This window comes from Rutilus rutilus (assembly GCF_951802725.1).
Source record: "Rutilus rutilus genome assembly, chromosome: 3".
NCBI lineage: Eukaryota > Metazoa > Chordata > Actinopteri > Cypriniformes > Leuciscidae > Rutilus > Rutilus rutilus.
In genome coordinates, this window is record NC_140211.1 from 15,302,619 (window position 1) to 15,424,514 (window position 121,896).

Consider the following 121,896-nt stretch of genomic DNA (forward strand, 5'->3'; position numbering starts at 1 on the left):
TTAACGCGAGTGTATACAAATTACTGAATTCCTGCAATATCAGACAATTCAGATGCAAAATCATAATTATCAAATCGTATTTAAAATTAATTAAAATCATCTGCCAATTCATAACACAGTTTCCCTCCTAAATGAATACTTTAAGGGCCAGATTTACTAACAGCTTGTACCAGCGCAAACCCTCTTTTGGCATTAAAAAACTACTGTCAGGATTTACTAAAGACATGTTGACATGCAGGATTTCATAAAATTATCGCTGAAAAGGCGTGGACAGGGTTATTTTTGAGGCTGACCTATGCATATGCATTTGTAGGAGTTTCCCTTACAGACATTTATGGGAGGAGAGTATTTAAATGAATCATGCAAGGTGATTTACTAAGGTTTGCACTAGTCAATTTACTGGTATTACTGAATAATTATTGATGTATACATTTTCTACCGGGTGTTCAAAATATGTAGTTTTGTGTTTTATATTCCTGACTTAAGTTCCTGGCTAATCGACTAACTCGCGTTATTTCTGTCTTACTGAAATACTTCTTTGGGCCCACTATTACCTAAAACTGCATTTATTAATGCAGATTGTCTGCCGTTCTTACTACTTTGAGTAAAGAAAATGTATGGAGCAAGATTTGTTCTACAAACATTTGTTACATCAGTCATTCACATTCACATTAGTGCTGGGCTTACGTATGCACCGTTATTGATACAGTTCAATGCATGAACTGTACACGCATGTGCACTGCAATAAATGATGGACATACTCTTGTTAATACTGATGGTGAGGAGTTAGTTGCAAAATCTCATAATGTACCTCAAAATGAGTAGTGTATTACTGAGAAACATCCTGCTCAAGTCGTCCTTGTGATGGAGGTTCGGGTTGAATAAGTATTTATTCCAGCGTTTCATCATCGGACTCGTGTTCGGATTGATTTGGTAAAAATCGACGTCATCGTTACGGTCTACAGTGTGTGCAATCGTTGAGCTTTAGGAAGTCACCGGACGGAGCTGAGGTTCAGTTGTGGTAATGGGCATTAGCTTCCGAAACACGCTGTAAGCAGCAGACCAATCACAACAGACTGGGTCATCTGGCCAATCAGAGCAGAGTAGGCCATCGGAAAGGAGGGATTTAGAGAGACTGATTCATCCGTCAAGTCGTTTGAGAATCATTGAACAATGTGGTGATGTGCAATGTATATTATGAGAAAATTAAATAGTTTTTTGACCTTTGATGCATATAAACCTGTTGTAGGAGACTTCCAAAACAAAATTAGGAGCCTTTAAAATGGAATAATAGGGGCACTTTAAATTTGCAAGTCATCAGTAGATCACTCACAGAACTTTCCACTCCCATCACCGTTTTTTTGGAATAGCGCTCGCTCTCATGCTAATTTGCCCTGTTTAGTAAATCTGGCCCTTAGTCTTCTGTTTAGTTCCAACTATAGACTTCACTCCGTCCCACGCTAAATAAGATTTCCAGTTTGTAAACAAAGTTTCTACCGTTTCCTTGTACCGGAATTTCACTTAATTTCTCACTAGTTTATGGGCCTCTCTTATACCAAATACGATCTCCTGACCTTGTTAAAACAAACAAACAAACAAAAAAAAAAATCCTTAGATTAATTGCATTTTTAACATGTTTGGAGATACAAGGCTTGTTATTTTTTAGAAATACTATACAAGGTTTCTTTTCAATGACCAAATCTTCACAAAATACAATATAATCAGACAGTCTCTGCGAGATCATCTAAATCAGGACTTAAACAGTTCCCAATCTGTAAATTCAAAGCAATCACATCCACTCTTGGATTGAATCATCAGACCACACCGAAACAAACCTTTTCTCTATGTTTTCCCTTTTCAGAGCAGGCTTATAAAGAGGAGCCAGGTAGACAACTTGATTGTCAGTCAGGGCCAAAGGGGCTCTCAAGGACAACTTGTATTCCCCTTTAATAGAGCCATTACAAAGATCCAGATACTTTCCACATCTAGTAGGGCAATCCATATATGATAAAAATGACATCCATTTGTCAATTGAATACCCAAGAACACAAAAGCCTTGTTTTGGTATGTGTCAAAGTAAATATGTTGTCTACTCTCATGTTATCCTACACAGCAAGAACGTGCTGTAGGTTTCAATACACTTGTGAACTATTCAAGGCCCTGCTGGAGTCTGAGGCCATTTAACTGCTGTTCAACAAGATCACCCTACCATTGCAGTGGTTGATGCAAACGCCTGACTACATCTCTTTGTTCACTGGCAGCAGATTCATTTTCCAACATTCCAAATCCAGCCGGCTGCTTTATTTTTCCTGGCAGCCTTTACTCCTGTAATGTCCCTCAGTCAAAGGGAAAGCACTATCCTCTATGGGAGAAATGGAGGGAAAAGTCTACAGATAAAATGAAGAAAAAGGAGAGACGAGTGAGTTAGTGCCTTTAATTGGTTTCCGTGGAATCGAATACTGGTGGAGCTCTGCTAGTCTCATCACTGCGTACTGCCGCGGATCACATGCAGGACCAAATCAAAACCAGGTGCCCTCATCACAGCGTACAACATCACCTCTTCGGCCTTAAACAGGGCCGCAGAGTGTGTTTACAAAAGAGCAGCTCTTTTCTCTGGCCCTCTCCTCCCATCTTTCAACTTTCCCCTCTTTTTTTCCTCTGTAAACCCAAAGTCCAGGATATTTGCTCACGGAAGTAAAGCGAATAGAAGTTGTATTTCTTGGCAAAAGGCAGACTTTAACATGGCATGTCTACCAATGCACTTAAAATCAAAACCAGATGACATACACATATATAAAATGAAGGAGATTGAGTACAGGTTGAAGCCGGTGGATATTTCATATTTGAATTAAAGCTAGTGTGCGCAGAGTAACAATTTATTTAAAATATATATATATATTAAAACTAGCGTCTCAAACAACAGGCACTATGTTTATAACCACAACTAGCTTGGCATTACTTGAATTACAAGACTGTTTTACCATTTTAACATCCTCTTGTACACTACAGTTAAAGCAAATTGTTAAAGTGTTAACTGTTCTCTACAGACTAATCGTCCTTGTCTGTTCCCTGATCGACAGAGAAAGAGCTTCAGATTTGGGTAAATTGGATTGTAATTTAGTTTCTTAATACACATTCCTGGTCTTAATGTGCATGATTCACATGTGCATGTTAATTCAAAGAAAATATTTTATTGATAAAATTAAATCCCGTCCTACATTTTTCTTATTTATTTATTTTATTTTTTCACTCAGAAATACATCAGATTAAAGTAAAATGGGTTACTGTGTCTCAACCTTAAAGACACGAAACTACATAAATAATAATGCATTTGACGTCAGCAAGGTATAAATGTAAGGCAGGATTTGACAGAATCAAACATGTTAGGCTATATAATTGGTTAACATTACTTATTTAAAAAATCTTTAAAAAGAAGAGGAAAATTGGAGAAAAACATTTTAGAAACAACAGTAGCACTAATGAATCATTCACAGGAAAAACATTTATTAAAAAATATAAATCAATATTGAAAATAGGGTAAATTATGATGTCAAGTCAAACTATTTTTAACTTCAAATAGCTTCAAAAAAAAAAAAAAAAAAAAACGCCCATCGTGTGAGACACTGAAAACAAAGCAAGATGGATTAACAATGAATGAATGAGGCATTTATATAGCACTTTCATATACTACTGTACATCCAAAAGCGCAATCAAAAAACTCCTGAGAATATGTATCCATGAAAAAAAAAAAAGATGGTCTAATAAATGGATAGTTTCAACTCAAATCTGATGGGATAAGTCATTCTGTAAATCATTGTAAAAACATTTCAGACACCTCTGACAACAACTGAATACTATAGTCAAGTTGTTTATCAATTGTTAACAGCCTAATAAAAATGGTTCATTTTATTGGTTGCAGAATGTCGCTGTCATTTCCGTAAATGACAGAACTCTGTATACAGAACAAAATTAAGCTCTCAGTAGGAGTTAATGGCCAATCGGACCAGATACTAGAGGTGGGAGTCGATTAACCACAGATGCACGATGGCACTGCGTGCACTCTAGAAACAGCCATATTCTGCTTGCTTCCAATTCCACACACACATGGAAGCACATTCACAAAAACCCTCGAACCTTCCATCACATGATCTATAAAGATCGAGAAGGTTGAAGTGAATTACAAGGGTAATCGCAGGCTTCATTGCACAGGATATGCACTGTGAGAAATGCACGCTTTGCCTCACGTTATGCTTAAAACGTGTGGTCTTGCTCATCGGTATTTCAGCATTTCCCCCCCAAAATGCTCCACAAAGGAATCATTTATTTTATTCCATTTGGAATGCATAGGTCACGTGTGCGCGCTCGAAGCATGCAGATGTTTTGCGATCCCGTGTTAGTAGTTAAATGCACTTACATCTCAAAATGCTTTTAAGCTGCAAAATTAATGTAAACAGTCATTAAGGTCTTAAGGTCATTATGTCTTAAGGGATTAGACCGACAGGACAAACATCTGATATGTCAAAATAGAGCTGTGGATGCGACCTTTGAGATCTCCAGCTGCCCATGATGTCATCAGTTATAATCAAACAGCAGTAATGCTAAGAAAGAGAAAAAAAAAAAAAAAATCACTTAATGCTCTTGACTGCAAAACATTAAGATACTTGAGTAATGAGTGCTTTCAGTATCTATAAGAGTGATTTGTTTACTATTTGCTTGTATGTCTTGAAACTATATATAGTTAGCTGAAAATTCTTAACACAATTGTTTTAATTTATAAATAAAAGTACTTACAATTAGATATAATGTACAACTAAATATAATGTACAATTAAATGTACGATTTAAAGAAAATTAAAGAGAAGTCGGTAAACTAATTAATAAGACAGAAAATGTAGATCAAGAATCGTTTTGGAATCGAATTGTGTGGTGCCTAAAGATTTCCACCCCTAGTAGTCACACAGTGGGAAATAAGAAATCCTGTATAGAAAAGAAAAAAAAAAGTAGGCTAACCTTTTAGTTTGGGGTCTAATTCTCACAATTAACTAGTTGCTTATTAGCATGCATATTACTAGTATATTGGCTGTTTATTAGTACTTATAAAGCACATATTAATGCCTTATTCTGCATGACCATATTCTACATCCCTTAATTCTACCCAATACATAAAAACGACCTTACTAACTATTAATCAGACCTGCAAACTCACAAGTGGTGAAAAAGGTGACATGTTTACGAAGTAATTTGCTGTAGGGGGGTCTCGGGCATCATCCCCCATGAGACAATTTTTATGATTTTAACATGTAAATGAAGCATTCTGGTGCATTCTGACAAGAAAACATTTTGCTTCAAGTAAAAAAAAAAATTAAAAAAAATGGACAATTTGATTCCATATTGATTAAGTTGGGGCCTATCAGGTACAGGACATAACAAGAAAAAATATCTCTCAACTAATGCTGCAAAGTAAACCATAAGGAACCCCAGTTGGTACATCATTCTAATATTAAAGGTTACAAATTATTTATTTGTAAGCTACTTCCATTTAAATCACACATATGGAAGTTTTTATAATAATGTTATAATACATTCTTAATTTCATAATCATGTTTCTACTTTTTAAATGTTGTCTGTCATAAGTAAATATAATTTATTTTGAAGCAATATTCTCATCAGGGCGTTATTTAGGCTACCTTTATAAGGACAATTTTTTAAACCATACTAAATATATGAGTTATCTTTCATGTCAAATTCTTACATTTGATAAAATTCAGGTTTAATAATAAGGGCTGTTATCAAACAAATTAATTAATTTACACTGCAAAATTACAACTGTAATAAATAATTGTATGAGATTGATGCTTAAACAAATAATAATAAAAAAATGTTTAAATCAATGATACCTTTAAACAAACCAATAGGTAGCGGCAAGTGACCGTCTTAATAAATTAATCATTGAGTCATTCATTAAAACGTTTCATTCAAAATGCTGAATCATTCAATAACAAAACAGCGCTAAGTGTTGCTTTTCTTTTTCTATTTTTATTATTCTTTTTATTCTTTGAACTATTTTCGTCTGTGAAATAGAACAAAACCAGTCAATATTGCATCTAAATTGTAAGTGACTACATATTAACAAGGCTACTTGTTTATTAAACTATAAATTCAATGTAACATTTGCAATTGTGATATTATAGAACAGCTACCGGAGTCATGTTATGTTACTTAACTATATCATATATTATAAATTAAAAAAAAAAACTAAACATTTTTACCTCAGTATGTTTCTTCTGCGAGTTTTTTGTGTGTGCTGCTGTTACACTCATTTGTTTTGATTTCTCCACTAATGTCTCTCTCACGAATAGACAGGCAGCGCAGCTACCAGAAATACACTATCCATTACCAATCGCTGTTTACACTGACTGTATAAGATCAGAATCATTCTCGCGTTTCGATCAGTCGGGCAAGTAAAACTCTCTTTCACTTGAAACGTAAAAAAAAAAAAATCCACTTTTCCAGGACAAGCAGACAAGTGTTAATGTCGAGCACTGTGTTCATTCTCAATTTTTTTCGTGCTGTAAAGCGGAACAGATGATCAGGTAGGGCTGGGCGATAAAATGCTAACGATAATTATCGCGATATAATTTTTCTCGATAAAACGATATCAAGAGTTCGCTAAATGTTCGATAATGTTTATGCACCAAAAGCGGAACGAAACTCATTTGAACCGCGCGCCACACGGACCATTTATCCGCTCGGCTCAAAGTCCAAACGGCAGCGCAGCGCGAGCTCACTAGAGCCGATGCGTTTACTCTGATCGCTCTCGGTCACGAGATCCAGTGAGAAGCGCTTGAATTCAGCGAAGAACACACAGGAGAAACACTGTGCGCAGAAGGCTTTTCCGTCTACAAATTCCCATCATTTACCATGGATTTACTGTAACGTTAGCCTAATATTAACTGCAACATGAAATGTGGGATAAGTTATACATATTGAATTGTATTATATTAATGTAGACGATGTATTAAAGGACTGATGGAATATAATTACAGTATTTAATCATATATTTAGGCTACTGGTTTTCATACAAATACCATAGAAACCATAAAGTTACATTTTGCCATGATAGTGAGGTTATCATGATCTAAATGCATGATACTGGATGACCAATGGTTAAGTTTAATAAAACTCAAACAGTCAGAATATTACATTTTACCAAATAAAAATTAGCACATGCAGAAACTAAGAAATTAATTGTCCAATAAAGATATTTATTTTGTTAAGGAAAAATGACAAATGTTTGAATGTTCTACCTCAGATTTGTGAAATGGTCACCAGTTTGGCAAGTGTTTGTCCTGATATGTTCTGACAATAAAGAGTAGTTTAAAACCACAATTAACGCCTTCACTTAGGAGCAAAAATCTGCCTTTAAACTTGAAAGAAATAAAGATTGGACTTTTATCGTGATAATTGTCGATATCGACTGATATAAAAAAAATTATCGTGATATTTTTTTTTTGGCCATATCTCCCAGCCCTATGCCTCGCACTGCCGTTTGCTTGAACTGAGGCGCTAAAGTGAGAGTAGAAAAAGATTGCGACAGCTCGAGAGACGACTATGGTTTCACTCCAGTCTATATTAAATTAGCCAATTGTTATTGTGAAGTTTATTGTGCTTGCAATTTCACCCCTCAACCCCCCCCCCCATGCATGCACCATGCATTTAAAAGTACATGGGGTGAATGGAGATTTTGCTACTATCTTGCTGTTAGAGCACCATCATCCACTAATGCTGTTAAACCAACGGCTCCCCTCAAACACACATAACACCCTCATCCCATAAAACCACAGTCTGTTTCAGTCCAATATTTCATTTTTTATGTTGCGAGACATTAAAAGCTCATCAAAACTTGAACAGACTGATTACATGCGGTTCTCTTTATGCTGCTTTTTTTCTCATCAGACTCCAGACAGATGCCACTGCCATGCTTTTAAATTCATCCCCATGAGGTTTTTTGCACCGGCACACTTAAAAGGAAATAGTCAAGGATTTACCTGGACATTATCAAGCAGTTAGTCTATTATATTTTGGCCTCTGTTTGTAATAAACTCCTTATCTGCACATTTTATGGACCTTGTGATTTGATCGGGCTGCCAAAAATCTCTTGCGCTCGGATGCATAAGCTCAAACACAGCAGAACGGTTTTGGATAGCTTGCTAGATAAGATGCATTTACATCGTCAAGAGTCTGATAGTAATTATTTGGTCTGTCTGAAAAGTGATGTTCACTCACAGGTGTTAGACTCAATCCCAGCAGCGAGGGTGTCCAAGAAACAGGCTTTCCTAACTGAGCCCAGATATGGAGAGGAATTCACCAGAGAGAGGAATTTTAAGAAAGCAAAAGGCAATGCAAATTAATTTCCAGGGAGACAATGGGAGACAGTGGGGCGCCGGATGTACGCGCCTCCCCCGTAATTTCCCACTCTCCGGGTCGGATTCATCTCCTGTCAGCGCCGTCCACCAACTAAACGCAGTCAAAACACTGTTATTGCAGAGCGCACAAACACATTGATTTCAGACTTAACGCTTGCACTCTTCTCATCTAAACCATCCACATTCTCACGATGTGATCGATACATAAAACAAGAAAAAGAGCTTATAGATAAATACAAAAAGCAAATGACAATTCACACAGGTGAAAGGACCAATGGAAGAGGCAGAAACGGTAATGAATAATTGGACCTAAATAAATCAATACAAGAGTGAACAACAAAAGATCACACAGTGACCATGATGTGAATCAACAGCTGTGCTGAGATGCACATGGTTTTGCCTCCAAATCATTTATTTTGACTCATATAAAAGTATATTAATAAGAAAGAAATGTATATACATATTCAATTTTCATCCAAATTGTGAAGAACTACTGTCCACATTTCTGAAAACTTGCAATCCTCATGTAATTCTAAACCTGTATAAATGTCTTTCTTTTGCACAACACAAAAGAAGATATTGTGAACTTGGGCTGCACAATATATAGTTTCAGCAGTGACTGTGACATGCGCATCCACGATAGTCACACCAAGTAAGTACTAGGGATCGTAGCTGATCCGTAATCTGTTCGTACCAGGCTCCACGGTTCTGAACGCATGGTATTCATTTCCAAGTTTATCCATCATAGAGTGAAAGTTTATCATTCGCTCGTTTTAAGTACTGTCAGTTTGAACATTCACACAGAGCCGTGCTGACAGACAAAGACTATTGAATTACACAAGACGCGTCACTCGTGTTGTTTTGAATGGGGAAAAGTGCAACGCTCAATATGGCGGAATAAGTCCCACCTTCTAAATAAGAGCCAATCGCCGTTGGTAAAGTCATCGCATCACTGCAGCTGCCATTAAAGCTCCGGAGTCAGTCAGACGTGCACTTCCACTGCTAAAGCACATTAGCTTGATCCGGCCTGAAGAATATCGTTTTCTGATTCATCGTTTTGCAGTCATGATTCGAGTGTTTAGAAACAACATTTATGAGACAGTTGTTGTCAGATTTCATTGGTGATTTCAAACATGAAGTTTAATTGTAAGCTTGGTGAACAGTTTTGGAGAATTTGATGTTTCTCCATTCAAAAAGAAAGGAGCTGCACTTGCATGCCTGAAAGGCGTTTCCAAGTTGTCCGCCGAGTGAAATGACTTGTCTTAAAGGGACTTTGAGACTCTTAGTTCTCTTTCCAGCCATGTTGGGCTTGAACGGACACATACACAAAATTATGTCAAAATTCCCGTTCCACGCGTATCCTTGCAAACACAGGCAGTTATGCCTTAAGTGAATGTAAACAATTGAGAAAGAAAAGGGATGCGTATCATTATATTGGATCCGTGGATTCACCCTTAAAGTGACAGCAGCCTAAAATACCTGCTGTTGTCTATGTCAGTGTTAATCAAACAACAAAAGACAAAGAGAAAATCACCTTTGTAGTTTTAACAAAGATTATTATATTTAAATTTATGTGAAGATAATGCAGTGTTATTTTACATTTGATTATTCAATTTCTTTACCTGAATAGTGTTAGACAAATACAGCACTGTTTATTTCATTTGTATCTTTGTTCTGTTGTATTTATCTATGCTTGCAATTTAGTTATTTTCCATGCATATTTACTCCCGTACAAAATCACCCCAATCATTTTAGAATGAATTCTTTCCAAATAGAGCTATTCAAGTAATCTGGTGAAATTGCTTTCATATCGCATTCGCAATATATATTGTAGAAAAACAAGATATCACAATGTCAGTTTTGTCCAGTACCAGCAGCCCATTTTGAAATGTGTTTCTCTATACAACAGTCAGAGGGGTTCAATGCTATCAGACGTTCGTCAAAATATCTTTTGTGCTGCACAGAAGAAAGAAAGTCTCAACTGAAATCAATTGAAATAATCACAGTATTCTTTGAAATCATTCAGTTCCCTACAGGTATCATAAATATTGAACTGATCCAAAGTATTCTTTTGGAATTTTTTCCTTCTCCGATTCGTGACTGTCCAATCGGAAAAAATAAAACAAACCCCAGCAACTAAGCCTTGCATTAACTTATTCAGCACTTGTTCACTCTTTATTTGTTATCGCTCGCTACAAATCTACAGTAACTCTTGCCAAAGCAGCGTTAAGAATTCACATTTATCCTTGGGCTAGAATTGAGTAGCGTCTAGACTGAATTAAGGAGTCTGTGCGGGTGAGAGTCAATTAAACTGTTCTTGGCTTCAGTTCACCGAAACGAAGACTCCTTTTGTGTGATGCTGAGGTGCTTGTCATCTAAACTGGTTTGTATGCGTAGATTCATATTCCTGACTTTGAAAGGGTGGCGGGGTGAACCACAACATGCTTGCTGAACTTCCACAGCTCTTCTTTGTTTCTGCTTATCTTTTGTTCATGCTTTCAACAATAGAGAGAGAAACAGGGGAGGGAGGGAGGGAGGGAGAGAAAAATAAGAGACATTGCAGAGAATTGTAGGCTGACAGGAATAGACTCAGCCAGACACCTACCCGTCATGCAATCTAGCTGTGCACAATCATAAACATACGATGAGCATGTTAAAGTCAACATGAAATCGAGCTTGTGTTTTCTTTAACATTCCTGGTCTTATTGTGCATGATTTATTGGTGCACATAATTATAAATAAACCGGTTTATCTTCACAGTCTTTTTATCGAAATGTAATAACTTGATCCACCTCTGAAATGACTTGCCATTTTGGCTGTGAATCTCTCACCAACAAACCGTCTGGCTTGGCTCTGGTGTGATACACCTATCTTACATGATTCAATCAATTCTCAATGGATAAAATCATTAAATTAACTGTTGCATACTCAGCTGATTTATTTGTCAAGTATGCAAAAATGACCACATTTCACATCCCTAAGGATATTCCAAATATTGAGGATGACTCTGTGGACCGTTATTACCCATCCTGGGGTGCATTTCCCAAAAGCATCGTTAGCCAACTATGGTTGCAAGTTCTGTTGTTATCAGCATAGTTCAATGAGTCTATGTTTCCCAAAACCATAGTTCTAACGAACATTCGCAAACAGCATCGCAAACTTGTGTAGTTGTTAAGACAGCTCTCGAGCTGTGGTTAGAAGCAGTTTCTGGTTTGCTTGACATGTGGACTCAATGAATCCATATCTTGAACAAAATAAGCAAGCTGTCATTCAGTACAATCTGTATCTTTTAATTAGAATAGCCTACATACAAATGTCATTTACATCTTTTAGTTTGTCAAGAGATTTAAAGCACCGTTTTTGAAGACTGCGCATGTGCGAACTATGTCAGAACGAGCCTAAATTGAATCTGGAAATAAAGCAAAATAACTGAGGAAAAATTAGAAATAGTCCTAAGATGCCATGTACATCATTTATAGCAAAACATCTAGCATTAATTCGATCTCAGATTCATTAAAAGTAGTTATTACTCCACCACAACGTGGTTGAACGAACAATTAGCGACAATACGGTTTCGGGAAACAGTCGTGATGCATCGTACTATGATAGCACCCCAGGTCTGTTCCAAGACCACTGAACCAGATTTCTGGCTGTTTGTAGTTAGTATTGTGCGTCACCTTCTGACTCCTGACCTACATGTAAAATCGTATGTAACACATTTAGAGTCTCAAAGAAGTGCATGCTTTCTCTGACACAATGATATATAGACGCATTTTACAGAGCCCCAAAGGAAAATACAGAGTAAAACAGCTGTGAAGAGTGCAAAATACACAATTATGCATGCAAGGTACTATTGCTAGCACTAGTGTGAATATTGAAAAGAAACATGTATATACTATAATCAGTGAGTCACAAATAAAGAGTGCTTTATTTCTGCACACAAAAACCATTGCAAATGTTCATGGGCTATTATTGGGAACATGTATTTTAGACAGATCAGTGTCTATGGAAGCAGTTTCTCAACTCGCCTTCAATATTAAACATTTTATTTAATTTTCACATTGTTATGCATTTTTGAAGTCCCAGAGGGGACATGAGAGGATTACAGAATGTGAGGGAGTAAAATGTCTTCCACATGTTGCATTATGAAGCAAACAAACTGAATTGATTTTACCTTTTTACTAATACTTTCTTTTATTAATTTGAACTTTTACTAATACTGGCATAAATGTAATGCTGTGGTTGAGAAACCACAATGTTTTGTGTGCGTAGCTCATTAAAGGAGAACTTGGTAACTTTTTTTAACTTAATAAAACTGTCTAGAAATCATTTGGATGGTTAAACAACCTGTTCTGGTGATATTGGTGACTTACCCCGCTCCCCCCAGCGTTCCCAGGCGGAAAACCAACCTTGCAACTTGGGCACTACCGTCCCGGCAAGATAGAAATTGGAAGTCTCGTGAGAAGCGAGAACTAGAACGAGAACGAGCGCGAAACACAAATTGCTTTATGGCAATTCGACATAAACACACACGCATGTATGATGTATTACCAGATTACCCAGCTCAGTAGACATAGCTCCACACGATACAGTTGGCTTGCTCCGATCAAAACAAACGCACATGAGCAGCGGTAGAGAGGGGGAGGAGGCCGCCGCAAGTGAGTTTTTTACGACCGTGTTGTGAAATATACGCCCCCCCACAGCTGTAGGGGGAGCTCGTGGGGAAACCATGCGACAACAAAAGGGAAAATCAGCGAAGAAGTGACTAGAGTTCGCTAGAGTTACCGAGTTCTCCTTTAAGGTGTTCACACCGACAAAGTTTGAATCCCGTCTGGCTAGCGCGCTTCACACAATTTTTATGTGTTAGGTCAGTAGGCGGAGAGTAGACGGTCTTTAGTGGCTGTTCGAAAGCATTCGACCACATGGGCGTCTACACTACGAAAGCAATCTGAACTAATACGTTTTCGACTCCTTCTGGAAGTGCTCAAAAGTGGACAAGCTCAAAACTTTTAAAAACCCCGTTTACACCTGTATTTTTAGCAGTTGTGATCAGATTGGTGAAAACGCATCTTACCAGGTGTAAACAGGGCCTGAATGCCCTTAATCATCTATCACTACTCGTCGCACACTGTCGTTTAAACAATTCAAGCAATGTACTGAGTTTGTTTTTTCTTATTAGGACTATCACTTATATAAACATACTAAATCAAACATAAATAGAACTCTTACAGAATATTGCTTTTTAACCTACTGCATGCTCGTCAATGCAACCCATCCAACAGGATCTTCATGAATCTGCAGTCGGCCTCATTACAGCTCAGCCTTGGCGAGGGGCGAGGTACCTTCATCAATAATGCTATTTGATCTCTGGCTCGGCCACGCCGGCCATGATGCTCCCTCACGGACAGCTACACTAACTGAGCAGGCCTGCTGAACTCCATCACCAGTCTTAAATGGGCCAGAAAATACTTTTAAGTCCCAAACCGGCTCGCCTGCTCACACTGTGTTAAAGTAACATTATTACGGCACAATCACAGAGAGCTTCCTCAGCATTGCAGTATTTCAGCATGCATCAGGCAGGGCTCGGCGCGGGGTTGATTTTCTCTCTGTTTCTCTCTCAAAATGCGCTAAACAAATCATCACATTGCATCTGCAACAAGGCAAGCGTCAAACACGCCGCAGGAGGCGATTGAATCTCACATTTCGGGAGTCGGGACAGTTGACGGAATTGTAACTTGCACAATTGAGCCAGTGTTGTATTGTCACTAAAGTGTCAATATTATAATTATAATATACAATATGATATTATAGCGCTTTAATAGTGTCATAATATCAATTCCAGTCTTGGCGAGTATCCTCGTGAGATAGAAAACGCATTTGTAACAGTATAATGGATCCGTGCACTAGCTCTTAAAGTGACAGCAGCCTAATATTTGTCTGTCATTAATGTTGATAAAACAACAAAAGATAGCTTTAATTGTAGGGAATCAGGATTAATAGCCTATGTAATTAACTTAAACAGGAATAAAAGACTATCCAGTGTTTTACATTTGATTACTTTTTATTCAGTTTCTGTAGTATTTCTGTACCTGAATAATGGAGTTAGAACTACCCCAAAAAAACCTTCTCTTTATTTCATTTGTATCTCTATTATATTGTATTTATTTGTGCTACTTTTTTCTATTTAGTTCAAAGATTGAAATCAAGCTTCCTTGCGTTGTGTAAACATGCTGGTTTGGTGGTTACGCAACCTTTAATGAATCAGACCTGATTCATTCAATGAGAAAAATATTAGAATTTTTTTTCCAGTAGGCAAGAATTTAGACGTGGTATTATATTTTTACATTTTACAACAGCCATTCAAGACCTCATATGAGTTAAATGTATCTTTGAATGGACGTGCATGAAGGTGGGTGTTGTAAGAAGTGTGGAGAAGATGACAGGACTGAGGAAATGTATTAAGAACAAGCAACCGAACAAAAGACTAGGGAACATTTTTGATACCTTGAGAGTTGAGACTGCCCCCTGGTGGTAAACATTTCAATATAAAAAACACTTGTTAATGTGATTCATTACATCATTGTTAAGAAAACTCAGAAAATGTTCAAGAAGATGAAAAGTCAACAGACTTGGTAATAATACAAGCATAATTTTTTTTAAGGACAAGAAATCAGGGCTCAACAACAAGGATTTTAAGGTCAGTTGACAGAACTGTCACGGCGCTGCCACTGAAAATCACGACAATTTTCTTTTTTTTATTGCAAACTTTTGCTAAATTTGGTTTCCTGTGCTTTATGGCTCACATAGCGAAGCATTAATTTTGATGGTCTTGAAAGCCTAACAATGTACTGAAAACTGCAACCCAATCAGTAATGTTTTGCATCGTACACTCTCAGAAAAAAAGGTACAAAAGCTGTCACTGTGGCGGTACCTTTTCAAAAGGTACACCTTTGTACCTAAAGAGTGCATTTAGGTCCCTCAAAGGTACATATTGGTACCAAACGTGTACATATTAGTACCTAAATGGTACATATTAGAACCCTTTTGAAGGGTACTGTCCCAGTGACAGCTTTTGTACCTTTGTTTCTGAGAGTGTATTGCTTATAGATTTTAAGTGAAGGTATTGACTATATTTCTTGTTTCAAATGTACTTTTTATCAGAAAAAAATGTATTAAAATAATTACATTTATTCATTATTCATCATTTACTTATTATCAATCTTGTAGATTTTTTTTTTCTGCATTGCAAACACAATTTACTGACAATTTAGCCAATTGAGAGAATGTCTAGCTGGCTAATATATAGATGAGGCTGTACCAAAAATTGCAAAAATGACTGAATAGTCATGAAAGCACCAGTAAGAATCTACTGAAACCTATAAATCAATCTGTGATGTTTTGCATCATATGCCATCAATTTCCAGATAAAAAAAAAGTGTTAATGAATTACATAATAGTTGCATAATTCTCAGCTTGTTGCATTTTTGTAAAGATAAAAATGATTAGAAATATATGTTTTATTATTTCCAGCTGATATAAAATTGCATTGCTAAAAATAAAATTTGAAAATGTTGACAGAGCAAGAAATTTTTTTTTAAATTAAAACGCATCTACTAGAGATGTTGAAACGTACAGTTGTTTACTTTGATGCCATTTAAAATGTATTATATGAATAATGTTTAAAACATTCTATTAATGGCACTTCTTTGCCATTTTGTTATTGGTTTGGTTTAGATGGAGATCTCACATTCCACCGGTTCACAAAGAATCTCTGTGTCACTCATAGATTAGACAGCTGCGTTCAGTTTCCCAAGCATACTAAGACAACATTTACACGCACGATAGTATGGTGACATTACAAAAAAAGCTCCCGAAGTAAAAGCCTAAAGTAAACAATACATCCTCAGTGTTGAAATTCAGTGAGGCAGCTAGACTAAAGGGAAAATAAATGCCTTTTATGGAGGTAGCTGATGTTCAGAGGTCTAATCTGAGGTCCTGGTCATTATGGGGAAGAATAACAGATCGCCATGCGTGTCACTATACAGATGTGGAGCACATAGGCTCATATTGTGCATCTGGGCTTAAGTGCTCACAGGAAGAAAACCTGGGACTCTGATACAGAGGCCGTTTGTTTTTGGCTGGGTCTTTAGGTCTCACAGACTTAGTAGATGGATTTTGGGGATGGCAGTTTTAAAGGGGCAGAGGGAAGGGGGGGTCAAAAGGAAGTCTATGGTTAAGGCCCCCAGAGACTTACAAATCACAGAGACACAATCCAGAGGTTGCTGCAAACCAGCAATGAAGCTGTTATTTTGTGCCAGGGGAGATGAGGTGAGGGAGACTTGAGGAAAAAATTGCAGATGTTGAGGCCTGGCCACTTGAACACCTCCATTCACAAAACAAACAAGTAGATTGTAATGATCTTTTTGTATATCCCGCTCTCTTTTGCTGTGCTGCTACTACTAATTCTGTGCATATATGATATTCACAGGTGGCCCTATCCGAGCTTAAAGGGTTAGTTCACCCAAAATGAAAATTCTGTCATTAATTACTCACCGTCATGTTGTTCCAAACCCGTAAGACTTTCGTTCATCTTCGGAACACAAATAAACATCTTTTTGATGAAATCTGAGAGCTTTCGGTCCCTCCATTGACAGCTACACAACTACCACTTTGACGCTTCAATAAGTTCATAAAGAGATCGTAAATCGAATCGAATTTAGTCCAAATTTTCTGAAGAGACACGATCGCTTTATATGATGAAGAGATTGAATTTAGGCTTTGGAAGGACATGAGGATGAGTAAATGATGACAATTTTCATTTTTGGGTGAACTATCTTAAAGAAAATTGGTATGTTCAAGTTAAACTCAACTGACATCATTTGTGGAATAATATTAATTATGTTTTTACTTCTCTCATTTGCTTCGAAAAAGGCTAAAATGGAGGTCACAACGAGGCACTTACAATGGAGGACTTTTTTTTATTTCTGGTCACATTGTCATTGCAAGTTGTAAAATTGTATATAACTTTACATATCAAAGGAAAGTGATTTTTTCCACACTGAAATTGTGGTTTTGGCCCCATTAACTTCCATTGTAAGTGCTGCTTCAAATTTTTTGACCTGTTTTATCATTCACCAGGCATAAATCCAAAATCTGATTGTCTTAAGTATTGGCTCATCTTTCCTCAAGCTGCTTGATTTGAGGCATTATTTATGTCCATAGCACAAACAGTACGAGACAAGTTGCATGCAAAAGTTTAACAATTAGGCTTAGGCATTTAAAACAAAAAAACCTTAGCGAGCACCAATAATAATATATGAGGTATCTTGTAAATGCACAAAAGGAAGCACAAAAGGAATCTATGCATCAAAAGACTCATAGACAGCCCGCAGGGTGCATTCAAAAACACTGCTTTGTTCAAGTTCTCTTCATCGTGCATTTCTGTACATCTACTGTTTTAAGTTAGGCATCACAGGTTTTTCATTTATACTGGGTTGAATATATAATTTCAGATTAGTGCTAAATCCCCTTAATTTTACTTAGATTTGTGAAGCATGCAAAAGAGCCTTAGCAGCTAGGAAAATAAGACCCTATTTCAGAGTCACAAACAGCACTGAAGGCACAATCGGTTCCTTTAGCAGAATCAAGAATCCCACATTAGGTGAACATCTGTAAGAAATTGATAAAATTCATTTAGCTGGTTGATGACCAATGCGATTAGCAAACAAATCAAATGTGTGCTGCTGTATCAAGGTCTCTTGAAAAGAACAAACCTTCTGCTGATGTAGATGCACAACTGCTTGTTATTTTAACAAAGAGGGCTTGGTTTCTCAAACACATCAAGCTTAATGTGCACATGCGCTCACACTTCTGTCTTTTGCTTTGACGTACAGGAAAAAAATGCATTTGCACAGGTGTAACGGTTCTCGGTAAAAAAAACGAACCGTACCGTTTTCCACCCACGGTTCGGCAGAATCGGCACGCACTTGCACTGCGGTTGATCTCTAATCTCATGAGTCATGATGCATTTATAATCTGGATTGTTGAAAATAACAACGCGTAAAACTACATCGCTAATGTATGTTTCTGTCGATGGATGCACATGCTGGCTCCCCAATAATACATTGCAACAGCTATAATTAAAAAAAAACCTGAACAAAACTGTTACTCTTTGTAAACTTTGTTCAATGCGAGTGCAGTATGCTCGAACATGACCAGTCATTTACGCCAACATCCCCCGGGTGTTCATAGCGCGCGAGCGCAGGTGAGAACTAAACAGCACACGTTGCCATCTGTGTTTTAACTAAACTCATTTAAGCCTTGCCAATTTAAACATTCAAGAGCAAGACGTGAAAGAGAACTGGTGCATCCGATCTCAGTGTTAACTCATCCGAAGAGCAAATATGGAGAAAAATCTGCACGTATGATAGAGAGAGAGAGAGAGAGAGAGAGAGAGAGAGAGAGAGAGAGAGAGAGAGAGGACAAAAATACTTTAAAAAGATCAAATATAAGACGGCAAATTCATGCAGTACAATAACAAATTAAACTTGACCATATAAAGCTGTGGGTTACAGAGAACGAATATTAAGACTGTTGCTGTGCCATTTATTTCATTTCATTTCAGCATTGTCATTTCTTCCACAAGTCATTCTTTCCTGCTTTGTCTTGATCCTTCAATGAACCAAAGATCTATCTGGATTTTCCCTTAATTTTATGGTCTGTCTAACTAACCCAATGCTCTGCAAACTTTTCAGGCCAAGTACAACCTTTGATCAAATCACCAAAGTTCAATGTCACTACTGGGTGAAAAGAAATCTCTGAGTACAATAACAATAAAAACTAGGGATGAACCGATACGATAGTAAATGTATCTAATTTGTGGAATATTAAACAAATAATAGTAAGCCTATATAGCTGTGGTGCGTGAGCTGACCAGAGAAAAATGCGCAGTGGATTGAGCGTGCAGCGGCACAGAAGCGTGAGCATGAAAAAGCGCATCCCTTTTTCACAGACATCAGTGGAGAGTTTGTAGTTCGGGCAGATGTGTAAATGGCAAAGAAAGTCAAACGAGGCATGTATTAGGCTACTGACGTTAACTGACGGAAGAGAGATCCCCGAATCCATGCATTCGGTCTTAAAGGGACAGCAGCCTAATAAACCTGCTGCTGTGTTTTTAACTGTTAATCAAACTACAAAAGACAATGTAAATCACTCACTGCTATTGACTGAATTACTTTTGTACTTTATAAAGATTCATCTATATTTAATTTATACAGTGATGCATATCATATATTACTTTATTCAAATTATGTACCTGAAAACTACTGTTAGACCTACCTGAAAAAAAAAGAAAAGAAAAAAAGTTTATTTCATTTGTAGCTTTTCTTTGTTCTACATATTTGTAATTTGATTATTTGTTCTTATTTTATTACTAACTGCTTACTTGTCTTTAATAATGTTTTAGATTCACATTATTAGGCTAATTAATTAACTAGTAGTTTTTGCTGTATTATCAAAATTGTGATTTTTCACGTGTGTCCCACTGACCCAATCCTTAGCACCGAGTCCTCATCTCTAAATATGTGCTGTGCTATTAAATGATAGATCAAATATGATAGAGCATACTCTATGTATACACTGATCTCTATATAGATTACAGATATATTATATGAAATGATCTATATTTTCTGCAATACTTCCAACTCCACTAGAAGGGAACACTGTCTTACTTTAGGATTGGCTACAACTTCTATTTCTGTAAATGTATCATGTTGGGTAACGTATTACAAGTAGGCCTAACGCAAGTTAAGTAATCCTAATCAGATTACTTTTTTCAAGTAACTAGTCAAGTAACACATTGCTTTTAAATTTACAATAAAATATCTGAGTTACTTTGTTTCCCCATGTATTGACTGACAGCTCTTCTGTCTCCATGTTGAGAGAAATCAGAATATGTGCAGAGGAGTTGAGTGCGCTGTGTGAACATGATGATATTGTAGTTCTAGACTAAATGTGAGCAGGCATTTACTCATCTCACCTGCACCAAAACAGATTCAGTATTCCTCAAAATGAATTAAAAACAGTGAAACACAAACGGAGTATTACACAAACCTGCAATAATCAATTAAGTTAAATTACACAAACATACTTTATGCATTTAATCTCACTTTATTAACCAATGTAGTTGCTACTGACATTCGCTGATCCAATTCAACCATACTAATAAGCAAATTACTTGAAGAAAATCATAACATTTGTTAATTATTATTTTTTTCTTGTTGTTGTTATTGCTGAAATGTTGAAGTGTTGAACTTTATTTTCCTGTGTCCTATTCTTCTGCAATCCAGAACAGCAGTAAACTGTACAGACGTGAATTTGCATTTACGCTTGTTGTGTGAAAGGGCCATTACATTTCCCAAAAATATAACTTTTTTTGTTATTAAAAAACAAGCAAGCAAGCCCAGCCCAGGTGAGAAAAAGTAATCCAAAAGTAACAATGCATTACTTTCCAAAAAAAGTAACCAAGTAATGCAATTAGTTTCCTTCTTTAGGAAGTAATGCATTAGCCTACTTTTAAAAGTAATTTTCCCAAACACAGATCATGTTTTAGTACTTTTAAATGTCGGAGTTCTTTCACTCTCTGAAAATAATAGTCTTCCTATCAGCTTCACATTTTTGCCAGCACAGCATGTTTGTGGGACTTACTTTTTTTAATTTCAGGTAGCTCCTATAATTTTTCTCTCAGCATGCCATATTGTTTCTACAATGTAAGTGGTTAAAAGTTCAGGGAGTAAAAAGACATGCTGAGTACATAATTTAACATTCTTACCAATATTCAGACAATTTCATCCTCAAAATTTACAGAAAAGTGACTGTTATAGACAGTGGATGATCCTAAATAACTGAGCATTTAATTGGCTCCAAATAATAATAATAATAATAATAATAATATGATATAAGAAATGTGCACTGTCTGTGAAACTAATTTCTTTCATGTTTTTGGTCCTTAAATTCAAAACAACAAAATGGTGAGCTTGTGTACATGGACTTAATAGGGTCACACCGCCTCCTTAGCAAAAAAAAAGTGGCAGAAAATTAAAACTTCTCTTAGCAGCAGCAATGGTTGTAGAGAGGTTGTAGAGCTGGAGTTGGCTCCAGTATACTCAAAAAAATGAGACAAGTTCACAGGAAGTTCACCTCTGCTTTCCTTTCATATGACAACCCTTTCATGTCTGTCTCCCAGCCGCCTACAGCCTCACAGCAGCAAAAGGGATCTAATCTGCACTTCATACTGAATGTGTACATCAAACCAGCTCAATATTTAATGCTGCCGCTTTTAGCCTTTATAAAATGATATACACTCATTATCTTTGAATTATGCAAAACTTCACTCAATTAACTGAAAAAAAGAAACTTATTTTGTACTATATTGATCAACATTCAGAATGCAATGGAAAGTGGAAACCATAAAATGATAGATGCCTCATTTATTTTGCAGTTTTGTGTATTATAATGCATCCCCCTACTTCAACACTGTGTTCTTTGCAGGCATATGGAGGGTTTTTCTTTAACTTATTGCTCTCAGACTATTGTGAATAAAATTCCTTCTTTAAAAAGTCATCTCCCTCACAAAGTAAATGCATGTCCTTTCTTAATGCACAGCTAAGACTTAGGCCACTTTATTTAATGAACAAATCTGTGTTGCATATTATGCACATTATATAACAAATTACTGTGAAATGAACTGGCAGAGCCATCAACAATGCAATCTTAATTTATGTCCACCAGATGTCAGCAGCGCTCTACGCACACTTTGATTCGTTCATCAGATTCGTCACCTCACTTCATATTAGCTCTGGCAAAAGAGGCTTATTTTCTGTGCCACAAGCTAAATGATTCATAAATCTTATTTAATCTCTATGTTTCTGCCACTCAACATCTGACCATTTAGAAGAGATGTATTCCAATAGTGCCATTAAAATATTTACAGTTAGTTACTATTACATTCTCCAGGGGTAGGGCACAATAAAGGGAAAGTGAAAGACTTCCACTAAACCTCCAGAACAAGATGAGAACACAGAAGACAGATCCAATAATGATTTGTTAGAAACCGTTTGCATCATTGTTCTTCTGACCTGATCGTCCAATCTGATCAAGCAAACCTATTCAAATAATCTGGATTCATATTCGGCTAAATTCGAATTAGTTTATTAGCATACTATCTTATTATTTCTGCCTTATAAAGACAAACAGTGTGTTATTTGCCTGTAATGTCATTGTGTATTCTACTTAATGATGCAGTTTTACGTAATTATGTAATGACATCACAACATCTGTTAGTAACTTTTAGGAAGAAATCGACCATAGCAACTTCTCCTGAAAACTAGTTGGCAACAGTGCCAGTTTTAAAGTCAGTGGTTTCACATAAAACGGTGCTCACGTGTTTGTGATGCCATGCTTGACAAATGTGTAGAATTTTTATAAAAACTTCTTGCATTTCATATAAAGACGTATGCTTAAAAGGTATTTTAATCAAAAACAATTGATGTGCATTAATAATAAAATACAGCTTCTACAGTTTAGATGTTGGTCATCAACTTAATATTCAATGTGGGTTTATTAAATAATGCATGGAGGAACATCACCCAAAGAATTTAAGTACTTAATTCAACAAACCTGATCTTGGCTCACCGTGAGTAGCAGCCAAAATTATCATTTTGGTTGTCACCGACAATGACATGCTCCAAGCTTGAGGAATGCCAACCTGTCACAGCGCACACAATCTGTGTGATGCTATGGTTATATTGGCAGATGCACTATTGAGCATTTCAGGCACGTAAACAAGCTGAAATAGCACTTACAGCACACTTAGCCTAACTCTCAGCTGGGAAAAAACATGCATCAATCGATTGCATAACAGATTATGACAAACTCACTGCTTCACAGTAGAAGTTAATTGAAAATATAGTTTCTTTCTTGTATCCTTTGAAGCGTTGACAAGAGATATTAGCAGCATCTATGGCAGATGTCATCTCATCTGTCAGCGCTCTGGTGAACTCAGAGGATCGAAAACATCTAATACTGCTCAAATTCATTAAGAGAAGGTTCAGCAACAATGTAGTGACTACTATTCTCGTATGATTAAAAATAATTTCGGATAAATCTGCCATAGGTAGATAATATAAATTCAAAGGTTCTGTATAACTCTGTGCCACTAGCAATCTTAAGGATTATGGATATGTATATGCAATTGTATATTGAACATTAGTAAACAATTATTTAGTATAAAACCATACATTATTTTATACATAAAACGTAGGCTAATTACCTTTGTGTAAGACGAGTAGGGTGCGCTAATATTTTCAGAGTCGCTTTAAAGGTGAACTAAGTAACTTTTTTTACCTTAACTGAACAGCTTCGAAGTCATTGGAATGGTTATATTACTTATTTCGGGTTGAATGGTGGTCGTTTCGCACCCCCCTGGTGCCCGTGAGCGGAAAATACGCACTTGCAACTTTGGGGCGGCGGGCCGGCGTCAGGAAGTCTCGCGTGATATCAGGTCTCGCGATGTAAACAATTGCTTTACGGCCAAAGGAAATCTGCTAAAATGCCGTCATTATTGCGCTCCCTCACGCTGTTCGAACCCGAATGAAGAAGACGTTTTAAAGAATGTCCCATCTGCTTTGATGTCGTTGATCTGCTAGCCTCTGGTGTCTGAGAATAGACAACGAGTTTTTACAACAGTGTTGTCAAATATCTATTCCGAAGCTGTGGGGGGAGCTCTAGAGAGAAACCTGCGAGCAAAAAGCGAGAATACAGCGAAGAAATCCCGAACTTACTGAATGCAGCTTTAACACAAATCAGGACACTCGTGAACAGTGTTGCCAACTATTTTCAAAGGAAAATGGCTAAAGCCTGCCCAAAAAGTCATTAAATGTCACTAGATGACATCATGCATAAATTAGCATATTCGTGACATCTCCCAATCCGTGCTCACATACTGTATTTTAATATAATGTAGCTGAATGTCCAATAAAGCTGCTCTCATTTACATATTTTGTCATTTTTCCCCCCCTTATGAATTTGTTTTACACACCATTCTACAGACCTGTATGTATGCTTAGGCTGTTTAAAAATATATATATAAACTAACATTACATATAAATATATCTCCAGAGGAGAAGTGCTTAGGGAAGTTGGCGAGTGCTTGTTAAATGTTAAATGCAGCCCTTTTCTTTTATGAGTACTGTGAATTTGATTTTGTCACATTATGACCGCGTCTGAAATCGCATACTCAGTAGGTACTTATTTTGATTAAGTAATTACTTCACTAGGGCAGCGCACTAGGGCTGGCTAATCACGAATATGACATCACAAAGGCTTTGATTAAATTTTTTTATGCGCAGCTTGTCATTGATGTGCGGCTATGTAAACGCTGCTCCATCTGAAAGCACTGTGAGTTTGAGTCACTTAGGCTATAACGTGCATTTGAAAAAGCAACACGAGTCCAACATCTTTCCCAACATGAGAAGCATTTATGAACCTCTTGTCCAACAGAAGACAACATTTAATAACATACTTTTACTCCAAACTCACTTCATAACGACAGTTGAGCATCATTCTGTGAGTAGATGTGGCTTCTTTCACAGAGTAAGGCAGTCATGTGTGTTTATAAGTCATGTTTAATTAAAGCGTTCTTCCGTTTATTCAGCTACAGCAATAGTGTGATGCCCGATAGGGATTTCCTGGAATGATGTGCATTATCATACTAGATGGAGCAGCATTTACTACCGATCAGCCGTGCTGCACTGACAAGCTGCGTATAAAATAATCACAGCCTTTGCCAAATAAATCGCTTGCGTTTTCACTGCAATTAATTGTGCAGCCTATTCACAATGCTAAAAAGTACACACTCTGCACATTTTGTATGTCTCTCTTATCTGACACACTCAGTTCAGTTCATGGAGTCTCTCCTAATGAGCTGATGATCTGATTCAGGTGTGTTAAATAAGGGAGACATACAAAATGTGCAGAGCAGTGGGTCCTGAGGACTGGAGTTGAGAACCACTGTTTTAGAACATGGTGAAAAACTATGTAAACGCCCACTTAAAAAAAAAAAAAAAAACTATAGTAATAGTATCAGAAATAAAAAGTGAACAACTATTTACATAAATACACAAATAAGAATGTTGACCGATGCTGAATTCAAATCATTAATAATATAAATGACAAGCCCGAAAATAAATATTTTACTTGTTAGTCAATTGACTTTTTTTCCCCAATTAATTACACACGAATTAAATCCTAATTGTCAATTAATGCTATTGCTCTCTCAAATTTGAACTTCCTTTTTAACCAGTTTCAGCCAAAGATAATTTAAAACTTTACAGCAAAATTCAACATACTCTTTAGAATAATACTAAATCAACTACTATATGTCAGCATATCTTTCTATCTTTTTTTGATGGTGCCCCACTTAAGTCCGTTGATTATTAAAAGACTATTAACCTGCTTTGTCAGGTCAAAGATCTTCAAATCTTCAAGAAATGCCAAAATGAAGAGAAAACAAGGAAATAGTTCTTCTTACCCGTTCAAACACCTGCGTGAGGGGAATCCTGCAGTCATGTGTTATCTGTCCTCGTGCAAGAAGCCTCGAGGCTCGAGGCGATCGCCATCTTGAACACAAGGTCGTGGTCATAAATGGTGATTCCAGGCAAGTGAACAAAATCTCTAACGAGAAATCTCATATGTGAATGACAGTCCTAAACTGAGGATAAATATATATTTTGTTTTGACTTCAAAATAACTAGACCTAAGTTATATCGTTAATTCCACAAAATTGTCCCATGTCAAGCTTACACGTAGTCTAACGTTAGGCCTCACTGGCCAAAATGGTAGCCTATTTATCAAACGGCACTATTCAAACATATTCCACGAAATACTACCTATTTTATAGATGAAATAGAATAAAACTCACCAAATACCCTATAAATATGCCAAAGGAACAGTTGCGTGTAGCCTTCTCTTCAATAAACTCCTCTAGCGTTATTTGTTGGCCATCACCGTGTTGTCAACGTCGCTCAAAAAAAAAGAAAAAAAAAGGAATGTTGTGGTCAATATATATTACCCTATTTAAACGGTTTTTTTTATTTTATTATTATATATATAATATATATATATATATAATATATATATATATATATATATATAAATTTAATTTTACATTTTTTTTTTCATATATATAATGGATTGTACAGTACTAATGAATCTGATCTATATTATTTATATAGATCTGTGATTGTACTGTTGTTTAACAACATATTAATTGTTCAACTGACAAAAACTCCATAAAACAGTTTTGAAAGTTGTAAATTGACTTGAAAACTATGTGTGAACAAGCCTTAAGTCTATCCCTTGCAGCCTAATTTTGATCCACGTTAAATTCAATATGGCACCTAACCTGATTCAGGTCTGTTCAGTTCTGTGACCCTTAAACATGGCATTGTGTTCTTGTCAATAGACTTGTCAATAGACCAATAAAAATGCAACATGAAATGGCGTATTGATCAACGCAACACTTAAAACTAGGCCCTACTTACCTCAATCTCCATTTGCAAAATTGGCATGCCAAGCTGTGACCGTGTTCATATTCTCCTCTTTCACTTCCCTCTCTTTTTTTCAGCACATAAAAACCAAAATTGCCAAAGTGCGATTCAACTTGCTCTATTTGTTTAACACTAGCGCATGTTGATGACGTTTTATTCGTCTATACTATCTTGCGTCGTAGACTATGATTTAATGGGTGTCATCATCGTACAGTCTACATTTGTCATACCCGAGTTTATTAGATCCATGTCGTACAGTGTGATTTGTAATGATCTTATATGATTGCTAAAATCGCACAGTCTGTAACAAGCATAAAAGATAGACTTCAGTGTCCTTCTCTTTGCACCGCAAGGTCTTTGACAATGTGAACCGCATTACTGCAAACCAGATAAAACTTTGTCGGATTTACAAAGAGGCATGCAATTACTTTTTGAATTGACATTGGTTATATTACAACTCAGACGATTCACTTTGGCCAGGCTTGATTGTCTTTTAGATTTATAGCAATGGCTAAACTACACACTTTACCTGCAATCCAAATTTCCTCTATGGGACAATAAATTTGACTTGACTTTTCTCTTTTTAGGACTGTCCTCTCATAAAGACCAATCTCTATGGGACTATGGTTAAGTGAAATGAAGAATGAATTTGTATGATTGCGAGTGACCTTCAACTTGATCTGTGGTTGGTCCTTCCCTCCAACGTATTCCATAATTTATTAGTTAACTTGTATATTTTTTGGCAGATGCGGGAATGTCTTACCAAATAATTAGACACTAGAACAAAAAGAACAACCAATATAATAAAGCAATAGAAATCATTGTGTCCTAACTGAATTTATAGTAGATGATGGTTCTAAGTATGTTTGTCATTCAGCTTGATTTGACTCTTCTTGGCATGATAACTGATATCATAATAAGATTGGAATGATAACTGACGCTATGTTTGGGAAGGGGTCAACTTACATTACTGTTTCAGCGCAGCTCAAATGCAATCAATAAGCCTCATTGATTTCTTTTATTGGGTTAAATGTCAACTTGAAACCTGACCTCTGGGACTGTCATTTGTCATTTGTTTCAGGGCTCAATATAGACAGTCGGCTGTGAAAAAAATATTACAAAATGGCTCAATACATATGATTCTGATAAATGAGGACATCAATGTTTTTAAAGGTATTTTTATATGACTTGTAACTTCTACCGCTTTTTGCATTATGCTGTAGCCTATACAGTAAATGTATGTATAAATCCTGATATTAACTGATGTAAAAGTCCAAAGCATTCTAAAGAACAAGATAACAAAGGCCCATTAAAACTGTACTCTGGATTTAATTTCATAAATTTCCACTTGAACAATAGGACTGAACAATGCTCATGCACCAAATTTTTATCACAACTTTTAGTGTGCTGCAGCTAATAAAATCACATCCATTTAGAGATCTAAAAGAGTGCAGTGCAGCAACATTTCTCAGATAATTTCTTCACATGCCCCCTTATAATGCAATTATAGTGAGATTTAGTCAATATTGCGCAATATGAATATAATGCAGTATATTGATGGTAAAAAATATTGAAATGAAGACATTTTAGGCTTGCCACCGAAAAAAGTCCAGTATTGTCCACAGAAATGTGTTTTGCATTAGATGTATGCAGATTAAAACATGTTAATCTGATTAAAACCGTGCATTGGGGTATATAAATATAATGCCAGTAAAAATAACCACAATTCTTAGCGAATAATCAGAATAATGGAAATTGCATGTAAACAGGATCGAAGAGGTTTGCTTGTATCATGTAAATATCTTAAGTCCTTCCTTACTTTGGTTATTGGAAATAATCACATTATTGGTGCACATTTGAATGTAGTCATTGATCAATAACTCCTTTGAGGCAAAAAAAGTTACTGTGCACAAATTTAAGATAAAGAGATTTTCAGTATTGAAGTATTGTGCAAGAAGATCTTACTTTATTCAGTGCTAGAACATTTGAAAAACCACTAGTAGTCCACTATACAGCTCTGTGTTGTCAACGGTCACACTATCGGTGATATTTGTTAATGTTGAAATGTTAAGTGTACATGGGTTCCCTGCATGCATTGAATTAATTGTGTGAGGGGTCACATTATGAAATAAATGCTTTTCTCCAAAACATGCTGGCCATAATTATTGGCACCCTTTTATTTGATTTCTAGCAGAGGCCGTCAAGTTTAGATTTTTTAAATGTTGGTATTTGCTAGAATCCAGGATACCATGTATCTGAACAAGATGTCCAGGACCTCCAACAAAAAAATAGGCCCACAACATATAAGATCCAGCAGTATATTTAACCATGGCATTGGGTATTTTTTATCCCTGTTTGCACCAAACCCATACTGTGAGTTGCTGCCAAAAAGCTCTTTTTTTTTTTTTTTTTGACCACCGAAGGTCCAGTCGTGTCTGACAACTGAATATGCTGGAGATTGTTTTTGGGTGAGCGTGAAGAATTTTTCTTTTCTTCTACATGTGGTTGTTTGATATTTTTTTTATGCTTTCTGACTCCAAGACTCAACTCAATTCTCCATCTGTGATCCTGGAGAGTCTTTGGCCACTCAAACTTTCCTCCTCGCTGTGCATTAAAACAATTGGACACACGTCCTCTTCCATGCAGATTTGTGACATCGTTTGTTGATTTCGGAATGTCTTAATTATTGTCCTGATGGTGGAAATGGGAATTTTCAATGCTTTAGCTATTTTCTTACAGCCACTTTCAATTTTGTGATGCTCAAGAATATTTTGCTGCACATCAGAAATATATTCTTTGGTTTTACTCATTGCGATGGATGATTAACGCAATTTGGCCTTTGTGTGTCTTCATATTTAAACTCCTATGAAACAAGAAGTCATAGTTAGACAATTTAATGTTCCTAGTCACCCTGCTGTGCTACTGTGCTAAAATATATATATATATATATATGTATTAATGGACATATACTTCAGAGATATTTTACTCATAAAATATTCTAGGGTTGCTAATAATTGTGGCCAACGTGTAGAAAAACATTTATTTCATAATGTGATTTTTTTTTTTTTACTTCAATGAAAGGTTCGATTTTTGCACATTGTTTGAATAAAAGGATAAACAATGCATATTTATTTTTACAGCCATCTTTGATTACATTTGCCAGGGTGCAAATAATTCTGACCACAACTAATTGAACATTAACAAGAAATCTGTGTAGCTTCCTTAACAAATGTATTGACTGAATGAGGTATTTTGCATTTGGTGAACAAGCAAATTCAAATTGACAAAAAAAAAAAAAGTTGCATTACTTGGGACATTATTTATTCATCATGTTTGCTTGAATTTTCACTTTTTTTTTCTCAAGAATTCCATTTTACCATACTTTTTATATTTTACAAATTGCTGTGTTTTGAACTTTAAAGAACAGAATCATAAACTGTTCCCTACATTTTCCTGTGGGAAAAATATTATTACTATTGTATACAATTTTATTTACATATCTTTATTTAAATGTCACTGTCTGTGTACTTTTGTTGTCTCTTTACACTGGAAGCTGCTTCTGTCACCAAAACAAATTCCTTGTGTGTGCTTGGCAATAAATCTCTCTTATAAAATCTTATAAAATAGCACTTTAGAACCGAAGCCCTGTAGAACACTTAGGTGTTCTACATGGGCCGAGTGCTTTCTCCTGGAATAGGCCTTTTTTCCTGATGTGCCCTGTAAAAGTCTAAATTAGACTTCTGCTTATGGAAAAGTGAAAGTGTTGAGCTAGAGTTACATATGGCACATTATCATATTGAGCTGCTATGGCCTTTTTTCTTTCACAATTGGGGACGTTTATTTTTCTTGTACGTGACGATGTTAATTTCAGTACACTCTAAGGCCTCTTTATAAGGAAAACTGGAAATCCGCCCATATGTGCCTACTTAAAATTCATTGTGCATTTTTGGGGTATATTATCTGCCAGTTTATTACCGCTCAGGCAAAACTCCAGAGTAAATTAAAGTGATCGATCACAGAACAGAACACTAACTATTGTCAAGAGAAAAATTTAAAATCTAGTATGTGTGCGGGTTTCCTGGGGGACCTTGGAAATTTAATTTAAAGTAGGCTGTTTAAAGGAATAGGAGCATTTGTGTTGGTGTGCAATAAAAAAAAAGGCATATTTAGATGTGTCACGCAAAGTTTGGCTTAATTTTATTTGTCTCTTGATTGCGACGTTACTACTTGGTTAAACACGACCACAAATGAGATTTAAGAGCTACTGCAGAGGGGGAATGTTATGACTGAGTGAATACCCAGCTAACAAGAACATTTTGCTAAGGTTTTGTTATTTCTGAATGTTCCAAATGTAAAGTTAAAAAAAAAATAAATAATAATAATAATAATAATTTCCCTGTTTTTTTTTTTTTTTAAGTTAAGGGAACATTAAATTTAATCATTTTACAAACATTATGGAAATGTACTTTTGAATGTTCTCTGAACAATGGAATTGTACAGTATGTCATCAGAATATTGCACACAAGCAGTATGAACTACTAAAATGACGATTTTATGCTGCTTGTTTTGAGTGAATAATGAATAAAAATATTTAAGTTTTAAAACATACAAAATGTTATTGAATGGCATCAGAATAGCACACAATTACTGTGATGGTCATTTTATGCTGCTTGCTTTAGTTCCATTTGGAGCTCAGCTTTATTACCCGCTTTTGTGTTTCATCATAGATTAAAGAACAACATGGTTGTGAGCAAACGAGAATAAATCAATTTAATATTTGGCTGTTTAAATTTTTATATATAGAGAGAGAGAGAGGTCTCAGAATAGTGTTTATATGTATTCTCTTGTTTAAATCACTTTGCGCAGAAGCATAATGCATTCATCACCAGGTTGCAGTTCTTGCGCTGTCCCTTTAAGAAGCCAGTACTGCTGTCATTGGAGTGATTGTCTGAGCTTAAACTCCTCTGGTGGAGGGGCTTAAGCAGCACTTCTGCAGGACCCAATCGGGCAGGTAGCACTCCTCGTTCCTGTCCCCCCCAGAGTCCCATCAGCAACACCGGCACGGGAGAACTCCTACAAATGGGACACATGCTCACTGAAGACTGCAGAAAGTTTTAACACTGGGAAATGAGAAATGGCAGAACCAGCAACAATAACCAGACCCCTGATATCCTCCAAGCGGCACAAGAGCATAAGAAAAAATTCCAGAAGGATTTATTCCTCATATCAGGACGATAATGGGTAAGTTGGCTTTTTGACCAAATCTGACTGTAAATTGCATTGGCTTATTATACACATGACACTTGTAGACTAAAGAATGCAGTGTTTATTAGGAATATTCATGCTTTGCAGTGGATCAGAGCATAATATTTCCTAAGTTTCTAAACGTGTGGGTACAAAAACTATATTTGTATACATTTAAATTTTTAAGAATTGATATAAATGAATCTGCATAAATTCTTGTATACCATAATGTTTTCATAATTTTGAGTCTTGATTTCTATAATACAAGGAATTAAAATGATGCACATCGCATGTTGCTTTGTGTGCACATTTCTTCACATACAGTATGATTTATGTGGGCACTAAGTAAGCACACTAGAGAAAATAAAAATTAAGTGACTTATCTTTTTATAGGTATAACTACATACAACATAAACACGTTATACTATGTATATACATTTGGAGGGTTATGAATCCATTTCACCTTCATCCTCCAAGTGTGTGTTTACCTAATTTGCACTATCAAATAAAATTAATTTTACCATTCACTTTTTATTTTATTTAAAGTAATAATTTACTTTAATAATAATGTCATATTATAATATGAAATATTACAAATAAGATAGTAAGAACATGAAAAATAACTGTATGTGTGTGAGTATTATGTATATGTTGTATATAATATGTATGTATTGTTTCTACATCCACTTAAATATTTTTTAATGTGCTTTTGTCATACCATATAAAGCAACAGTTTTATTATGTGCTGCAAATGTTACCATGTTACTGTAAGATTAATTAAAGTGATTATTGATCTTTGGTTGTGTTTCAGACCATCTGATGATGAAGATAAGGATGGAGAGAGAGTGGAGAGTAATGATCCAGAGGAGATGTTCCAGAACATTCAGCTTCAGAAGGAAATCATCGCCAACATCCAAACCAAACCCTGGCCAATAAGACGCAAGCTAAAAGTACTTAAGTAAGACCCCGCCAAGTATATGTCAAGAAAATGTCATCCGAATTTAATCATGTATTAAAATGATTACAGATCTTAAAGTTGTATTGTTCTCTAGTGGAACATTTTAAATAGCACAAGATATAAAGGATAAAATATTTATAAGTTCAGCATTTATAAGGCCAAAAAGTGGGGGTAGAATGTTTCAAGCTCTTGATATACAGTATAATGTGCTGTAAAGGTATTTTTGAGCTGAGGCCAATGTTTATACAGCAGTTGACATGACTGCAGGAAAGACTGTGATGTTCGATACATAAGGAGGAATAATGAAAAGAAATAAGCATTATTTCTTTTTAAGTTTATTATTTGACTCCATTACAGCCATTAGTCTACTTAGAAACGATATTCCAAAATGTTTGAAACTGATGATAATGGCCGAGGAAAGCATCTGTGCATTAAACCCGTAAGGTAAATAACAATTAACTTTCATTGCTTGAAAGCGGCCGCCATATTTACAACATGATGCCTGGAGAACAAACTAAATTGGCTGAGTAATTGTTTCATTAGCCTAACCAGCAGTTTCTCATTTTACTGGGTACCGATCACTGGGCGGGGGTCAAGAATGCGCAAATGTTACAGCAAGAGCACATTGTGGTTACTTCTGGTAAAGTCTATGCATCTGGCAAAGCCATGCCAAAATACTGTAAAATGCAATACAGCTACTTTTATGGTTTAAATACAATGTTTACCATGTTGGTATAAATAATAGATGGACTGGAGTAGTGCATGTTATACAGCACAGGACATCAAATTTCCAGATGTCAGTTACCAACATAACACTTTTATTATTTATTTATTTCAGAGGTTCTGAACGTTTACGTCCACCCTAATATCAAAAAAATTCTGATTATCCAACCAAGAATTTTATTAGCACATTTATCTTTGAAGTTACTTACAATAACTGGCAGGTTTATACCTGATGGTTCATGGAAGAGATACATGCTACATTTTACGAGTGTCCTCATCATCTTTGGGTGAGTGCCCATGATTGCATACACCCACCTTCTGAAGAAAGTACCCCCCAAAATCAATTTTCAATCTGTATTTGTTTGATGTTTCTATTATGTTGCCATTGAATTTATGGCTTTTTTTTTTTTTTTTTTTGGTTTGGTTTGTTTTTCATTTTTATTAATAAAGAAACCAATGAAGTGCCACTTTTAATGGGTAAAACATCTATGAAAGGCAAACATTAATAAAAGAGTGTGTTTGTGTTCAGGTTAACACAACAAGAACACACTAACCACAGCTGTCAGTCCATTGCAGGATATGGTGTAGATTGCTAAAGCTCAGTGTATTTGTTTGTGTGTGTTTTAGGCAAGCCAGAGAGATTGTTCTGAAGTATGAGGGCAGACTGACCAGGACACGAGGTTACCAGGCAGCCGGGGCAGATGTACGTTTTATGCGACCTTTTATCTACCGAATTTGTGTTCATTAGGATTTTTTTGTTCGCCTTTTGTATTGGCAGTATACAATTTTTACAGTATCTGAACAAGTGCATGTTGCTTACTGCATTATTCATGGTTTTTGCTATCTGTCTGTCTTTCTGTAAGTCTTCATGTCTATCTGTCTGTCTAAACTGCTTTTGTCTTTTTCATGTTATAGCTTCTCTCATTTTTTTCTTTTTCAGTTTTTTTTTCATCAGCTGTGTGTTTGTGAGATTCCGGTTAAGGTTCTGCATGCCTCTGGTTCAGCGGTGCTTCTCATCTGCTCACAGACGCTGCACTCAAATTTATGGCCTGTTGTTATAGCCTGGTTTAATTAAAATGTCCAATGGCATTCGCCAAGGCTGCCCAAGCACCATTAAAATTAATTGACTTTTTAGCAAGTAGATTTGATGGTGAATTATTAATTCTGATGATGGCTTTTTATTGCAGATTGAAAATCAGATATCCGTACATTGATTTAACAAATTATGATCTCACTATCCTTATACATGAGAACTCGGGTCTCACAGCTCTTTCAGCATTGAATCTTTATTTACTTGTGGATTCATCAGTCTACAAACTATCCTGATCTAACATTTGCTTATGTTATAATTTAATCTAACTGTTGTATTTGTTCTCATGTGATCATAAATGTTTGTTTGCAGTTGCTGAAAAAGATTTCAAGAGTCCTCTACAACATTGTTGTTCTGTTCATTCCCTGGGAGATGAGGATTAAAAAGATTGAAAGTTAGTATCCTGACAAACAGCATGTATTTAATTTGTCCGCAGATATAAAAATGTATATGTTTTCCTCATATTGCAAGGCGTAAGGGAAAACAATATTATTTGATCACATAACTTATATGAATGATAAAATAGTTATAATATTGGAAATATATTAGGCCTTATGCATATTCACTGTAAAAAAAAAAAACCTTGTCAGGTAACTTAAAATGTACATCCATGTGGAAACTATCTATAGATTATCAATGAAACTATCTAAATTAAGTAATGTGATTAACGTCGAACATGTAATTAGACTGAAACAATATAACCCTTACAGCTATAAGGATTTTAAGGGTCAGATCAGGTAGAAATAACTGCATTAAATGTACACTAAACAGTATGTTGTTTTTGAAGGTCATTTTGGATCAGGAGTGGCCTCTTACTTCATATTCCTACGATGGCTGTTTGGGATCAATATAGTTCTCACTATTATGACTGGAGCCTTTATCGTGCTGCCCGAGGTTTGTATGCACTGCATTAATTCTTAAAAGTAATTAATAAGCTATATGTTCAGATATAAACATTTATAAATTAAAGTGTCATGGAAATCTTCATTACCAAAGGATCTTTTAAAGTGGTCCTATTATGCCCTTTTACGAAGTCTTGATTTTGTTTTTGGGGTGTACTAGAATGTGTTTTCATGCTTGACTGTTCAAAAAACGCATGATTTTTCACATATTTTTAATTATTACAGCTCCTCTTTTCCCAGTTTGGTTAAACATGATGTTTTCGAATGAAGCCCCTCCTTCCGAAATATGAAATGTGCTGTGATTGGTTAGCTGGCCCAGTGTGTTGTGATTGGCAGCACTTAGCGCGTTCGGGAAACGAGCTTACAAAGAGCTTACAAAAGCTAAAGTAAACACTACATCAATACTGTAATGTTAGTTAGCAGGCTAGCGGAGGCAACGCTTTGCCCTTTGTTTAAATCATAGCAACTACATAAAGTTTATAATTACAACTGTTAATAGAAAACACAACTACAAATAATAAGACATACTTTTAAGTTGTGATCCATAAACAACAGATTGTCTCAACAAAATGGGAATGGCTACATCTTTCAGGAGAAGCTTTTGTGTGTACAGCCTGCTTTGTACTCTCTTCTGGAAGCTGTTGTCCGTAAAATTTGCAGCGCACAGACAAACGTTAAGGAGGTTATAATGTTCGAGTGTGTTTTAGAAATGTCACGCCCCTTACCATAACAACGAGTTTCGATACACTACTAACGCAACTCAACCAGGCCTCACCCCTTTTTTTGCGGATGTCTTGGGCAGGACTTATTTAAATGAGGAATATTGTGATGTACTGTACGTTCCTGGAAGAAAACTCAAAACTACAATAGAGGTGTTTCAGGGGGTTCAGAAACAGTGCTTACTCGTATAGATAATAACTCTCTTTGGAGTGGACTTTGTGCTTTTTAAATTTGCAGACCGACCGACAGACGCAGACACTCAGGAGATTACAGTACATCACTTCTCAGACATTTCACAACCCAACAAACAACAATTGTTCAGTTTGTAAAAACAAGTGCCGACCACGCCAACCAATGGGTTAACACACTGATCCTACGAAACCCAACCAAATGTCTTGGTTAGTAGCGTTGGTCGTCGTCTGTCGGTGCAGTGTGAATTGGCCTTTAAGCATTATACATGACATTATTCTCCTTTATTATTATTTCAGAAAGCATGCACAGATATTTAAATGCTGCTGTGGGTTCATACATTATTTATAGACAACATCTTTTATTGAAACTCCACAAGGCCATTTTTAGACCTGGAAATGGAAAATATGGTTAGATTTATTTCACTCCCAGTGCAGAGACACAAAGCAATTTCCGTTCAGGTATGATCTGTTGTCCTCTAACATTCCCTCTGTCTCTCCAATCTGTCCAATCAGCTCCTGGCCGGCGCTCCATTTGGGACCACCCGGAGCAAGACCATTCCCAAGGATCACCTTTCCTCTGCACAAGACCTGGACACCATCTGGTCGTTGGGGGCAAGATTATTATCTCTTTTTTTTTCTTTTTTTTTTTGCTTTACCAATGTGTTGTACATATTATCAGCGTGACTTCGGGATTTAATCACAAATCATAAATTTGTGCTTTCCAATCTGCCAGTTTGTGTTTTTTTTCTATGTGTTGCAGGGATATCTACAATACTCTGTACTTTTTTATGGCTACTACGGCAATGTGCGTAAAATCGGCAGCGCTGGCTACAGACTACCCTTGGCCTATTTTATGGTCGGGATGGCAGTTTTTGCCTACAGCTTCTTCACTTTGTTAAGAAAGTAATCACCACTACAAAGATGCTTTGCTTGAAATCACTGATTAACTTACATTCACATTAATGCATTTGGCCCAAACGAGACTTGCAGCACATTCCAGCTGTATGTGTTTTCAGTTCATGCATTCCCTGAGAATCGAAGCCATGACTTTTACCTAATCAAGATGTGGAATTTCTGTTGAAGCTGGTTTACCTGGATTACATTGATGTTTTTAAGTAATTTAAGGCCATGTGGTTTATTTGTATGCAGTCATGGTCACTATAAACTCTGGCATGCACAATACCTGCATGGAAATTCTTTAGGAAAAGTTCTATTTGTGTTCCTTGGAAAAGTCGCTGCTTACTAGTTCCATAATGCAACTTCATATGCTGTTTTCTATCAGAATGGCTAAAAACTCGCGCACGAGTTTAGCCGGCACCTCCGACGAGAATTTCACTTTCTGCTGGCGTGTCTTCTGTGCGTGGGACTACCTGATTGGGAACCCAGAGGCGGCCGAGAGTAAAGGGGCAGCCATCGTCAATAGCATCAGAGTGAGCGTTTCCTACATCCAACAGACCGAAATAAACAATCTGTCCTTGATTCAATTCTCAATGATCATCCAGTTTTAATTCAGTTAAGGGAGGTTTATGTTTCATTATTAGTGCTGATTTCCCAAGGAAAACATGTTATTTGAGTCTCATCAGTATCATGCTAAATTCAAGACATTTCTTTGGAATATTGTTCAGTTTGATTACAAATGTTGCATGTTTTTAAGTTGTGATTTCACTCAAATTTATGATAATCATAGCTCCCATTAATGACAGCAATATATTAGGCGGGTAAAGATTTGGCCATTTTGTCCATTGGCCAGTAACTGTGCCAGTTTTTAGCTCTTCCATGTATCCAAGTCTACCCATCATAGAAAACGTTTTTGCTTTTACATATTTCTGTCAAATTTAAGAGCAAATATTAATTTAATTAAAGTAAAATGTTAATTTAATTTAATTTAATTAGATCATTGAACTGTATAATATACTGTAGATATTATGTTGACCATCGGCTGTCCTGTTTTCTAGATATTGTTATCATATTGGTTGACTGGTTTAAAAATCATTATAATTTTCCTTCTTTTTTTTTATAACGGTACCAAATTACCACAATTTATTGAAGTAACAGTAACTACAGTACCTATTTGGCATAAATTATGATTAATGTTTCTTGGGTTTTGGATTATCTTTTGGATGGTAACTTTTGGATTTTTTTTTTTAGGAGGCCATTGTAGAAGAGCAAGAGAAGAAGAAAGAAACAAGCTTGCAAGTTTTCCCCTTTTATCTGTGTTTCCATTATCACCTCAACAAAACCCTAAGTGCTGACTACGTGTTTTCTCCAAAGTTTCTCAGAAGTGCATGTTTAACAAAATGGGCTTTTGAGGGTGGGAATGATGGTATCAGTAAGTGACTTACAGCGATGTGCTGTTCCTCTCTATCTGGGGCTGTTGTCACAGCTCTTGTAATGCTGGCTCAGACAGCTTTGATTTATACATCTCCTCCCTGTTCCAATGCAATCGCAGCAGAACATGCGAAACGGAGAACACCCCGCCATATTTTATACAAACAGCCTTTTACTGCAGGCGGATGACTGCACCTAAATTGCAATTAGACCTGCTCACACATTTAAGCCGATTATTATATTGCTGGAATGCGACACCCATGCACACAGGGTTATGCTAACATTTGCACAGTATCTCTAGATTATCATAGCTAAACTTGGTTGAGTCTAACGAGACCAGGACACATTTCACCCCAGAAACAAAATGAAAAAAAAGAATAAAAAAAGGTATATTTTGCATGTAGAAAATGAAGCCTAATTTTGAAGTCATTATTTTATTTATTTATTTTTGCATTATGACATTATTTTCAGAACAATTAGGCACATTTGCTCAATTTATTCTCATTACTACAATGTGCCCAGACAGTGTTTTGCAATTATCATTAATTTAATACAGTATTGTGTAATTAAAAATACTGTAATATGGGGTTATTATTATTTTAATGATAATTTTTAAAGAATGCATACTCTACAAATTTAAATAATGTGAAATATAACCCAGACGCGTTTTTGACAGGTTTCATGAGATATTTGTATAGAGGACTTTCTTATATATCTCTGTAGAGTTTTGAATATGATGACAGAACATTTCTGAAGTACTTGCCTATTACTCACTTGCTTTTGTCTGTGATAAAACTTGTCAGGCAAACTGGGAAATGAAGTGCGTCAAGTCAGAAAGGGATTGTTTATTGATGCTGTGCTTGCATTGTTCAGCCAATGCTGATTTAGGGGAAACAAACCCTGTTATGAAGCTTGAAATTCTCTTAAGCATGTTGTATTGTCGCTTTTACCATGTTTATAACCTCGTAAATCAGAAACATGGTGTCAGAAGAACTTTTATTGAAGTATTTTGGGGGGTTTATTGGTCCCTGGAAATAGAAATTGCACATTGATTACACATTAGTCATAAAGTAAATCAGCTTATAATACAATGTGGTTTTTCTTATTACTCAACTCTCTATAATATTTATGGATGGGTATCGAGATCGCGGTTCCATTTAAGAAATGGTTCCAAATGTCCAAGAACCGGTGATTCGATAAGAAACGCGCATTTCGATTACGCTTATCGGTTCCTGTGAGTGCATTTCGATTTTGAACCATCAAAGCGCAAAAGCCACGCACTTTTTTTCTGTGCTTCTCATTCCAATTCTGGAATCGGATATGTTATAAAATAAAAATGTATTTTCCTCTAATCTATCCCTTTGTGCATTTTAATATATTATGCGCAAGACCCGCACACTGTTTTTTGTGACGCACACACATCCAAAGCGCAGAAAAGGTGATTTAATGTGTTTTTAAACCATTCAAGGCGCAAGAAGACACGCTGTTCACATGTGTAACAGTATATTGGGTCTGTGCAGCTCTTAAAGTGACAGCAACCTAATATACCATCTGCCGTCTCTATAATAACATTAATTGAACAACAAAAGACAAATAGAAAATTCAGGCACTGTTCTTAACTGAATAACCTCTGTAACTATATTTGTAATGTATATTTTATTCATAAAATTCAGCTTTATTTTACATTTGATTACAGTTTCTGTACCTGAATACCTGAAAATCTTAAAACACTGTTTATTTCAATTGTATCTTTGCCCAGTTGTATGTATTTGAGCGATTGACAATTTTTTATTTGTTCTTTATTGTGTTTACTTGTCTTTGATAATGCTTGAATTTTCTATTAGTTAGGCTAGTTGTCTTATGTAAGTGTTATTTAGCCTGTTAATATTTGTTCATGGTATTCAGCTACAATGAAATGTTTTACAATAAGACTTAGAATAAATGTGAATGATATAAGGTTGTTGTTTTTTACCTTATTGGAATCGAAATTAGGAATCGATAAAAATCAGAATCGAAAAGCTGAATCGGAATAGTTCAAATTCAAACGATACCCTAATAATATTTGTTTCTGATTGGTCAATAACAGCATGATGCAAATATATTTCTATAATAGCCCTAAATTGTATAATTGACCATTTTCCTGTCACTCAATTACCTACGTAGTTGTGCTAGTTTCAGGTTTCTCGCATTACTCTTTGTCCTCTTTCTTTCTACATAAAATAATTGTAAGTAATCAATAGTTAATTTCCATTTATTAGATTGGAACTGTGTAAGTGTGTTAATGTATAGTCATTCGTTCATCATCATAAAATAAATCCCTTTCAGAAAGATTACAGGATATTGATCACCCCTGCTAAAGGTCTACATTATTCCTTATTTATTTTTCTTTGTAACTAAAGGTTCATTATATAAAAAAGACAGTTGTTTAAAGGTGTATCTGACTGTATTGTTTTCTCATTAAGTTCAGCTTCTATCTCAACAGAGCCGTACTGATCAGTTTGCGGATTCTGGCAAACATTCTCGTGCTGCTGTCATTGGCCGGCAGCATCTACATCATCTACTTTGTGGTGGATCGTTCTCAGAAACTAGAGCAAGAGAAACCTGAGCTAACACTCTGGGAGAAGAACGAAGTACGTTACGTTTTATACAAATGTACTGCAGTACACAAATAGACATAATGCAAAAAAGGACTACTTTTATTTTTCTTCTTCTTTAATTATTAATTTTTTTCTTCATCTCATTATTATTATTATTATTTAATTATTCACCACATTTATTATTACTGTTATTATTTAATTAATTCTTATTTAATTTGTCTACTTATTCGACTTTTCTTCTTTATATTATTTAATGATTATTTTCTTCATCTCATTATTATTATTATTATTATTTAATTATTCAATTATTCACCACATTTTTTTATTATTGTTATTATTGTTTATTAATTGTTATTTAATTATTCTACTTTGACTTTTCTTCTACATATTGTTATTGTTTTCATAATTTATTTAATTCATTTTATTATTATTAATTACTTAATTATTGTACAATTTTTGGAGGACCAACTAATCTAACAACCTAAATGAAATAATTACATTAATAATTAATTCAATAAATAATTAAATGAAAATATCTACTTGTTTGTCTTATTTTATCCTTCATATTATATTTATTTGTTTATTTATGTGCTTACTTTATTTATTCATATTATTATTATTATCTAAATCTAATTTTTCATCTTCTTATTTAATTCATCTTGCTTCTTGCTTCAGATATTTGATCTAGTATTAGTGTTTATGTGATGTGTATTTGAGGAAGATGAATGATGTGAATTGGGTTTCTTCATCAGGTGAGTGTGGTGGTGTCCCTCATTACAATGATTGCTCCTTCAGCCTTTGAACTAGTGGCCCAGTTGGAGATGTACCACCCCAGAACAAGTCTCCGCTTCCAGCTTGCCAGGTAAGAACATCACCGTTTGAACACTGTTATTGCTCTGGTTTTGTGTTTTGTTTATTAAAAGAGAAATGTGCCTTTTTTGTTTAGAGTTCTGGTGTTGTACCTTGGAAACCTCTACAGTTTGATTATTGCCCTGCTGGATAAAGTCAACAGTATGAGCTCTGCTGTGAGTCACAATTATATTCTTATTTAATCCTCAACCTTATCTCTGAGGCAGCACGATTGATCGAAATAAACCCGAAACCGCGATATGGCTTAGTGCGATTATCAAATTGCAAAACGATTTAATTAAATAAATATATGCGCTGTGTGTTTCAGAGTGAAGCGCGGCACTCTGTTGTTTTACACACAAGCAACTCATGATCCAGTGGTTTCAGTCTTAGAGCATCTTGGTTGAACATGAACTCATTTATGCATCTGCTCTGAGTTTGGGTTGCTTATAACGTGCATTTGGGAATGCAACATGCGCCAATCATCTTCCCAAACTTGTAAACTTTTGAGAAGCGAGTTTCTGTCAAAATAAAAGCTCAATGGTTTAACGTTTGAAAATGAAGAAATTAAGACAGCTATTAATATTAGTATTGTAATTTTACAGTTGTGCTGTACAATATAATAATAATTATATATTAATATAATAAATAATCTCTTGCAAAAACAAGAGAGAACTAACAAAATATTAATAAATGATTATGTAGTCAGTGCTTTTTGATATGAGCTTTTAAAATAAACCCTGTAGATGTAGTTTGCCTTTTTTGCCAAATAATTTTGTCAGATAAATACCTTAACCAAGTGTAGTGTTTTTTGTTCTTCCTTCATATTTAACATATTAAACTATATATATGTGTGTGTATAATGTTTTCCTCATATTTTGATGGTTTAATCGTACATGCAATATTAAAAACAAATATCTCCATGACCATCACTTTTGCCCACTTCTGTATATAATAAACATTCAACATCAAAGCATTTTTTTTTTCTGTGCAATGAAAATATTATTCAGATATTTACCTTTCTTTAGTTAGAAAAATTAAATGTAAAATAAAAAATGTATGTAAATCGTACACGTTTTGAATCATTCCAGATTACTCCCACAGTAAACCTGTCTGACTCAACATCGTACCTAGCGACCATTTCCCAGCCTACTGAGGAGAACCTGTCCACCATTGTCCCGGATATCGTGGAGCGACGGAACAGCATGCTGAACATGACTCTTCTGGACCTCAACAACAGTGTGACCACTATCAAGAGCACCACATCCTCCCGAGAGCCAATAAGAATGCAGTCCCTGCAAAACCAGACCGTCCTCTATGGGTACAACACCAGATCACAGCTAGACCCCTGCTGGGAAACATATGTCGGCCAGGTACTCCTTCACTTGGAAATCATTGCTCTCTGTTCCAGATTATCAGGGACTTAGCTGGTATTCACTCCTGGCTGGACCCTCCATAGGCTCATCCTCAGCTAATACCTGAATATGCTATTCATCCGCTTCCGTATTTATACCCGCGTAAATCTCGCACGCCAATGTGCATTGGCCCATTTAGTTTACACTCGAAGGTGATCCTAAGATCCTAATTCGTCAGATCACGTCTGAATTAACGTCTCCGTTCCCTCCTTCAGGGAACGAGGGTTACATACTGTATGCAACCGAGACATTTCATATTTTTAAACCCTAATTTTGTGAAGCGTTTTGACTGAAATGTATTTTTGCAACAAATTTGCTATTGCTATTTCTATTTTAAGAAGCTATTTCTATTCTAGAAATAACTGATTATATATTTTATTATATAATGCAAAGACATGTATACACTTTTTAAGTGTGTCTTAAGTGGCCAAATACACTGTGTATAGAGACATACCCAGACATGCTCGATATTGTTTGTTAGATCTATACTGATACATTATACAGAGGCATTATTGTGACAAACTATAAATAAGTTTCCTTCTGGAGGAGAAGAATATAGATTGTATTTGTGGGTTGAAATATCCAGCCCGGCTTTTATTTAATGAAATTGCTGTCAGGTTGGTCTTTCTCTTGGCTTAAATCCAAAGACCTGATTTAGCGTCCTGCTTGGAGATACTGATGGTCTGTGGAGGGGTAAAATTGCACCCTGCACAAGGAAGGTAAATGCAGGCTGTTTATTTTATTTATCTTATTTACAGGAGATGTTAAAGCTCTCCATCATTGATATGATCTTCACGGTGGCAAGTATCCTGCTCATTGATTTTATCCGTGGACTGGTGGTTCGATACTTGAGTGACTGCTGCTGTTGGGACTTGGAGAGCAAGTTTGTAAGTCTGTCACTTCTGTTCAAAAACACACCTTGAGAGGTTTCTCAAGCAGAGTTGTGACCAATCGATTGGCCTGTTAAGATGGGATAAAGTATGTTAAAATTGAAAACCCCATCACTTTTAAGCATTTTTGTAAATTTTTGGTGTTAAAATGACAGAATAGCAGATTTCTGCTGATTTGACCCTCACAAACTGCAGAAAATAAAGTGTACTATTTCATGTGTTAAGACTAAAGCATTATGTTACTTAAGTGAACTTATCACTTGTCATTTATGTTTTGGATTCTGAATTTTCTATAACAGGGATTCCTAAACTCTAATCCAAATTTTTTTTCAACCCCTTTGACCTAAAATATTTACTTGAAGTAATATTTGATATAATTTAACAACACATTTGCAAGTTCACGGTTCTCTGATATTCGTAAATGGTCACATGACATGCAGGTAAACAAATCAAACTTGACATCTATTTTAGTAAGTGTTTAATTTCTTCTTTTTTATTTACTTTGATTTTTTATGGTTTTTTTTTAGCTTTTCAACAACTCACACATCAAACCCTGGTTTGGGAAACCCTGTTCTATAACATGTATTAATTAATTATATTCCCTTTCCAATTAAATTAAATTCCTTTTTCAGCCAGAATATGGTGAATTTAAAATAGCTGAAAATGTTCTTCATCTGATATACAACCAGGGAATGATATGGTAAGTGACGATTTATCCATTTGTGAACCTGGACCACAAAACCAGTCACACAGGTCGATTTTTTTTTTTTATACATCATCTGAAAGCTGAATAAATAAGCTTTCCATTAATGTAATATTTGGCTGAGATACAACTATTTGAACATCTGGAATCTGAGGGTGCAAAAAAATCAAAACATTGAGAAAATCGCCTTTAAAGTTGTCCATTTATGTTCGCGATTGTGCTGCATTTACTCACAAAAATAAATGTTTTATATATTTACAAAATATCTTCATGGAACATGATCTTTACTTAATATCCTAATGATTTTTGGCATAAAAGAAAATTCAATCATTTTGACCCATACAATGTACTGTTGGCTATTGCCACAAATATACCCGTGCGACTCGTGACTGGTTTTGTGATCCAGGGTCACATTTATCAGTACATTTTCTTTGATATGATTATCAATCTAAAAAAGATTTTTTCACAATTATTATTTTTACATTACGATGACTGCTGTTTATCTCTGATACACACAGTTCTAATCTCTCTGGGTCTGTTGTTATATATAAGCTTGTCTATCTATATCTGCAATAAACTGTCCTGTTGCTGTGGTGCTCCTTACCTCAATGCTCCATTTCCCTTCAGCTTTGTAATCCAACAATAATGACTTTTCTGAAGCTCTAGGTGCACAAGCAGAACTCCCTTAAAAGAGGAAATAAATCTTTCCCGTGTTTCTCTCTCGCTGTAGGATGGGAGCATTCTTTTCACCCTGTCTGCCCGCCTTTAATGTCCTGAAGCTCATTGGCTTGATGTACCTGCGGAGCTGGGCTGTGCTGACCTGTAACGTCCCCCATCAGCAGGTCTTTAAGGCGTCCAGGTCAGTGAGGCAGAATGAGGTCATTAAAGGTTGTACATTCATTTACCTCTGATATGATACAAGTGTAGCTGACTTAGGAGAATCTGCCATGATTTGCTTACAACATAACAAAACCATTTAAAACACTGGTGTCATAAATCCAAGGGCCAGTTGAGCAGGATGCAATTAATTTCAGTTAATTTGAAGTTAAACTGAAATGATAGTTTGATCAATGCATTTCCATGACTTTCATGATTTCCGTTTGTTTGTGATTACTCTAACATGCATTTTTTGAGACTGAACTCAAAAACAATTTAGAGCTGTCAGATTGTTCAGGGGTTGTTATTTCCTTGACGTAAAATATTAATTTGTTATTATATTAATTTAAATGCTAAATATTTCTTGAATTTTCCTAATTCTCCAGGTTTTTTTTTGACATAATATGGCAATACAAACTTTGACATAAACATTCACTTATTCACATACAGATAATCAAATGAAAAGAAAAGGAAACAATTCTCCAGGTTTTGTAATTATTTGTAAAAATTAGTTTGTAATTATTACGGTCACATCGTGTGGCTGTACAAAGAGCATGAAGATGAAGAATTCAAAGAATAGTCTTTAATGCAAAAGTCCAAATACAGTAATCCACAGGAGAATGAGTCAGGGAGCAAAAACCAACCACTTTAACCAAACAATACCGGACAGGAAACTAAGGCCCCGTTTACACGATGGGAAAACGCAGATATTTCCCTGCGTTTTGGCCTGTCATTTACACGAAAACGCCGTTTTTATCCCAGAAAACGATTATTTCTAAAAACTCCGGCCAAAGTGGAGATTTTTGAAAACGCCGGTTATGTGTTGCCGTGTCAACTGGGAGAAACGGGGTTTTAGGTTCTCAAACGTCACATTATGCGACAGAAAATGCTTACATCATGTGAGCGCCCTATGTTTAGAGTTTGTTTGGCTACTATTTGATCATGGATGCTGTTAAGGTGGTAATCATTTTTACTTTTGTGCAAACGTTTTTGGCCTGTTTGCATTTGCTTCGCTGTCTGTCCACACAAACGAACCTCGCGCCATGTCTGTTGTTTTGAAAGGAACTGGAAGTCGCTCGTGCTATTCGTTGTTGTCGATTTTGAGGATTCTGATTGGCTTGCATGGCGTTGTCCTTCTCCATACACTGCTGCCCATAGATTTGGCATAGTTATGATGTTGCTCGACGGCGTATTATGCGGGTTGATGTAAACGACAACTTTTTTGAAAACGATGTTGTGTGCACGATGTTATTTTTGAAAACGAAGGAGGAGAAATATTCGTTTCTCTAAATACCCGGCTATGTGTAAATGTGGCCTAACTCAAACTGAGGGCTTAAATACACAGAGCAAATAAAGGAAACTAGATTGCACCCAGGTGAAGGGAATCAGTAATCAAATCAGTAACTATAACAACCAATAACAAGCAGGAGCATAGGAATCTAGGTCAAACTAAACAGGCAAACAGGAACTAAACAGAATGTGCATGTTACAGTAGCTCCCCCTCTCAGAAGGCATGTCCTCGCGCCGTAAAGAGTCTATCAGAGGAGGGTGGGGGCTCTGGTGGAGGACGTGGAGCTGGAGAGGGGTATAAACAATTAGAGACGTACACGTACGCCAAACAGTCCAGTATATAATTTCATTTTTCCCAACATCTCATATTTTTATTTTCAAAATGTTATATTTAGAACATTAATCTCATAACATTATTTAGGCAATTGTAATTGCAGTGTAAGTGGATTTTGATCAATTGTAAGAGGGATTTTGCTGATTATTTAAAAATTATCCAAAATAAATTTGAGCAAGTACATAACCAGCCAGTGTTCAAAACTATCTGCTTGCCTTAGCTCGATTCAAAACGGTAAGCTTGTAATAATGTTTTTAATTCCAGTGGTGCTGGTGGATTTCCGCATTACGTCACATCTGTACACATAAAGAAGGTTTCTAGGCTAGTAGGATATGTTGCGTGTGAGGATGTTGGAGGTGGAGATTTATTGCCTTTTCTCACAGCACTTGATATAATTAAACTTAGCAATTTGATGGCGGATCCAGAAAGGTTCAAACGACAATAACCAGTGACAACTGGAGATTCACCAGTTGTAAATCGCAAAAGACTTCGGACTTCGGAGTGGCTACAGAAAAAAGAGACTGCAACTGGGCCCATGCTTAAACAAGGATAAATATCAGAAGGGCATTAAATGTAGTCACGCAATGCTGATGTTGTTAACATTAACAATTTGAGAACAAAGTATAATTTGCACGTTTTGACATGATATGATAAGCGATCGTTAGATTTAATCAGCGTGATTTACTGAAATGCTTTTTTTTGCTTAGTTGGTCAGAACAAAAGTGGATGTTACTTGATCAGACGACATTTTCCGGTGAAAATTCTTATGTTGGTCATACTTTCAATAAGTATAATCTGTGATTGCGAATGCCAGTATCCACACCGGCACGGTGATTGACAGCCGCACATTCTCCTCAAAACATTGGATTCATCCGCGCTGTGCCGTGCCGAGGCACAACCCACGTAAAGTTGATAATTCCGCGAATAACTGCAATTGCAGATTTCGAACAGAGATGGCGACAAAGAGGAAAAACTACGGACTGCAGCTTTAATTTAATTGGTATAACAGCCCTATAGTTGTGTTAAACAGTGTAATTAACTAAAAGATGTTCAACAATCTGTAATTTTACCTTTTTTATAAATAATAATTTACTTGTCCATGGAATATTATTGCAGTACATATGGATAGTAAAAATGACCCTTAACCTAAACCAAGTTTGACAGGCTTTTGTCATATGCTGATATGATTTTATTAAATTTCAACAAAGAAATGTGATTTACATTTTTCTTGGCTTAAAAACCTCTTCAAACTTTTTCTACATGTTTCCTTTGCTGGTAAAACCAACATTTTTGAAGATCTAAATGGCTGAAGTGTAAATTCCCCTGACTAGAGCTGTAATGTGAAACAATTTTCAGTGTTTTACAAGCTGTGAGATTAATTTAAAATCACTGAGCATTCAGTGTACGGATCAGGGACTCTCTGAATGGTACACTTGTTCTCTGCTTCACTGAATCCAAATCCCTCTCATTTTCCAGCGTGGTGAGTACAGAGATAACAGTGGATACTTCAGTGTGACAAGCGACTGTGTTGGTCAAAGCGTCTCTCTTTCAGATTTATGTAATTGCATCTTCATTGAAGCTTTATCAGTCAGTCGCAGATGTGAGGCGAAACATTACCAAGTGGTCTACACATATTTCATCTTCACCGATACTGCTGTGTTTTATACGATAATAAGGGATCATCCCACTGCAGCTGTGGAGTGTAAAACTTAGCATCAGATAATATGAAACGGTCAAATCATAGTAGTTTGGTTGTGTATCTGAGTTAATTCATAGTATTTTACTGGGATTGTTTTTAATTTAAATTTATTTACTCCCCAGATCAAATAACTTCTATCTGGCGATGCTTCTCTTCATGCTTTTCCTGTGTATGTTACCGACCATTTTTGCCATTGTGAGGTACCGGCCATCTCAGTACTGTGGACCCTTCAGGTAAATAAAACTGTCCAAATGTGGCGGCGTTTAAATCTAATCTCATTTAAGGTGATGTATTCTGTTGAAATCATGGATCCCTATAAGTAAGCGATCTGTGGTAAGCGACCCTCAAAAAGTGTCAACTCCGTTACAGTATCAAAACATTGCTAAAACAGCGATATTGACTCAGCCAATGGTATAATTTTGGGATGATACAAATTTTTGGAAATTTTGAAAACTTTTTTGGGCATTTTGTGTGTTGACGCTAATGGAAATGTGAAGAAATTGCATAGACGCTACGCTACATTGCAAATTTCATATATAAAAAACCAAACGCTTGAAATCATATCCTCTGCAATTAATAACACAATGCTTTCTGTAAGTAAGTGTTAGTATAGTCAGCTGATCATTAATGCAAAATAAATCCAGGGGGATCAGTCTTGTATCACCCCGAAATGGTTTATTTTGCAGTGATGCCTAGTGAACTGTACATTATCTCAATTACTACACATGCACATTCAAAATAATTGAATACATGACTTGGAATATTGAGTTAAGTTGAAGTGGTATGTTACAAGAAAGAGACTGTAAAGTGATACAAGATACAGTGTGTAGAATACTTTTTTGGTTTAAACAGCTTAGTGTCAATATAAAATAAAAAAATATTTAGATTGCAGAATGATTGACCAATCAGAATCAAGTATTCCTGAGCTCTGTACAAAATGCTTTTGTTTTTAAATAATTTACATGAAAATACATAGTTGATGTCTTTCTGCATTTCTTCAATCTCCTCTTCCGCTCTGTAGTGGCCAGGAGAAGATTTACGACATCATCTCCGAAACCATTGCCAACGACTTCCCGCTGTGGTTCAATAAAGTGATGAGTTACGTCACCAGTCCTGTGGTGGTGCTGCCCGCTTTGCTTCTACTCTTGTAAGTACACTACACTAACCTTAATTACCATAGAGAAAATAGCTAGAAAATTAAAGCTCATCAAGACAAACGTTGGATGTTGTCTTGACAAAAAAAAAAAATGTTCTGGGTGGTTACTGGTGCATTGCTATATGTGGTTGCTAATGAGATACACTACAGTTTGGGGTCAATAAGATTGTTTTTATGTCTCTTTTGTTCACCAAGGCTGCATTTATTTGATCAAAAAAACAGTAAAACAGTAATATTGTGAAATAGTATTAGTCTTCAGTGTCACATGATCCTTCAGAAATCATTCTAATATGCTGATTTGCTGCTCAAGAAACATTTCTTATTATCAAAAAAAACTTTTTTTTGATAAACATTTTTTGGGGGGAATTTTTAATAGTCTGCTGTAGGATAAACAAACAGGTTGATTCAATTAGGAAGAACATAGCCTCACGACTGTGCTTAGCTTAGAGGATGTAGATTGAAAGCTTTAACATTTACAGAGAGTCTGAAAAAGCCCTTTACCCCTGTTTGTACAATAACAGCATATTGGTTTAGTCAAGCCAGCATAATTCGACCAGGCAAGCAGGACAAATGCCTTCAATGCACTCAACCTTGTGCTGTTTGTCATTGTCCCTTTCAGTATGCTGATCTACTACCTACAATCCATCGCTAGATCACTCAAAGTCACCAACAGCCAGCTGAGACTCCAGCTTCAAACCGTGAGTCACTCCAAATTGGAATATCATTATGATGTATTTCAGTTCATTTAACAGATCCGGGATTTACAATAAGGAACCCGAGCGAAACAGGATACGGTCTTTGGATTTCATATAATCTCATTTCTTCAGCAGTTTATTTTATAACTCTAATTGAATTTCCTCTTGCAGGAGCGCACAGACGACAAGAAGAAAGTATTTCAGTTAGCCGCAGGTACTTTGTCTATGAACTATCTTCATTACGAATACAAGGGAACGTTTCGGGCACATTTCAGGCCGCTGAGCAGTAACGGCCAAAGTAATGTACTCACAATATATAACGTCATAAGGCAATATCAGCCTGTCACCAGTTGGCTGGACATTTGGGTGTGTAAATGTGTGATTTACAGCACGTCTGCAGGCACCTGAGGGAGGCGATAAAAAGCCGGAACAAGAGAGCGACATCACTAGTATGGAGTCGTCCGCCCGCTCCACCTCCCCTCCACGGCGCAACGGTAGCGTCACCAACTTCCAATCTCCCATCCGCCATTGCAACAGCATCCGGACAATATCCCAGTCGGCTTCACGGCCTGACATCCCCAGAGCTGCCGGAGCGACGCGGAGTCCCTCTGTCCCAGTGCGGCAGAAACACAAAGCAGAGCATGTTGCCAGCAGGTCTGTGCTGCTCTGTGTATAAGAGCTTTATATTTCAATTCACTGCTGCTTAGGTTCCATACATCTGCTGTTCATGAAGCTTCACTGCCCTCCATTTCTGCCCGTGTAATGCTTTCAGAATGTACAGCAGCCCCTCAGTTCCTCAAAGACAAGTACGACGAGTGGAGTACATACCCATCAGGTTTGGAATATTCATGAAGTCTGATTATGAATAAACAAGTTAATTCTGTTTCTACCTATTCTGTTTCTTATACAAACTAAGCTCTATCAACGGCGTGTGTGGCGTAATGTAGATTACTGCAGAAAATCATTTCAGATTATTTTGATCTGTAATAATTTCAGCAACTAAAACTATTACAAATCATTTTCGTTGATTGAAATATAGCCGAAATAAACCGATTTTATTTAATTTACTTGCCGAGGCAACATTTGTCGTTTTCGTTCGTTTTTGTAAGTTGAAGCACTACTAAATTACTAAAACTGAAGTTAGATAGAAATATTAAAAACTAATAAAGAATTATAAAAGCACAAGGTTAATAAGAAAACTGAAAATATACGAATGAACACTAATTCAAACAAATAATAAATACTATAATGGCAAATACATAATACTAAAATAACACTGGATTACAGTAAGAAGTGTAGAGTAAAATACACACTGTTTCAAAAGCACAGCCACTATTCAGCTTATTTTGCAACAAGGAAGTAAGCTATTTTCCATGAATGTGCAAGACTTCTGATTCATTAGTCACTACAGGTAAATAACTAGAACAATGACATAGTGCAGTAAATGGTGAAACTATTTGCTCTACAAACCAATGTGTTTGTGATTACGATAATAAATCAAGCAGCACAACACAGGTTTTTTAGCTAAAATAACTAACCGGATGATACCAGAAGCTTCGTACGTTCGTACATACACAAGTTACAAATGGCCTCTCCTACCACTATATAAGTAAGACTTGTATTACAGAACCACTTACTGATGTTGTGAGAGTGTGTGTGTAAGTAATTTATCCAAACTTTTGGAATGTCATAGCATGTAACTTTCGCTTGAAATGCATTAAGCCCACTCGATAACAGGAATGATGTCTGTAATTCATAGCCAGACGTTCACCCACTTAAAAAATTAGTCCCAGCTCAAAAAGGATGATTTTTAGACAGCTTTACTGACCAAACTATAAACTGCAGTAAACTCTGTCTGAATAATTAATGTTAAGTGCTTTAACAAAATACAAACTTTATATTTCTGCTTTTAAACCCTTCAGAGCACTGGCTTGCTAATTGTGTATGTGCATTACTGTAAAAGTGCTGTTTAACCTGTTTCACGTTATTTTTTTTTTAAACTTAAGGACGTCAAAATAATTGACTGTGGTAATCAACATTATGCTATAGTTAAAGACAATTCTTCTGCGAGCACTCAACTAATTCATATATATACAGTCATGGTCAAAATTGATGGCACCCCTGATAAATATGATAAAAAATGGCTGTAAAAAATAAATCTGCATTGTTTATCCTTTTGATCTTTCATTCAAAAAATTCACAAAAATCTCACCTTTCATTGAAGTAAAAGAACTGAAAGTGGGGGGTAAATCACATTATGAAATAAATGTTTTTCTCCAAAACACGCTGGCCATAATTGTTGGCACCCTGTTATTAAATACTTTCTGCAACCTCCTTTTGCCAAGATAACAGATCTGAGTCTTCTCCTATAATGCCTGATGAGGTTGGAGAACACCTGACAAGAGATCAGAGACCATTCCTCCATACAGAATCTCTCCAGATCCTTCAGATTCACAAGTTAATGTTGGTGCTTCTTCTCTTCAGTTCACCCCACTCATTTTCTATATGGTTCAGTTTTGGGGACTGGGACGGTCATGGCAGAAGCTTCATTTTGTGCTCAGTTACCCATTTTTGTGTTGATTTTGATGTTTGTTTTGGACCGTTGTCCTGATGGAAGATCCAACCACGGCCCATTATAAGATTTCTAGCAGAGGCCGTCAGGTTTTGATTTTTTATCTGTTTGTATTTGCTAGAATCCATAATACCATGTATCTGAACAAGATGTCCAGGACCTCCAGCAAATAAATAGGCCCATAACATATAAGATCCATCAGTATATTTAACCGTAGGCGTGGGGGACTCTTCATCCCTGTTTGCACCAAACACATCTGCTGGGTTTGCTGCCAAAAAGCCCTTTTTTTCGTTTTATCTGACCATAGAATCCGGTCCCTTTTGAAGATCCAGTCGTGTCTGACCACTGAATATGCTGGAGTTTATTTTTGGAGGAGCGAGGCAGATTTTTCATGAAACCCTCCCAAACAACATGTGGGGATGTAGGGGTTCTTTGATAATTTTTTTTTTAGGCTTTCTGACCCCAAGACTCAACTAATCTCTGCAATTCTCCATCTGTGATCCTTGAGTCTTTGGCCACTCAAACCATCCTCCTCACCGTCCATTAAGACAATAGACACACGTCCTCTTCCTGGCAGATTCGTAACATCTTTAGTTGATTATAACTTCTTAATTATTGCCCTGATGGTCAAAATGGGGATTTTCAATTCTTTATATATTTTCTTACAGCCACTTTCTATTTTGTGAAGCTCAACAATCTTTTGCTGCACATCAGAACTATATTGTTTGGTTTTACTCATTGTGATGGATGAGCAAGGGAATTTGGCCTTTGTGTTTCCTCATATTTAAACTCCTGTGAAACAAGAAGTCATAGCTGGACAATTTCAAGTTCCTAGTCACCCTGGTTACTTAAAAATGTAAATATTAATGGGAATATACTTCAGAGATATTTTTCTCATAAAAAAATTCTAGGGGTGCCAACAATTATGGCCAGCGTGTTTTGGAGAAAAACATTTATTTCATAATGTGATTTACCCCCCCAATTTCAATTCTTTTACTTCAATGAAAGGTTATATATATATATCTTTTTTCTTTTCTTTTTTTTTTTTCACTTTAAGACACTTACGGTATTCGATCAGATCAGATCAGGGATAGGGAACTTCAGTGCTTGCACTTTGAGAGTAAAACTTCATTAGGCTTCACCTTTCATTTCATAATGCAGTGCACCTCATACTATTTTAATTAAAGGAGCAATTCACCCAAAACTGAAAATGTTGTCGTCATTTACTCACCCTCACAACATTCTGACTTTATATTATTTTCTCTTTTTCTGTGAAACACAAAGCAAGCTCTAAGGAAGAATGTAGGCGGAATGTTTTATGGTGCTTTTAGTCCTTGACAGTATAAATCACCATCCAGTTTCAGCTTTTTGTTTCACAAAAGAAAGAAAACAATACGTCTTGGAAAGAGTTTTGGGTGAACTTTTCCTTTAACATTAGTTACAAGCTGCACCATAACGGTAAATGTCTTTGTTTCTCAAGTTTATGGAAGGTAGGGTGAATTATGTACAAACATACATATTCATGTCACATGTTGCATTTTCTGATATCCAGGCATTCTGGATACTTGGGCAGCTCCAGCGGTTCCTGCCGCTCCAAGTCCTACCACAACATGGCCTACAACCCGTGTTCACGGTACGCCGAGAACATCCACTCCGATCCGCTGTTTCGGAAAACCCTCCGGCCCATGCACAACGAGCCCGGCATAATGACGGCTCAGAGCTACATGGGCCGCCGGGCACACACAACACGCTACGTCATCGTCAACGAACATGAAGCTCGCAAGAAGATTGTGCGCTCCACTACGCGCGTACCGAGACATTACCGCCTAGCAGACGAACCGACAGAGATTGTAGAGCTGTATCCACGTAATGTAAAGTGTTACATTCCTCGTACCCCTCACCGCAGCTACCAGCCACACCTCAGCGAGGAAGAGGAGGTGGAAGAGGAAGACCCAAAGAGCAGCACGAGGAGGGGATCGAACCGTCCACGATCACTGACAGACCTCCATCAGACCGCACGCTTCTACATTGGTGACGCGATAAACAGTCAGTTGTCTATGGAGCAGGGTTTATATGGCGACGAAGAAGAGGATGATCATGAAGATGACTGGGTGAATGATGGCTTGCACCCTTGCTCTCAAACAAACGTCCGAGGCCCAGAGTCGGCTCACAGATACGGTGAACAATACGTCAAGCCCAAGACCAAGCATAAAGTTGAGCCGTCGCTGACCGAGTCAGATTCGGCATCTCTGGCGTCTAGTAGTGACCAACAAAACAGCAGCACAGACCAGTACATCCAGGTCATTCACAACAAGGAAAAGTACCTGAAGCCCAGTGCAAAGCCGACCAAAAAGAAAACAAAGAAAAACGTTAAACTCAATGTGTCTGGCACCAATGATCTTGTCTGCTCCAATGTTTAACCTGTTTAGATCTAAAACCGAGATTATGGCTCTGTTTCAAAAACCTTAGTGAGCTGTCTACGTAGGAAGCATTTTAAGGCCTCATAGGTGCACACCAACACGAAGTCTGTTTCAAAAGGTAGGTTGCATTATTATCCTGCCTTCTAAGATAACTTCTATTGGCCAAATTGTAATGCATCCTTTCCCAGAATGCACTGTGAATAATGCTGCGTTCCAGACTCTGAACTTTGAATAGAGTGCTGGAGTGATGATGTATTTTTGTAGTCCAACCTGAAAGTTTGCATCATCCTGGTTCCCTCAACAAAATCCCATTAGTATTTTTCCATTGGCTTTTGGATTATTGTAGAAATAATGCTTATGATTCTTGCACTTTTTTTTTTTTTTCATTATGTTAATCCTCACAAATGAACACTAGATTTTTACTTCTAGCGATTGTATTTCTTGGCTTCAAAATTCATAAATGTTGAGTTAGGCTATAAACAAACTACACCACAGTCACCAACATTAAGCTTCCGACAAATTTCCAACAATTTTCTATGAAAGTTTGTTATAATAGTTCGCAAGTGCTCGATTACAAACACAACAAGGCTATGGAAGTGGACTAGTGGGAAAATGAGTTTACCTGTTTGGTGTGATGACGACAACCTCTGTAGTCCAATTTAGCCACTTGTTAGCAACCGCCTTTTTCAAGACAAGTAAAAGCTTTAAAAAAATCACAAGTGGGTATATTACTGATGCATTTGAACATGAAAACATCTTAATTTCATTTCAGGCAATTAACCAAAAACCCATTGACTTCAGGATTATGGAAACGGACGTGCAAAAATGTTAACTTGTCTCTGGGTTTTGGCCTACAAAAATGTCGTCCCTGCATTACTCAAATCTCCCGCCTCCTACTTGATAATAACTACTGGAACTTTGCTTGCACTAATTCAGAGCAGATCGATCAACCCTCAACTTCATTGAGAAGCATCGTTTCCAAGATACCAGCAACTTAAGTGATGTTCCACTGGTTATTTTAAGTCAATTCTGAGCTGTGAGTTGTCTTGAACACAGTATGACTAAAAAATGTTTGCAAATGGGAAACTCCAGCTGTCTGAAACAGCATAAATCCATCCAAGGTGATGTGGAGTTGAGAGAAACTGTTACTATAAATTATAGTGCATTTCATTACATTCTAAAAATAATGATAAAAAATAGTTATCTAATTAAAAATTGACTGTTTTACTTCATTTTTTAACTTGAGTATTGCACCATTAGCTTAGCAACATGCAAATGCCAAACTCCATTGAGCAGCAGTTGCTGCCTACATAGAGCGTTCCATATCAGTCATTTATGAGGTTCCGTTGTAGTTCGGATCCCTCATTACTAGGCAGCTGCTTATGTAGGTGGCAGACAGCAAGGCAGCTTACTAGGTTTTGAAACAGCCATTAATTCAGTGAAATACCTACAGGTTTATCCTATAAAAGTTGCAGTTTGCCATGTAAAGTAAAGCACAAATAAATGACCAAACTGTATAAGTGTACTTTGCATGTATCTGTAGATTTTCATTAAATCTGATATAAAAATTATATTGTTTGGACATTTGTGGACTCCACTATCCATATCAAGGCTGTAACCATGAATTCAAGATCGGGTGTGTACTAAATGAATACATTTAGAGTCAGCCAATGAAAAACCCTTATTGAACACTTTCCCCCTCAATCTCTGTGAGAGTTGTGGCCTTGATACAAATGAAGCACCTCTAAAGCACTTATGGTTACCTCAACACTTTGAATATCAATATTCAGATTAAGAGGTTGCCTGTGCAAGTTTTTCAATTGCCAGTTTATAAATTATTACATTTCTGAACTATTTTATTTACAATCCTGAATATGTGGTTACAGTCTTGGCATAAAGTAGGATATGTGAAAAAAAAAGAAGAAAAAAAAAAAGTCCATATTTGCTTCCATGAGGGTTATGAATATGCTTGTGTTGTAATACAAGGAAGTACTTCCAGAAGGACAATGAAACTCTTTCAGAAATATTTTCTCACATTCAGGCACGAGAGCTACGATTAATGTTCTTTTCTTGATCCATGACATTTTCAAAATTATTTCAGATGCGGTTGTCAACATAAAGTTCATTTTTAGCCACCTTTTGGAGTATTGGTATTCTGATTTCTGTAACTTTATTAACGGTTATAATGGATTTAATGTTTTTCTATAAAATACTGTTAAACATTTATCAAAATTATTGGTAATACTTCACTAATGTTTAACATCTGCTCAAACTAAAATAGTGTAATTATTTAAAATTGCCTCATATTCACTTAAATTTATAATATTTGAATATGTAGCGAGTCGTGCGGCAACAGGGACATTACTGTAGGATCGACACAGAAAACTCCAGTTCCCAGAATGCAACATTTGTCTGACGTTCTCCAGGACTAAGGAAGTAGCCTTTTTAAAATTATGATGATTTCGTGGCATTAGACGGGTTAATTGTATCTCTTTTTATTATTTTGATCGCGCATGTGTAATTGAAGCGTTCCTTTCATGTCTAGAACTGTATTGATTATTATCTGTCGCAGCCGTTCAGTCAAGATGACAGTCACCCTTATCATCTGAAACTAATGAATGAACTGAACACATCTGTATGTTATACCAGAAACTGGAGGATTTAACTGTAGCCACTGTTAATTTATGGATATTGAATGAATTGAACGAAGATCTCGGAAGAATCGAAGGTAAATTGTGTGATCTACGCTATTACAGTAGAAGGTTGCTGCCGGTCGCTCGCGAACGCTTCGAATGCATGTGCTGTTAGAGGACAAGCCAATAAAATATCAAATAAAACTATACACTGTCCATCGTCATGGATTATATGCACACGGCCAGATCAGTGGAGGATCGTCTTTTGAGCTACAAAAAAGACGAGTCCGGATGGAAAACATGCAAGAAAACTGTAAGTATTAAACAGAAGTGTCTTTTTTTGTCTCTTGTTTAGCAGTGGTTTGTCTTTAAACAAACGTGTTTTGTTTTTGTTTTCTAGAATGATGTTGTGGTGTGTTGGAGACCCTCTTGTGAATTCGCGGGATATGTGTAAGTATAAAATATTGTACATTACATGATCTTGTATATTTGTCATCGTGACGTCATATGTGCTGACTGCTCGTGTTCTAGTTAGTGGCAGGCAACCCTGTTACATATTATATTGTGCACTCACTAAATTGAACATAATTTAGTCTGAGAATGAGATCAATGCCCATACTATCAGGCATTAAAAAATGATCATAAAGAGTTTCAACATGTTGAATATGCGTTGCTTTAGTTATTCTCAGATCTCAGAAAGTATTTCACTTGGCAAATGTTTACTTAGTATTATCACTAGATTTTAGGCTTCTATTAGGGTCATTATTGACTTCTTGGATTTGTAGAAAAGGAAACATAGAAGAACTTAAAGATATGATTGTGGCCTTGAGGATATGTTCTCAAAATTAAATGTTTTGAAATATTAGCCATGATTCCTTTTTTTTTATTCTTTTATTTTTATATTTTTATGTAAACCGTTTAAAATTTATCAACAAAAGCTTTAATTCTCTTTCATTGTTGTTCTTCAATTACATTTTTCCAAGAAAGTGAAACATTAGGTTCACCAGAATTTCATTATTTTAGGCTTGTCCCCTTCTCAGAAAACTTCCCATCTTCCCATCAGTTGCACTAGTGTACACATTTTTATTTTTATTAAAAAATTGCTGTAATTTCCATCATGTCGCAATATCAAAAACAGTGTTGTGCAATCTTTAAAAAATGTGTAATATTGTAATAATAAACATCGTGTATAGTGCATATCACTGTGCTATACATAGTTTTTCTTTGTATTTGTATTTTACATTTGCGTTTTATCTACATTTACATTATAATCTGTATATTTCATGATATCTTTTTGCAGCATTCACATACTGTCGACATCATGTGCAAACATGACAGCAGTGACATTAACCTTTGTCCAGTATGCATGAGCAGTGATTGTGTGTTCTTTGGGTTTCTCAGGTATAAAGGGGAGGGGATTGTCAATGGCAGTCCAGAGAAAGTGTGGGACTGCCTGAAACCTGAAATCAATGGACTTCGTGTAAAATGGGATTCTAATATAAAAAAGTTTGAGCTGCTTGAGCAGGTGTCAGCGGTAAGATAAACACAAATATATGAAAGCAGATTATTGAGTTAAATCTCATGGTCTGACCAGTTCCTCCTTTCAGCTATTTCTATATTCTTACTTGGATTGTTAAAGGTCATGCTTGTACTTTTAATGTTAAAACACTTTCAACGGTTCTATGGCGCTTTCAAAACATCGACCTATTTGTTTGAGTTTACAAACCAGCCCGAAAGCAACATTGGCTCAACCAATGGCGTGAGTTTGGAGGAGTTTGTCTGATCAATGTCTGGGATACTGTTTGAAAACAGTCATTATTTTTTTTTTTCCATTTCATTTTGTGACGCTAGTGAAACTTGACCTTTAATAAGACCTTTAATGAGATGTTTTTTGATGCACATGGCATTGCAATGATTTGATGCGTACAACGGCAGATTTATACCTTTCTAAATCTCTTCTTTTTCATTGCCTAGGATGTTTTGATCTGCCGAACCGTCACGCCCTCGGCTGCTATGGGCATTATATCACCTCGAGATTTTGTTGATGTAATTTCCATTAAACGCTATGAGGATGGCACAGTGTCATCAAACGGTATGCTCCTTTAATTGGATTTGAATCTGACACTATTCTCATGCAGAATTTCAAAAACTTGTTTTGAATGGCATCATTTTTCCATTGACATAAGACTTGGTATTTATCTTAATAATGCTGTTATTGATAATCACATTTTCATTGTTTTCTAGCTACCAACGTAAGCCATCCAAACTGCCCTCCTCAATCCGGCTATGTCAGAGGCTTCAACCACCCGTGTGGTTGTTTTTGTGTTCCAGTTCCTGGGTAAGTTTCTCAGAAAGATAAGCATGCCATTCAACGCAAGCATCTTGGGTTGATGTAATTTAAATACAAGACAGCAGATGGTGACAAAATGGCATTTCAAAATTTTCAGTAGCGTTAAAAAAGATTAAGTATACCTTTTTTTTTTCTCTGTAGGGAACCAGGCAAAACGCAGCTGTTCAGCTTTTTCCAGACTGATCTTGGAGGTTTACTTCCTCGTTCAGTTGTCGATTCATTTTTCCCCACCAGTATGGTGGAGTTTTACAGCAACCTGACCAAAGCTGTAAAATCGATGAAATAGCTCCTGACACTTTATAGAAAATATCCCCCTTTAATCATAAATGTGAATATTTTGATAATTTGACACACCTTGCATTTAATCAAGCTTTAGGTGGGAAGTGAAATGACCTTATTCCTGATTCTTCCAGCAGCTACAGTACCGTGTCCAAACACTTGAACAGACCGTTTTATAGGTATAGAAAACTGGAACATTTTCTTTACCATGTTTTTTCATAAATTCTGAAAACTAGTGATTCAAATGAGGAACTATCGCAAAAAAACAGACATTTACACATATGCATTTGGCAGATGCTTTTATCCAAAGTGACGTGCAGTGCGTTCAAATGACATTTTATCAGTCAGTTTGTTTCAGGGGAATGGTGTGATTCCATAATGTAGCGTTATGATAAATTTGAAAATAATTTCATTCATAAATGGCCTAAAATAACCTAGCAAACATAGTTTCTACTAAGCTACTGATTTGTGTGTGTCATACAAATAGTGCTACATGAAACAAAAGAGAGACTCGACTCACAATTGATATCAATAAAGCTTAGCATTAACATGTGCAGTAACATGCAACGCTGCATTAGATGGAGCTATCTTAGAAGGCAACATAAGGTTGCTGCTTACTTTTTGAAACTGCTGTCAGGAGCTCGCCTTTGATGTCTGGCCTAAATAGGCAGTTCACTAGTTTTTGGAACAAAGCCTTCTTTTAATAAGCTGTTTTTAGAATTTCAGTCAAATATTTGATGTCAGTTGTCTGAGTTTAAAGATTGCATTTTTATTTGAATAACTGAGCTCTTGATGGATGCTTGAGTTTGACATTTAAATCACAAGTCTGAAACAAGTCTTAAACCCAGTCTTTCTATATTTGAATAGTGATATTATTGCGCATAAATGGATTTTGCAATTCAATGTTTACGGACAGACGAGTATCTTCAGACATTTCATTTGAAGAACTGCATTTGCTGCTGTTCTCGGTTAGCATAACTGAGATTGTGTACTGTATGTTTGAGACTGACAAAAGAAGGCCCGAATGAGGCATGTTGTGATATGATGATAAAAAAAGCAACGCAAAGGTTCAAGGTTTAGTTGGTTAGCATGACCCCATTAGCCCCTGCTGGTGATTCTGTAACCAGTATAAAGCGTTTTTCTTTATTGATGGCCATTCAAAAGTATCCGTGTTCTGTGCCAGCCAGCCGAGCAACTGCCATTGAGGCAATTGGGAATGCTAATGGATGAAAGCTATTTCATACATCTTTTTAAGAGAAACAAATAACACATGTATGGAATAGGGTTGAGTGGAATCAAGAGTAATTAAAAATGAATACAATTCCAAAAGATTTCCTGAATTTGAATTGAGGTAGAGAACAAGATGCAGAGTTCAAATTCGAATTCATGGAAGTTGACAATTACCTGAATTAAATTTAAAATGAAAAGTGTGTGTTTATGTGTGTGTGTGTGTATATATATATATAGGGCTGGGTATCAACGTCAGTGAGCCAATAAGCATGCAGCATTATTGGCTGTGGCAAAGCATCAAGGAAAAACACTAGTTTACGCCGGGTACACCCAGAGTCGTGGCTCACACGTGAGGCTGTAGTGTCCCAACCACAATAGATGTAGAAAATCAAAAGTGTGGCTACATTTCACTAGGCTCGATGCCAACAGCGCGCGATGCAATATTTGCGACAAGATAATTGCTGCCAAGACCAGTGTTGTGCCGATTTCTGACCCCGCCAAATTATTACCCCCTTAGTATTAGCTTGGTTTAAGATTAGGTGTGGGGGAGGGGTTAGGATTAGGGGCGGGGTTAAGATTAGGCAATCAATCAGGTTACGACTTCAACGAGGGGGGTAATAATTTGGCAGGCAGTCGAAATTCAGCACAACACCGGCAACACGACAAATCTGATGAAGCAATTGACAGTGCACGGAATAAACTTAAGAGCAGAAAGTTGCTTTGTCTTCGACTACAAGATAAACTGAAGGGCGTCACATAAATTAACTGAAACTCACCTTATAGGCTACATTCCTCACAGACATAAGAAATAGGCATATAGAAAGCTTGAAATGTATACTTTTAAACTAACCAATCTAAAACAAATAATCTCTGATTATATAATCCAAATGAAAGGTGCATTTCTCTCTATAGGCTCACGCATGTTCACTATACTGCGGAGATGACAAGTCAGAAACGTCAACTTCATCTTTGCAGCCAACACTGACTCAGAAAACACCATTAATAAACAATTGAAATGTCTTTTTTCCAGACACATTCATAATCATTAGGCTACTTTTGCCAGTGCTTTGCAGCAAGCTTTATGCGTGTGATTGAGCGCAAGGCAGATATTCCGCCCCCCAGTGGCCTATATGAGTCTTTGAGTCTGTAAAAAAAAGTAAACAAACTGAAAAAATAAACCAAAGCTTTTTTTTTTGGTAGTATGTAATCTTGTTAAAAATGATTTTATAAAATAGGTATCGAAAAAAGTATCATTCAGGAACCAGTATCGAAATCAAGGTATCTTTATCAGTAGTCAACATTTGAAGTGGCTCAAAAAAGTTCATCAAAGTTGTCCTAAGACAAGAACGGGTATTGTTCAAAATTCATGTATAACTTTGATGAAAGCTTTTGATCCACTTCAAATGTTGACTACTGTATATTGAAAAAAAAATTAACGATACCCAGCCCTCTATATATATATATGTATACTATATGTATGTATGCATGTAAAATAATACATATTTAATAAATTAGCTGCAATAATAATATTAATTTACTGTACACATTTGATGGACCTTTGGTGGAATGACCCAGAATGCTCTCATTTTCCCCAAGGTCTACATTTTGTAGTTGTGTTAGACTAATGAATTCTGCTGTTGTTTGACTGTGTTAAATTACTTTGCATGTTAATCACTTCTTGTCATTTGAATTCAAATTTAAATGTATCATTTAATTCAAATTTAAATCATGTGGGGTATGGCCAGTTCAATTCAAATTCTCGCTCATAAATCGATAGGATTTTCGGAGGAATTCTTAAATTCAGAGACAATTCAGGATTTTGCCCAAGCCTTTTAAAACATTCCAAAAAAGCATGGAAAAAACATTTTTTTTTCCCCATATTAGGAGAAATGAATCCCATTTTGGCTTTACATTTCTGCTTGTAATCTGTCTAAACTGCACATGGACAAAAGTACTGTTTAATGCTATGTATGTCACAGATACGACTGACCTCAGAGAGAACAGAGTGTATTGTATGTCTAGTTTGTTGACTATTACCTCTTTAATTACCGTTTGCCCGTTTTGTGTCCAGCTGCACGATTGTCCATCCTAAAACATGTCTTAGCCAATCGGTACTTTGTGTTTTTATGCCTATATGCCATCACTGAAATGACTGTGAACGCATGCTCATGGCCTGGAGATGTGTTCTGTGCTTTTTTTATTTTTATATGCTGTAAATGAGCAAAATTCTCTAGTGCATTTTAGGATTATTTTGGGGACACATCTGTTTTGCAAGGTGCTTGCCTTCAGTAGTATTGTGCAAAGTTATCTATATATTTTAAAGGGGTCATAAGATGCATTTTAATGTTTTCTGTTTTCTTTAATGTGTTATGTAGCTGTTTTATGTGCATGTATAAGATCTGCAAAGTTACAAAGCTCAAAGTCTTCCACAAAAAGATGTATTCTATCTAAAAGAGAAGGCAGAACCGAGCTAAAACGGCTCGATCGGATTCTCCCTCACATACGTCACTGTGGAAATTCGTGGGGAGACGCTGTTTGTTTCTATGCGAAAGTTGGATGCAATTAGGAATCAGTGGTTAAGATTTATTTACAACACAATACAGAACAGAACACGTATTGTATTGTACAGTTCCAGAACAATAAAATGTTTGTGTGTGTGTACAGTGGGAGAGTACAAGGTCATAACATTGTATCTGAAAAGAAAGAGTTTCAAATGAAAAACGTACACTGTGAAACATTCTGCTGAAGTCACGCTTACAAAGTTGGTCCCGATCGTTCAGCTTGGTCTTCTGCATTTTCAGAATCCGACTGATATGGTAAAACTGACGACATTATTAACTAGTTATAATTGCTTTGGAAGCTGAAGCTCGCGATTGTGGTAAGGGCCGTTACATTTCCGACACACGCTTGAGGTGTTCGGCCAATCACAATGCACTGGATCAGCTGGCCAATCAGAGCACACTGCGCTTTTCAGTACGAGGGGTTTTGTAGAATTCGACGCGTTTTAGAAAGACTGGGCAAAGAGGAGCTACAATAATGTACAGTATGAGAAAAACTATGTGTTTTTTTTACATTTAAAGCATGTTCACACATATTACACAATTACACAAAATAATGATATTTGAAAATAGCATCATATGACCCCTTTAATAAAACACAGATTTCTGTTCTGTTAGGAATCATGTCAATTCTCTCCACTGTCAAGCAAGGGTTTTTCATTTTGTTGAAGTCGACATGGAATGTTGTTTCGCAAACCATTTTACTTCTGTGTAAACTGACATACAGTATTTTGAATATAACATTTTGATTGGAGGCAATTGATTTTATCCATCTGGAATTGATTGGAATGGATCGTGAAAAGCGGGGGGGACAAACCAGAATGCTGGCAGATAATTGTCATTTTAGAGGCGGAGCAAGTTTTGTCAAGATTTTTTTGGTCACACTTTAGTTTAGGGTCCAATTCTCACTAACTACAACTTTTGCCTCAATAAACTCCTAATTACTGCTTATTAATTGTTAGTAAGGTAGTAAGGAATTGGGTAGGATTAAGGGATGTTGAATATGCTCATGCAGAATAAGGCATAAATATGTGCTTTATAAGTATTAATAACAGCCAATATACTAGTAATATGCATGCTAATAAGCAACTAGTTAATAGTGAGAATTGGACGCTAAACTAAAAGTGATACGGGTTGTTTTCTTTCTAATAACATGCAATGATGAATCACGCATTATAAGACCCTGAAATATGCATTAAAATTGTGTCAATTGTCATTTCCTGTTGATCTCAAACATGTTTTTCTCTGTTTTTGCTCAGTGTAGTTGCACTATGGGACATATGTGTACTGTTTGTTAATACCCAAAAAGAAAAAGCAAAAACAAAAGAAATTGCACTTTGTCAAACCCATTGTTTGATTCTGTTTTCGATATTAAAAATGATTGATGACCTCATTTATCATTTGTATCATACTTTATTTGGACATTACAAACCTTAGCAAGTAATTACATTTAAAACATCTTTGTTCTGACACCATTTCAATATATTAAGGCTTTTCTTTTAATGGGAAACCAAAAATACCTAACTAACAAGACAAAGGTGGAATCTGTTAGAAGATAATAGATTTTTTTTTTTTAAATGATCAAATGAATGTATTTATTATTTCTGCATTTGATGAAAAACAAGAGTGATGTGCTGTTAGGGGCAGCGTTTGACAAAGCAAACAAAAAATTATTATTGAAATTATACTTAATACTTAGTCCATTTGTTTTTCTCTTGAAAACATTGTGCCTCGATCGCTTCATGACACGTTCTTTACATTCGGCTTTGGTGAAATTGTGTAGAAATATAATGTGATATCTGAAAGTGTATATTTACAGGCTTGTGCAAATCATTGCATCAAAACAGGCAGACCTGACAAGAATCTTTTTTTTTCTTTTTTTTTTATGAATCCCTGATCGTGACAGTGAAACAGTACAACTCCAGCACAGCGATGTGCTATAAGACTCTGCTCAGAAAAACAAACTTTCCTGATCATGTAGTACCACATCATGCAGTGATGCACATCATGCACTTCATACACGTCATACAAGATATGAAAGTCATACAACTGTCAAAATGCATAAATGGCTAAATGGAGCAATAAACGTAACTGAATGATCCCAGCAAGTTTCCCAGTCTTGGAAAACCTGGAAATATAAGGGAATTTTTAAATTGTGAAACTCGTGAGAGTGGGGAGGGTAAGAAAAATCCTAAAAAGTCATGTGAATGTTTATAGTGAATGCATGTTTCTTGCTCAAATCTAAAATACTTAATTGGTTAGAAATTGCTCTTTTGGATTGCAATCTCTGTTAAGAAAAATAGACTAAACTCATTGGTCGAAAAAATTGGAGGCATTTCCTCACGGCATAATTATGCCTTTTTTGCATAATTTAAAGTTGATTCAAAATCGGCAGTCCAGTATGTGTTATGTTTTTTCTTTCGGGTTTTTACAAGTGCTTTTGAACGGAGTTTAGCTCTACTCGCATATTTTTCTCTTAATGACGAGTGTAAACGGCCCGTCGTTCAGACCTTTGATGAATGTCCAGGCCTCAAAGCGTGTGAGACCCTGCAGAGACGAGTCCTGTATCTGCAGTACCTCATCACCAGACTTCAGCCCCTTTTGCTCAGCGTCACTTCCTGCCAGAGAAAAGACAGTATGTATTGCATGACTTATGTTACTGATTTGCAGGCTCATGTGGAATCAGAAAACTTAACAGAAAGCGTGAGAGATTTATGCGGAATAGAAACACTGTCATTCACATGCTGGTTTATTAAATATGTTGTTATTTTGATTTCAGCTACCAGTAAGACTGCAGTATTTACGAGGGCATTTAACACGTTTACATCCATTTCATGATTCAGCACATTAAATGTGAATAGAATCTGCTGATTTGTCATCATGAATGTAAGATATTGGAGCGGGTTTTGCATAAAGGTTCAGTCATAGTCTCACCTGTAAATATTCTGTTGACGGTTAGTGGTCTGTCTCCATTAATGGAGCCTTTTCCTCCCTCAAGACTGAATCCAACTCCACCCGCGTTCTTCTCCAGCTCGACTGTTATAGCCTCACCTCCATCGTCCCCTAAGAGACATGTTTAAATCATAGAATGAATGTACACATATTTTTGCATTATGTAAGTCTTAATTATTTGGAGTAATTTTAACATGGAACATTTAGATACATCATGAAACCCACTGAAATGTGATTTGTTTGATTATCATTATTAGTCCATTTTTACACCAACTGTTAACTGTACAAAAAAAAATGGTCAAAAAAGGTCTAAATCGAGAATGAAGGCCCACCAGGTGGCACAAGAAATTTAGAAGCATTTTGAAAAAATTATTTTCCATTCAAGTCTAAAATTCAACAACAACAAAAAAAAATTCTCTTCTTTCTACTAAAGTTGTGCAAGAACATCTGACGTGTTGAATATGGACAGAATTAGTACATCTGTGAAACATGAATTCATTGCCTTAGGGGAAAACTAGACCAGTTCAAATAGGGCTTTTTATTTGACTCAAGTCTTATTTTTTTATTACACATCATGTAGCTCTTGTAACATATTTCTGTATCCCTTTTATGCCATATTAAAGGGATATTCACCCAAAAATGAAAATTCTGTCATCATTTTCTCACCCTCAAGTTGTTCCAAACCTGTATGAATTTCCTTCTTCTGCTGACCACAAAAGATGATATTTTAAAGAATGTTGCTAACCAAACACTTGATGTACCCCATTGATTTCCATAGTATTTTTTTTTCTTCCTATTATGGAAGTCAATGGTGTACATCAACTGCTTGGATACTTATATTATTCAAAATATCTTCTCGTGTTCAGCAGAAGAAAGAAGTTCATTCAGGTTTGGAGCAACTTGAGGGTGAGGGCCGAACTATCCCTTTAAAGGGATACTCCACTTTTTTTGGAAATAGGCTCATTTTACAACTCACCCAGAGTTAAACAGTTGAGTTTTACCGTTTTCGAATCCATTCAGCCGATCTCCGGGTCCAGCAAAGTTTCTTGATTATTACGCAGGAATGAGAGTATAGTTCCTAGCCATATCAGCCTAGAAAATCGCAACTTTTCATTTTCCGTCGGTCTTAGTACACGATGTAACTACAGAAGACTCAAGTTTTAAATAGGAAAAATATCAAAACTCTTTGGTCATTTTTTTGAGAGAGATGCTAATGGTCCTGTCCGATTTAATGATCTATGCTAAGCTATGCTAAAAGTGGTACCGCCAGACCCGGAGATCGGCTGAATGGATTCGAAAACGGTAAAACTCAACTGTTTAACTCTGGGGGAGTTGTAAAATGAGCCTATTTCCAAAAAAAGTGGAGTATCCCTTTAAGTGTTGACAAAAGTTTTCCTGCCATCGCTGTGCTGACGTCAGTAATGTTGGCCCACCTGTGACGCTGCTTTCTGCCCCGCTGCTGCTAGACTCATTAGCGTTAGCGCTTCCATTTTCTTCTGCTTCTTTGTTCTTGGACACCACCACCACAGCCTGCTTCATGGTGCGGGCTTGTCTGAGTATCGCCGTGGCATCGCTGTGCGTGACATTTTTTAGCGTTTGACCGTTAATGGACAACACCTCATCTCCTTTTTCAATGGTGCCCTCCTGAGCAGCCAGGCCACTGGGAAACACCCTGTGAACCTGAAGGTACATGATTTGATACACATACAGTGAATAAAATTACTATTTAAAATACTGTAAAATATTCATTTTCTAGCTTTTGCATTTACAGCTAAAGTGGAACCACTGGTTTGGAACTGTATCCTATGGAAGCTTGTTTCCACCACAGAATAAAAATAATAGGTAATTGCGACCTATCTTTTTCATAGTATCCTATAAGATACACCGCCGTTCATAAGTTTGTTATCAATAAAAAATATTTCATGCTTTTGAAAGAAGTTTCCTATGTTCGCGAAGGCTGCATTTTTTTGTATCAATAATACAGTATTTTAATATTTGTTGCAAAGCTGAATTTTCAGTGTCACATGATCCTTCAGAAATCATTTGAATATGCTGATTTACTGATTATTGAATATACTTATCAATTATTATAATGAATTTTTTTTTCTTTTGATAAAAGCATATTCTAAATGTGTTAATGTAATGTCTCAATAGTGTATCTCTTAAAGAAACAGTTCAACTTTGTCATCATTTACTCAACCTCATGTCATTTTGACCTAGTATTTTTTTCTTTTGCTTCCACATGTACAAGAATGTCCAAGTTTTTGAACAAAATTGGATGATTCACTGCCAAGATTAAAGACATATGATAGCTTCTTGTGAGGAACAGACCCAAATTTAAGCTGTTTCTGTACTAAAAATCATCCCTTCTGGCAAAGATAGCAAATTTCGTGTGCAAAAATATATGAAAAACATGACATTTGAAAGCTACGTCAGAAGGGACGATTATTGTCAATGATGTCAACCCTGCCACAAATGTGCCATTTGTAATTGAGCAGAAGCATGAATTAGATTTCAAGCTTGGACATTCTGCCTAAGGTCCTCTTTTGTGTTTCAAGGTCTGAACGACACGAGTGTGTGGAAATGATGACAACATTCAATAGGCTGTGTTTCTTGTTGAAAGGTGAAGTAGATGAGCTGTGGTGTGTGGTTTATGGAGATTTGGAGCCGTCACTCACTGTAGTTGCTTTGTTCTCCAGATCAATACCACCAGCAATGCTGAAACCCAAGCCAGCTCCTTCTTCTTTATGTAGAATCACAACCTGGATGCCTTCCAGTTGCTAATGGACATCAAGAAATACAAATCAGCCTTGTTTATAGAGTATTTTGTGGTTTAAAAACCCTTTGTACCTGTAGCTGTATAGTCAGTACTCAAATGCATTTAGCATAGCAGTTTTTCTAGAACATGCCAGAGAACAATCTGCATTAGAAAACACGGGTTTATCGCTTTGTAAAGAACAGCTGCCTCATTGATGATTTCCAGGTGGGCTGGATCATGTTCCCACTCTATTACATCATGCAGTTTTGAGAGAGAGAGAGATTGAGATATAGCCTTCCCTAGTATGTTCCTGATGTTGAATAGCACAAAATAATCTCATGAATAGTTATTTTGTCAAAATCTCATAAGCATCTGGCACTGTCTCACAAATGATGACACTGGTCTAAATGGGATACAAATTTATATTAGCAGCCATATGAATCATAAGTGTATTTGAGGACAAATACAAAGCCTAATTTTAAGGCACACCTACTGAATTTGTCTTGAGATTTGAGCCAAATATCCCAGAGCTGCATCCAAATTTGTGTACTGATTATGTCAGCCTCATCGCTGTTCTTCATCAATGATGAGACGACTCTTCTCTCATGGCCTTATGGGATAGTAAAGTGTCTATCAGATACAATACACACTTTGATCTCCACGGAAGTATCAGGTAATGCGGGTATTCATGTTCACCTCCTGTTTTATAAAACTGCTTATTCAAACATACTACTCCTTTTACAAACTGCTTTTTGCATCCTGTATTGTGGGGAAACATATGCATATCTGAACAGGGGGCACGATCTTGTTTTACCTCTCATACTCTCAACTATTTTTGATCATTAAAAGTTTCATTTTAACAGTCCTGCTGTGTGACACTATTTAGGTGGATCTAACATTTGATTTGTTTCCATTGGTGTTTTGAGCTTATTTACATAATACAAATTACATCAAGGGACTAGAGGGTCGTATGCTAATAGTTAGCCTTGAAGCTATCCTGTTAAACTAATAATAATTTTTCAAATTGTATGAAAACTATTGTGCATGCAGTTTTTATCACATAATATCAGTTAACAGACTGGAATACTTTACAAAATAATAATTTGTCACACCACAGGACCATTTAAAACAAGTGAAATCAACAAGCTTTTTTGATTCAAGGCAGTGGGTAAGTAATCCACTCCTGCAGACTAATACAGCCAATCACTCATTTCAAACAGCTTATATGATTGTTTCCTTGTTTTTTACAGCTAACAGAAAAACCTGGCATGCTTTCAAGAAATTTCTGCAAAATATCAACACTTCCTCTTCTGCATTTCACTCCCACAGCACTAAAGCACATTATGTCTAAGGGCATGTAAAGGTTTTGAGTGCATATCACTTTTAAATTCCACAATTATCATGAAGGAATTTAGACATATTAGTTTGACTATTGATCAAGGAAACAGTCATAAATGCAAAACAGTGCAGCAAAATGCACCCCAGAGGAACATTGCAACACTACCATGGTCAGGAAGTCACACTCTTGACTAAGAGTTGTATGATTTTTTTTTCAACCCTGTTAGCAAGTGAGCTTTAGAATATAGCAAAACACAAAAGAAAGCTCACTGAACTTTAATAGCACCTTCAATATGCTGTTTCTTTATAGAGAACTGATTGTTAATCTGTCACACCTCTCATACATATTCAGGTTTGCATAGCAGGATATGAAACTAATCTTTGCCAGGCAATAGCCGACAGCATGTACTTTGTTGTATTGCTCCAATGATTATAAAACCAGAGCTAAACCCACCCTTAGCGTGTCTTCATCCAGATCCTTGACTTCCTGAATCATCCGCTGAATCTCCTGTTGAGGAAGGGCCGAGAGCATTGATTGGGCACAGAGGGCTGAGGCTGAAGTGAGCGGTCGTTCGGGTTTTCGTTCCTCCTTCTCGCACTCCTCCCCTCTCTCGATGGTACGCTCTCTCAGTTCAGCCAAGCTGTAGACCAGATATAAATGAGTTTGAAAGTGATTTAGAGCAGGGGTAGCCAACCCAGCTCCCGCTCCTGAAGGACTGCCATCCCACAGAGTTTAGCTCTAACCATAATCAAACACACATGAACCAGCTAATAAAGGTGTTCAGGATTACTTGTGTGTTGAAACTGAAGTCTGTAGGAAGGTAGTCCTCATGGAGTAGGGTTGGCTCAAACTCAATTTGAGACATGGCTGAGACTATGTTGGTTCCAGAGTTACAACCAGCGTCAGTTGCGCTTCACTGCCATTTACAAATTCTCTCCCGTGGCCTCATGGGATAGTAAAGTGTCCATCATAAGCACAATTCAAAATATCGCTGGAAGTAATAGGTCACCCAGGTACTTTTGGCCTATGTTTTAGGAATACTGAAAATTTGGACACTACCCCGCTGCTGTAGATTAGCTCAGTTTGGTGTGTTTAATTATAGTTGAAGCTAAACTCTGCCAGACAGAGGCCTTCCAATAGCAGGATTGGACTCCCCTGTTCTACTGCCTTAGACTTCTTCAAACTACAGACTAATTTTAGGTTTCACTTGCAAATGTTGCGGCCAATTAGCTAATATCTCACCACATTTATCTATAAACTACTTTAGGTCAAACATGCATGACGGGAAAGTGTTTTTTTTTCCCCTTCTTACAGTGATAAGGACTAGTGCGAGAGTTTACAAGACATTAGCATGAAAGGGTTTGTTGTTTGTGACTAACTCAACTGAGCTGCATTTCCTCTTCTCTTTTCATTTAAAACAGACTCCCGAATCATTCAAAACTCTGCAATGCCTTTATCGTACAGCCAGTTCTCAACTTGAAAGAAGTTGACATTGTTGGCTTCAGTCCCAGCAAGTGATCTTATTCCTTACCATCAGCCAACAAAACACTGCATCGAGTATTTGTACCACAAACGCTTTCATCTTCTGAATGCATTTGTCCTACATTGTTTTCAGAGATACAGTAATATGTTTGGATAAGACACATACCTTACAGAGAAACCCCTCTCACTGTTTTCTAGTGCTTGTGAAGGTGGGGGGTTTTCGGCAGAAGAGTCTTCTTCTATTGGGTTATGAAGAGGGGATCCAGGTGGGGCGCTCCAAGGGTTCCCAGTCCGAATGCAAGGGGACTGCGGCAGGGATTGCATGGATCGCATCAGAGCATTGGACACCTGGTTGCTGAAGGACAAGATTATCCCCAGGCTCTCCCCTTCTAAGCCACTTGAGGTGGGGGTATCTGAAGAGGGACTGAGGGGTAGACTTCGGGTCCTCAAGCTCACCGTATGAGTTCCAGCACCTTCTGGTTTTTCTCCAATACCCTCTTTTGAGCTGCTAGATCTTCTTGGTACGTGGCTTGAAGGGGGTGAATCCTCTTGAGAAGGTGGGGGTGAATCCTCTTGAGAGGGTGGGGGTGAATCCTCTTGAGAAGCTGGGGGTGAATGCTCTTGAGAAGTTGGGGGTGAATCCTCTTGAGAAGGTAGGGGTTCTTGCTCATTCTCAGCAGCAGGTGGAAGCTCTTTTGAGTCCAGAGCAGGTTCCTCAACAGGGATTGGCTTACAGGGCTCTGAATCATGAAAAGTTGATTGTTTTTCTTCCTCTGCAGGATGGGGCACTGAAATGATATCTGAACTGAGGGAAGCTGTTTGCTCTTCTTCCTCTGCAGGCTGGGTGGTGGCTGAAATTGTTGGTGTCGACTGGCAGTTATCATTATTGTGCAAGTTGTTTGTGTTAACTTTGGTTCTCTCTGCATTGCTGTAGTCTGCAGATGAGGTTTTAGCTGTCTTCTCCATTGGAGGAAGAGATGCTGATGAGGTTTTAGCTGTCTTCTCCATTGGAGGAAGAGATGCTGTTGGGGCCTGTCGCCTGTTCGGCCTTTCGGCTCCATCGGCACTTGAGAAAGTCTCAAACGAGCTGATCTTCTGTCTGATTGACAAATTGGCTCCTGATGAAGCAGCCCTCAGACTAATCCCAAAGCTTCTGCCAGTATCGTGGCTCCTGTTATCTGGGTGCTTCAAAGCCTCTGTTATCGGTTTCCCAGATTTAATGCTCTTCATGCTTTGACGTACTCTTGCAGACTTTGGAGCCACCGGGGGCCCTTTTTTAACATTGGGAGGTTGTTCATATTTGGAGTCTGAGGTGATGTTTGTGGTTTCAGAAGCAGTGCTGTTAACTTCAGCATCTCCATTATGGTCACTCATGGTTTTGGAGCAGAATGACTGGTTCTCTGGACTTTCGGTCAGCTTTACCCAGGGGTCAAGTGGTTGATCTGTACTGACCTCCAAATGAGCCTGACGTCTCAGACCGACCCTCTTACTCGGACTACACACTTGAGATGGGGACTCTGGACCTGTAACATAATAGTTTTCACATGTATTTCCCTTTACTTAGGTGCAGAACAGAGAAGTTCAAAGTGAGAACTAACTCGCGTGCTGCCACGCATCCAATAATTGTCACAATAATTGTTCTATTTTCATTTAAAAAACAGAACAGCTATAATATACATGTAAAAAAAAAAAAAACTGCTACTTTGTTTTATAAAAATATTGTTATTAGGACACTGAAATTTACTATTACTATTACAGCTGAATTAGGAAATGAAAAGTCTCAACATACTGTACGTTTCTTTAAAATCAGATATCAGAATAATACAAAGTAAATGTCTATGTGAAAGTTTTGCAACCTGCATGACATATTGCTATTTTTCAACTGAATATTAACCAGTAGAAGGTGTATTTCTGATTAACATACCTTTGTGCTGTCTGTCCCCTCTGTGTGTTGAGTCCCTTTTAGGCTCAGAGATACAGACAGATGCTTTAGTTCCGACTTCTGCGTGTTCAACCACTTCCTGTCACAAAAACAGGAAATGACTGGCTGAGTTTAAGTCTTAAAAAAAATGTGAAAAGGTGTAGAAATGAGTATCATTTCATCATGCATCACTGTTGCAAACAGAAACACAGGCCTGTACACAGTACACACACAAGAGCCATGCCCCATGCAAAACGCTCAAGCATTATGATTCCTGTAACAAAAAGATGCACTATTGTGCAAATAAGATTTTAGTATGAAGTGCACACAAATTCATTTTCACACTGTCATCAAACACTGACATGTCCAAAAAGAGGTAGCATGATTTTCTACGTACATTTTTAAACAGAAGCCTTGAGATCTTTCTCAAAGCCCTGTATAGACTGCAGAAAAACTAGATGCATGTGGAGAGACAATAAAAGACTGTAAGGCAATAAAATATAAGTCACTGTAAAATATATAGGTCTATTTAAGGTTAAATGTATTTATTTGTGAAGGAAATATTTATATAAAGGACATATATTTATAAAATTGTTGTAAGTCCATGTTTTAGATGCTGCGACTGGTCCCCATTTGTCAATTTTTTTCTCACTTTTAATTAACATTTGACTATTTTATTTTAATGATCCTCTGGTGTGACAAATGATGATGTGTAAATATTCAGTGCAGTCTGACCAAATGAATACTGCTTTTTTTATATGGCTAAACCCCTGTTATGGTACACTTTTGTTTGTAGAATAAATTAAACTAAATTAATCAAATAATGCATTTCTACAGTGGCATTGATTACGGAAAATCTAACACTGTTGACCGGGTGCACCTTTAAAGGAACACGCCGACTTTTTGGGACTTTAGCTTATTCACCGTATCCCCCAGAGTTAGATAAGTCCACACATACCCTTCTCATCTCCGTGCGTGCTGTAACTCTGTCTGACGCACCCTCTGCTAGCCTAGCTTAGCACAAAGACTGGAGGTAAATGGCTCCAGCTAGCATACTGCTCCCAATAAGTGACAAAATAACGCCAACATTTTCCTATTTACATGTTTTGATTTGTATAGTCACAGCGTGTACAAATAACAAGGTCACATAAGACACAGCCATCTTCTAACCGTAAACATACTGGGAACTATATTCTCAGAAGGCGAAGCACTGCTACTTCTGCGGAGTGATTTACTCCAACTCTGAGCGAACTCTCTGCTCCTCACCACAGGGCTTCTCAGGTGCTGCGAGCAAATCATCAATTTATGTAAAAAGGAAAATGTTGGCGTTATTTTGTCGCACGGAGGATGAGAAGGGTATGTATGGACTTATCTAACTCTGGGGGATACGGTGAATAAGCTTAGGTCCCAAAAAGTCGGCGTGTTCCTTTAAGAGTTTTAAAATGTAATGTCTTATTTACTTCCTGTTGGGGTCCTGATAAACATAGTCTGTTATGTCTTAAGTGAGCGTAAACAGTTGAGAAAGTAAACGGCATGTGTATCAGTATCAGTATATTAAATCTGTGCATTTGGTCTTAAAGTGACAGCAGCCTAATATTCCTGCTGCTGTCTGTGTTTTTAATGTTAATCAAATAAAGGACAAAGAAAAAATAACTTAATGCTCTTGACTGAATAACTTTTGTAACTTTATTTAGGATTAATTAATAAGGATGTTTAATTCATACAGTGGAGACAATGCAGTTATTTCACATTTGCTTACTTTATTACATTTACATGTATGTACCTGAAAACTTCTGTCAGACCTACCTAAACAACCTGAAAAGCACTGTTTATTTCATTTATTTAGATTTCATTTTATTTATACATATATTTGTAATCTTGTGTTTTTGCTTGTAATTTGATTATTTGCTCTTATTTTATTACCGACTGATTACTTGTCTTTAACAGTGTTTTAAATTTATTTTAGTTAGGCTAGTACCTTTAGCTGTAGTATATTGGAATAGAGAATTGTGTATTTTCACTGGTATCTAAAATTTTGGTGTCATTACTGCCTGTTTTTGCAAAAACAATTTCATGGCTGGTAAAAATTGTTTATGACCGGTACACTTTCTTAAATCACTGGCCATTGGCAGGTGTGGGGAAAAGAATATCCAAATAGATAATACCAACGCTTTTACTTAAAATCGTCATGTTAATTTTGACACATTTCTGTTTTTCACAGATGAGACAAGGCACACTATAAGAAAAAAAGGTAATGGTATTTTCTCTATAAGGGCCGTAGCATTACAGCTATTCACATGCACAATGATGGTGCAAGATTTTCATATGCAAGAGTTGTGAAGAATTTGACAATAAGGCAAGTGTTGAAGTCAGGCCAATCATGTCTTGACTTACAATACTCAACTACCATTTATGGGCAATGCAACAATCTCACTGTGAAAAACGCCTACTTGTGAATAGTCTCTTTGACAGAGAGCAAAAAAAGCAACAGAAATACAATCCAAATTGTAGATTTAAATCCTGTATTTGAGTAATTTATTGGACATAACATCACTGACATGATATTAAATGATGTGAAACCCTACAAAAGGAAGATAAAACAAAGAACTAAACATTTGAATTGACCAAAAAGGTTTTTACTCATTAGAATATAGTGCATTTCATAAACGTATACAGTATATAGCCATACCTGGCAATTGCTTTGAGAAGGCAGCAGATCTTCCTCTTTTACTGGAGAACCTCGACTAGAGCCGCTCGAATCAGTCAGCGCTTCCTGATTGCTGACTTCCTGTCGTCTGCAGTACCTCCGTGTCTGGTTTGTTGGTCCTGGCTTAGAATTTCTCACCCCACCTGTATGCACATCTAATGTTTGTTGTCCAATGAAATTTACTGGACATTTATAGGGAATGTTATAGTCATCATCAGTGAACGAGTTTGGAGAAAGTGTGTTATTAAGTGAAGTTTCACTGTTGGTTGTTAAAGAGACGTCCATGCTCTGTACTCTGGTGACGTGCTCCGGTTGTAGGAAGGATTGAGTGGTGACGCTGGCTGGTGTACAGCGCTGGCTGTAGGCGCCCTCACTGCATGATCGGATCATGGGTTTCTGTGCTCGTCTACAGGCCAGATGACTACCGCTCCTGTCCAGACAGCGGATACACTTCTGTCTGCTGTGCGAACAGGGTTCTGATCTCCTCAGACCTGAGATCAGATACAGACATGTCTAAACCAACTGCCTATCTTCTTTGCAGAAGAGTCACCATGGACAGTTCATTTTGTACAAAGTGTAAACACGCGACTAAGCAGACATGAGACTTTGACAACCGGGGTCCCAGAGAATCATCACTATACCTTTCGAAGGCCCAGTGTATATATAGATTTTGCATTTATATTTGACATTTTATATTTATTGTAAAATATCCATGACCGCTGGAACCCTGCAAGTCATGTAGGAAACAATTTGAAGATTTTAAGCCACGTCCTGAGTCTCTGCTTCCCACTTCTAAGTAAAGCATAACTTTACAACTAAAATAGTTTCCAATTCACACATGTGAGTACACAAACAGGATTTATTTTTCCAAAAAAAGTGAATCCAGGCACAACCACGTCTTAAAGGAACACTCCACCGTTTTTTCATATTAAACTATGTTATTCCCTCAACTAAGACGAGTTGATCCATACCTCTCTCGTCTCAGTGCGTGCAATCAATCGCTCTGGCGCTCGGCAACACTTTGATAGCACTTAGCTTAGCCCAGTTCATTCATTAGGATCCAAACAGAGATGAAGCTAGAAGCGACCAAACACCTCCACGTTTTCCCTATTTAAATACAATTACACGAGTAGTTACACGACCAATATGGTGACACAAAATAAAACGTGGCGCTTTTCTAAGCGGGTAAAAAGGATATGTATGGCGGATTAGCACTTGGGAGCACTTCGACTCGGCGCAGTAAAAAGTCACGTTGGTTCTAATGACAGAAGTGAGAGGGAGAGGGGGAGAGGATTTTTCAGGAGTAATGATATTACTGCGCCGAGTCAAAGTGCTCCCAAGTGCTATTCCACCATACATTATAGTTATCATTTTTACCCGCTTAGAAAAGCGCCACGTTTTATTTTGTGTCACCATACTTGGTCGTGTAACTACTCGAGTAACTGTATTTAAATAGGGAAAACGTGGAGGTGTTTGGTCGCTTCTAGCTTCATCTCTGTTTGGATCCTAATGAATGAACTGGGCTAAGCTAAGTGCTATCAAAGTGTCGCCGCGCGCCAGAGCAACTGAGTGCACGCACTGAGAGACGAGAGAGGTATGTATCAACTCGTCTTAGTTAAAGCTACAATATGCAAGAATTTTTTGCCACGAGAGGGCGCTACATTCCAAACAACAACGGCGTAGCTTGATGACGATGTGAAGGAGCGTGGAATGAAGGGAACTGTCGTTTTAAACTCCACCGTGGATGTAAATCAGTCAGACGGGAATCGAAAAATCATGTTCATGGATGAGGCTAAGTTCTTTTTTTATAATGACATGCTTTTTGTGGCGAGGGAGGCGTGGTTCAGCGCGGCCTGTAATGGGAGAGAGAAGAGACGAGCAAGTAGGTCAAGTGCAAATGATGAACACCTGTGTCTTATTGCAGCGATCGGCGTGGAGAGACCGCTTATAAGCCGCGCTCTGGAACGAGAGAGAGACTGAAGAGAAAATTGGACGCAGAGAAAGAAAACCGGTGGATCCGAGCTCTCATTTCTGAACTGTTTTGTGCCGTCGCGGTTGCCACGGTGAATGCGCGTTGTGTGCGACTTTTGTTTGTTTTGCTTTATTTTAATAAAGTACGAGTCCCAGTCACGCCGACCCCTGTCTTCTTCCTTCCTGACTTTTGAACCTCATCACACTTTTATTTCATTAAATTGAATTAACCGCAAGAAAAGTAAGGTTTAATACTCAATTGGTTATCATAGATGTTACTGTATGTCGAATTCATTGTTGTGATAACGCGGCGCAGTTTTACGTGTTCTAAACAATTGTTGTAAAAGTACATTCGAACATACCCACATCATTTGCCAAAATACTGATTAATCTTTATGTATAACACATGCTATATTTATTTACATGGCCATAAACACCAGACGTGATAAACAATGTCAATAAACTAAACACAAATCTAAAGCAATAATACTTCCCTTACATAAACATAACTATTACCGAATGCTACATTTGGAAAATATAAAATTAAGCATGCTTTGTTGACAGAACCAGCTGCAATCGGTAAAGAATAATTGTGTTCCATAACGACTGCAAGAAACAAGCTAACGTTTGTTGCTTGATAGACGCTACAACTACAACTTCCGCATTTGTCCAGGACTCCACGCACGGCACGAGCGGAAACCGAGGGTAACGCGGATATGACGCAATTGACTGATGACTCCCAGCTCCCCCCTGCTCTAACGCCCCGTTTCCTTGGTTAAAATCGCAATTTTCTCACGATTTAAAAATAGTTGGAAACATTTGGGATATTGTAAGTAATCAACTTAACAAAATATATAACACTGGCCTTGAGATTATGGGATATTTGAATGCAAAATTCTTGCATATTGTACCTTTAAGGGAATAACATAGTTTAATATGAAAAAACGGTGGAGTGTTCCTTTAAAGGTAAATGAAAGAGGTGGTCTTCTCCAAGCGATTTCTGAGAAACACTGTTGACATTTTAAATATCATTGCTCCGCCCCCAAAATGCACAAGCACGCAATACAGGAGTGGATGTCTCATCAAAGCTAAAGTGTAGCAAAATAATGCATCTCAAAAAAAAAAAAGTGAAGATGATGAATGAACGACAAGGAAGAACAAACAATTACCATCAAGTACAGAAGAGTAAATCGCCAGCAGCACACCAGCTCCAGACAAACAATGACACTCAAAACTGTCCTGCTACTATAGCAAGCATTACAACAACAGCATTTCATGGTACTGTGAAACATAGCAAAACCAGATTACTCCCATGTGGAGAAGAAACAATGCAACCTCAATGCAATGCAATGCAATGTTCCGCAATGCTCCGTTTTCAGACCTTCCCGTTTAGGCGTCTTTTGTAATGTCTCTCAGCCATCTCTCCTTCTACAGAAATTCTTCAAATCTCCCTCTTGCTTACTCTCTCTCCTCCCCCATCATGAGTGGACACGCCCCCTAATGCTGATTGGCTACAAAAGTTCAACAGTGTTTCTCAGCAATGGCTTACTGCATCATTTGGATGTGATTGTGATCCTCCCAGTATTAATTAGATTTCATGATCATCCATTTGATTAATGCGCACTCACAATAACACTTTTAATGCCATTAATAATGGAAGTTGTTAATGTGGTAACCCCAAAATAAGTTTACGTTCTGTACAGAGCCACAGTTACAGTTGCAATTATGCTGTAAAATCACTGTGTGAGATAGGCCTTCAGAGCAAACAAAAGATCAATAACTCACTGCTGTTACATCCATCCATACTCCACTGACTCCTGTCTCTCCTCAGTCTGCTGTGCTCCACCGCCTGAGCGATTGCATCATTGAGCTGCTGCTCAGAAACCTTCATAAACACAGAGAAACACGTGCAATTTATAGCCTTTAAATTTTAGCACACACTCAGACAACTTCTAACTTATGAACAATAATGTGAAGGTTTGACTGCTCACAGCCATAATGAAGTGTAAATTGTCTTAACACATGCGAGTAAATCGGGCACATGATGCTCTCTTATGTTAAACTCCTGAAGGGAAAGTAAACCTACTTTTGGGTCAGGGTGTCGACTGATGATGATCTGAACCGGGCCCGGGCTGCACTGACTCAGAACCGTGTACACATCGTTCAGTGTCATGTTGCAAACCACTGTGTCATTGATCTCCATGATCTCATCGCCACATCTGACAAACATTCACATACTACTTACTAACAACCCAGCAACCACACACATTATTACAACAATTCACAGCGCTGCAGTTTGGTTAGTTTTAAAAATGTTCTAGAAACCACACTTATGAAAATAAAATAATGTTGCCATTTATAACATGATATGCAGTGTATAATTTGGTTTACCAAAAATGATCAGTACCCAACCACAATTTTGAGTAAAGTTACTTTTTATCTTAATCTTAATAATACATTGTGGAAACATGCCTACCTTTATGTAGCCTCAAAACATCAAATTAACATATTTTTACTATATAAAAAAAGATTTTTTGCTGCTTGTTCAAATGACTTTGCTAAAATGCGCTAATGTGACAGAGTCCTTGAACATTTTGTCACCACTTAATTTCATTATGTCCAATCCCATAAAATTAGCAAAATGTAAGTGAACTTAATCACTTTGTATTGAGAAATGTATTGTTTTTGGTGACATAACCAACTGAGCAATGGATCTGTATTTCCCAGCAAGCTTTATGGGATTACATTCTCTTCCAACTGATTCAAGAAAATATTACTTGTTTAAAATTGTTTTAGTCCTGTTGTACATATCTAAACTAATTGCACATAGCTTTCCTTAATTACGTTCATTGAATAAATTATTTTTGAGTGCAAACTGCAACACTTGTGGAACACTTTGTTTTTCAAAACGCAACTATAATTTCTGTACATTTACACTTATTGGGGGGACTTTGGGATTTGTAATTTGCTAAGTACATCTGCCCAACATTTAACTGAAGTAAACTGAGATTATTAAATTATTAAAATTTTGTGAATGGAGAAGATTATTTGAAAGGGTGCATAAAAAATATGTCTCATAATAATATTTAAGTATATTGCCTACAGGTGAGGTGTAATTTTAGATAGGCTGAAAATGTGTAGTATATTCAGATTTTCTAATAAACTATGAAGAAATATATAACAGAAAACATTGGAGTCTCAGATCTCATATTAATGTATTTTATGTTATTGGCACAATTTTACTTTTTAAAGATGTGACAGGTTCAAACCTTAATCGTCCATCCATGTGTGCCACTGATCCTGGTGACAGCGTGTGAATGAAGATTCCCGGGCAGCCGCCAGCTGAAGGTACACAGCACAAGCCAATGCCTAGACCTACGCCAATCTCTAGACATATCCAGAAAATACACATTAAGAAATACTCATACGTTCATTTTCTTCTCAGACTTTTGTAGACATCATAATCAGTTACAATAAAATGGTGGCTCATGCATATAGTAGGTTTACTTTTTAGTTACCATGAAATCACTGGTCAATTCCTGCTTTTTATGGAATATTGCAATATAAATGATTTATCCATCCACATCTTAAATTCATGTGCCCTCATAATCTTTAATAAAAATAATGTCCCCTCCCTCTTGCAGCAACATCTCTTCTCTGATGCGTTTACCAGCGCAAGGGACAACCTGTCACTCATTTAAATTTTTTTTTTACAGTGTAATTTAAGGAGCATGTGGGATACTTAAAAAACATCTAACTTTTTTTTCTATTATAGGAGAGAAAATCAAATAGTTTTGGAACAACATGATGGCAAAACTTTTATTATTGCTTGAACTATCCCTTTAAGACAACATTTAGGTAAAGAGTGTCTGGCCCCTGCTGGGAATGCAGTAACAGTGCTTGCTCATTTAGCCCAGCTTCCAGAGATGAAATATGGACTCGTTGGTAACACTTTACAATAAAGTTCATTAGTTAACATAATGTATTAACTAACATGAACTAACGAGCAATATATTTGTTACAGTATTTATTCATCTTTGTTAATGTTAGTTAAAGGTGAACTAAGTCACTTTTTTACCTTAACTGAACAGCTTCGGAGTCATTGGAATGGTTATATTACTTATTTCGGGTTGAATGGTGGTCGTTTCGCACCCCCCTGGTGCCCGTGAGCGGAAAATCCGCACTTGCAACTTTGAGCCGGCGGGCCGCCGGCCACCGCGTTAGGAAGTATCGCGTGATATCAGGTCTCGCGATGTAAACAATTGCTTTACGGCCAAAAGAAATCTGCTAAAATGCTGTCATTATTGCGCTCCCTCACGCTGTTCGAACCCGAATGAAGAAGACGTTTTAAAGAATGTCCCATCTGCTTTGATGTCGTTGATCTACTAGCCTCTGGTGTCTGAGAATCGCCAACGAGTTTTTACAACAGTGTTGTCAAATATCTATTCCGAAGCTGTGGGGGGAGCTCTAGAGAGAAACCTGCGAGCAAAAAGCGAGAATACAACGAGAACTACTGAGCCCCGCTTTAATAAAAATACAGCTGTTCATTGTTTGTTCAGGTTAGTCCACAGACATTAACTAATGTTAACAAACACAACCTTTGATTTTAATGACGTATATTAACCAATATTAATAAATGCTGAAGAAGTATTGTTCATTCTTAGTTCATGTTAACTAAGGTATTTAACTACTGTTAACTAATGAACCTTATTGTAAAGTGTTACTGACTCATTTTGTTTAAAACATAAATCTGTTCTTCTAGCTCACCATGACAACTATAGGTCACAAGGGTCATTGGAAGCAATAGTTTAAGTGACCATTTTATAGTTAAAGCATTTACTTTACTGTTCTATATTAAAGTCCTCTGACTGAGAGAAAGAACGCATTATCTTGATGTTTTGGGAAGAGTCTCCTATTTATAGTTAGAGCTCGACCAAATCCAACCTTGAAGAAGCTGTGTGTCTGTGTGTGTGTTAGTATTCTTGGTTACAGGTTAAGGAACAAGTGGCATTATTGGAGATGGACTGACTTGTTTTCATCAACATGTTGGCGCCTAGGCACACAGTCTCGTGACCTCGGAGGGACACAGGGTCCCTAACTCAGGGTCCTGGTGACGGCCGTACAGACTTTGGAGATGTGCTACTGCCTATCAGTCCATGTGTGGAAATTTACTATGTTTATCTATTTCTTAGCCAATCAGAATCATTCAACCTTAAGTAATGACGTAGCTTAGACCTTGGTGAAGGGTATAACTGCTGTGATCTTTGTAAATGTAGAGGGGCGGCCTACAAACTCCCTGTGAGTCTTGAAACTGACTTCTGCTTGATGAAACTGCAAACTATCTTCAGTAAAATTTTAATTCTTTAATTTATTATAATTCTGACTCTTGTCTTAAATTGACTGCACTTCTAACTCTTGGTCTTAATTAATCATATCTGGTCCTTGGGTCTTTAACTGTAAATTCCCTAACATTAGTGACTCAAGGATTTTAATTTATGGTGTTATGCAGCTACACAAATGAGGCACACTTTAGCTCTGGAGACGTTTATGTTCAGGGCTCAGAATGAAAGCGTTTGATTGATGTGTGACATGAAACTTCAGCAACAGCTGGCTGGAGCTCAGAATAGTGCATTAACTCAGTCTAAGCAACGACTGCAATGCGGTTTGTAACCCAGTCAGTTATGTGTAAAGTAGAAATGCAGTTCACTAGCTCAAAAATGACATTTCTGTCAACATTCACTCACTTTGAAAGACTCATGTCATTCAAATCTGTGTTTTTCTTTCTTCTGTGAAATGCAAGACAAGCAATGCTGAAGAATTCACTAACATTGTTGTGCAATTACAAACAGGGACTGAACCCAAGCTTAAAAAGATATCAGAAAAATGTAACTTGTGCATTATGTATAACTCTCCTGAAGTCATACAGTAGTTTTGAATGAGAAACTAATAACAGCTAATTTTATATTTCATAGCTTGTGCTGATAGACAAAACAATTCACTGCAATTGTACCAGTGTGTAGCCTATGTGACGAATAAAACTTTGAACAATGAGATTTGGATACTAACCCTTCTGCAACGTGATCCCCATCATGACTCTGTCCTGGGGTTTTGCAGAGTTATTAAGGCAGTTATAGTCTCCCAAATCAGCACTGACTCGACTTATACCGGTGCTGGAGCTCAGCGATCTGGATCTGCATAACTGAGACACCTGTCCGTTGCTGCCCAGCAAGGCACCCACCCGCAGACTGGTCCTCACCACCAGCGTTAACAAACCCTTCTTCACTTGCTTCAGAAAGAGAAAAGAAGTTTATTGCTGGTGAAACATGATGGATTATTGATAGATTGACATATTGTCTAGGCAGATTAATCAGTTAATAGTTGGACCTTTTTAGACTTTTTGAGTAAATATTGAATAAAAAAAAAGCAATTTAGCAATTTTTATGTATTAATTTCCTAAGTATTACATATAGTATTCATATCAGTATTATATTACATATATGTTATATGTTAGCTACTGTTTCTATGATGAGGTTAAACATAATATTATACTACTTTTTATGTTAAATTTATAGAAAGAAATGCTAGCTATGGTTGCTATTATAATGATTGCATTTTGGTTGTTTTTTCTTTGTACTCATGAAAACATATATGTATGAGTGTGTACTTATATATGTATATATATATATATACATACACAGTATTTCACTTAACCAATTACAGTTTTTACTATGGCATTTTACTTTCATTTTCTATTAAAGTTACTATTAAATCAGCCATCAGTCATCAACCATATCAGTCAAATGACAAATGAAGGCATCCAGGTGAGGCTACTCACTTTAAACTTGTGTAAGGCATCTTCATGTGTCAAGCCGTGCAGAGATTCACCATTCAACTCCAGTATCTCGTCTCCTGTAATCCAGAAACACTAATATAGTTTTCTATCCACTTCTGGGTAATGCAGCTGTGAGTGTTGATGGGAAAGCTACATTTTGAGGCAAGTGTCTGGATAGATTACCAATTACAGTGTGATATTTTACTAATGAGTCCACCTTCCTGTAGTCTTCCATCAGCGGCCGCTGCACCTCCAGGGAAGATGGTCTTCACGTAAATCCCCATTGGGCCGTACATGCTGTCTCTGCCTCCTACTATACTGAATCCCAAGCCCTGGAATACCACGAGAGCGGTTTATGTGGTGAGAACTCAATGCATCATACTATTTGTTGCATATCTGACTTGTGTTTGGTTACCTTGCCGTGGCCCTTCATGAGCACGATGTTGGAGATGATGAACGCCTGTACGCTACTGCAGGAGGGGACCAAGTGTGCTGAGCTTAGAGAGCGAGATGGTCTAACCACAGCCTGCAGAGACCAAGGAGAGCACAAATAATGTAGTAAGCGTCTACGTTCAGGGCCAAAAAGGACAATATGAGATGTTTTCATTTCATGAAATTCTGCTTCACAGAGCAGATGTGTTCATACTGTATTTGTGTTGCATGTGGCATTCCCATGACGTTCATTAAAAATAGCCACTTTGAGCGGGAAAGCACTTTGTAGTGATGCTTTGAGCACTTACTGCAACAGCCATTTATTTGATTACCAGTATAATGATGGCCTTATCAAATAAAGTGCAACAGCTGAAAGGAAATTGACCATTCACTGCTGTAGTCTCATTCAGAACTGTTCAGGCAAAACAATTCCTGAACTTAAAACTCAACAGCTGCACTACTTTTGTAAGTGTTTTTTCTTCTTCTTTTTTTTCAGTGTAAACGCGTTATTCACTAACCATCCGCAATCCAGTATAACCAGGCACTTTGCCATATTTCAATTCATTTAAAGTCATTTAGAGTCATTTTTTCTTTTATTTCTTCTTTTTTTTTGCCTTAAAGTCACCAGATTGCAAATGTCTGCTGCATTCTCCACAACTTTACACAGAATCAGCCTGCAAGAAGAGGACTTATGCTGGGCAAATATGGATGAGTTTTTTTTTTTTTTTTTTTTTTAGCTTCTTAACTTAACAAAAACATTATATGATTAGCATTATTAAATGTATTCGGTGCAATATGTTATTATTATTATTATCAAATGATATAAAGATGAGGTAAGATCAAATATAAATATTACATATTAGACAATATTGAACCTAAAAAACTTTTTAAAATTTTACAATTTCAAACAAAACCTAATATATATATATATATATAAATATATAAAATAAAGCAGATAACAAAATGTCTAAAACTTAAATTAAAATCACAATTATTACACGCTAAGTCATATTTATCAGATGAAAAGTCAAAATTATTACATACTAAGTAATTTATGGCATACTGTCATAATGAGATTAAAAAATAAAAATGATGGCTTTCAGGCCTGGTTTCACAGACAGGGCTTAGATTACTCAGGGATTAGGCTTTAGTTAAATTAGGACATTTAAGTAGCTTTTATAAACATGCCTGAGAAAAAAACATTACTGGTGTGCATCTTGAGACAAAACAACGACACAGACATATTTTAAGGTATATTAGTGCAAGTTGATTTCAGTTCAAACATGCATTTTAGTCTGGGACTAGACTTAAGCCTTGTCTGTGAAACCGGGCATGAATGTCAGAATTATGACTTTTTATGTCATAACTCACAACATTATGACTTTTTAAGTTATCGTCCTTGGTGTAAACTGGCCTTTCAGCAGATTGCATGATCCGGTCAACCTCCCTCACCTGTGGAATGCTATGAGGAAATTCCAGCTGTTGAGAGAGAGACTTCCTGTTGCCGTAAAATCCTGTGGTGGCGTGGGCGTGACACGGGAACAGCTCTGGCGTCTTCATAATGATGGTATCCAAGTCTCCGATCCAGTACGGGTGAACGCCTAAAAGCACGTGGACACGTGAAGTTACATAAGACATCCTCTCGGTGTTGGATAATGGACACAGTTAGACAACGTAAAAAGTATGTGCATGGATCAGTGTTGGGAAGCAAGAGAAGGACATCATATGTTTACATTCAGGAGCTCAAAACATCTTCTGTTGGATGTTCTCTAGAGTTTATTAGGTTATATAATGAAAAAGGGCCGTTCTTCTGCAGTGCAGTGTTGCATGTGTGTAGTCAGAGCTTCAACTAGGATTAGCACGATCAAATTAACTATAAAAATAAATATGAAGACATTATTTGGACTAGTGTTATGACTCTTGCATTGTGTGAAATGTCTTGTGTTTGTCTCACTGGTGGAGTTGGAGCGAGATCTTTTGCAGGACGTCTCTTGGCAGCTCTGATCCTCATCATCACAGTTCTTGCTGTCATCGTCTGACACCTTAATAATTGGCATCTGCATACATGCACATAGTGGTAGCATGCTAGAAAAATATAGTATTCTACAAATCACTACGAAACAGGGCTGGTGATGTGGGCTGGTTTACACCACCGTTAAAAAGTTTTGGGCCAGTAAGACATTTTAATGTTTTGTTATTTTAAGTTTCTTATGCTCACCGAGGCTGGATTTATTTGATCAGAGATACCGTAAAAAAATAAAAATAATCATAAATAAAAAATTGTGGAATATTATTATAATTTAAAATTACTGTTTTCTATTTGAATATCTTTTAAAATAAAAAAATTTACTCCTTGATGGCAAAGCTGAATTTTCATCATCAGTCTTCAGTGTCACATGACCCTTCAGAAATCATTCTAATATGCTGATTTAATGCATCCCTGATGAATACTGAATAAAAGTGTTGGTAACACTTTACAATAAGTTTTCATTTGTTAACCTTAGTTAACTAGTTTACATGAACTAACAATGAAAAATACTTCTAAAGCATTTATTAATTTTAGGTAATGTTAATTTCAGCATATACTAATACACATTACAATTTCTTTTAACATTATTTAATGGATCTGAGATAACATGAACTAACAATGAACAGTTAGAAGAAAAAAAAAACGTACTGACCCCAAATTTTTGAACGGTAGTGTAACTATATATAAGTAATTGTGACTTTATTTATGGTTTATGTCTTTATCTCACACTTGCATATTTATTTCTCATAAATGCGACTTTTTTCTCATAAATGCGACTTTGCTACTTTATATATCACAACTGCAATTGTATTTCTTATGACATTAAATATTACAATATGACTATTTCTTATATGTATTTTTTTAATAAGAAATAAATGTATTTTTTCACTGTAAGGCAGAAACTGGCATCCATAATATATCAATTTTAGTCATACCACACAAAACACAACATACACTCTAAAAAATGCTGGGTTGTTTTAACCCAATTTTGGGTCAAATATGGACTAACCCAACGTTGGGTTAAAAATGCAATTTAAAAATGGACAAACCCAGCTATTGGGTTACATTTTTAAATTGCATTTTTGACCCAACGTTTGGGTTAGTCCATATTTGACCCAAAATTGGGTTAAAACAACCCAGCATTTTTTAGAGTGTATATAACCCTAATGTAGCTGAAGGGGCATCACAAAACACTCTAAATTTGAGGATTTTCCAACTGAAGGGAAAAACAGGGTTTTACTTCCCACCTTCAAGTTATTGTTGTTTCCCATTGCCTCCTTTTCTCCGAAACTGTAGCCAAGCTGGTCTGATTCATTGACATTAGTGAACAGAGCTCTGCTTTCACATGGAGAGAAACCCTGCAGTACAAACAACAGAAAAACATGGAACAATTCTCCTCAAAATCTGAATGGATCATACCGAAAGCCCTGTACGATTCTGTGTCTCTTTTCCCGTCCTGAATCAAATTAGTTTCTGCTGCATCTGGGATCTGCTCAGTGTCCTGAATGGATTCTGTTGGTTATAGGTCTATATAATCACATTTGACCTGTGCATTTCAGATCTGCTCACAGAGAGGTAGAAGAACCAAGCATGCTTAGCTGGTTATGTGGTGTTTGCTAAGTTAAGCATCACTATTACTATAGTACTTATACTTAGGGTATGTGATGGTAACACTTTATTTCAATGGTCCACTTAAGACATTTTACTAACTATAAGTAGCTTTGTAGTTTCTAGTAAGTAACTTTCTAGTTAGTAGAGCTTTGTCATTCTACTAACTAGAAGTAACTAACTAACTAACTCTCATTAGTATATCACTAGAGTATTAGTAGACTGTCTGCTTAATATCTGCTAACACTTTATTTTGATGCTCCCCAACAGACATTCCACTGACTATAAGTAACTTTGCAAGTAGATTTCAACTTATTCTACTAACCCTAACACATGAGAGTTAGTTGACACGCAGTTGCAAAGTAACTTGGTTACTAGAATGTCTAAAGTGGACTTACGATAACCTCAGTGATTTGTACAAACTCATATCCCTAAGTATTAAACTTTGGTAGTACCTTATCTAACAACAGTTGAGCTACAGATTTAAATTATACCTCAAATCAAATAGCTTTTGGAAATGCAGTGGTCAAGATATAAAACATATGATTTTCAACCACCCACAACACTCTAGCATCATGGCGGCGAGTTTTGCATTCACATTATCATCAATTACTGAAAATGTCATAAAAATAGTTGACATTCATTAAATTTTCTTTTTGTAATGTTTATCTTGTTTTGAGTAACCATAACCTAAATCTCAAAATTTCAAAGCAAAATAGTTAATTTTACTGATTTTGAAAGAAAAAAAAGAGTTCAATTCAAAAGAGTTCCCTCGTTTTTCCAAGTCAGACGGTTTCCGTATTTCTGAGTTTTTGAAGTTCACTGATTAGTTTAAGTATTTCTGTAAATGGCTAATTGAAACCATCCTCAACTAAACAGCATGCTCATTTTGTTGGCTTGAAAAATTAAACAAGAACAATAGATGTTTTGTTCAGAGGAGTGAGCTCCTGATTTTTGCATAGCAATGTCCGCCCGCTGTCAGAAGCATAGCAGAGTTTGTAGGAGTGGAGTTATTTGGGATCTCGGCTGGTCGTCTGACATTTTCAGAAAGCTTAGAATAGACATTCATCTATCCCAACCCACAGAACTGGCCTCTAATCAGATCAGAGGAATGTTTTGATGTTTCTAATGGACAAATAAAGTCTTACTTCAGTACTGGTGGTTCTACACACAGTCTTCAGCACAGGCTTTCTCTCTGGATCAGGCTCCAGTTTTCTTTGATCGTTTATAACCTGTCCGTTAAATGGGGCAAGCCTGTCTCCAAAGTAGACATAAGTGTCCCTAGAGACAACAAACAAGAAAATATGTGCATTAGGGCACTTGCATTTACACTGTAATATGCATAGAGTTGTGTGTGTGTGTGTGTGTGGTGTATGTTTACATGCATGTATTTTTCATGGGAATATGCCAATAGATTAGAGGGCCCAGCAATAAGGATGGACTAATGGACTGTTTTTGAATATACTATTAATAATAATAATGATGATTTTTATTATTTGTTAGAGGTAATTACACATGGATTGGGGCTAGTTTTTTTAATTATATTTTTACAATACTACTAATTATTATTATTATTGAATTAATACCAAATGTATTACTTAATTTTAATTACAATTTTAATAATAAATATTATTCTAATTAATTATTAAAAAAAAAAAAATCCATTTAATAATTTAAATAATTGAATAAAATAATAATAATTATTGTTGTTTTTATTGAATTAATAACATTTAAATTACAATAATAACTTTAATAATAATAATAATTATTATTATTATTTGCTAGAGAGCTTGACAGTAATATTGACACATGGACTGGGACCCTTTTATATATTTTTATTATAAAAATATTATTATTATTATTATAAAACAATACAATTATTATCCAATAATAAATCCTTATTATTTAATTACAATTTTAATCATAAATATTATTTAATTAATTATGTTTATTTAATTTTACACTTTATTTATAAATGTATGCATGCTTTATGGGGTTTCATTAAATGATTAACCCTTATATTTAACTTTTAATGTACATTTTAATAATAAATATTACTTATATCCGTTGTAAATATTGCTAAAAAGTCCTAATATACAATTAAATCAATAAAATCTTTATTTTTGCATCTGAAATAATTATTATTGAATTATTATATAATTATTGTTGCATCTGAATGTAAATCTTAAAAACATGTTACTAAAAAATTGCAAAATGTGTCATTTTTGTCTCAGGGTCAGTGAAACTCTGAAATACTGGCCCATTTTGACCAGCAGAAAGATCCTTATTGTTGAGGCCTGTGTTAAAACAACATAAAACAGTTGAAATGAGCTGATTATTACCTGTGTAAATCCTGACCAACAGTAGCACCATTGTCGCTGGACTGAAGTTTGTTATCACCCACTTGTAGACCCTCCTCGCGTGTGGCGACACACATTCTCCAGAAACTGCTTTCCTGTTCCAGAGGAACCATCAGAACAGTCAGACAAGGGCACTACTATTTCGTCATATAAAAAGTCTTTTAACAACCAAAAAAAAAGAAAGAAATCCACGGTTTGACAGCTGAAGTAAATGTGACCATAATAGCTGTGCTTTATTAGACCATGAACCACATCAGTGACCTTTACAGGGCCCCTCTATAAAGAGCTTCAATGTTTCACAATTAACTAGATGAGTGTTAGGCTCAGGAAACCGAAATTGTCAAGTGCTTGTAATTTTAATTTGAACAAACTTTCCAAAAAGGCCGTCTTTTCAGCAGTAGATTCATTCAGGTTGGAATACCATACTACCCTATTATACTGCTGTGCACCAAATGTTCTGTTTGCATGAAATACTCAGATGATCAGTTATGAAACATTGTGTCCCACAATGCATTACGGTTGACTTGACCTTTCATTTTTAGTGTGAAGAATATTGCATTGTGGGACACAATGTTTCACAACTGAGTATCATCATACATTTCATGGGTAACACTTTATAGGGTCCCTTTAGCTAACAATGCACAATACATTTGTTACAGTATTAATGTTTGCTATTAAAATTACAACTGTTCATTGTTAGATCATATTAGCTCAGGTCCATTAATATACAGATACAACTTTAGATTTTAATAATGTATTAGTAAATGTTGAAATTAACATTAACTAAGATTAATACATTATTTTTCATTGTTAGTTCATGTTAACTAATGGAACCTTATTGTAAAGTGCTACAATTTGTGTACAACTTACTCGCAGAAAGCGATACACCATTACTATGAATGATATTTATTTTCTGCAGTATTATTATTGTGGCATCATCTATTTCAGATTGATCTGTTGCCAAAACTGACGATGTTTTTTTTCTTTTTCTTGTCTAAGTTGGCCGTTCTTGGTCAGCATAAGTTACAACGTACATTAGCATTTGAGCCACAAGTCAAACGTCTGGCTATAGCAATCCCTTGTGATGTGAACATATCTATATCTTATTCATAAAGTCCCAGCAGTGCCATTACAAAATAAATGTTGTTACAACACTTTTTATATGTTGCGCAAAGGTCACAGAGTGATTTATCAGAATGTTATGCTTTAAGACTTCACAAGAATGTCCTATGTGAGCTGTGTGAGCTCTGCGTTCTGTGTCTCTCTGTATCACAACAAGCTCTCTTTTGTGCAGTAGTAATGAGTTGGGCAGAACCACAGAATCTCCCATCACACCAGCCATGTGATAATGATTCATTTCCAGGAGAGATCCCTGTGATCCCAGGCAAGCCAGAATTAACATTGGAAAACTATTGAGAAATACTCTGACATTCTCAGATATCATCATAATGAGACAGTCTCTAAAAGGTCTATAAGTGTACAGGCTTATAAAAGATTATATAGTGCATGCTTTCTGCAGTGAAATTATTGTGCCTTGCATTTTTGTCCATGGTCATTTTCTTAACCCATTAATACCTATTTTGTTTTTGTCAAGTCACATTTCTTTATATAATGCAGATTGTCTCAAAGCAGATTCACATTAATAAACGACAAAAATAACAGTGTTAACACTTTAGTGACCGCCCGCTGAACGCATATCTTTCCCTCAATACAAAATAATACAAAATTGAGTAAAAAAAATTAATATATTTTACCACTTATATTTCGTATATGGCAGAATAAATTAAACATGACAGGAAAACTGTGCATTATGCAGACAAATTGTTTGAAAAGCTCTTTCTAAAGTTTCTGGACAATCGTTAGTTTGATTGATAAAAAGAGCGGTAGGAACTTAAATGATTTAAGTTTAGAAAAAGAGTGATAGAAACTTAAATGATTTAAGTTCTTTCTAAATGTGACAAAAGTTAATAGACCTTAGTCAGGTTCGGCGTCATATTGAATTTAACGCGGATGAAAGTGAGGCTATGATAGACTTAAAGACTTTCTTTACAATGGCAAGCATCGTATAAACGTACTAACAACACCAGTACAATCCACTAACCGCACTGTACTTCTGTCCATCACAGCCTTGTTTTCATTCCTGTCAAAAGTTCAATATGGCGCTACCCTTATTAAGGTCTATTCTACCTGTGAAAATCTTTTCGTTCACACGTCATCTGATGTAACCAATAGGAAATCCCAGCTGCTGTGATGTCATCGGTAATACATACCTTGATGGAGAAGGACCTCCTCATAGTCCTTTTGGGGCCCTCTTGTCCCCTCTGAGACGTCTGGACACTGATGCTCCTCGTGATGCACTTTTCCGAACTTCCCATTGGCCCTTCCAGCGGGTCCCTGTGGTATCTCTCCTCAAGTCCAGCGTCCCAGGGCTCACAGTACCTCTCTTCTGGGCTGGAGGCGTCCTCATTGGTGCTGGAGCTACAGATGATGAGTGACCGTGACAGGATGGCCAGTTTCTTGGAGCGCAGTCCCGGTTTCCCCCTCTCCATCCTCTTGGTTCTCCTCCTGTGGTGCAGTTGCTGGTGGTGGGTGTTTCTCAGAGGCAGGATGGCCACAGAGGGAGGTTCTCTCCCAGGATGCATCACTGCTAATGGAGGGGGCCGCTCTGCAGACGAGAGCAATTAGAAAATTCAGTTAGGAGTCCGTTCTGCCATCCTCCTGTGCTCTAAGTGTTCTCAGAAATCATAGAGAGCTACAGGCGCAGATAAGAGCGCTTTTCTTCTCTGCTCTATGACGGGAGGGGGGGGGGGAGAAAGTATTGCCCCATGACTGAGAGAGGGAATTTGTACTGTACGCCTTCAAAATGAAGGAAATGAAATGGATTGCACAGATTTAAAGGGATAGTTCATTTGGGACATTTTGATTTCATTACATAATTTAAATGTGAAACTGTCAAGTTTATCAATCATCAATTATAAAATACAATCTGATTACTCAAATCAATTCAATTTCAATTTATGTTTACGTACAATATCGCCAAAGCATTGTAAACAAAACAAGTAATGACTAGGAAATAATATATATACAATAGGCCTAGCCTATAAAAAAAAAAAAATTGTATGGAAGGTGCTGAGGAATTAATAAATATAAGATTCAAAATAATAAATATATAGCCATTATGAAGAAGAAAAACTGTAATATATGGATAATGATGGTCTTTAATTATATTGATCAAGGCAGCAGTTGACTGAAAAATTGAAAGGTAACTGTCTTCCCCCAGTAATATCTGCATTTGATCTGTTTATGCAAATCTCACTATACAAATATAAGCATTATTATCATCAGTAAAAGTGAGGGGTCTAAACCTAATGGTTTTTTTTTGTTGTTTTCTTTCCTTACAGGCATGACGGGATCTGTCATGCATTATAAATGACCCCCTGCACATACATTAGGAGTCATGTGAGATGAGCTCATATTCACGCTGACATGTGGGAATATACTGTGACTGCTAGCGTCTAAATCGCAACGTACTTTCTGGATAAAGCGCTTGGTGAGAATGATGTCATAGTCACCTGGTGGTGATAGTGAGCATTACTGTACCACAGAGAGAAGATTGCATGTGCAAAGTTTCATGACCTCTCAGATATTCATATTTCTGTTGTCTGCAAGCTTGTGATCTGGGACCTTTTTAAAACCAGTCAGTAAACTTCCTCCATTGGACCCAGAAGTTGTTTGCTAATATTGCTCCTGATTTTATTTACATCACAGGCGTCACTGGTGTTTTGAAATGAGAGGGGCAGTAAAGATATTTCACGTAAAATGTTTGGAGTCTTAATGTTATAGATATAAAATTCACTGCTTTAACAATCGAGCTGTATGGCCTTATACAATGCCATCGTGCCACTGAGATACAATATCATAGAGATACACTTTATGTTTGCAAAAATATTGTACCATTTTACTGTTTTAAAAATCAACTTTGATATAGATGGAGTTCAGGTTTAAGTTGTTCTGCTATTATTTTACATTACGATATCCACTATAGCTATCTTACTTGTCAAGGACTTTCTAGAGTTTCTCTCACAAATCTATCAGACTTCACTTTTATGGAGTTTTATTGTCTCCTTTGAGCTCCAACCAGTGTTTTATGGAAACGAGCTGCGTGAAGATTCTTTAAAATTTCTTCTGTATTCCACAGCAAATTTTGGCCTATTGTGTATGGGTTGGAACGAAATGAGGGTGAGTAAATTTTCATTTTTGGGTGAACTATCCCTTCAACCATATAGTGAGACTAATAAATTGTCATGCACATTCTCTCCTTCACCCATCACAAATTTATTTGACATTTAATCCATATCACTTTTGCATGAATCACTTATATGGAAAGACATTACCCTCAGTCTTACTCAGATTGCTCATGTGAGAATTAAAATATTTCCTTTCTTTGAAGTCTAGAACATATGACCTCCACAAATGAAACTTTATGACAGTAGCTCCCACTCTTGGCCTTTAAACACTACATTACCCAGCAGCTCCATTGTTTTCTCTGGCATAGGATATTCCCAACTTCAAATACTGACAAATGGCTCCAGCGTCCAGAAAGTTTTCTAATGTTGTGGTGCTGGTGAAGTCTGATAGGGTAATTAGTCTACGGAGAGACCCTTGTCCAGGCTTGTTAGGAGCATGGATCCTGACGCAGTGAACCGTGAGGCTCTCTGTTCGAACCCCTAGTGAGCAGCCTACAAAGACAGCATTTAAAGGCATGGTCGTGCTCCTGATGTAAACTACTGAAGGATGTTCAGGTAGGCGGAATGATTTTTCACAACCCGTTCTCACTAGGCTACAGTGTCGCGTCGCGAAGAAAAGTGTATTTTTACCGACGCAGACTGAAATACATTTCATTGAGTGATGCTGCCTTCACGTGCTATGGAAAAGATGATATTTTCCACTTGTGAACTGGTATTTACCAGTGTGTTGTGTTCAAGTGCTTTTGTTGTCGTAATGTATTACCCGCAAGGTCTGTGTCAGTAGAGTATCTTTTTTATCTTTACAAAAAAAAAAAAAAAAAACCTAAATGTGGTGCTTTCTGATGATTAAAACATAATTAATAATTTAAAAAAATAAACCATGACATAAAATGATTAAATATGAACAAAGGAAATTGCGGCGAAGTTGAAAATTGAGTGTTAACGCATTATATTACAATCGTTAATGACACAACATTGTATAGACTACAAAAACTATCCGCTACAACTCTTGCGTTGCTCTCCGCCATTTTGAAAAGGTCAAAGGTTATCTCATCTCGGCACCTCGTGCATCAAAATATTCTACGAGTTGCCCAGTGGAAAATACCACATGAGGGGGTGTTCATGTGCATTTTCCATGTCGGCTTTTGGTATTTACCATAATTACCATAGCACGTGAAGGCACCATGAGAACTAACCTTTAGCGTAAATATACAAAGTAAATATAGGCATAGGCTACCTTAAAAATATCCTGCCTGTCGTTGGAATTTTATCGTCTTATAACTTAGTTACATTGTTATGTAGATATTTTTGAGCACCTGAACCTAAACATTTCTCAATATAGAACTCCGAACATGTACAGTAACATGCAGATTGAAGTAGCCTACAGTAACTGTTAAAAAAATACAGTAGCCTACAGTTACGTTAAGTGTAGGGTTTGGGTTAGGTGCTCAAAAAATACACATTTAAACAAAAAGAATTTCCAGTTTAAAACCAGCTGATTAAATGTGTAATCAGTATACTTTAAAAATAAACACATGCGTGGACAAAATTTAACCAGCAAAATGATCAAGATCTCGCTCTATGATCCAAATACATCAATGCCCTTCGTGTCAGTATGACATGGAGGTGTAACAGAAGCTAAAGTTCGCTTTTGGCATCAGTATAGTGATACTATATATATATAGGCCTGTGTGTGGAGGTATGGCCGCATAGAGTGCTGCAGGGATAATGTATTTTTGTAGGCAAAAATCTGGAAACAAGTTAGCATTTTGGCACTATCAGTTCCAACGTTATGGGTTTTTGGTTAAATGCCTGAAATAAGCTCTGTGGTTAACACAAGTTCTAGATATTATTCTACATAAAACGCATAAGTAATACCCCCTTGTGATTTTTAAAAGCTTTTACTTGTCTTTAAGGCAGTTTCTAACAAGTGGCTAAATGGGACTAAAGAGGTTGTCGAGGTTGTCGTCATCACACGAACAGGTAAACTCATCTACTCACTAATCCGCTTTCACAGCCTCATTGGACCTGTCCAAATACTCACACTTGCAGTCTTGGCCACTTGAGAGCATGTGCTCATTACAGGACGTAAGTGGCCGCCCCTGGTCTGAAAAATGGCAAAGCACAGTACACTTAACGCACACTAATCCATACTTACTTTAATACCGCTTTGGAGCAGTTTTTGAGCGTATCCCCTCATTCATTACGTCCAGGAACTTACGTGCACCGATTGTGTGTCATGTCTAGGAAAAGTTTCCAGTGTAATTTCAATTAATTAGATGTTACATATAATTTGGTCGTAAAGTGTTGCACAATTTTATTGGTATAGAGACTCCAGTCCAGAGATTATATGTATTTAGTAAAACGTTTGAAAATTAAGCACCACAATCCCTCAGTGTCCCATTGAGTAAACAAAAACCAGTCTTCACTTGAACTCTTTGGCCAAACTCCAGAAATACATCATGTATTTAGACAAGTGGTCAGGTGCAAAAACCTCAAATGTGGGTGTTTTGACAGTCCCACTGTGTTTATAATCACGCTCTTGCAACCTATTACAACTTTCAGGGAAAATGTTTTTAAAATAAAGACAGAAAGAGTTGGAAGCTTAATTATGGTGTCGTTCATTTGCAGACTAAATTGAGCTTTTTACTTCTGACGAATGTATTTATAGGCTTTAAAATTAATAAAAGGTGTGTTCATTAAGATGATCATGATTAACAAAATGTGTTAAAATCATTAACATTTGTTGGTCACAAAACGTATTTTCTGCAATAATCCAAAAGCTAAAGGGAAAATCCTTTAGGTTTTTGTCAAGGGAACCAGGGTGATGTAGTCTCGTGTGACCAGACCTTCAGACTGACGGCAGAAGGTCTGGACGGCCAAGGAATGCCTAGATGCCGTCTGACCGACATACAACGCAACCAATCACTGTTCGTTTTGTTCCACGTCATTTTTAGGGGCGTGTAAATGTAACGAATGTCCCTACAATAACAGACTGGTGTGTAAACTCGTATTTTAAAGAGTTTATGCAGGGAACATTACATGCAGCGTTTAGTTGATCCTGATAAGAGCTCATTGTCACAGTTGTAAATATGACGGCGTTCTTCTTCCATGAGGGGGTTTGGCATCACCGCGTCTTTGTTTCCAGGCAGACTATTAAAGAACGCGAAACACACGTCTCCTGGAAGTCCTGTAGAATCAACCAATCTGATGAAGACTTGGAAACTCCTGGGGGCGATATTTTTTTTCCCAGGATGGTAGGGGAAGACTCATGAATATTCATTAGGGTAGTCATCCCTGATTGGTCTTAACCCCAGTGACGGGTAGGTTTAGGGCGGGGTTAGGAGTAGGTCATCAGACCCCCAGTGGTGGGTAGGTTTAGGGGTGGGGTTAGGGGTAGGTCATCAGACCAATCAGGGATGACTTCCCTAATGAATATTCATGAGTCTTCCCCTACTATCCTGGCTAAAAAAAAAACAGTTTAAAGTCAGTGGCGCGTTGCGCATGTTATTCATATGCTATTTTAAGGGCGCATGCTTGGCCTTAATCAATGTAGCGTGTGCACAACGCGCATACACTTTGATTCTCTCATCTACACACAGACGCAGCAGTTATTTTTGCAAATCATACATTATTACGATAGATAGATAGATAGATAGATAGATAGATAGATAGATAGATAGATAGATAGATAGATAGATAGATAGATAGATAGATAGACATTTTATTATAAAAGCATACATCTAGCTTACACATTTACCCAAATTATCATACGCCTGTTTAACCGAAGTTAATTTGGGTGTGTTCCTCCATCCCCAACGTCCCTGACGAGAACGTCGGTCTCCTCGGCCTTGAACCGCTCCTGGCGCGCGCCTGGCAAATCCGCCGTTATAATAGGAATCCGCTTTAGAACAAGCGCGCCTGCTCTTAAAGGGAATGTGAGATGTCGCTCTGATTGGTTTATTTCACGTTACGCCCAAACCACACCTATGAATAATGAAGCTACTTCAGACCAACCCCTTTTAGATTTGCGCCAGGCGCAAGAGTCATTTATCCCGCCGGGAAAATAGCAACAGCGCCAAGACCCGCCCACAAAGTTACTTGCGCTTTGACACTTGCGTTTCAGATCGTTAAAATAGGGCCCCAGGAGGCGATATTTATGCCACTGACTTTAAACTGTTTTTTTTTTTCGGTCAGTGGCGCAATTGTTTTCTAAACCTGTAAAATAGCATGAGGGAACGTTTGCGCCGGAACACGCCTCCTCTTTGCGCTGAACCTCCCCGGGGAGCGCAAGTGTATTTCTTAGTTAACTGACGTGCATCTGTGGAGGGAAAAGTCCGCTTTGCGCGGGTGCAAAATAGGAATGATACATGCGTCCGTGTACAAAGTCAATTGCGCTGGGTGCAAGATAGGGCCCCTGAAGTGTTTCCTATTTTGTGTGCCATATGCATCAGACGTTCAGCCAACGTGTGATGTCTGAGGCTGAGAGTAGGGTGATGGTAACTTGCAGGTTGGCCAACAAACATACTGTAGTCATCACTGCTGTGCTCTATTAGCATGCATCCATTGTGGAGAAGGCAATCTTGCAACAAACTCAATGGAAAAAAAATCATTCAAGATGGTCAATGAAGTGAGTGAGAGAAAAAAATGATGAAATAAAAATAGTTATGTATGTTATGCAACAGTATGATTCGAAATCTTACCTAAATATTTGTGTGTGCCGCGTGTTTTGCTTATGTTTTCTTATTGTTATTGCACTTATGAGTCATTTGCTTAGAAGCATGCTAACACCAACTATATTGAAATCAGTTGTGAGTTGGGCTGCTGCCTTTGAAGAGCATTTCAAATAAGTCGCTTGTGTATAAATGCAGTATAATGCAAGGCAGTATGTTTGTGAGGTCCTGCACAAGTTAATTCTGCTTCTCTTAATAGACATCTGGCCTGTGTAAGCCTTGTGTTTGCCTGCTTTAGACTGGAGCAAAAGTAGCATATCTGCCAACATCTTTTGCAATCACTGGGATCAGCTCTCTGGCTGATAGTCTAGCACTTTGTTTTAGGTGCCTGGGACTCTTTTTAAACGTTTGCCAACATTTTAAGCCTAGTATAAATCGATCCTTTGCAATAATTATGTTTTTAAGACAAGTTGTGTTTGAATAGTTTCGAGCTATGCTGTTTGATTTATCTCCCAGAATAAGTGTGTTTGCAGTGTGTAACTAACCTAATGTTGTGCTAAAACACTGTGATTAAAAAGCTAAACTGTAAAATGTAGGCAAAATGGTTGAATGGCATATTCACTCTATTTTTGTCATTTACAATGATATTTTCCAACTGTGTGCAGAATATAATTTGCAGTTATTTCAGTGGCACAGTATAAAATTGTTTCCCACTTGAAATGTTGACTCAAACATTGATGTAATGGTGCAGAACCGTCATACTGTTTAGTTTGAAACCTTTCTAAGAGAAAAATAGACCAAAAGAAACACTGGTTCGTGACTGTGTAAATGACGATTTGACAGAAATAGCATTTAAATAAATAAATGACCATGAAGACTTTTTGAAGATGTGTTTGTTTCTGTCCTCCCTGATGATCAGACGGACTTTCGTCAAAAAGAACGAGGACAGAATAATGCACGAATCATAATGCGACTGTTATCACTTTGATGAAGTATGTTTAATCCAAAATGAGACACAAGAAGGAAATTGAGCTGCGTTTGCCGATGCAAAACTTGCTGCTACAATGTTAAAATTTCCTGTGTTGCTGTGTGGTTGCTAGGGCAATGCTCATTGGTTGCTAGGGTGCCTAATTATTGCTATTTACAAACTAACTGAATATAGTTGAACTAATCTAGATTGCAGATTTCCATCGATTCATTTTCAGTTTGTGTTTCTCTGGTTTATTTCCCCTCTCCCTTAAACACCTCCGTCACTGTTTATGAACATCTAAACAGTTCCCCCTTTAATCAAAAGCATTTGTCAAAATCTAGCAAGCAGAGCCTTTTCTAATCAAACCATTTCTATATTATGCAATGACTAAAAGCCGTCCAAGCAAACCCTGCATTCAATTATCCTGCGACACAACATTCAACTGTTTTGTAATGGTAATAAATTGTAGGTTAGTCTCAGAACTGCAATATGAATCAGCGCATGTTATACTTCCACTGATGCATTGGGCAGATTGCATAGTTTAGCTGGGAGCCCGTTGATGGATCTGTCTCCATCCGATCTAATTAAGACAAACATTAGCGTCTGGGGTTCAGGAAAGTATTAAACGCACAAGCTCTGGGATTCGCCACAGTTTTGTGGCTCTGTCCTTGCATGCAATGCAATTTTTTTCTGCATGTGTTTGTTTGATGCCAGTCACACTGTCCTAACATCTGTTTCTGAGCTCTGAATCAGGTGTGGCTAAACGTCGCATGTAAGTTTCCATTGAAGAGGGATCAAACAAACACTCACCAAAGCTGAGCATTTTGGCTTCTTGCAGTGAAGTGATCAGTGTGTTGCGAGTCTCGTCCTGCTAGCAGTTGTTTTGTAGAGTATTCCAGAGGGGAAGACGCTGGTCAGTTCAGCATGATAAAGTCCACCGCTGAACAAGTTCCCCCTCTATACTCAGAAATGTCTCTCTCTCTCTCCTCGCTCTCTCTCACTTCGAGTAGTGCCAGAGGCTGTCAGTGAGTTAAGAGGAGCATTTGTAACTGCCGCCTACCCTCCCTTTCCAGCGGCCAGCTGAACACAAGTGGCGTCTCATACAACCGGCCACCAAATCACAACCCTCTTCCTGTCTGACAGTTTGGAAAGTGAGAGAGAGAGAGACTTTCTCCTTCTGAAAGTGACCCTACACCTAGTCAAAAGGCGCAAGCCTTTCTTTTCTGCCTTTCTGAATCAATGCATTCTCATAATTAGTTCATAACTGGGTTCATATTTGGATGAAGTAAAAATATGCATTTCTGTTAATGTCATTTTAATAAACCCGCATGTCTTTCTTTCTTCCTTGGGACACAAAAGCAGAGGTTTTGAAGATGTTCATGCTGCTTTCATCCATATGGTGTAATTGGACAAAAACGCCTAAAAGGTAAAGTTCACCCAAAAATGAAAATTCTGCATTAATTACTCACCCTCATGTCATTTCAAACCTGTAAGACGGTCTTTCATCTTCAGAACACAAATGAAGATCTTTTGTGTCGTGTTCTTCTGTGCATATTGGCCAGTAGGTGGCGGTAGAGGTAGTCTGAAGCGTTGCACCAGCTGCTATCTGCGCTACTTCTATTGTTCATTAAAGAATTCCATATTTAAGAATGCCTTTCATTCCTTCTTACTAAGGATATAACATTTTGAATGAAACCTGAGAGCTTTCTGTGCCCCCATTGACAGTCTATGCAACTACTGTACCACTTCCAAGCCCTGGAAAGGTAGTAAAGACATTATTAAAGTAATCCACGTGACTCCAGTGGTTCAACCTCAGTTTTATGAAGCGATGTGAGTGCTTATATATTTTAAAAAAATGCTGTTCTTTTGAACTGTCTGTTTATCAAAGAATCCTGAAATAAAACTGTATCACTATCACGGTTTCCACAAAACACAGCAAGAGCACTACTGTTTTCAGTAAATATAATAATAAAAAAAAAAGTTTCTTGAAATGTTTTGGCAAATCAGCCTATTAGAATGATTTCTGACCGTGACACTGAAGACTGGAGTAATGAAGCTGAAAATTCACAGGAATAAATTATATGTTCAAATATATTCAAATAGAAAACAGTGTTTTTAAATTGTAATAATATAATATTACATTTTTGATTGAATAAATGCAGCCTTGGTGAGCATAAGAGACTTCTTTTAAAAAACATTCAAAAGTCTCACCGACACCAAATTTTTAAATGGTATACTGTACAGTGTATATGTGTTAAATGTAATTTTTGTCAAAGTTCATGACATCAAAAGCTTATTGGCAGGCTAAAAGATGCAAAACTCTGATCATGAATTCATTGCGTCTGTAAGAAGAGTGAGACTGTGGTGGCAGCTTACAGTAATGCTATAAATATGATCGCTCCTGCAGTTATTATGAGAGCATCACCCAGAGGAATATCTTATTGCCCTGAGGTTGCTCTTTAATAGCTCAGGAATCCTAATGGAGTTCTCTGTCATGTTTCATTTAAGTATCAGGTTTGTCTCTTATGATTTCCTAAAATTCCCTATAGGAGACTTTAGAAATAAATACATATTAATCTATCGTTAATTGACAAAGTAAAATTAATTCAACTCAGGACATTTGCTCTTGGAAGAATATGTTTGATTATTTTGGAATATTTTTATAAATAAATACATTTGATTGCAGACTTTAGTGTATTTGCAAATTTAAGAACAGTTTGGGGCATTGTTGAGATTTCAGTAACATTTTATTTTACGGTGTATTTGTTACAAATGCTACAATTAAATTGTACATAATTACAAGCAACTAACCCTAAAGCAAACCCTAATCATTACCCTAACCCTATAGTGAGAACAAAATAATATTACTCAGTAGGCCTACTTAAATGTATAATTACACTGTAACAAGGACACCTTAAAGGTGAGAAGTCTCCATTTAATTCGTTTTTTAACCATATGCATTTTTTTTATAATTGTAAATGGAAATCTTTAAGTGAACTGACAGCAATGACATTTTAATGTTAGTTTCTTACATTTATTTGCATACTGAATTGTGATTGGTTTTGTCTCATATTATAACTTTTTATTTTATTTTATTTTTTTTACACTGCACAACTGTTTTGATTCTTGTGCGCAGTTGACAGAACAAAATATGTGCAATGCCACAAACCAAAGCCTTCAACACTTATAACACCATTCCTTTGCTGGTTTGCTAGCATTGTGTTTCAGGAATGGCAAATTTACCAAATCATTTTCATGCATGTACCTTCAGTTTAGTTGCTGCCTGGTTTAAGCAACAGTGTGAGTTTGTAACCATCATCTGGGTTTCACTTTTATAGCCTTTCAGTGTCCAGATCTGGATTATGGAGAGTTTGTAGATATGAAGGAGTTCTCTGTCTGAGTGTGTTTATGTTAGTAGATGCAGCTTTGCTGGACATACTGGGTTTGTGTTAAATGAAGTGCTAGGGTAATTTACCTTAATTAACCCCAGTCCTATAGCACAGAAGGTCTCTCAGTGCATGTGTACACACACACACACACACACACACACACACACACACACACACACACACACCTTGCCTGAATAGAGAGTCTGTGTGCAGAGCAGTGTATTTCTGACTGGATAAACAGGAATCCCTGTGCAAATACACAGCTGGGAGAAGTCCACAAATAGACACAAGTAAAACACTATATGTTAATATGTTAAAATAGTAGTTTTTCTGGCTGATAAACTTCATATCAGCTTGGCTCTGGATATGTGAAGTTATGGAGTATATGTTTAACTAAGATGAATAATGTATGATATAAACTGTCTAAAAATTTAAACAAACTATAAAAAAAAAAAACGATTTAAATAAAATAAAAACTTTGACACACCAAGCAATATCATGTGACATTCACAAGGGTCCCATTGATTTGAAGCTTAAATGTTGTTGTTGTGTTTTTTTATTTTTTTATTATTTTTTATTCAGTCTAGTCATAGTAATAATTCTGCTTATTGTCTGTGCAGAAGTTGTATTATATTCAAAGGTTAATTTTAAGGCTATACTACTGCTACTATTACTACTACAACTACTAAAATAATTAATTATAATAGTGAAAGGAAAAACAAATAAATAAAAAAACACCACAATTTTAGTGTCCCATTTAAGAGTCCTTATCATTACAGTGGTTTATAGATATTTACTGTGGTTCACGCCATTATCTCATTTTGTTGATTGACGGTTGATTTTGCCAAGACATGCTCCTGGATCAACATATTTTGTTGATGGAACAACATTCTTGTCCAAAAATGTTGTCCTAACCCTATCCCTAAACCTAACCCTACCCATAAGTTATCCCAAAGATGTTGATCCAGGAACATGTTGTGAAATCAGGTTCACCTTGATGGTCAGTGACGCCCTCTACTGGTAGACAGCAGCATTATCTGTGAATCTGTTGTGGCTCACGTCTACAGGTTTCACAGTTAGTTTCTGCCACCTGGTGATCATCAACTGTAAAACTTCACATTCAGTTTCACTTAGAAAAAGACACGCTTGCTATGTTTAGAATAACACACAACTGTAATACTCTTTCTTTAGTACACTGTGCACAGTATGCACATTTGCTGTACCAAATGATTCAAGCAGGTTTATAATACTTGGAGAAAGCTGATTGTTAGCATTCTCACTTGCTTAACTAGCACAGGACCTTCTCAAAGCCTAATATGAGATCTTTGTTCATGGGACCATATAGGTTTTTGTTTTTTTTAGCCAATCACCTGCACTCTAAATGCCATGTGAATAATCACTAGAGCAGCAGAAAAATGGTATTACCATTATGGGACATCCGGGTCATGCTAACAAGCTAAACCTTGATCCCTGGTTATGCAATGCAATTCTTTTTCATACCTGTATTTAAAACTAGTTGGCAGTATACAGTGTGGTAAAAAAGTCAACATGAAATGGAAGTTGCGATGGTCTTTTCTTCAATATTGTGACGTACACTCACCTAAAGGATTATTAGGAACACCATACTAATACTGTGTTTGACCCCCTTTCGCCTTCAGAACTGCCTTAATTCTACGTGGCATTGATTCAACAAGGTGCTGAAAGCATTCTTTAGAAATGTTGGCCCATATTGATAGGATAGCATCTTGCAGTTGATGGAGATTTGTGGGATGCACATCCAGGGCTGGAAGCTCCCGTTCCACCACATCCCAAAGATGCTCTATTGGGTTGAGATCTGGTGACTGTGGGGGCCATTTTAGTACAGTGAACTCATTGTCATGTTCAAGAAACCAATTTGAAATGATTCGAGCTTTGTGACATGGTGCATTATCCTGCTGGAAGTAGCCATCAGAGGATGGGTACATGGTGGTCATAAAGGGATGGACATGGTCAGAAACAATGCTCAGGTAGGCCGTGGCATTTAAACGATGCCCAATTGGCACTAAGGGGCCTAAAGTGTGCCAAGAAAACATCCCCCACACCATTACACCACCACCACCAGCCTGCACAGTGGTAACAAGGCATGATGGATCCATGTTCTCATTCTGTTTACGCCAAATTCTGACTCTACCATCTGAATGTCTCAACAGAAATCGAGACTCATCAGACCAGGCAACATTTTTCCAGTCTTCAACTGTCCAATTTTGGTGAGCTCGTGCAAATTGTAGCCTCTTTTTCCTATTTGTAGTGGAGATGAGTGGTACCCGGTGGGGTCTTCTGCTGTTGTAGCCCATCCGCCTCAAGGTTGTGCGTGTTGTGGCTTCACAAATGCTTTGCTGCATACCTCGGTTGTAACGAGTGGTTATTTCAGTCAAAGTTGCTCTTCTATCAGCTTGAAGTCGGCCCATTCTCCTCTGACCTCTAGCATCAACAAGGCATTTCCGCCCACAGGACTGCCGCATACTGGATGTTTTTCCCTTTTCACACCATTCTTTGTAAACCCTAGAAATGGTTGTGCGTGAAAATCCCAGTAACTGAGCAAATTGTGAAATACTCAGACCGGCCGTCTGGCACCAACAACCATGCCACGCTCAAAATTGCTTAAATCACCTTTCTTTCCCATTCTGACATTCAGTTTGGAGTTCAGGAGATTGTCTTGACCAGGACCACACCCCTAAATGCATTGAAGCAACTGCCATGTGATTGGTTGATTAGATAATTGCATTAATGAGAAATTGAACAGGTGTTCCTAATAATCCTTTAGGTGAGTGTATATCCAAGTGAAATGGCTTCTGGAACAAGAAAATATGTAAGGCGGGACTTGATTTTGTCCATTGGGAATTGATTGGATGATTGTGGTTTGCTATTGGTGGATCTCATGTGAGTGACAGGTTGTCCCGCCCTCACGCCAGTAAACACATCATTAGAGAAGAGAAGCGATGTCACTGCAAGATGGAGAAGTTATTTTGATTAAAGATTGCAAGGGCATTAGAATAAAAAAAAATTATAATAATGATGTGCACGGATAAATCATTTATAAGTACTGCGATATTCCATAAAAAATACTAATTTTGATTTCAGGGTGACTTTAAGCAGTGCATGCTAAACCCATATATATATATATATTTGTCTTTATTTTAAACAGTATATTGTTTTATCATTTAATACCCAACAAACATCTTCTTTTCTTTCTTTTTTTGTGGAATATATTGCTAGAAATATTTGCTTTCTTTAAAAAATTACTTACAAAGTTTGACTGGTTACCATGTGCCAGCCAATGAACAGGACTTCTTTAGCTGATTTGATATTTTATTAGGTAATATAATGATATATGAACATTTAATACAGCGTTCAACTACTTTTTTGGGCCTCTAATGCTTGTGAAAACGTCGCTGTGGATTCTTTAAGACAGGCTTACCTTAGTTTCCCATTTTAAACTTACTGTCGTCATTACTGTGCTAGACAGACAGTGAACAGAATATTGAGCCGCTACTGTACAGTATATAGAACATGATGGTTTTCTACTGTGAGACTGTGTGTGTATGTGTGTGTGTGTGTGTGTGTGTGTGTGTGTGTGTGTGTCAGAGGAAATGAGCCCCACCTTAAGAGAGAGAGAGAGAGAGAGAGAGAGAGAGAGAGAGAGAGAGAGAGAGAGAGAGAGAGCCAAGAGGAAGACATTGTACTTTGGCTGCCCTGCTAAAGGAACACCCGCCTCTCTCTGCCCTCCTACACGAACACCACTTTCAGCATGTATTTTTAAACAATAACAGTTTGGGGTCAGTATAGGTTTTTTCATGTTTTCTGTGAAGAAGTCTCTTATGCTCACCAAGGCTGCATTTATTCGATCAGAAATACAGCAAAACAGTAATATTGTGAAATATTTTTACAATTTAAAAGAATTTTTTTTTTCAAACATATATTTAAATTTTTTATTTATTCCTGTGATGTCAAAGCAAAATTGTCAGCATCATTACTCCAGTCTTCAGTGTCACATGATCCTTCAGAAATCATTCTAATATGCTGATTTGCTGCTTAAGAAACATTTCTTATTATTATCAATGTTGTAAGCAGTATATAAAATAAAGCATATTTTTTTCATATCATTATAGTATATATACCTGTTTTGGGATTGTATAATGAATGCAAAGTTAAAAAGAACAGCATTTATTTGGAAAAAAATTTTTTTTTGTAACATTATAAATGTCTTTACTGTCACTGTTGATCCATTTCATTTGTCCCAGCTGAATAAAAGTATACATTTCTTTCAAAAACAAACATTCTTACTGTCACCGAACTTTGAACGGTAGTGTGTGTGTGTGTGTGTGTGTGTGTGTGTGTGTGTGTGTGTGTGTTTGTGTTTGTGTGTGATATTTATATATAACTTCCTGGTTGTCTATAAAACTCTGAGTGCGGTGAGCACAGTGAAAACCCTGGCCAGTATTAAATTATTATGCATGATGTTCTGACCTCAAATCTGTCTGTGACTTTGGGATCTGACTTAAACACACAGACACTTCCTCTCGCACCTGCTATAACGCTCTCAGTGCATCTGTGTCTTTCTTTAACTTACAGATGCTACTTTTCTAACAAGAACCAAATCTTTCTTGTCTATTGCACAATTGAGCCCTGTGAGTAAACACGTTATCTATTTGTTCAGCATGCTGCCTGTCAGGGAGGGATGATATCATTCCCTGGGAATGCTCCCATAGGATGCTCATAGAGCTGGTTCATATTAGCAAATGGGAAGGTACGAAGATGGATTACAACACAGATGCAGCCAAGGGTATTTTTTCCCTTCGTTCCTTCACCCGTTAAATGTTTTGCCTTGAAATAGAAGCTGCTGTGTAATGTTTTTCCTTTTTCTATGAACAATTGTTGCAGAAAACAAAATGCAATGAAATAATCCATGAAACAACATTTTATATTTTTAAAGAAACTAGTAGGCCTACTGGTAAATTTCTAAAGTTTACAGACATTGTCTTTAATGCGAAGAAACACAATGAAATGCGTAATTCAACAACTGAAAATTCAATACGAAACATTACTTCCAGCTATCTTTATTGAAAATTGAAAATCGTTAGTCTAATCATTTTGATAAATGATAGCACACATCTCCTCACGAAGCTGGATGATTTGAGCTTTCTTTTTTATTTATATGGCAGTCTGTTGACACATGTAAGGCCAGTATCACATGATTTTAAAACTAAACAAACAAGGCGGGCCTGAGTACAAGTTCTCTATTGCCTACAGAATATGTCAGAGTTGGTCAATCCAGTTCAAGCCAGTGTTATTATAGCATCATTGATATGCTATTCGTTGTTGTTGTTTTTTTAATTATATTTCATTTTTATATTTTCTGTTTTCATTTGAATTTTAGTTAAAGGGGACCTATTATACACGAAAAAAAAAAAAAAAAAACTTTTTATGTGTGTGCACATAACCACCCTATTGTAGTAAAAATCCATTCACTCCGTTTGTTATTTTCCCCATAAATCTGAAATAGTGTCTCAAAATGAGCCATTCCGGAATGTTCTATGATGTCAGATTGGAACAAGCCCCGCCCACGACCAGCGATGGAAACTGCCCTATTAGCTTAGCTCCTCCCCTGAGTGAGCTGTACACAGTCCACCATGTTAATCTTCTCGCCAGAGCATTTAACAGCAACATTCAAGTAAGAGATGAATTATTATTAAAGCTACTAAAGTAATTCAATCAAGAGCAGTGAGTGATTTTCTGTTTTTCTTTTGTTGTTTGATTCATATTAACAGCATATATAGCAGTTGTTACTGTATATATACGCTGCTTTCACTTTTATTCACAGAGTATATTTGTGAACTTTGTGTTTTTGACATAACCTTGTGTGTATTTTACATTTTAAATGCAATAAGACGTGAAAGAGAAATTAGTTTAACACTCATGTGATGCGTCATCTGACCTCCAGCTTTCTGTGTGCGTGCTTCCGATGTGGGCGCTCAGAAAACGTACTCGGTTACTAACGTAACCTCTGTTCTCTCTAGAGAGGGAACGAGTATTGCGTAAGCTAGCTTACGCTGCGGGAAAGTCTCCTTTCTCGAGATACTGAAGCCAAAAATTATCCTTAATTTTTTAAATCTTGTCAACGCAGTGCGGCAGCCTGCAGACCTAGGGCAGGCGAATCGCGTGCCCATTGGCTGCTCTGCGGCAACTGCAGCAGCCTATGGCTGAGCCTTGCGCGTGACGTCACGTCCAATGAGCGCGCTTGGCGCGCTTGATGCGTCACAGCCCGTCATTAGGGGTGTGGCTTAGCGTATATAGGCAAGGTACAGAGGCTGCTTCGCTGGTTTCTGTCGCATGAAGCGAAATGAGCTCGTGGCGAGAGCACGGCGGGTTACGCAATACTCGTTCCCTCTCTAGAGAGAACAGAGGTTACGTTAGTAACCGAGTACGTTCTCTTACGAGAGGTTCTCTCGTATTGTGTAAGCTAGCTTACGCTGCGGGAACACCCTTGTCAACGCCGTGCGCGCGCCCAGCATCCTGAATGAATCCCATGGGGAGCCCAGGGAACGCGAAGTGGAGCTGGGCGGCCAAGATACCACAGTACACAAGCACATAATATGGGGCAGGGAGCGGCACAGCCGGTCCAACTGACACTTCCACATAGTGCAGCTCAACCAGTAGAGCTAAATCAGCAACATAGCCCGCGCACAGACAGTGGGCTGGCTACGCGAGACTTAGGCTGATAACACTTTGGCCTGCAAAGCGGGAACTTCCAGGTTGTAAAACCTAACAAATGTGGAAGGGGAGGCCCAGCCTGCCGCTGCACAAATGTCATGAATGGGAATCCCACTGGACCACACCCACGATGAGGCCATGCCTCTGGTGGAGTGCGCCCGAATGCCCAAAGGGCACTGCAGGTTTTTAGATGCGTAAGCAGCTGCGATAGCGTCAACTATACATCTGGATAGGGTGTGTTTCGAGGCGGCGAGACCCTTGGTGCGCCCACCAAACGAAACAAAGAGCTGCTCTGAACGCCTGAAGGCGGCGGAGCGTGAAATATAGCTTCTCAGCGCCCTGACTGGGCAGAGGAGATTACTATCTGCCTCGCAGCCAGCATTCGGCAGGGCTGAAAGGGAAATGACCTGCGCTCTGAAGGGAGTGCCCAAAATTTTGGGGACATACCCATGCCTCGGTCTGAGAATAACTTTAGAGTCATTGGGTCCGAACTCGAGGCACGCAGCGTTAGTGGATAACGCGTGAAGGTCTCCCACACGTTTTACTGAAGACAGTGCTATCAGAAAAACGGTTTTGAGCGTGAGGTATTCCATATCCACAGTTTCCAGGGGTTCAAAGGGATGTGCTTTCAGGGCGTCTAAGACCAGTGAAAAATCCCACATAGGAACCGAAGGGGGTCGCGGGGGGTTCATCCTTCTCGCTCCTCTAAGGAAGCGGATGACAAACTCGTTCCTTCCTAATGCGCGGCCCGGCTCTGAGACAGAGAGCGCTGAAATGGCCGCGACATAGACTTTGAGCGTGGAGGGGGACCTGCCCGCGTCCAGTAGCTCTTGAAGGAAGCACAATACTTGCGAGACCCCACATGTCTGTGGATCGAGCCCTCTGGCAGTGCACCATTTCTTAAACACCGACCATTTAGACGTGTAGAGCCGCCTCGTGGAGGGAGCTCTAGATTGTATGATCGTGTTCATCACCCCTTCTGGTAAATCACTATGAAGAGCACTGTGTGGCGCGCTTTCCTGGCTCTCTCGATGACCTGAGGCAGCAGAGAGACCGGGGGAGAAGCATATAGCGGGCCGCTGGGCCACGTCTGGGCCAGCGCGTCCTCGCTCTTGAAAAGAAAACTGGGCAGTGTGCGTTGTCTTTTGACGCAAAGAGGTCGACTTTCGCTCTGCCAAAGCGGCGCCACAGCGACTGGACTGTTTGGAGGTGTAGAGACCACTCCCCAGGGGAACGTTGTCCCTGGACAGTCTGTCGGGGCCCTCGTTCAGATGGCCAGGCACATGCGATGCTCTCAGAGAGCGCCGAGAGTGCTGAGCCCATACGAGGAGGCGTTCCGTCAGGGCGCAGAGCTTTTTTTTTTTTTTTTTTTTTGATCTGACACCGCCCTGGTGGTTCACATAGGCCACTACTGATGTGTTGTCCGTGCGGACTAGAACATGGTGACCATGGAGGAATAGGAGGAAGTGCATGAGCGCTTTCTCGACCGCGAGCATCTCTAGACAGTTTATGTGTAGGAGATTCTCCTGGTCTGACCAGCGGCCATAGACCGGTCTGCCTTCGAAGAGCGCTCCCCAACCTAGGTTGGACGCGTCTGTTGAGACAACTTTCCGGTGTGAAATCACTCCCATAATCACTCCAGTGTGATACCATTCAGCTGCTAGCCAGGGCTGCAGGGCTGAGACACAGCCCTGAGTCACTCTGATTAGCGAGCCACCGGTCGCCCAGGCTCGATGGGATACGCGCGCTCTTAGCCAGCGTTGAAGCGGGCGCATGCGCAGTAAACCCAACTGAAGCACTGCTGCAGCTGAGGCCATATGCCCCAGGATGCGCTGAAATGCTTTCAGAGGAACCCGATTGCCTTCTTTGAAGGATGCGGCGAGGCGCCGGATGCGGCGCGCGCGCTGCTCCGACAATCTGGCCGTAATCGCCACCGAGTCCAGTTCTATTCCGAGAAAGGAAATTGACTGACGGGGCGAGAGCGAGCTCTTGGTCCAATTGACCGCTAGACCCAGACCTTCCAGATGGCTGAGAAGCGCTGTTCTGTGAGACACAAGTTCTGTCTCTGACTGCGCTATAACAAGCCAGTCGTCCAGATAGTTCAGAATTCGCATTCCCTGACTTTTCAGGGGCGCGAGAGCCGTGTCCATGCATTTCGTAAATGTACGGTGTGCTAAAGACAGGCCGAACGGCAGGACTGTGTATTGATAAGCTCGACCGTCGAAGGCGAATCTCAAGAATGGCCTGTGACGGGGGGTTATCTGGATCTGGAAATACGCGTCTTTCAGATCGAGAGAGATAAACCAGTCTCCTGGGCGGATCTGCGCAAGGATCTGTCTGGTTGTAATCATCCTGAACGGCCGTCTCATGAGAGCCGTGTTCAGATGTCTCAGATCTAAAATAGGTCTTAAAGCTCCGTCCTTCTTGGGAACGAGGAAGTAACGGCTGTAAAAGCCTGACTCGCTCAAGGAAGGATGAACCTGTTCCATGGCCCCTTTGCGCAGCAGCTTCGCTATTTCTGCTCGAAGCAGATGCGCTGCTTCTAAACCGACTTTCGTCTCCGTCTGCGCTAGAAGCGCGGGGGGCGACGAGCGAATTGAGGCGAATAGCCGTGTTTTGTAGTGTTCAACACCCATTCTGACGCGCCCTGAATAGCTTCCCATGCTTTTGCACGCATAGCTAGGGGTCGAATGGTCTCTGGGTTCAGATCGCCGCGCTGCGCGGGATGGAGAACCTGTATCAGAGAGGATGGGGCGGCGCGCGCGCCGCCGGTGCTCGAACACGGGGCTGATAAACAGTATTGGCCGGCTGTACAGCGTTCAGTAGCTCGGTCCTGAAGGATGGAGCGCGTTTTGCTGTCAAACACCCCTGGCGCGAGAGCGGCGTGGGGGATATAGTGTCTGAAAGTGAGTGCGCGTGCTCGTGAGCGGGCGCAGGGTTTACACTTATAACACGGCCAGTGTTTTGGAAGCTTTAGAGGGTCTGTAACCCGGGGTAACCGTATGGCAGAGCGAGCAGCGAGTAGGTGTGAGCACAGAGTTGTGGGCACATTTACTACACTTAATACTCGAGCGGCGTGTTTCCGCTTTATGAGAGCGCTCTGAGCGCATTACCGTGGGAACCATGTTGTGTGAAGCAGTGAACACATGGGAGTGGGCACATTTTCTATACTTAATATCCCCTCGGCCTGAGCCGTTGCAACTCGAGCAGCGGGTAGGTGTGATCACAGAGTTGTGGGCACATTTACTACACTTAATACTCGAGCGGTGAGTGTCCGCCTATGAGAGAGCGCTCTGAGCGCGTAACCATGGGGACCGTGTTTGTGCGAAGCAGTGAGCACATGGGAGTGGGCACATTTCTACACTTATGACACCCTCGGCCGGAGCCGGAGTGTTTCGGGGCTTTAGAGGGTCTGTAACCCGAGGTAACTGAATGGCAGAGCGTGCAGCGGGTATGTGTGAGCACAGAGTTGTGGGCACATTTACTACACTTAATACTCGAGCGGCGCGTGTCCGCTTTAAGAGAGAGAGCGCTCTGAGCGCGTTACCATGGGGACCGTGTTTGTGTGAAGCAGTGAGCACATGAGAGTGGGCACATTTTCTACACTTATCTTCGGCTAGAGCTGGAATGTAGTGAGCTTTAGAGGATCTGCAACCCGGGGTAACCGAGTGGCAGAGCGAGCAACGGGTAGGTGTGAGCACAGAGTTGTGGGCACATTTCCTACACTTAGTACTCAAGCGGCGTGTGACCGCTTTAAGAGAGTGCGCTCTGTGGACGTTACCGAGGAGACCGTGTTTGTGTGTAGCAGTGAGCACGTGGGAGTGGGCACATTTTCTACACGTATAACACCATCGGTGTAATAGGAAACTGATAGAGCGAGAAGCTTTGATGGCTCATAAGTTTAGACGCTCATAAATACTCAAGCACCATCCTGCGGGATACGGGTTCGCTTTCTGTATGTGAGAAAGCTGGCCGCGAGCTCGGAGAAGCCAGCAGAAAAAAATATTTATCTGCCGCCAGAGCAGGATTCGAACACGGGACTCCCGTGTGGAAGTCCAATGCTCTGCCACTGAGCCACAGGAGCACACATAAACTTTTAGTTAGTGCGAGCATATGACCGAGCGATGTTTCGTTTCGGCGTTTGTTTGCAGACGCGCGCGTGTAATAAAACAGGCTCGTTACTGCAGTATAGTATTTCCAGCCGCCTGAACTTGGAGGGGACTGAGAATATACGAGGAAGAAAACACTCTCTCTTCCTCTTATCGCCGGTGCTCGTGACGTCCGCTCTGATGTCCCTTGAGAACGGCGCAGTTGCGCGGCTCGAACAAGGGAGAGAGAGCGGGAAGATGTCATCATGTGCTATGACATCGTATGTTTGCAGGCGTGCGTGTAATAAAACAGGCTCGTTTACTGCAATATTGATATTTCTAGTCGCCTGAGCTTAGGAGGGGACTGAGAAATGTGTGAGAAACGGAGGTGGCCGGAGAGTGACGCGCGCGACCGAGACGCGGGGTAGCTTTCTTATAAAGTAAAGGAAGCCAGCCCGTGACCGTCTACTCCTGACATCCCTTGTGAGCGGCGCGTTTGCGCGGCTCGAACAGAGGGGGAGAGCGCAGGGAGGGGCGTGCGTCGTCCGGGGGGTAGCTTTCTTGTAACGTAAAGGAAGCTATAGCCCGAGACCGTCCGTTTCTGACATCCCTTGTGAGCGGCGCCGTTTGCGCGGCTTGACAGAGGGGAGAAAGCAGCTGTCTAAGAAAACAGCGCTGTCTGCTTCATCCCCTGAGGCGACGGCAGTGCGGGCGAACCGGCCGCTGCGCGTCGGGAGGTGGGGAGAAGGAAATAGCGAGGCTCGCGGGAGGGGCTCCGGCGAGCGCTCAGCTGTCATAGAAGCCCAGGCAGAGAGCGCACACCACGTGGCGGTCTCCGTCGCTGAGCGCGGCTCTGCACGAGCCACAGGATGAGCGAGGCATTTGCAACAACGCCTCGCGCTCTTTTAGATGCAAGTGTGTCGCGGCGGACACACAAAACACACAACACAGAGCAAGGAAAGGATATATATGCCGGATGGCGCAGCAGGCAGGGAAGGCTGAAGGCGGCGACCGGCCGGCGTCCTCAGGCTGAAATCCTCGGCGTGCTGGTCGCTTGATTCGACGGCGGCTTCCTCGGAGATCAGCGATGCGAAGAGCTTCGCTGAAGAGACAGAAATCAGCGAAGCAGCCTCTGTACCTTGCCTATATACGCTAAGCCACACCCCTAATGACGGGCTGTGACGCATCAAGCGCGCCAAGCGCGCTCATTGGACGTGACGTCACGCGCAAGGCTCAGCCATAGGCTGCTGCAGTTGCCGCAGAGCAGCCAATGGGCACGCGATTCGCCTGCCCTAGGTCTGCAGGCTGCCGCACTGCGTTGACAAGATTTAAAAAATTAAGGATAATTTTTGGCTTCAGTATCTCGAGAAAGGAGACTTTCCTGCAGCGTAAGCTAGCTTACGCAATACGAGAGAACCTCTCGTAAGAGAACCATATATCGAGAAGTTTAGACTGATATGTATGGAAGCTTTTTTCCGCCATAGAATAAAAAATAATAAGGTAATTGCGACTTTTTTCTCGCATTTGCGAGTTTACATCTCAGTATTGTGTGATTAAAAAAATCGCAATTGCGAGTTATAAAGTCAGAATTGCGTGATATAAACTTGCAATTGCGAGTTATAAAGTCAGAATTGCGTGATATAAACTTGCAATTGCGAGTTATAAAGTCAGAATTGCGTGATATAAACTTGCAATTGCGAGTTATAAAGTCAGAATTGTGTAATATAAAGTCGCAATTGCGAGAAATAGTCAGAATTGCATGATATAAATCACTAGATAATCACTAACAAACAGATGTTTTCGTTTTTGGCAGAGTATTGGAACTGAACAGGCTCCGCCCTTTTCTGGAAAGCAGGGTGGGGAGCAGCAGCTCATTTGCATTTAAAGATACAGTACATGCACAAAACCAGCATGTTTTTCTTTCCACTCAAAAAATTTCCCTCGGGGATTAATAAAGGAAGTCTAATTGGACTAACATGGAATAATACAGGGGTAGGCAACATCGGTCTTGAATCCACTGTCCTGCGGTGTTTAGCTCCAACCCTGAATTATTATTTTTTTTTTGCCTGTATAGTAGTCAGTGATTAGCTGTGATTAGCTGGTTCAAGTGTGTTTGGTTAGGGTTGGAGAACAGTGCCACTCCAGGACCGACCTGATCTTGCCTAACCCTGGTATAATAAAATATATGTGGGGTATTTTGAGCTGAAACTTCATAGACACATTCTGGGTACCCCTGAGACTTATATTACATCTTGTAAAAATGGGCACAATAGGTCCCTTTTAAAGTTGTAAAAAAAGAAAAAAAAGTATGTCTTTGTAGACATATAAATATGTCTATATATAAAGTTTTGTTTTTAGTTGTTATTTAATAAGTTTTAGTCATTTTACTGTGTTTAGTAACTTGAGAAATGCTGCCTTGGCAACTAGCTGAAATAAAATGAGAAACTATTTAAAATTTTAGGTTACACATTATTTGAAGGTGTCATACAGTGCAATTATACATTTAAGTACTGAGTAATATTAAGCAACTACATGTAGGCTACTATACAGTTAGGGATTGGTTGAGGGTTAGTTGCATGTAATTATGCATAATTTACTGTTATTACTATGGTAAGTACATGTAACATATGTATCAAGGACACTGTAAAATAAAGTGTTACCAAATTTTATTTTCATTGTTGATTATAGTTCGAGTAAATCATTTTTTGAATGTTTTCTGTTTATTTAGTGATAATAACTCTGGTTCAAGCTGCAGACAAGCTCTTCTATTTTTTAAATGCCTCTGAGTATTTCGAACGTCTACGTTAGGCAGCTTGCAGTACGCCTGGCCCTAACAGGGAAATTACTTTGTTCCCAGGCTTCATTAGACAAAGAAAGCATACAGACAATGTCAGGAAATGTTTCTCTCTTGTCATCCTCCCAGGTGGCGCAGCTTTATTTAAGGACAGTGACGCCATCCCATCTAACCTTTGGTCCTTCAGGAGAGACAATAACAGGCCCTAGGCAGGGTCTGCGGGGCTGAGGATGATTTTGGAGAGTAAAAAGGTTCGACTGTACAGTTCCACTGAGCATTCTGCTGTAAGAGCAAGCTACTGTAAGACATGATCTGGAGAAATATTATGCTGAGGAATAAAGCAGTTGGTGGTCAAAAGAAGGTGTGGGTGTATGAGAGGGCAGTGTGAAAAAACTGCTGGTCCAAGGTCAGCCAAAGGGGAAGGATGAAGAATTTCAGCTCTGTTTGAATTCCTGCCAAACTCTCCCTGCCTCTCAGGCTGGGAGGATTTCAGGGTGGTTTATGCTGAATATTCAGGGCAGATGTCAAACTAACAGATGGCACAGGGCAATGTATCCTCCCCATATGATCCACATTCATATTACAGCAATCCTGCACCTAATATATACAGTCAAACCAAAATGTGTTAAGACACCTTCAACATTTCTCACATTATCACAGTTTACTCGCTATAGTGAAAATGAACTGTATCAGATCACTTGATATTTCACTTGTTTTGGCCATCCTTCTGTTAGACTGTCTCACAAATTAATTAGGTTGAATCGCTGTCAGCTGTTTAATTGAAGTATTAATACCAATGTAGGTCAACCAATTACCAAGCAATGCTTAATTTTGTTCAGTCTGTGGTGTAAAATGGTCGCAT

At 37.7% G+C, this 121,896-nt stretch overlaps 3 protein-coding genes and 1 long non-coding RNA gene across 5 annotated transcripts; 3 read left to right on the forward strand and 1 right to left on the reverse strand.

Moving 5' to 3' along the window:
* Nucleotides 1-31,947: 31,947 nt before the first annotated feature.
* tmc3 (transmembrane channel like 3) lies at nt 31,948-57,759 on the forward strand. The gene is made up of 23 exons (XM_084404319.1): nt 31,948-32,271; nt 33,086-33,232; nt 34,583-34,658; nt 35,358-35,439; nt 35,833-35,939; nt 37,372-37,470; nt 37,619-37,761; nt 38,141-38,288; nt 39,007-39,071; nt 41,669-41,816; nt 42,536-42,645; nt 42,730-42,808; nt 43,724-44,005; nt 44,806-44,934; nt 45,570-45,637; nt 46,371-46,499; nt 49,962-50,072; nt 50,861-50,986; nt 51,615-51,693; nt 51,862-51,904; nt 52,080-52,344; nt 52,472-52,525; nt 55,815-57,759. Exons 1-23 carry the CDS (start codon nt 32,165-32,167, stop codon nt 56,680-56,682), a joined length of 3,465 nt encoding a protein of 1,154 aa, XP_084260445.1. The 5' UTR covers nt 31,948-32,164; the 3' UTR covers nt 56,683-57,759.
* Nucleotides 57,760-59,056: 1,297 nt separating this feature from the next.
* Nucleotides 59,057-63,372, forward strand: stard5 (StAR related lipid transfer domain containing 5). The gene is made up of 6 exons (XM_084403623.1): nt 59,057-59,628; nt 59,716-59,765; nt 60,717-60,849; nt 61,290-61,407; nt 61,560-61,653; nt 61,807-63,372. The coding sequence occupies exons 1-6, from the start codon at nt 59,539-59,541 to the stop codon at nt 61,949-61,951; spliced, it is 630 nt and encodes a 209-aa protein (XP_084259749.1). The 5' UTR covers nt 59,057-59,538; the 3' UTR covers nt 61,952-63,372.
* A 3,753-nt stretch (nt 63,373-67,125) lies between these two features.
* il16 (interleukin 16) lies at nt 67,126-105,017 on the reverse strand. Its single transcript, XM_084403622.1, has 22 exons — nt 104,824-105,017; nt 96,394-96,788; nt 94,106-94,218; nt 92,912-93,044; nt 91,403-91,513; nt 90,081-90,183; nt 89,579-89,727; nt 88,110-88,220; nt 87,912-88,026; nt 87,698-87,771; nt 86,929-87,148; nt 84,132-84,249; nt 82,949-83,081; nt 82,648-82,747; nt 78,874-79,382; nt 76,188-76,284; nt 74,430-75,786; nt 73,235-73,421; nt 71,363-71,464; nt 70,118-70,364; nt 68,667-68,795; nt 67,126-68,350 (listed from the first exon to the last, which is right to left on the reverse strand). The coding sequence occupies exons 1-22, from the start codon at nt 104,834-104,836 to the stop codon at nt 68,190-68,192; spliced, it is 4,677 nt and encodes a 1,558-aa protein (XP_084259748.1). The 5' UTR covers nt 104,837-105,017; the 3' UTR covers nt 67,126-68,189.
* On the forward strand, nt 98,672-121,387 carry LOC311287051. Of its 2 annotated transcripts, none has more exons than XR_014626683.1 (5): nt 98,672-98,925; nt 100,287-100,353; nt 105,373-105,439; nt 112,945-113,112; nt 121,164-121,387. It is a non-coding gene; the product is annotated as an uncharacterized lncRNA (long non-coding RNA). The 2 variants fall into 2 exon arrangements; XR_014626684.1 differs by having other exon boundaries at nt 98,792-98,925; nt 105,376-105,439.
* Nucleotides 121,388-121,896: the final 509 nt, after the last annotated feature.

Bases quoted from the DNA above. Each gene is read 5' to 3' on its own strand.
- tmc3 (XM_084404319.1), top strand. From the start codon at position 32,165: ATGGCAGAACCAGCAACAATAACCAGACCCCTGATATCCTCCAAGCGG. The intron at 32,272-33,085 runs GTAAGTTGGCTT...GTTGTGTTTCAG, and splicing joins TCATATCAGGACGATAATGG to ACCATCTGATGATGAAGATA. The intron at 33,233-34,582 runs GTAAGACCCCGC...TGTGTGTTTTAG, and splicing joins CGCAAGCTAAAAGTACTTAA to GCAAGCCAGAGAGATTGTTC.
- stard5 (XM_084403623.1), top strand. From the start codon at position 59,539: ATGGATTATATGCACACGGCCAGATCAGTGGAGGATCGTCTTTTGAGC. The intron at 59,629-59,715 runs GTAAGTATTAAA...TTTGTTTTCTAG, and splicing joins GGAAAACATGCAAGAAAACT to AATGATGTTGTGGTGTGTTG. The intron at 61,654-61,806 runs GTAAGTTTCTCA...TTTTCTCTGTAG, and splicing joins TTTTGTGTTCCAGTTCCTGG to GGAACCAGGCAAAACGCAGC.
- il16 (XM_084403622.1), bottom strand. The intron at 91,514-92,911 runs GTAAGACTTTAT...TTTGTACTGCAG, and splicing joins GTAGAACCACCAGTACTGAA to GGTTTCTCTCCATGTGAAAG. The intron at 88,027-88,109 runs GTAACCAAACAC...GTGGTATTCCAG, and splicing joins TCATGAAGGGCCACGGCAAG to GGCTTGGGATTCAGTATAGT.